This window comes from Carassius auratus, unplaced genomic scaffold, assembly GCF_003368295.1.
Source record: "Carassius auratus strain Wakin unplaced genomic scaffold, ASM336829v1 scaf_tig00015585, whole genome shotgun sequence".
Taxonomy (NCBI): domain Eukaryota; kingdom Metazoa; phylum Chordata; class Actinopteri; order Cypriniformes; family Cyprinidae; genus Carassius; species Carassius auratus.
In genome coordinates, this window is record NW_020524604.1 from 4,062 (window position 1) to 148,240 (window position 144,179).

A 144,179-nucleotide genomic window follows, 5' to 3' on the forward strand; every position below is an offset into this window, starting at 1 on the left:
TATTTCTCAACGTTCACCTTTTTACTAAAGCAACACGATGGCGGTGAGCCCGGGTTCGAGGGCCCGTTCATCGCTGCTTGCAGCTTTAATTAGGGCTCAAGCCCGAAGGGGCGAAGAGCCCTATTGTTCCCCTAAGGATTATTCTTATTATTATTATTATTTTTTTATTTTTTTTTAAACCTTCCGGGCATTTTTGGGGGCCTTAACATGCTCAAAAACTCTTGAAAATTGGCACACACATTGGAATCTGCGGCCATCAGGACGCCACAGAGACTGGGACCCGGGCGTGGCACAGGGACTATACAGCGCCCCCTGGAACACCTTCAGAAATCTTGAACCATAGCTCACACACACTTGCATGTATTTATATGAAACTCAGTACACTTCTAGATCTCATTGAGCCGAACAACTTTCGCGCTCTATGTCATAGGCTCTGCCCAACAGGAAGTCAGCTATTCAGGGCTGTTTAAAAAAAGCATGCTCTGGAATTTAATATACTTGTCATAGGTTTTTTACTTGATTGCCACGAAACTCGGTCAACATGATCTCAAGACATTGGGGATGAAAAATTGCGAGGGGATTTTTGATATCTCGAACGGTTTGCTCGTGGCGAAGCGTTGAAATTAGAGCAATAAATGAGAAACAGGAAATGCCTAATAACATCCACATACATTGCCTGAGTTTGATCAAACTTCATCGGTTTGTTCGCTGTATGATTCCGATCGTATATATGTGACTATTAAGAGTCAACGTTATAGCGCCACCGACTGGCAACAGGAAGTGTGTCATTTTCCAAATGCTTTGAATTCAGCATCTTATTTTTACTCGATTTGCTGCAAACTTCATCAGAATAATGACAAAACACGGCTGATGAAAATCTATTGTGGGGATATTGATATCTAATATAGTGTTGCCATAGCAACATGTCAAACTTGAATATTCTGTTATGGTGAGTTTGAGGCAGACAACAAGCTCAGATTTACATGAAACTCAAAACACATATCAGTATTAGTGATAGCTAGACAATGGCAAAAGCTTTTAAAAGGGCGTGAAGGAGGCACTCTATAGCGCCACCTTTTGTCAAAAGTGGGGGGGTTAGTTTTAGCTACAGATGCCAAACTTAGTACATAAATTGTTCTTTTCAAGACGGACAACTTTCTAATTCACAGTCATCAGCTACGATCAACGGGAAGTCGGCTATTTTAATTTGAATATTTAAATTGAGCTCTGATTTAATGCATACTCCTCACAGGAAATGTTCACTATACTCACCAAACTTTGTCTACATGTTGAAAAAACATTGAGGAACTTAAATTGCGAACGGATTTTGGTTAGCTTGAACGGTTTTGTCGTGGTGATTTTTTGAAATGACAGTAAAAAGGGAATCATTAATTGTCTTGTATTTTTAAATTGCAGCTTCCAAACACTTAAAAAAAATATTTCATACAGAGATCAAATCATTCTGAGGACATATGCATAGTTTCATGACTTTACAACACTGTATGATTAAAAGAAAATTAAAAAACTGTCAGACATCTCAACTCACTCTGTCCCTCTGTTTGAGGAATGTATGTGTGCTGAATGAGTGTGTGTGTGTGTGTGTGTGTGTCTGTGAATGGGGGATGGGCATGAGCTGAGTGGCAGACACAATGAGAGAGAGAAAGAGAGAGAGAGAGAGAGACTTAATCATCTATTTAATCACCAGAAAAAAAAAAGTATTTTAAATTATTTTTTGTTGCTGTTGCTAACATTGCTGTTTTCATTACAGCTTAAGAAATCTCTTAGGCCTTATCCTTTTCTGACAGTTTCAGGAATTAAAAACAAAATTCTAAAAATACTTATTTGTGCTGCAAATAATAATTTCAATCTCATTTGATACTGACCTATTCCATCCTGTGACATGACATTTATCTTAATTTACATAATCTCATGGATGTAACAGTAAAACTGTTCAGCTCACAGATGAAGACTAAGCTGTAATGCAAGCAGAACTTTCACAAATGCTTGTAAATCATTTAAGGGATTTGATAACACTGTAAAATAATGTCTAATTTGTTAACATTAGTAAATGCATTGGTAACACTTTATAATAACTGCACTCATTAGTAAATAGTCAGTTCATGCTTTATAAAGTCTTGTCCCAACTTAAATGGTCATTAATAAGCAGCTTATAAATACAGCTATAAATAGCTTGATCTTGGTTTATAAGCACATTTATTAAAAAGGAGAGTAAAGGGTCAGTTATCTTCCTATGAAAAATAAAAAAATGAAAATAAACAAACAACAACACAGATTGATACAGAACTCAGAAATGTTATTGTGGATTTATGATCAAATCAGCCTGTAATTGAATCATACTCCTCCAAGAAGACACAAGTAGTTCACACCAAACTTTTTCAACATGATGCCAATATACTGAAGATGTTAAATTGCGAATGGGTTTAAGATACCTTAAATGGTGTGGCCATACCGATTTATTAAAGTAACATAAAAAAATACAATAGTTATTTTACTATATCTTTAACATTCTTTATTCCAACTCTTCATAATTTTTTATATACGTAGAAGTCATCATTTGGAAGAAGCACAGTAAGTTTCATAGCTTTATCATGTCCAGGAGCCAGCATAAAATTAAAACTATCATAACATATAAATCAAGCTTGCAATTCTTAGTACCAATAATGGCCACCAGATGGAGCTATAGGATTACTTTTAAATAATTATTGTAGAAACGAATATGATTTAAATCATTTATAGAAATCTTTCAAAGAAAAATATGTATTTGATAAAATTGATAAAATTACCCTCACTTAATTAGAATAATATGCTGAAGTATTGTGAAATACTGTGTATTAAGAATAATTCTTTATAGGCTTTATGGACAGATAAGTTTGGAGTGACTCTTGAAGGATCAGTACCACATCCTCTTTTACCACTGTTTAAAGAATTTATCTTACAGAACAGGTGTGAATGAATTTTGGATGGTGATTTTTTGAAATAACAGTAAAAAAGGAACCAGTAAATGTCTTTTATTTTTTTAAGTGCAGCATCTAAACACTTCAACAAAATGTACACATAGAAGACAAGTCATGCTGAGGAAATATGCATAGTTTCATGACTATACAACACTATATGGATGAGAGAAAATTAAAAAACTACCATACATCTGATGTCACTCTGTCCCTCTGTCACTGTGGGTAATGTGTGTGTGTGTGTGTTTGTGTGTTAAGTGTTTGTGTGTTAAGTGTTTGTGTGTTAAGTGTGTGTGCTGAGTTTGTGTGAATGTGTGGGAGAGGGGATGGGCTTGGTGTCAGAGAGAGAGAGAGAGAGAGAGAGGGAGGGAGACTTAATCATCTCTTTAATCACCAGCAGAAAAAAAATAAGCAATTTTGTGTTGTTGTTGTTGTTGTTTTTTCATCATTACAGCTTAAGAAATATCTTAGGCCTCAACATCAACTGTTGCTGCTTTATATAGCCTTCTCCCAAAATTAATAGTCATTAGTAAGCATTTTATAAATACAGCTATAATTAAATTGTTCATGGTTTATATGCACATTTATTTTGAGGAGATTAAAGGCTGTAATCTAACTAAAAAAATAATAATAATACAAAAAAAATAAACAAACACAGAACTCAGAAACATTTATTTCAAGATGCAATAAAAGAAAACTGTACAATACATATATCTATATATCTATATATATATATATATATATATATATATATATACAATTGCATAAGTTTATATTAATTTTTTTATCAAGTGTACAGCTAATAATAATAATAATAATAATAATAATACTTATAATAATAATAATAATGCATTTTATTTAAGGAGCCTTTCAAACCACTCAAGGTCACCGTACAAGTAACAACAGTAACAATATTAAAACAAAAAATAACAGCAAATAACAATGTCAATAAAAAACCGCAATAATATTAGAATAGCACAACATATTGTGGAATACTATATTAAGACTTTATATATAGGCTTTATGAACAGATAGGTTTTGAGAGATTCTTGAAGTACTAGCATCACCTCCTCTTGTACGACGGTTTGAGGAATATATCTTCAAGATAGTACCGCCGCTCCCTATATGCAGAATACGCAGTCTTCGTAGGGCACCAACTCCCAGAGGGGGCACCATCCCAGTAGCTCAAAAAAAATAAAACATGCGCCATTCTCCCATCCGCGCTCGCGACCGCTCGGACATTTGCGGATGAATGTTCGTAATTGATGGATGGACATCTATGCCCGGGTAAAAGACATCAGCAATCCGGCACAGAGAAAAGAAAAATAAAGTAAAAAACAAAACAAAAACAGGCATAAATTTGGCTTGACATTGGACATTCACGAGTCTCAAATTTAGGGACCTTCTCTAAAGTTACATGTGATATTGTTATACACTTTTCTAACATCAGTAGCATTTTTACAGAATTACTTACAGTCATAAAAACAACTGTAATTGTTCATCTACGTGACAGCTATAATGCACAATTAAATTGAATGTTTGATATTTATTTAAACAAACTGTAAGTTATATATAAATTATGCTACTTTTTCACATGGACTCAATAGCATTTGAGGAGAAAGACTTGCAGTCATAAAACAATTTTAATGTGTAAATTTAGGTGTCAGCTACAATGCACACCTTATACATTTATATATATATTAAAATAAAGTGTTACTAAAGTTATATATATTGTTCTGTGTATGTGATTTCAAAGTCTAGATGGGTCGGATTAACCCTTTAACTGCCGTATCCCTTAAAACTTGATTGCCAGAGGGTTACTGTAAATGCTTATGCCCGCTGGGCACAGTTTTCCCGATGCCACCGGGGTGGCGTTGCACTGACGGCTTGAGCCCTCCATCGCTGCTTGCAGCTATATTTATTATTATTTTTATTTTTTATTAAACCTTCCGGGGTGTTTTGGGGGCCTTAACATGCTCAAAAACTCTTGAAAATTGGCACACACCTTGGAACCTGCGGCCATTAGGGCTGGGCAGAGTCTGATACACGGGCGTGGCACAGGGGCTCTACAGCGCCCCCTGTAGTACCGAGGGCCATATATCATGCATACTTGCACGTTTAGATATGAAACTTGGTACATATATATAACTCATCAAACCAAACAACTTTCACACTGCATGTCATAAGCTCCGCCCAACAGGAAGTTGGCTATTTAGAGTTTTATGAAAAACACATGCTCTGGAATTTGATATACTCCTCTGAGGAACTCCACCCGTTCACCACAAAACTCGGTGAACACGATCTCAAGACATTGGGGATGCTAAATTGCGAAGAGATTTTTGATATCTCGAATGGTTTGCCCGTGGCGAGGCGTTGAAATTATGGCGAGAAATGAGAAACAGGAAATGTCTAATAACATCCACATACATTTGCTGAATTTGATCAAACTTCATTGGTTTGTTGTATGATACCGATCATATATATGTGACTATTAGGAGTCAAAGTTATAGCGCCACCAACTGGCAGCAGGAAGTGAATCATTTTCAGAACGCTTTGAATTCAGCATCTTAGTTTTACTTGATTTGCTTCAAACTTCATCAGAATAATGACAAAACACGGCCGAAGAAAATCTGTTGTGGGGATATTTATATCTAATATAGTGTTGCCATGGCAACGTGTCAAACTTGAATGTTCTGTTCTGGTGATTTTTAGGCAGATAACTAGCTCAGATTTACATGAAACTCGAAACAGATATCAGTATTAAAGACAGCTAGACAATGGCAAAAGCTTTTAAAAGGGCGTGGAAGAGGCACTCTATAGCGCCACCTTTTGTCAAAAGTGGGGGGGTTAGTTTTAGCTACAGACACCAAACTTGGTACATAAATTGTTCTTATCAAGACGGACAACTTTCTAATTCGCAGTCATAAGCTACGACCAACAGGAAGTTGGTTATTTTGACTTGAATATGGATTTTTGGGAATTTTCTTTTGTGAATTAATGCATACTCCTCCCAGGGGAAGTACACTATACACACCAAACTTTGTCTACATTAAGAAAAAACATTGAGGAACTTAAATTGCGAATGAATTTTGGATAGTTTGAACAGTTTTGTCGTGGTGATTTTTTGAAATAACAGTAAAAAGTGAAACATTAATCGTCTTGTATTTTTAAATTGCAGCTTCCAAACCTTTAAAAAACATTTTTCATTTAGAAAACCAGTGATTCTGAGGAAATATGCATAGTTTCATGACTTTACAGCACTGTATGATTAAAAGAAAATTAAAAAACTGTCAGACATCTGATCTCACTCTGTCACTCTGTTTGAGGAATGTATGTGTGCTGACTGTATGTGTGTGTGTGTGTGTGTGTGTGTGTGTGTGTGTGTGTGTGTGAGTGTGAGTGTGGGAGAGGTGTGAGGTGTGAGGTGAGTGGCAGACAAGACAGGGAGAGAGAGAGGGACTTAAACATCTCTTTAATCACCAGAAAAAAATATTATTTTAAATTGTTATTTTTTTGTTGTTGTTGCTAATTGTGCTGTTTTCATTACAGCTTAAGAAATATCTTAGGCCTTATCCTTTTCTGACAGTTTCAGGGATTAAAAAAATTCTAAAAATACTTATTTTAGCTGCAAATAATAATTTCAAATTAATTTGATACTGACCTCTGACACCCTGTGACATGACATTTATTTGAATTTACATAATCTCATGGATGTAACAGTAAAACTGTTCAGCTCACAGATCAAGACTAAGCAAGCAGAACTGTTTCACAAATGCTTAAAGGTTAATGAAATCATAACAAAACACTTTTAAATTATTTAAGGATTTGGTAACACTTTAAAATAATGTCTCAATTGTTAACATTAGTAAATGCATTGGTAACACTTCATAATAGCTGCACTCCTAGCTAAGCATTAGTAAATAGCCAGTTCATTCTTTATATATCCTTCTCCCAAAATTAATATTTTAGTAAGCATTTTATAAATACAGCTATAATTAAATTGTTCATAGTTTATATGCACATTTATTTTGAGGAGATTAAAGGCTGTTATCTTCCAAAATAAAAAATAAATAAAAAAAATAAAAATAAACAAACATAGAACTAAAAAGGGAATCATTAATTGGCTTGTATTTTTAAATTGCAGCTTCCAAACATTTCAAAGCATTTTTTCATACAGAGATCAAATCATTCCGAGGAAATATGCATAGTTTCACGACTTTACAACACTGAATGGACAACAGAAAATTTAAAAACTGTCAGACTTCTTAACTGACATGATCTCACTCTGGCCACTCTGTCTGTGTGAGGGAAGGGAGGGGAAGAGGGAGGGGGAGTGTGAGGGGGTTGGTGACTGACTGCATTTTTGGTGACTGAGAGTGTGTGTGGATTGTAGGGAGGGGAGGTGCTATCTGGCAGAGAGAGACAGAGAGAGAGAGAGAGAGAGAGACCTAATCATCTCTTTAATCATCAGGGGGGAAAAAAATCTGTATTTTAAATGTTTATTGTTTTTGTTGTTGCTAATGGTGGTGTTTTTTTTCCCTTTCATTACAGCTTAAGAAATATCTTAGGCCTTATCCTTTTCTGACAGTTTTAGGGATTTAAAAACATCCTAAGAATCCTTATTTGTGCTGCAAATAATAATTTCAAACTCATTTGATACTGACCTATGACATCCTGTGACATGACATGACATTTATCTGAATTTAAGAGTTATGAATCTACATCCGTCTGCATGGACTCTTGTTTGTAGGTGTTCTAAACTTGCTTACTCCTATTATCAATGGCAACGGCATTGGAAAGCCAGTACATTATATATATATATATATATATATATATATATATATATATATATATATATATATATATATATATATATATATATAATTTGTTTATATTTCATTTTTGTAAATAACTGATATAAATGATAAAAAGATCCTTAAAAAAGTATGAAAATTCAATGATTGAACTTTATAGATGTGCTCAAGAACAAAACATTTATAGCTGTATTTATTAACTGCTTAATAATGCATATTAAAGGAGTGCTATTATGTTGTTTCACACTTTCAACTTTAGTTAGTCTGTAATGTTGCTGTTTCAGCATAAAAAAGTTCTGCAAAGATTCAAAGCTCAAAGTCCAATTCAATAGGATAATTTTATTTAACAAAAGTCACATTTTAGAAAAAAACAAGAAACAACTTGTTTGGACTACAACAAATATTTTCCAGGACTTGTGATATCACAAATACGGACGAATGGGATGTAAATTGGTTGAGCTGCACTAGAAAAGGCAAAGGGTCTCATTCATGAAACACGAGCAGAACGAATTTGTGTGTAAATCGTGTGTAAAGTGGTTCTGGCATAAATTTTCGGATTCATTAAAACGTTCGTATTTTCCAAATGTTAGTTGGTACGAACGAAATCTACACCTGCTCCCAGCCACGCGTCAATAGTGCGTTTAACATCTGAACGTTTTGCTCATTAATACAGCTGCATTTTCATTCACCTTATTCGGGTACATATTTAAACAGCATTTTGAAAAAAATATTATATATAGTAATTACATACAGTTTTACTTTCATTATGAGAGCCAGTAATAGGATCTGTAATATGCTGCCAAGCTTCCTTTTTTTAGGACCTGATACGCCACTATGCACGCTTGAAAATAAAATGTGGCGTTTTGAATGAACTTCTGATAATAAAACTTCAATTTGTGCAGCTGAGAAATGTTTCTTTTTCAATCGCTTTTGAGAAGACATGTTGAAAGCCTTCATTTGGTGTCATAATATGATGCTCATATATAGTTGTCAGTCGGATTTAATAGGCGTGATTTATGGTAATTGAGAATGAGCGTGCACGCGCGTCCCATTTATGACTGATTGGAATTCATTAACACACACACACATTTCACTATCACATCTGACGTTTACGAAGTATTTGTGAATCAGGAGAAGAGTTTTCGGGAAGTTCTCTTTACGCGCAAATCACTCAGATATTTACTCGTATATTTACGAATGTTTCATGAATGAGACCCACTGAGTGTGATATATATGTAGTTGACAATGAAGACTGGAAAAGAAAAAAACTCTGTATATTCAGGTGTGAAGAATTATTAGCCATTTTTCCTTTACTGATAAAATGAGCCAAAAACAAAGGTTTAACTCATACTGAAAATCCAAAATTATTAGATCCCCATGAGAAATATTCAAAATAAGTACAGTACAGTAATTGCAGAGTTAAGACATGACCACTGGACAGCAAAATGCTTACTGGGTCACAGGGGTCAGAAAAAAACAAGTTGAGAAGAACAGAAACTCATTAACTGGAAAATAATTAAGAATTAAAGTGAAGAATTATGTGTGAAACTATCAGGGAGCATTTAGTCTACAGTCCCACCATTTTTCAGAGCTGCAACTTTCCTGGAGTCTCCAGAATTACAAAGTGTCAGGTTCTGAGAGACTTAAAAGATCCCAAAAATGACTTAATTAGAATAGCACGAAATATTGTGAAATACTATATATTGAGACTTTATATATAGGCTTATGAACAGATGGGTTCTGAGTGACTCTTGTACGACGCTTTGGGGAATATATCTTCCAGAATCTAGCATTAGATTTAGGAGCTTATTTTTATTCCATTTCCTATCCTGAAAAGTCTGTCTTGCAGAATTGACTATTCACATTAATTCTTAATTCTTTTGCAATTCTTTTTGTCATTTTTTTTCACCTATTTTTTTTTCTTCTTCTGCCCCCGTGACCCAGTCACCATTTTTTTTAAATGTCTTAACCTAATTATTGTTAATTATCTTAAAATAATTATTGTTCATGTTAAAATAGTTAATGTTTATGAATTAAATATTATTGTAATGTGTAACTAAAGTTATATAGATTGTTCTGTGAATGTGATTTCAAAGTCTAGATCAGGGATCCTCAAATCTGGACCTCGAGATCCACTTTCCTGCAGAGTTTAGCGCTAACCCTAATCAACACACCTGAGCATGCTAATCAGTGTCAATCAATGTCTTTGGGATCATTCGAAAATGGCAGACAGGTGACTTTATCAGGGTTGGAGCTAAACTCTGCAGTGCATTGGACCTCCAGGGTAAGATTTGAGGAAGGGGGGTCTAGATGATTCGGATTAACCCTTTAACTGCCGTATCCTTTAAAACCTGACTGCCAGAGGGCTATTGTGAATGCATGTGCCCGCTGGACACAATTTACCTGATGCCACAGAGGTGGCGTTGCACTGATGGCTTGAGCCCGCCATCGCTGCTTGCAGCTATATTTAGGGCTCAAGCCCAAAGGGCGAGAGGCCTATTGTTTTCCTTAGGATTATTTTTTATTATTATTATTATTATTATTTTTTTTTTTTTTTTTTTTCCAACGTCTTGGGGGCTTTTGGGGCCCTTAACGTGCTTAAAAAGTCTTGAAAATTGGCACACAGATTGGAACCTGCGGCCATTAGGGCCGGGCAGAGACTGATGCACGGGCGTGGCACGGGGGCTCTACAGCGCCCCCTGGAATATGGAGGGCCATATATCATACATTCTTGCTCGTAGACGAATGAAACTCGGTACACATATAAATCTCATCAATCCAAACAACTTTTGTATTGCATATCATAGGCTCCGCCCAACAGGAAGTTGGCTATTTAGGGTTTAGTATTCAAATTTTTCGTCAAAGTTGTGGGGGCTTTTGGGGTCCTTAACATACTCAAAAACTCTTGAAAATTTGCGCACACTTTGGAATCTGTGGCCTTTAGGAGCCTGCAGAGGCTGGGACCCGGGCGTGGCACAGGGGCTCTACGGCGCCCCCTGGAACACAGTCAGAAATGTTGATGTATAGCTCACACATACTTGCACATATTCATATGAAACTCAGTACACATATAGATCTCATCGTGCTGAACAACTTTCGTATTGCATGTCATAGGCTCCACCCAACAGGAAGTCAGCTATTTAGAGTTATGTAAAAAGCGCACGCTCTGGAATTTGAAATACTTGTCATAGGTTTTTTTCTCGATTGCCGCCAAACTCGGTCAACATGATCTCAAGACACTGGGGATGAAAAATTGCCAGGGGATTTTTGATATCTCGAACGGTTTGCTCGTGGCGAGGCGTTGAAATTATGGCGAGAAATGAGAAACAGGAAGTGTCTAATACCGTCCACATACATTTCCTGATTTTAATCAAACTTCATCAGATTATTCGTTGTATGATGTCGATCGCATATATGTGACTATTAGGAGTAAAAGTTATAGCGCCACCAACTGGCAGAAGGAAGTGTGTCATTTTCAAAATGATTTGAATTCAGCATCTTATTATTACTCGATTTGCTTCAAACTTCATCAGAATAATGTTAAAACACAGCCGATATAAATCTGCAAGGGGGATATTGATATCTAAAAAATTGTTGGCGTGGCAACATGTCAAACTGGAATACTTCTCAGGTGATTTTGAGGCAAATAACATACTTAGAATTTCACAAAACTCTGAACACACATCAGTATTTCTGATAGGAACTTAAACTGTGAATGGATTTTGGATAGCTTGAATGGTTTTGCCGTGGTGATTTTTTTAAATGACCTTACAAAGGGAATCATTATTGTATTTTTAAATTGCAGCTTCCAAACACGTCAAATAATTTTTTCATACAGATGAAAAAGTCATTCTGAGGAAATATGCATAGTTTCACGACTTTACAACACTGTATGGATAACAGAAAATTAAAAAACTGTCAAACATCTCATCTCACTCTGTCCCTCTGTTTGAGTGTATGTGCTTCAGACTTCCATTGTCTGAGAGAAATTGCGCCCCTACAGGTTCAATTCCCGAACTTTTACTTTCACTTTTAAATCGGTTAAAAATACAAACAAATACTTAGATTTAATTCACACTGACAAGCTAAACCAACATATCTGATCAGGGCCGTGCACAGGGGGGTGGCCCGGTGGCCAGAGCCACTGCCCCTCTGCCTTCATCGACTGAGGTGCCCCTTCCCCAACGCTCCGCTCAAAGCATTCCGTTGATTCCGCGAATTCCCTCCAGGTTTTCCCGCTCGCTCCGCACTCCGCAGCATCACTCACAGTATGTGTCTGCGGCGCTTGTGAACACGACATTTCACGAAAACTGTCACATTAACAGGTAGGCTATGCAAGACAGTGGTTGAATCTGCTAAAAAAAAAAAAAATATTTGTATTTATGTCGGTAATGTTTTGTGCTCTTGGTCTTCTACTAGTGCTAACAACTTGTACAATATATCCACATTCTAAGAAGCTGCTTGTCTAATCAAATTATAATTGTACTCTCGATCAGATCAGATCTAATACAAATAACTACATTTTCTGTTGTTGGCACACTTTGTAGACAAGACAACCATAAAAAAAACAAAAAAACAATGCCTTCACAAAAAAGAAGACAGAGACAGAGAGAGAAAGAGAGAAGGGAGGCTGCTAAAGGCAGTTCAACGTTGCAAACATGGATTCAAAGCTCCAGCAAGCCAGCAGGTAAATCATCATATAGAACAGTTAGCAGACAATTTGTCTGTTTAATTATTGTAAGTATATCTCCCATTATAATCACTTGTCTTAGTTGAGACTAACACATCATAGGCTCTAAATGAGTTGTATATATAGATTTAGGCTGTATGCTAATATGAAATTAAATGTCTATTACTTATTACTCCATTGAAGATGAGGCAGAGGCAGGCTCAGAGAGTGAGGGAGAGCCCATTCAGCATCAGCCAAATCAGACACTTACAGGTAAGTGTTGTTAAATTGGCTGACAATAAAGGATTCTGAATATGCTAGAGTTTTATAACAAGAAAGATAGACATTAAATTATTTGAATGGAAGAGTAATTATATTACAAGAACATACATTTAATTAGCACTAAAGCCTAACAATTGTATTTAAAATATGATTGTAACAGGTTTGTTATTCATTCTCTATATTAAGATGAAAATGCTTCGGAATCAATTCAACGGAGTAAAAGTGAAGGTCTTGGAACTGAGCCAGAGACAGAAAAAGTTCAGAATGAGAAAGAAAGGCAATACAATGAGACAGAGAGGGAAGAGACAGATGCAGAACAGGAAGATATTTTGAGCGTGTACTGTCTTCTTTTTTAATTGTACATTTTGTAATAATTGGAAAATTTGTGTTAACAAGCAACCACCCCCTCAGTGCCCCTTTTTTTGGTTTAGGCCACTGCCCCTCAAAATGTCTGTGCACGGCCCTGTATCTGATTATTACCGGTTCAGGGCTCATGGATAAATTATTTCTGGCCAGAGATACGTGAGAAATAGGAGAGATGAATCACCGCTGTGATCACGAGCGTCTGGAGTAAAGAGCTCAGAGAAAACGAATTTATTCCTGTTTTAAAGCTTTTAAAAATAAATTATTACAGCGATATCACACAATCAACCAATTAGAACACACCAAGAGCTAAATTAAGATGTTTTTGAACTGTTTGTGTGAAAATGAAATATTTGTGGCTGCCTATCTGAAATCACCGCCTCCGATCAGCGCGTACAGTGTCGAGCTCAAAACAAACGAATTTATTCTTGTTTAAGAGCTTTTTTAAATAAAATATTACCACAAATGCACACAATAAACCCATTGTAACACAACAAGAGCTAAATGCAGGTGTTTGTGACCTGTTTAAGTGTGCAAGACTATTTGAAAGCGCGACTGGCAGAATAACATATCTCTCGAGCTGCAGGATTCTGCCTTTCGTCGTACGAACGAACACATCACGGACAAGATTATTTCAAAACACATAATAGCTTGGCGACTATAAACGAAAACAGCCACGTGAACATAAACTGTTGAGAATTAAATCTGAAGTGGATCTACTGGATTTTAATATTAAGTGACCGCATATACCAGCTGCTTCTGTTTTCATTTTTATTCTATATAAAAATGTAACTCATTCATCTTGGCTGCTTTTTTAATGTGTGTACGTATTTATTTATTTATTTATTATTTTGCTCTAACAAGAATTAATCTATATTTAATTAAATCAATTACATTTTATTTTACATTTGATTTGTCCATATCTGCATCTAAACTCCTAAAAACCTAAAACATGCTCTATTATACTATTGTTAGCAATTTCTTTATCGTCCAATTTATCTGGTGTACACACTTTTATTTTCATAATAAACTTGTTTGTTAGATTATACACAGTTACAGTGGTCTATAATAAATATTAACAGGTTTTATTCAAGCTGTTTAGAATGATTGCAGTAGGCTAATTTGTTTTAATGTAAATCCAAAAAAAAAAAAAAAAAAAAAAAAAATACCTTGGAAAACAATGACTGTTGTACTTTTTTATACATTTTGTATAATTTCATAGTTTATGCATTATAGTTATAAAACAAATAAATGTAGCCACTCACATAGAAATCTTAGGCCTTATCCTTTTCTGACAGTTTTAGGGATTTTTAAAAATCCTAAAAAACCCTAATTTGTGCTGCAAATAATAATTTCAAACTCAAAAAGTAAATAGTCAGTTCATGCTTTATAAAGCCTTGTCCCAATATTAATAGTCAGTAGTAAGCAGTTTATAAATACAGCTATAAATAGCTTGTTTTTGGTTTATAAGCACATTTATTAAAAAGGAGAGTAAAGGATCAGTTATCTTCCTATGAAAAATAAAAGATAAAAATAAACAAACAACAACACAGATTGATACAGAACAGAAAAATAAATTTTATTGTGGATTTATGATAAAATCAGCCTGTAAATGAATTCATACTCCTCCTCATACTACTCCATACTCCTTTTTCAACATGATGCCAATATACTGAGATGTTAAATTGTGAATGGGTTTAGGATAGCTTAAATGGTGTTGCCATAGAGATTTATTAATGTAACATAAAAAAATACAATAATTATTTTACTATATCTTTAAAATTTTTCATTCTAACTCTTCATAATTTTTTATATAAGTAGAAGTCCTCATTTGAAGGAAGCACAGTAAGTTTCATAGCTTTATCATTTTCAAGAGCCAGCCTAAAATTAAAACTATCATAACTTATAAATCAAGCTTGCAATTCTTAGTACCAATAATGGTCACCAGAGGGAGCTATAGGATTACTTTTAAATAATTATTGTAGAAACGAGTATGATTTAAATAATTTATAGAAATCTTTCAAATAAAATAATATGTATTTTAGGAATTTTACTGATAAAAATGACCCTCACTTAATTAGAATAACAAGCTGAAGTATTGTGAACTGTATATTAAGAATAATTCTTTATAGGCTTTATGGACAGATACGTTTTGAGTGACTCTTGAAGGATCAGCACCACATCCTCTTTTACCACTGTTTAAAGAACTAATCTAACAGAACAGGTGTGAATGAATTTTGGATAGCTTGAATGGTTTTGTCGTGGTGATTTTTTGAAATAATAGTAAAAAAGGAACCAGTAAATGTCTTTTTATTTTTTTTAAAGTGCAGCTTCTAAACACTTAAAAAAATTTACACATAAAAGACAAGTCATTCTGAGGCATATTTCCTCAGAATGACTGGTCTCATGACAATAGTTTCATGACTATACAACACTATATGGATGATAGAAAATAAAAAAACTATCATACATCTAATGTCACTCAGTCCCACTGTCACTGTGGGTAGTGTGTGTGTGTGTGTGTGTGTTTGTGTGTTTTAAGTGAATTAGGTGTGAAACTATCAGGGAGCATTTAGTCTCCAGCGCCAACATTTTACAGAACTGCCACTTTCCTGGAGTCTCAGAATTACAATGTGTCAGGTTCTGAGAGATCTAAGATTCCAAAAAATGATTTAATTAGAATACCATGAAGTATTGTGAAATACTATATATTAAGTCTTTATATATAGGCTTTATAAACAGATTAGAGTGACTCGTGAAGGACCAGCACCACCTCCTCTTGTTCGATGGTTTGAGGAATATATCTTCCAGAATCCAGGATTAAGATTTAGGAGCTCATTTTTATTCCACCTCCTTTCCTGAAAGTCTGTCTTGCAGAATTGACAAAAAATTAATCTTCACATTATTTCCTAATTATTTTGCAATTCTTTTTGTCAGTTCTTCTTGACCTGTTTTTCTCTTCCAGCTTTCCTGGACTATTGTATAGCACTCATAAATGATTAAATAAAAAATAATGGTAGTTATTAAGATTGATATGGTTTGGAATTGGTAAAATGTGCTTGGAAAAACATCACAATAAAACAATGTTTTAATGTTTAAGTTTGGAATATTAACTGACATGAATGAATGCTATATAAATATTGTTCATGTTAACATAATGTTTATGAATGGAATCTTATTGTAAAGTGTTACTAAAGTTATATATATATTGTTCTGTGAATGTGATTTTAAAGTCTAGATGATTCGGATTAACCCTTTAACTGCCATATCCTTTAAAACCTCACTGCCAGAGGGATATTGTGAATGCATGTGCCCGCTGGGCACAGTTTACCTGATGCCACCGGGGTGGCGATGGCACTGGTGGCTTGAGCCCGCCATCGCTGCTTGCAGCTATATTTATTCTTATTCTTCCGCTTCTCCAAAATGAATCGCATTTTTGAGGGCTTTAACATGCTCAAAAAGTCATGAAACTTTGCACACGCGTAAAACCTGGTGAAAATTTTCGTCTGATATAGGATTCAGAAGAGGGTGTGGCAAAATGGCTCGACAGCGCCACCTATACGAAGAAAATCAACAGCCTTCCAGCTATGTTTCACGTACCTGCATGAAAATTGGCACACATATGTAACACACCAATACCTACAAAAAAGACTCTTGGAGCAAAATTCTAAAACCAACAGGAAGTCGGTTATTTGTAATATTATGAGCAAATTTTGTGTAATTTTGGTCATTTCCATATGTTGTATTTTAACGAACTCCTCCTAGAGATTTCTTCAAATCAACACCAAATTTGGTATGCCTAATCTAAAGGCCTTTGCGATGTTAAATTGCGAAGATCTTGAGTTTTCGTTGAAGGGCGTGTCCGTGGCGGCCTGGCGAATTTCGATAATTCGCCATGAAAAATGAAGTTGCTATAACTCAGACATACAATGTCCAATCTGCCCCAAACTTCACATGTTTGATGAGACTCCTAACCTGAACAGATTGACATGCCCATATTCAGTTTTGGTCATAGCGCCACCTATTGGAAACAGGAAATGACATATTTTACGCTGCGACGAACTACTCCTAGAAATTATATGACATCAATGTCTTTTTTGTGGTCAGTCTAATCTAAAGGCCTGTGCGATGTTCAGTTGTGAAGATCTTGAGTTTTCATTAAAAGGCTTGGTCATGGCGCCGCGACGAAGTTCGATGTCTCGCCATGGGAATAAAAGATGTTATAACTCAGGCATAAAATGTCCGATCTTCCCCAAACTTCACATGTGTGATAAGAGTCTTGACCTGAACAGATCTGCAGGCCAATATTCCACCGGGTGTGGCAGAATGGCTCTATAGCGCCACCTATACACTTTCAACGGAGTGCGCCTCGAGCTATGTTTCACGTACATGTACAAAAATTGGTACACACATGTAACCCTCCAATACCTATCCGGATCCCAACAGGAAGTCGGTTATTTTGAATTTTTCCTTCAAAATTGGTGTTGTTTTTGCCATTTTCAGGGGTTGTACTTTTACGAACTCCTCCTAGAGATTTATTCAGATCAACACCAAACTTGGTCAGTGTAATCTAAAGCCCTTTGCGATAATAAATTGTGAAGGACTTGAGGTTTCACTAAAGGGCGGGTCCATGGCGGCCTGACAAATTTCGATGTTTCGCCATGAAATAGGATGTTGTTGTAACTCAGGCATAAAATGTCCAATCCTCCCCAAACCTCACATGTTCGATAAAAGTCCTGCCCTGAACACATCTGAAGGCCAATATTCCATTATAATGATAGCGCCACCTGCTGGCAACAGGAAGATTGAAACATATATGGAATAAACATTGATATATTCTACTTATATTTATGAGATTAAACGCATATTTCTCACCGTTCACCTATTAACTAAAGCCACTCGCTGCCGGTGAGCACGGGTGCGAGGGCCCGTTCATCGCTGCTTGCAGCTTTAATTAGGGCTCAAGCCCGAAGGGGCGAAGAGCCCTATTGTTCTTCTAAGGATTATTCTTATTAGGGCTCAAGCCCGAAGGGGCGAAGAGCCCTATTGTTCTTCTAAGGATTCTTCTTCTTTTTATTATTATTTTTTTTATTTTTTATTAAACCTTCCGGGGGTTTTTGGAGGCCTTAACATACTCAAAAACTCTTGAAAATTGGCACACACATTGGAATCTGCGGCCATCAGGACGCCACAGAGACTGGGACCCGGGCGTGGCACAGGGGCTCTACAGCGCCCCCTGGAACACAGTCAGAAATCTTGAACCATAGCTCACACACACTTTCATGTATTTATATGAAACTCAGTACACTTATAGATCTCATTGAGCCGAACAACTTTCGCACGCTATGTCAAAGGCTCCGCCCAACAGGAAGTCAGCTATTTAGGGCTGTTTATAAAAAGCATGCTCTGGAATTTGATATACTTGTCATAGGTCTTTTACTTGATTGCCACCAAACTCAGTCAACATGATCTCAAGACATTGGGGATGGAAAATTGCGAGGGGATTTTTGATATCTCGAACGGTTTGCCCTTGGCGAGGCGTTGAAATTATGGCGAGAAATGAGAAACAGGAAATGTCTAATAACATCCACATACATTTCCTGAATTTGATCAAACTTCATTGGTTCGTTCGTTGTATGATACTGATCGTATATATGTGACTATTAAGAGTCAACATTATAGCGCCACCAACTGGCAGCAGTAAGTGTGTCATTTTCCAAATGCTTTGAATTCAGCATCTTATTTTTACTCTATTTACTTAAAACTTCATCAGAATAATGACAAAACACGGCCGATGTAAATCTGTTGTGGGGATATTGATATCTGATATAGTGTTGCCATGGCAACGTGTCAAACTTGAATGTTCTGTTATGGTGAGTTTGAGGCAGACAACAAGCTCAGATTTACATGAAACTCAAAACACATATCAGTATTAGTGATAGCTAGACAATGGCAAAAGCTTTTAAAAGGGCGTGAAGGAGGCACTCTATAGCGCCACCTTTTGTCAAAAGTGGGGGGGTTAGTTTTAGCTACAGACACCAAACTTGGTACATAAATTGTTATTTTCAAGACGGACAACTTTCTAATTCACAGTCATCAGCTACGACCAACAGGAAGTCGGCTATTTTGATTTGAATATTTAAATTGAGCTCTGATTTAATGCATACTCCTCACAGGAAATGTTCACTATACTCACCAAACTTTGTCTACATGTTGAAAAAACATTGAGGAACTTAAATTGCGAACGGATTTTGGTTAGCTTGAATGGTTTTGTCGTGGTGATTTTTTGAAATGACAGTAAAAAGGGAATCATTAATTGTCTTGTATTTTTAAATTGCAGCTTCCAAACACTTTAAAAAAAATCATACATAGATCAAATCATTCTGAGGACATATGCATAGTTTCATGACTTTACAACACTGTATGATTAAAAGAAAATTAAAAAACTGTCAGACATCTCAACTCACTCTGTCCCTCTGTTTGAGGAATGTATGTGTGCTGACTGAGTGAGTGTGTGTGTGTGTGTGTGTGTGTGTGTGTCTGTGAGTGGGGGATGGGCATGAGCTGAGTGGCAGACACAATGAGAGAGAGAAAGAGAGAGAGAGAGAGAGAGAGACTTAATCATCTCTTTAATCACCAGAAAAAAAATGTATTTTAAATTGTTATTTTTTGTTGCTTTTGCTAACATTGCTGTTTTCATTACAGCTTAAGAAATCTCTTAGGCCTTATCCTTTTCTGACAGTTTCAGGAATTAAAAACAAAATTCTAAAAATACTTATTTGTGCTGCAAATAATAATTTAAATCTCATTTGATACTGACCTATTCCATCCTGTGACATGACATTTATCTTAATTTACATAATCTTGTGGATGTAACAGTAAAACTGTTCAGCTCACAGATGAAGACTAAGCTGTAATGCAAGCAGAACTTTCACAAATGCTTATAAGTCATTAAAGGATTTTATAACACTGTAAAATAATGTCTAATTTGTTAACATTAGTAAATGCATTGGTAACACTTTATAATAACTGCACTCATTAGTAAATAGTCAGTTCATGCTTTATAAAGTCTTGTCCCAACTTAAATAGTCATTAATAAGCAGCTTATAAATACAGCTATAAATAGCTTGATCTTGGTTTATAAGCACATTTATTAAAAAAGGAGAGTAAAGGGTCAGTTATCTTCCTATGAAAAATAAAAAAATGAAAATAAACAAACAACAACACTGATTGATACAGAACTCAGAAATTTTATTGTGGATTTATGATCAAATCAGCCTGTAAATGAATCATACTCCTCCAAGAAGACACAAGTAGTTCACACCAAACTTTTTCAACATGATGCCAATATACTGAAGATGTTAAATTGCGAATGGGTTTAGGATACCTTAAATGGTGTGGCCATACCGATTTATTAAAGTAACATAAAAAAAATACAATAGTTATTTTACTATATCTTTAACATTCTTCATTCCAACTCTTCATAATTTTTTATATACGTAGAAGTCATCATTTGAAAGAAGCACAGCAAGTTTCATAGCTTTATCATTTTCAAGAGCCAGCATAAAATTAAAACTATCATAACATATAAATCAAGCTTGCAATTCTTAGTACCAATAATGGCCACCAGATGGCGCTATATGATTACTTTTAAATAATTATTGTAGAAACAAGTATGATTTAAATCATTTATAGAAATCTTTCAAAGAAAAATAATATGTATTTTACTGATAAAATGACCCTCACTTAATTAGAATAATATGCTGAAGTATTGTGAAATACTGTGTATTAAGAATAATTCTTTATAGGCTTTATGGACAGATAAGTTTGGAGTGACTCTTGAAGGATCAGCACCACATCCTCTTTTACCACTGTTTAAAGAATGTATCTTACAGAACAGGTGCGAATTAATTTTGGATAGCTTGAATGGTTTTGTCATGGTGATTTTTTGAAATAACAGTAAAAAAGGAACCAGTAAATGTCTTTTATTTTTTTAAGTGCAGCTTCTAAACACTTCAACAAAATGTACACATAGAAGACAAGTCATGCTGAGGAAATATGCATAGTTTCATGACTATACAACACTATATGGATGATAGAAAATTAAAAAACTACCATACATCTGTCACTCTGTCCCTCTGGGTAATGTGTGTGTGTGTGTGTGTGTGTGTTTGTGTGTTAAGTGTGTGTGTGTTAAGTGTGTGTGCTGAGTTTGTGTGAATGTGTGGGAGAGGGGATGGGCTTGGTGTCAGAGAGAGAGAGAGAGAGAGAGAGAGAGAGAGAGGGAGGGAGACTTAATCATCTCTTTAATCACCAGCAGAAAAAAAAGCAATTTTGTGTTGTTGTTGTTTTTCATCATTACAGCTTAAGAAATATCTTAGGCCTCAACATCAACTGTTGCAACATATTGTGGAATACTATATTAAGACTTTATATATAGGCTTTATGAACAGATAGGTTTTGAGAGATGCTTGAAGTACTAGCATCACCTCCTCTTGTACGACGGTTTGAGGAATATATCTTCCAGATAGTACCGCCGCTCCCTATATGCAGAATACGCAGTCTTCGTAGGGCACCAACTCCCAGAGGGGGCACCATCCCAGTAGCTCAAAAAAAATAAAACATGCGCCATTCTCCCATCCGCGCTCGCGACCGCTCGGACATTTGCGGATGAATGTTCGTAATTGATAGATGGACATCTATGCCCGGGTAAAAGACATCAGCAATCCGGCACAGAGAAAGAAAAATAAAGTAAAAAACAAAACAAAAACAGGCATAAAGTTGGCTTGACATTGGAGAGTCTCAAATTTAGGGACCGTCTCTAAAGTTACATGTGATATTGTTATACACTTTTCTAACGTCAGTAGCATTTGAAGAGAATGACTTACAGTCATAAAAACAACTGTAATTGTTCATCTAGGTGACAGCTATAATGCACCATTAAATTGAATGTTTGATATTTATTAAAACAAACTGTAAGTCATATGTAAATTATGCTACTTTTTCACATGGGCTCAAAAGCAAATTTGAAGCTCAATAGCATTTGAGGAGAAAGACTTGCAGTCATAAACCAATTGTAATGTGTTCATTTAGGTGTTAGCTATGATGCACAACTTATAAATTTTTTATATATATTAAAATAAAGTGTTACTAAAGTTAAATATATTGTTCTGTGTATGTGATTTCAAAGTCTAGACGGGTCGGATTAACCCTTTAACTGCCATATCCCTTAAAATTTGATTGCCAGAGGGTTACTGTAAATGCTTATGCCCGCTGGGCACAGTTTACCCGATGCCACCGGGGTGGCGTTGCACTGACGGCTTGAGCCCGCCATCGCTGCTTGCAGCTATATTTATTCTTATTTTTATTTTTTATTAAACCTTCCGGGGGTTTTTGGGGGCCTTAACATGCTCAAAAACTCTTGAAAATTGGCACACACATTGGAATTTGCGGCCATCAGGATGCTGCAGAGGCTGGGACCCGGGCGTGGCACAGGGGCTCTACAGCGCCTCCTAGAACACCATCAGAAATCTTGAACCATATCTCACACACACTTGCATATATTTATATGAAACTCAGTACACTTATAGATCTCTCTGAGCTGAACAACTTTCGCGCTCTATGTCATAGGCTCCGCCCAACAGGAAGTCAGCTATCCAGGGCTGTTCATAAAAAGCATGCTCTGGAATTTGATATACTTGTCATAGGTTTTTTACTTGATTGCCACCAAACTCGGTAAACATGATCTCAAGACATTGGGGATGTAAAATTGCGAGGGGATTTTTGATATCTCGAACGGTTTGCCCGTGGCGAGGCGTTGAAATTAGGGCAAAAAATTAGAAACAGGAAATGCCTAATAACATCCACATACATTTCCTGAGTTTCATCAAACTTCACTGGTTTGTTCGATGTATGATACAGATCGTATAAATGTGACTATTAAGAGTCAACATTATAGTGCCACCAACTGGCAGCAGGAAGTGTGTCATTTTCCAAATGCTTTAAATTCAGCATCTTATTTTTACTCTATGATATCTAATATAGTGTTGCCATGGCAACGTGTCAAACTTGAATATTCTGTTATGGTGAGTTTGAGGCAGATAACAAGCTCAGATTTACATGAAAGTCAAAACACATATCGGCATTATTGATAGCTAGACAATGGCAAAAGCTTTTAAAAGGGATTGAAGGAGGCACTCTATAGCGCCACCTTTTGTCAAAAGTGGGGGGGTTAGTTTTAGCTACAGACACCAAACTTGGTACATAAATTGTTCTAATCAAGACGGACAACTTTCTAATTCACAGTCATAAGCTACGATCAACAGGAAGTCGGCTATTTTGATTTGAATGTGTATTTTTGGGATTTTACAGTTGTGAATTAATGCATACTCCTCACAGGGGAAGTACACTATACACACCAAACTTTGTCTACATGAAGAAAAAACATTGAAGAACTTAAATTGCGAACGGATTTTGGTTAGCTTGAACGGTTTTGTCGTGGTGAATTTTTGAAATGACAGTAAAAAGGGAATCATTAATTGTCTTGTATTTTTAAATTGCAGCTCCCAAACACTTAAAAAAAAATTCATACAGAGATCAAATCATTCTGAGGACATATGCATAGTTTCATGACTTTACAACACTGTATGGTTAAAAGAAAATTAAAAAACTGTCAGACATCTCAACTCACTCTGTCCCTCTGTTTGAGCAATGTATGTGTGCTGACTGAGTGCATGTGTGTGTGTGAGTGTGTGTGTGTGAGTGGGGGATGGGCATGAGCTGAGTGGCAGACACAATGAGAGAGAGAAAGAGAGAGAGAGAGACTTAATCATCTCTTTAATCACCAGAAAAAAATGTATTTTAAATTGTTATTTTTTTGTTGCTGTTGCTAACATTGCTGTTTTCATTACAGCTTAAGAAATCTCTTAGGCCTTATCCTTTTCTGACAGTTTCAGGAATTAAAAACAAAATTCTAAAAATACTTATTTGTGCTGCAAATAATAATTTCAACTCATTTGATACTGACCTATTCCATCCTGTGACATGACATGTATCTACATTTTTAAAATCTCATGGATGTAACAGTAAAACTGTTCAGTTCACAGATCAAGACTAAGCTTCTTTCACAAATGCTTATAAGTTATTAATGGATTTAATAACACTGTAAAATAATGTCTAATTTGTTAACATTAGTAAATGCATTGGTAACACTTTATAATAACTGCACTCATTAGTAAATAGTCAGTTTATGCTTTATAAAGCCTTGTCCCAATATTAATAGTTAGTAGTAAGCAGTTTATAAATACAGCTATAAATAGCTTGTTCTTGGTTATAAGCACATTTATTAAAAAGGAGAGTAAAGGGTCAGTTATCTTCCTATGAAAAAAAATAAATAAATAAAAATAAACAAACAACAACTTTTATTGTGGATTTATGATAAAATCAGCCTGTAAATGAATTCATACTCCTCTGAGAAGACATAAGTAGTTCACACCAAACTTTTTCAACATGATGCTAATATACTGAAGATGTTAAATTGCGAATGGGTTTAGGATACCTTAAATGGTGTGGCCATAGCGATTTATTAAAATAACATAAAAAAATACAATAGTTATTTTACGATATCTTTAAAATTTTTCATTTCAACTCTTCATAATTTTTTATATATGTAGAAGTCATCATTTGAAGGAAGCACAGTAAGTTTCATAGCTTTATCATTTTCAAGAGCCAGCATAAAATTAAAACTATCATAACTTATAAATCAAGCTTGCAATTCATAGTACCAATAATGGCCACCAGATGGAGCTATAGGATTACTTTTAAATAATTATTGTAGAAACGAGTATGATTTAAATCATTTATAGAAATCTTTCAAAGAAAAATAATATGAATTTTATATATTTACTGATAAAATTACCCTCACTTAATTAGAATAACAAGCTGAAGTATTGTGAACTGTATATTAAGAATAATTCTTTATAGGCTTTATGGACAGATAAGTTTTGAGTGACTCTTGAAGGTTCAGCCCCACATCCTCTTTTACCACTGTTTAAAGAATTTATCTTACAGAACAGGTGCGAATTAATTTTGGATAGCTTGAATGGTTTTGTCGTGGTGATTTATTGAAATAACAGTAAAAAAGTAACCAGTAAATGTCTTTTATTTTTTTAAAGTGCAGCTTCTAAACACTTCAAAAAAATTTACACATAGAAGACAAGTCATTCTGAGGAAATATGCATAGTTTCATGACTATACAACACTATATGGATGATAGAAAATTAAAAAACTATCATACATGTGATGTCACTCTGTCCCTCTGTCACTGTGGGTAATGTGTGTGTGTGTGTGTGTTTGTGTGTGTGTGTTAAGTGAATTAGGTGTGAAACTATCAGGGAGCATTTAGTCTCCAGCGCCAACATTTTACAGAACTGCCACTTTCCTGGAGTCTCAGAATTACTCTGTGTCAGGTTCTGAGAGATCTAAGATTCAAAAAAATTATTTGATTAGAATACCATGAAGTATTGTGAAATACTATATATTAAGACTTTATATATAGGCTTTATGAACAGATTAGAGTGACTTGTGAAGGACCAGCACCACCTCCTCTTGTCCGATGGTTTGAGGAATATATCTTCCAGAATCCGGGATTAAGATTTAGGAGCTCATTTTTGTTCCACCTCCTTTCCTGAAAAGTCTGTCTTGCAGAATTGACTAAAAATTAATCTTCACATTAATTATTTTGCAATTCTTTTTGTCAGTTCTTCTTGACCTGTTTTTTTCTTCTACTTTTCTGACCTCATGACCCAGTCAGCATTTTTTGTACAATGGCCAAGTCTTAACTTATCCATTTTTGTATTGCATTTGTGTTTGATATTTCTCATGGGTATTTCATAATTTTCGACTTTGAGTTAAAATAGTTTGAGTTAAAACTCTTTTTTAGCGCATTTCATCTGTAAAAGAAAACATGCCCAATAATTCTGCACACATGAATATAAGGAGTTTTTCTCTTCCAGCTTTCCTGGACTATTGTATAGCACTCATAAATGATTAAATAAAAAATAATGGTAGTTATTAAGATTGATATGGTTTGGAATTGGTAAAATGTCCTTGGAAAAAAATCACAATAAAACAATGTTTTAATGTTTAAGTTTGGAATATTAACTGACATGAATGAATGCTATATAAATATTGTTCATGTTAACATAATGTTTAGAAATGAAATATTATTGTAAAGTGTTACTAAAGTTATATATATTGTTCTGTGTATGTGATTTCAAAGTCTAGATTGGTCGTATTAACCCTTTAACTGCCGCATCCCTTAAAACTTGATTGTCAGAGGGTTACTGTAAATGCTTATGCCCACTGGGCACAGTAATCCTGATGCCACCAGGGTGGCATTGCACTGACGGCTTGAGCCCGCCATCGTTGCTTGCAGCTTTAATTATTATTATTCTTCTTCTTCTCCAAAATGAATCGCATTTTTGAGGGCCTAAACATGCTCGAAAAGTCATGAAACTTTGCACACACCTCAGAACTGGTGAATATTTACGTCTGATATGGGTTTAAGAAGTGGGTGTGGCAAAATGGCTCAACAGCGCCACCTATACACGTTCAACGGTGTGCGCCTCGAGCTACGTTTCATGTACATGTATGAAAATCAGTATACACATGTAACTCTCCAATACCTACAAAAAAGTATCTTGGAGCAAAATCCGAAACCCAACAGGAAGTCGGTTATTACTAATATTATGAGCAAATTTTGTGTCATTTTTTTAATTTCCATGCGTTGTATTTTAACGAACTCCTCCTAGAGATTCATTCAGATAAACACCAAATTTGGTATGCCTAATCTGACGGCCTTTGCGATGTTAAATTGCGAAGCTTTTGAGTTTTCGTTGATGGGCGTGTCCATGGCGGCCTGGCGAATTTCGATGATTCGCCATGAAACAGGAAGTTGCTATAACTCAGACATACAATGACCAATCTGCCCCAAACTTCACATGTTTGATGAGACTCCTGACCTGAACAGATTGACATGCCCATATTCAGTTATAGTCATAGCGCCACCTATTGGCAACAGGAAGTGACATATTTCACACTGCAATGAACTACTCCTAGAAATTTTATGACATCAATGTATTTTTTGTGGTCAGTCTAATCTAAAGGCCTGTGCGATGTTAAGTTGTGAAGATCTTGAGTTTTCGTTAAAAGGCGTGTCCATGGCGCCGTCACGAAGTTCGATGTCTCGCCATGGGAATAAAATGTTATAACTCAGGCATAAAATGTCCGATCTTCCCCAAACTGCACATGTGTGATAAGAGTCCTGGCCTGAACACATCTGAAGGCCAAAATTCCATCAGGTGTGGCAAAATGGCTCGATAGCGCCACCTATACATTTTCAACAGAGTGCGCCTCGAGCTATGTTTCACGTACATGTAAAAAAATCGGTATACACATGTAACACACCAATATCTACAAAAAAGTCTCTTGGTACGAAATCCGAATCCCAACAGGAAGTCGGTTATTTAGAATTTTCTCTGCAAAACTGGGGCTGTTTTTGCCATTTTCAGGGGTTGTACTTTAACGAACTCCTCCTAGAGATTTATTCAGATCAACACCAAACCTGGTCAGTGTAATCTTAAGCCCTTTGCGATGTTAAATTGCGAAGATCTTTAGATTTCGTTATAGGGCGTGTCCATGGCGGCCTGACAAATTTAGATGTTTCGCCATGAAAAAGGAAGTTGCTGTAACTCAGACATACAATGTCCAATCTGCCCCAAACTTCACATGTTAGATAAAACTTCTGCCCTTAACAGATCTACATGCCCACATTCAGTTATAGTCATAGCGCCACCTATTGGCAACAGGAAGTGACATGTTTTACGCTGCGACAAACTATTCCTATTATTTTTTTGAGATTAACATATATTTTGTGGTCAGTCTAATCTAAAGGCCTGTGCAATGTTAACTTTTGGAGATCTTGAGTTTTTGTTAAAGGGCGTTTCCATGGCGCCATGACAAAATTTGATGTCTTGCCACAGCAAGAGAAGTTGTTGTAACTCAAGCATAAAATGTTCAATCTTCCCCAAACTTCACATGTTTGATAAGAGTCCTGGCCTGAAGACATCTGAAGGCCAATATTCCATTATAATGATAGCGCCACCTGCTGGCAATGGTAAGATTGGCACATATATGGAATATACTTTAATATATTCCACTTATATTTAGGACATTAAATGCATATTTCTCAACATTCACCTTTTTACTAAAGCCACACGATGGCGGTGAGCCCGGGTGCGAGGGCCCGTTCATCGCTGCTTGCAGCTTTAATTATTTTTTGTTTTTTTCCAACGTTACGGGGGCTTTTGGGGTCCTTAACATGCTCGAAAACTCTTGAAAATTGGCACACACCTTGGAACCTGTGGCCATTAGGGCCGGGCAGAGACTTATACACGGGCGTGGCACAGGGGCTCTACAGCGCCCCCTGGAATACGGAGGGCCATATATCATACATACTTGCACGTAGACACACGAAACTCGGTACACATGTAGATCTCATCAAACCAAACAACTTTAGTACTGCATGTCATAGGCTCCGCCCAACAGGAAGTTGGCTATTTAGGGTTTAGTATTCATATTTTTCGTCAAAGTTGTGGGGGCTTTTGGGGTCCTTAACATACTCAAAAACTCGTGAAAATTTGCGCACACTTTGGAATCTGGGGCCTTTAGGAGCCTGCAGAGGCTGGGGCCCGGGCGTGGCACAGGGGCTCTATGGCACCCCCTGGATCACAGTCAAAAATGTTGATGTATAGCTCACACATACTTGCACATATTCATATCAAACTCAGTAAACATATAGATCTCATCGTGCCGAACAACTTTCGTATTGCATGTCATAGGCTCCGCCCAACAGGAAGTCAGCTATTTAGAGTTATGTAAAAAGCGCATGCTCTGGAATTTGTAATACTTGTCATAGGTTTTTTTGCAGATTGCCACCAAACTCGGTCAACATGATCTCAAGACATTGGGGATGAAAAATTGCCAGGGGATTTTTGATAACGGTTTGCTCGTGGCGAGGCGCTGAAATTATGGCGAGAAATGAGAAACAGGAAGTGTCTAATACCATCCACATTCATTTCCTGATTTTAATCAAACTTCATCAGATTATTCAATGTATGATGTCGATCGCATATATGTGACTATTAGGAGTCAAAGTTATAGCACCACCAACTGGCAGCAGGAAGTGTGCCATTTTCAAAATTATTTGAATTCAGCATCTTATTATTACTCGATTTGCTTCAAACTTCATCAGAATAATGTTAAAACACAGCCGATATAAATCTGCTGGGGGGATATTGATCTCAAAATAATGTTGCCGTGGCAACATGTCAAACTGGAATACTTCTCAGGTGATTTTGAGGCATATAACATGCTTAGAATTTCATCAAACTCAGAACACATATCAGTATTAGTGACAGCTAGACACTGGCAAAAGCTCATAAGAGGGCATGGTAGAGGCACTCTATAGCGCTACCTTTTGTCAAAAGTGCGGGGGTTAGTTTTAGCTACAGACACCAAACTCAGTACAAAAATTGTTCTTATCAAGACGGACAACTTTCTAATTCACAGTCATCAGCTACAACCAACAGGAAGTCGACTATTTTGATTTGAATGTGGATTTTTTTTAACATTTAGCTGTGAATTAATGCATACTGCTCAGAGGAGAGTAACACTATACACACCAAACTTTGTCTACTTGTTGAAAAAACATTGAGGAACTTAAATTGTGAATAGGTTTTGGATAGCTTGGATGGTTTTGTCGTGGTGATTTTTTTTAAATGACATTAAAAATTGAATTATTAATTTTCCTGCATTTTTAAATTCCAAACACTTCAAAACCTTTTTTCATACAGAAAAAAAGTCATTCTGAGGAAATATGCATAGTTTCATGACTTTACAACACTGTATGGATAACAGAAAATTAAAAAACTGTCAGACATCTCATCTCACTCTGTCCCTCTGTTTGAGTAGCCTGACTATGTCAGACTTCCTACTTCCGCTCAATTTCATTTCGCTTCTGTACTCAGTCTGATACAGCGTCAGAGCTTTCTGTTTGCCACCGGTCTGGAAACAGCCGGGCCAATCAACGAACAGAGGGCGGGCTGAGAGCCGTGACGTAGATGCGTAGATTAACTTCGCATAATCTGCAAAAGTCGTTTACAGCCATGTTCACTCCGGTATTTCGCTCGCATCATCATGTGTTTACAACAGGTTTACAGTGGAAGTTCAATCATAGATTTGAGTTCGATGCATGATGTCTGTGCTTCAATGCGGCTGTACAGGCGCATAACATACGTCATAACTAAATGTATCTGATTGGCTTACGGTAACCAATGATTTTAAACTTCAGACAAGTGCCCCCTAGCAAGAGAGAAAACACTTCTCTATTATGCCATTCCAGACTCTGTCTACGTAGCAAAGTGAAGTAGCAGAGTCTGGTATTAATTTCATGTCATTCATATTAATGTCATATTAATGACACATGTCATTCGAGAACGGTTGGACGAATCAACTTGAATTCCATACATTTTTTTGCTTAGCATCGTCTGAAGATGATCTGAGCCAATTTTTGTGAAAATCGGACAAACCGTCTAGGACGAGTTTGAAATAGTCGATTTTTCATACAATTGAAAATAGCGAAAAAACTAAACCTTGCAATTTTTGAATTGTGGGGTTGAGCCAAGGATTCAGAGGAAAAAATAAATTTTATTTTCTGGCTTACGGTTCAAAAGTTATTAGCATAGAAACATTGAAACTTTGGACAAGTGGTGGCACTAGAGTTGGAGTTAGAGACTTCAAATTTGCTATGGTTAATGTTGGGACTTCCCTCTATCAGTGTGCCAAATCTCACAACATTCCTGCAAGCGGTTCTATGGGCTGCCATAGACTTGCGGGGGAAGAAACGGAAGAAGACATTTACATTTATTCATTTAGCTGACGGTTTTATCCAAAGCGACTTACAATTGCAATATATGTCAGAGGTCACATCCCTCTGAGCAGCTAGGGGTTAAGTGTCTTGCTCAGGGACACATTGGACAAATTCTCTTATATTACACTCTGAACTTTTATTAACAAAATGAATAAGGAGAATATGTTTTATCCGCATTGTAACATAAAAATGTTTTTAAAAGACTTTTGATTTCCCCTTTCTTTAAAACTATAGTAGTTTGTGGTTCATTGTTAGCCCATTAATTAAAACACAAGCAATAAAATAGTACAATGGTACAAATTCTCATTGACATTTAAAGGCTTTTTACTTTTCTTGACCAAAGTGAATAAAATTTATATTGTAACCAAAATAAATAAGGTATTTTCTCTCTTTTAAAACAAATGCTTAGTTTGTGGTTCTATGTTTTATTTATTTGAAATTAAAACAGCAACAATAATGACAAACTCGCTTTATTAAAGGAATATTAAAAGGAAGTAATTTAACCTTTTTTAACAAAAGTTGTGCTTTTGGATCAGTATCTCGCATCAATCCCTGTAATAGCCTAAATAGAAGCTCTGCATATGCTTACACCTGTTTATCATGTATATTTTATATTAGTTCATTTTGCTTTTGAGCAACAAATGAATAACAATTTAATTGTTTTAGATATTTTATGTTTAGATATTTTTATTTTGCGGAGTCCCATGAATCATTTTGTTTTCCTGTATCCTGCACACACACACACACACACACACACACAGAAGTCTTGTCCAGCGCCACTCTCTGTTGCATCGGATCTAGTGGGAGCAAGTCTGTAATCCACAATCACATGGCAGTTGCTTCAATGCATTTAAGGGTGTGGTCCTAGTCAAGAGAATCTCCTGAACTCCAAACTGAATTTCAGAATGGGAAAGAAAGATGATTTAAGCAATTTTGAGCGTGGCATGGTTGTTGGTGCCAGACGGGCCGGTCTGAGTATTTCACAATCTGCTCAGTTACTGGAATTTTCACACACAACCATTCCTAGGGTTTACAAAGAATGGTGTGAAAAGGGAAAAACATCCAGTATGCGCAGTCCTGTGGGCGAAAATGCCTTGTTGATGCTAGAGGTCAGAGGAGAATGGGCCGACTGATTCAAGCTGATAGAAGAGCAACTTTGACCTAAATAACCACTCGTTACAACCGAGGTATGCCGCAAAACATTTGTGAAGCCACAACACGCAGAATCTTGAGGCGGATGAGCTACAACAGCAGAAGACCCCACCGGGTACCACTCATCTCCACTACAAATAGGAAAAAGAGACTACAATTTGCACATGCTCACCAAAATTGGACAGTTGAAGACTGGAAAAATGTTGCCAGGTCTGATGAGTGTCGATTTCTGTTGAGACATTCAGATGGTAGAGTCAGAATTTGGCGTAAACAGAATGAGATCATGGATCCACCATGCCTTGTTTCCACTGTGCAGGCTGGTGGTGGTGGTGTAATGGTGTGGGGGATATTTTGGCACACTTTAGGTCCCTTAGTGCCAATTGGGCATCGTTTGCATGCCAAGGCCTACCTGAGCATCGTTTCTGACCATGTCCATCCCTTTATGACCACCATGTACCCATCCTCTGATGGCTAGTTCCGGCAGGATAATGCACCATGTCACAAAGTTCGAATCATTTCAAACTGATTTCTTGAACATGACAATGAGTTCGCTGTACTAAAATGGCCCCCACAGTCACCAGATCTCAACCCAATGGAGCATCTTTGGGATGTGGTGGAACTGGGAAGTGCTCTGGGCCAACATTTCTAAAGAATACTTTCAGCACCTTGTTGAATCAATGCCACGTAGAATTAAGGCAGTTCTGAAGGCGAAAGGGGGTCAAACATAGTATTACTATGGTGTTCCTAATAATCAGAAAATTCAGAAAAATTATGAGCACAAACATGTAGTCCTCCATTGTTGTTGCTGTTAAATGACCTTACTGTGGTTGGTTTTTGTGTATAACAGATGACTCAATGGAACACTTCCCACGTAAATTGCGGTGATGTGATTTCTATCCAGGGTGAATCCACTCATGTTTTTTCAGATTTTATGAACCATTGAATTTCCTGTCACAGATTAAACACTTGTAAGGTTTCTCTCCAGTGTGAATCCTCTCATGTTTTTTTCAGACTCGATGACACACCGAATCTCTGGTCACAGTGTGAACACTTGTAAGGTTTCTCTCCAGTGTGGATCCTCTCGTGTTTTTTCAGACCTGCTAACTGATTGAATCTCTTGTCACAGTGTGAACACTTGTAAGGTTTCTCTCCAGTGTGGATCCTCTCATGTGTTTTCAGATTTGATGGCACACCGAATCTCATGTCACACTGTGAACACTTGTAAGGTTTCTCTCCAGTGTGGATCCTCTCATGTGTTTTCAGACTTGATGATTGACTGAATCTCTTGTCACAGTGTGAACACTTGTAAGGTTTCTCTCCAGTGTGGATCCTCTCATGTGTTTTCAGATGTGTTGAATCACTGAATCTCTTGTCACAGTTTGAACACTTATAAGGTTTCTCTCCAGTGTGAAATCTCTCATGTGTTTTCAGATTTGATAGCACACCGAATCTCATGTCACAGTGTGAACACTTATAAGGTTTCTCTCCAGTGTGAAATCTCTCATGTGTTTTCAGACTTGATGATTGGCTGAATCTCTTGTCACAGTGTGAACACTTGTAAGGTTTCTCTCCAGTGTGGATCCTCTCATGTGTTTTCAGATGTGTCGAATCACTGAATCTCTTGTCACAGTTTGAACACTTATAAGGTTTCTCTCCAGTGTGAAATCTCTCATGTGTTTTCAGACTTGATGATTGACTGAATCTCTTGTCACAGTGTGAACACTTGTAAGGTTTCTCTCCAGTGTGGATCCTCTCATGTGTTTTCAGATGTGTCGAATCACTGAATCTCTTGTCACAGTTTGAACACTTATAAGGTTTCTCTCCAGTGTGGATCCTCTCATGTGTTTTCAGATGTGTCGAATCACTGAATCTCTTGTCACAGTTTGAACACTTATAAGGTTTCTCTCCAGTGTGGATCCTCTCATGTGTTTTCAGACTTGATGACACACTGAATCTCTTGTCACAGTGTGAACACTTGTAAGGATTCTCTCCAGTGTGGATGTTCATGTGATCCTTAAGGTTTGATGATTGTGTGAAAATCTTCCCGCACTGATTGCAAGTGAAAGATACCTTAACTCTTTTTTTCTTTAAATCTTTCTGTTTGGTTTGAGAGCAACTCAAAGTATTCCCACCAGTTTTGACATTATTTTTCTCCTCAACTTCACGCGATTCTTCATTTTCCTCTTTTTCTTCAATGAATTCTGAAATAAAAAAGTAAAAATTATTTATTTTTGGTGTATTGTTAAAAGCTGAACAATCTTGTCTAGGGCTGTGATGGTGATAAAGTGGTACAAATCTGCCACCATCACAGCCCTAGTCAAATTTATTTATTTCTTGTTTTATACAGCTTAAAAACCCTGACCAAAAATAACAATGATGCTTTAAAATGTTTACCTGGTCTCTCTCTCTCTCTCTCTCTCTCTCTCTCTCTCTATATATATATATATATATATATATATATATATATATACACATATATATATATATACATATATATATATATATATATACATATATATATATACACACACACATATATATATATATATATATATATATATATACACATATATATAAAAATACATACACACATATACAGTACAGACCAAAAGTTTGGACACACCTTCTCATTCAAAGAGTTTTCTTTATTTTCATGACTATGAAAATTGTAGAGTCACACTGAAGGTATCAAGGGCTATTTGACCAAGAAGGAGAGTGATTGGGTGCTGCGCCAGATGACCTGGCCTCCAGTCACCGGACCTGAACCCAATCGAGATGGTTTAGGGGTGAGCTGGACCACAGACAGAAGGCAAAATGGCCAACAAGTGCAACTAAGCATCTCTTGGGGATCTCCTTCAAGACTGTTGGAAGACCATTTCAGGTGACTCAAGCAAAAGGTGGCTACTTTGAAGAACCAAGAATATGACATTTTCAGTTGTTTCACACTTTTTTGTTATGTATATAATTCCACATGTGTTAATTCATAGTTTTGATGCCTTCAGTGTGAATATACAATTTCCATAGTCATGAAAATAAATGAAACTCTTTGAATGAGAAGGTGTGTCCAAACTTTTGGTCTGTACTGTATATATATTTACTTTTCCTGTGAACACAAAAGGCCTATTTTCTCTTAAACACTGTCTTAATCTGAAGGCATATACATATATATATTTACATATACACACACACACATACATACATATATATATATATATATATATATATATATATATATATACATACATATATATACACACACACACACACACACATAAGGCCTGGGCAATGTATACAAAATATATATCTGTATCTTGTTTTTGTCAAAATTTTTACGATATTCGATATATACTTCGATATATTTTCGTTTGCATTTAAATAATAAAGAAAACTATAGACTAAATGATCATTTACTGGTTATTATTAAATGAATATGTATATATAACTCAAGTAGCGCAAAACAGGTACAGAAAGTGCATTCTGACTTATTCAGTGTATGCAATTCACAATTTACATTGTGCATCTGGGGAAGCTAATTAAACTGGAATGTTTTCTTTAAAAAGTTTTAAGCTAGGGCTATACGATTAATCGAGTTTGGTTTAGCCTGGGATGTGTCACGTCCGGATCCTCCCCTTTTTGTCTTGACGGTGGCTTCAGCCTGTCTGTTTTCATCTGTTGCTGTGGACTGTATGATTGCCCTTTTTAGGTAAGCGAAAGCTGTTATATGGTTAACCGTCTTGCTGAGGGGTGGGTGGTTTTGATTAATGTGCAGTCCCTGTACTTCAGCTTTGCAGCGGGGTATTTGAACACTGCTTGTCCAGCCTGCGAACTCTACTCTTGTTGGGCTCATTTGGTAAGTCAGTGTGTTTGTTAACGGGAAATTCCAGCGGATGATGTGTAACTATTAGTAACGGTGTTTTTGTCATCCGTATTTGCTGCAGGATTCTCCCTCTTTTGTCCTAGTGATTATCGTTGCGACTCTTTTGCACTCTGCTACTGTTGTACACTTCACAAACACTTCCATTACCACTACCTAGGAAGACTGCTGCTGTCGTTATGGTTGTTCATGCGGATTGTTAATTCTCTTAAGATAACTCGGGGTGGATGAATCTTCAGCTCACGTGACCATACTTTATGGACTGCGGCCTCGTCTGAGCCCCTTTCTCTTTTCGTAAACCGTGTGGGCTTGTGTTTGAATACTCGTGTATTGCTGAGCCCTTACTATAGTGGCTTTTACCCTTTATTGTTATGATAGAGTTGTAATTCCATATGACTGGTTTCTGTATGTATTTTCGTTTATGAGGTTTTTCTATTTTGTTTTTGATTTCCTTTCAGGAGCTGGGGTCCCACGGGTGGAGGATCTTTTGTGGTGGTGGTGGTGGTGCTACTTCAACGTTTGCCGTTTGACACTTTTTGAAGTGTGTAATCTGAGTTCACGGTGTGGTGTGTAGAAGTGTGCTTGTGTATAAATAGTGCTGGTGATCACTCCGGTGGGTAACCTCTGCCCTGTAAGTTAGTATATTTTGTTTCTTGTTTTTTTTTGTTTGTTTATGGTAAGAGTATAAACTGATTTTGTGTAATATTCAACCTGCGGGTGTCGCAGGTTTTTTTTTTTTCTCTAGAATCTTTTTCTTACTATCACTGTCTGTTTTTTTTTTGTTTTTTTTAAGTGGTAAAATATATCTTAATTCACGCCATATTTCTGATTTTATTGATCAATCTTATCAGATTAACTTTGATCGTTCACTTTTCCATGAGTGCAGTACACCTGCAAAGCGTTAGCACTTGTTAGCTTGTCATTAGCGTTTTCTTTTCTCCTCTCCTCTCTTTTGCTTCAGTTTTTCACAAGTTCATCAAACAACCGCAGTAAGAATATTTCATCAAGCACGGTGAGTAATGGCTTCTCCTGTTATCATTACTTGCACCTCTTGCCACATGTACAGTTTATCTATCTCTGTCGCAGATGAGGGATTCACGTGTGATAAATGCAGGGAAATAGTTACGCTGACAGAGAAGATTGACTGTTATTAAGCCTCTCATCAAAAAAACCACAACTTGACCCCAAAGAACTAGTTAATTATAGACCAATCTCGAATCTCCCTTTTCTGTCCAAGATACTAGAAAAGGTGGTATCCTCACAATTATATTCCTTCTTAGAGAAAAATGGTATATGTGAAGATTTCCAGTCAGGATTTAGACCTTATCATAGTACTGAGACTGCTCTCCTTAGAGTTACAAATGATCTGCTCTTATCATCTGATCGTGGGTGTATCTCTCTATTAGTTTTATTGGATCTTAGTGCTGCGTTTGACACAATTGACCACAGCATTCTTTTGCATAGACTTGAACACTTTGTTGGCATCAGTGGAAGTGCATTAGCATGGTTTAAATCGTACTTATATGACCGCCATCAGTTCGTAGCAGTGAATGAAGATGTATCATATCGATCACAAGTGCAGTATGGAGTACCTCAAGGCTCAGTACAAGGGCCGCTACACTCCACGCTTTATATGTTACCCTTGGGAGATATCATCAGGAAACATGGTGTTAGCTTTCACTGTTATGCTGATGATACTCAGCTCTATATTTCCTCGCAGCCCGGTGAAACACACCAATTTGAAAAACTAATGGAATGCATAGTCGATATAAAAATATAATTATAGGGCCTAAAAACTCTGCTTGTAATAACCTAGAACACTGTCTAAGACTTGATGGTTGCTCTGTCAATTCTTTGTCATCAGTTAGGAACCTAGGTGTGCTACTTGATCGCAATCTTTCCTTAGAAAGCCACGTTTCTAGCATTTGTAAAACTGCATTTTTCCATCTCAAAAATATATCTAAATTATGGCCTATGCTCTCAATGTCAAATGCAGAAATGTTAATCCATGCATTTATGACTTCAAGGTTAGACTATTGTAATGCTTTATTGGGTGGTTGTTCTGCACGCTTAGTAAACAAACTACAGCTAGTCTAAAGTGCAGCAGCAAGAGTTCTTACTAGAACCAGGAAGTATGACCATATTAGCCCGGTCCTGTCCACACTGCACTGGCTCCCTATCAAGCAACGTATAGATTTTAAAATATTGCTTATTACTTATAAAGCCCTGAATGGTTTAGCAACTCAGTATATGAATGAGCTCCTTTTACATTATACTCCTCTACGTCCGCTACGTTCTCAAAACTCAGGCAATTTGATAATACCTAGAATATCAAAATCAACTGCGGGCGGCAGATCCTTTTCCTATTTGGCGCCTAAACTCTGGAATAACCTACCTAACATTGTTCGGGAGGCAGACACACTCTTGCAGTTTAAATCTAGATTAAAGACCCATCTCTCTAACCTGGCATACACATAACATTCTAATATGCTTTTTAATATCCAAATCCGTTACAGGATTTTTAGGCTGCATTAATTAGGTAAACCGGAAACACTTCACATAACACCCTATGTACTTGCTACATCATTAGAAGAATGGCATCTACGCTAATATTTTTCTGTTTCTCTCTTGTTCCGAGGTCACCGTGGCCACCAGATCCAGTCTGTATCCAGATCAGAGGGTCACTACAGTCACCCGGATCCAGTACGTATCCAGACCAGATGGTGGATCAGCACCTAGAAAGGACCTCTACAGCCCTGAAAGACAGCGGACACCAGGACAACTATAGCCCCAGATACAGATCCCCTGTAAAGACCTTGTCTCAGAGGACCACCAGGACAAGACCACAGGAACTGAACAGAGATGACATGACTGCCTTTAACTATCATTTTGCATTATTGAGACACTGTTTTCCAAATTAATGTTGTTCAGTGCTTTGACGCAATGTATTTTGTTTAAAGCACTATATAAATAAAGGTGATTGATTCAATGAAAGCTCACATTAATTTAGAACGTCAATGAAAGTGAGGGTATACATTAAACTGTTTAAAGCATGCTTTGCAGTTCATTTATATCTACTAAACCCTATAACATTAGAACCAAATATGTATTTCTAATGGGCAAAATGCCATGATATGATATCCAATCAAATTTCGTTTACAGTCAAAAGTGACTGAATCAACAAGGTCAAATGGGCTTCCTTGCTTAAATATAGCATTCCACTGTTTTAAATGATAGTGTAATAAACAAATCTCCATATTCACCAGGAAGAAGGAGGCGGGAACCGGCGCACAATCAAAAAGCACTTTAATAATCAAAAGTAAATACAAAACAGCGCACCAGCCCCTCACGGACGACTGGTGCGCATAAATAAAAGCCAAACACATAAACTAATGTCCCAGGCCTGGTCCTCTCTCGTCCTTCACGGTCGTCACTCCAGTTTTATATCCTTCCATCTCCTACGTGGGACTCGATACTAGCGGTGGGGCGCAGGTGTAGCTCATCTCCAATCACTACACCTGGCCTCACTCCTCGTTCCCACGCCTCTCGGCCCCGCCCCACTCGCCACATACCCCCATCGCCCCTCGCAGGCCAGGGGGTACTCCCGAGACTGCGCTCTACTCCCCCCCCCCCTTCCCTCCGGGGAGACCGCTCACGGGGACCTGCGGGAACCTGGGGGTAGGACAGACGAGGCGAGAGAAAAGGAGATGGAAGGAGGAGCGACAGGGACGAGAGAGGGGAGAGAGAAAAAAAAAAAAAAAAAAATCCGGTTCCCAGACGCACTGCTGTCCGGCCCTCCACCGGCTGGGTGATCTCCTCCGCGGTGCCCGGCGGTGGCACTGGACGGCCCTCGGCGGACGGCACGACACTCCTCCGCCGCCCGGTGGACGGCGACGGCTCCTCCGATTTTGGGCAGCGGCAGGAGTCCCCCGTTCCCTGCCCCTCCGGATTCCGTCACGGAGGCGGCAGGCTCCGGCCCCCTGGCGAACGGCGCCGACTCCTCCGCTCCCTCACGGACGGCAGCCGCCCCTCCTTGTCGTGGGCGGTCGGCAGCGAGCTCGCCCGTCCCCGGCAACTCGCTCCAGCCCACCGCCTCGAGCGTCAATGGCGGCACGTACCTCACCAGCTCGAGGGCACCGCGGATTCACCCCAGCGGCGAGGGATCTTCAGCAGCGCGTCCCTCCTTCTCCCGGGCTTCGGCACCACTGTAATAAACAAATCTCCATATTCATCGGGAAGAAGGAGGCGGGAACCGGCGCACAATCAAAAAGCACTTTAATAATCAAAAGTAAATACAAAACAGCGCACCAGCCCCTCACGGACGACTGGTGCGCATAAATAAAAGCCAAACACATAAACTAATGTCCCAGGCCTGGTCCTCTCTCGTCCTTCACGGTCGTCACTCCAGTTTTATATCCTTCCATCTCCTACGTGGGACTCGATACTAGCGGTGGGGCGCAGGTGTAGCTCATCTCCAATCACAACACCTGGCCTCACTCCTCGTTCCCACACCTCTCGGCCCCGCCCCACTCGCCACAGATAGCTTAAAAAAAATGTGTAATAAAACATTGACCAATTCAGTAAGTAATAAAATTTTATTCAGTATGTAATAAAATTGTATTAGTTTTTTAATAAAACTAATACATTTTAAAGGTATGCCGTGCTATTCAACCAACATAATTTTAATTAATCCCAAACCTAATAATTTTGTCAGTATTAATGTACATTCAGTGATTCTAGCTTCTCTTTTCCATCTCTTTTTTTTGTGTGTGTGAACTGAGTAAACTACATATGCTTACATAAGTCATCTGAGTAGGCTACACATGCTTATATTCATAAATATAAACTTTATTTCTATTCAATTTTCTAAATTATTTATAGCCTACTTATGTGTCACACGCCTACGTTTTGATGTAAATAAAAGGAGAGAGTGGTAAATGTTATGGACATATCATGGTACAATTCAGCCTATTATTGATTTTTATTTACACTTCACTTTTATCCAAAGAAATGACACTATTTGCACTGTATTTATCAATGGGAAATAAAATAATCTGTCATATACTGTTGTGGTCACTTGCAAGTCAAAGCAGCACAAAGTACATGAGCAGCAACACAGTTATACTTCAAATACAGTGCATAGTTAACAGTGAGTGGTGGTTTCGGACATAATTTTATTAAAGTGCATTTGTCAGTGCCGCACTCGTACTGACTCTTATTCTGCCTGACAGAAAGAAAAGCTTGTAGCTTACTGAAGGTGGAGCGATTTGACCAATCAGATGAAAGCGGCGTTTCAGCACCGCCACGTGTGCAAATGAAATATCTAACCCATAAACCGATTTATAAACCACAAACGAAAAAAGAAAAAAATGAAGCCAAAATCTAATTTTCTGTTTTTTAAACTAAACTAAAAAACGAAAACACGAGCTGGTTTTAATTTCTCGTTATTCCATTCCAAACGGGAAATTAAATGATGAAAAAGTACACAGACCTCATGAACATATGCAAGGCTTTGATTGAATCCTGGATTTAATCATTTTAATAAACCATTCATAAATACAGGAATTTGCTTCATTACTAAATTAATGAATGACTCAATAATATAGACAGTGATTTACCGCCACCTACTGTTTTTAGTTTAATACTTAAAATAATACATTGCATATTTCTCTATTGAATTTTCTATATATATATATATATATATAATTGCCTAACCCTGGTAAAATAAATAAACAAATATATGTATGTGTGTGTGTAGATTGTTTTGGGGGTACAACACTTTAAAAACATTTGGAATCACTGGACTATGAAAAATCCATAAGAACTGTAATTCTGAGGGTTGTAACAATCAACTCCTCTTACACTCATGTCCTTCACCATCATAACTTTAACCTTCTTTTTGATAATATTCTAATTGGTAACAATCTTTATATGAACAGTCAATAGGCTAGTAAACCGCAGGGATGCATATTGGGTCATACGGCAACTTCCTTAAAAATATTTATCCTGTATAAAATGCAAATGTAAGTAGTGTTTTTCTATTGATAGAACATGTCTTGGTGCCATAAGTAATATAATGAGGGTTCAAATCACTAAAGGTGAATTATATCCCTAATGTAGCCTATATCAGCCATTACAACTGAAATACAAAGGCTGTAATATCAATGTTGGTATAGTATAAGGAAGTATAAGGAAACTTAAGCCCAATGTTTGAGTGTTATTTTAAATCACTTAACATCCATTTAAATGGAAATAAATGTATTGATCTAAATAATTTGTATAACTATGGTGACAACATTGTTTTACATAGAATCTGTCAAATGCTGAAAATGTTAAAACTCTGTGTGAAGTTAGATGGAGCGGAATTTCCTTATATGTGTCCTAAGGGCTCGTCTGCCGGAAGAGCGTGCGCTCCCGTATAGCACAGCACTGAGAGGCTGAGCACAGACAATCACTGATCAGAGCGAGAGCGTCGCGAAATGTCACAAAAGGAGTGTGTTTTTAGTTGCCAGGGCAAGACAACCCTGGACAGATTACCAAAGAAAAAAACAGCATTAAGGGACCAGTGGATGGAGTTTATTTTTACAGAGCATCAACGGAGTTGTGCAAGTGTTTGTTCCCTGCATTTCGAAGATGCTTGTTTTACAAACAAGGCCCAGTTTGACGATGGATTTGGGTATAGTTTATTTCTTAAGGATGATGCAATCCCAACGAAAAAGGATCACGGATCGTGTGTTGGAACCGCAAGTGGTGAGTAAAACTGCTTAAAATATCTCTGCCTCCTTGTTAGTGCGTCCGCCTCCCATGCCAGAGACCCGGGTTCGAGCCCCGCTCGGAGTGAGTCGTTGTTGCTGCTGCTCTCGTTCAGTTTCAGCCTCGGGATCTGATTCTGGATCATAAATAAACGGCTGAATCTGACTGTTAGCCATGGTTTGTTTTGGATGTTTTTTTCCCTCACGATAATGTCACAGCTTCCAAACGCTCTCAACGCAAAAGCCTACTGGCGCTTGTGATTCTTTAGCTCCGCCCACATGTCACGCCTCCAGCCGGTCGTGTTTTTCCGGGAAAAATCGGTACAGACTATCTTTCTCTTATGAATATAATTAAACTAAAGACTTTTTGAAGTTATGTAGGATGCAGTACTACTCTATAGGTACTCAAGATTAACAGGATATTGAGTGAAAACGAGCATTTCACCCGACCTTTAAGCATTATCACTTGAACAAGAATGGTGGTTTTATTGAATATAAGCTATTTTATTGAATGATTTAATGACTTGCTCATTAAAAAAATTCTACTACTACTACTTACAGGCAGTTTTTATGAAAGGAGAGTATAGTATAATATATATTTTTTACACCTTTATTTGGCATTGATGCATACTGAAAAAACAAAGATATTTACAATAAAAAATTCATCAATGGGCTCCACTTGAAAAGCAAGTCTGCAAGGTAGGCACTACAGTAAGCACTATAGTTTTTATTTGCTCATTATTGTCTATTTACTGTCATGCATGCTCACTTTTTGCATAATAGACAATATGTTACACAGTATGACATTTGCTGCTGCACTATACAAAAACGGTTTTGTCTATTGACACAAAATCCATAACCTTTAGTCGGCACAGTCTGGAGATGATACGATTCGATTTTGGTGAAAATCGGACAAACTGTATAGGAGGAGTTTGAAAAAGTAGGATTTAAATGAAAATTAAGATGGTGGACAGTGAGTTCGGCCAAATAAGGAAAACTTGGTATCTATGTTCTCGGCTTGAACCAATCAATCTATTTAGACCAGTGGCATTTCAATAGCCAGATTTATTCAAACGTTATTAGCCTTTTTGGAAATTTTGTTATAACTTTTCAAAAATATAATGGGTACCTTCAGGGAATGGTGCTGGTGGCACATTATGAGTTTCGTAATATCACTCCAATGCTTTTGTTTAGTATAGCATTTTATTTCACAAAACTGTATTGAAGTCAATGGGAATTTCATGTTTTGTTCTATTATAGCGCCACCAAGAGGCTCAGTCCCACCATTTTTTTAAGTGTCCTCAGAGTGAGCCCATACATATGTGTGTCAATTTTGGTGAAAATATCTCAACTGACTTCAGAGTTATAGACATTTATATGTAAAAACACGTAACAATGACTGACACATAAATTTGATTGAATTTTACTACCCCTTACTATCAATATTTTTTATTTTTGACAATGGTTTTTAGCTATTAACCTATGTTTTCAAAATTCCTAAGGTGGTTTTGTCTTGATCGGACAAGCGGTTTTGAACATGTACCCAAATGTTTTTTAAGCGCTAAATCACAACGCTACACAAACCGTAAGGCAAAACCTAGCATGTTTGGTATCGTAGGACTCGGCAAGGTTTCAGGATTCTAATTAGATGAGTCTCGTGAAAATAAGTCAACCACTCCCAAAGTTATAAGTGTTTGAAAAACAATTCACCACTAGGTGGCGCTGTTTCGAAACCTCTCACGCTCCTTCAGGACATTGTGCTGATGATCCATACCATGTGTTGTAACAATCTGTTGATGCGTTCTGAAAATACAGCATTTTAGCACAAAATTCAAAATGGCCAATAGTCAAAATGGCCGATATGGTAAGATTGGATATCAGTCAATTTAGAATGTTGCCCTGAATTTAACAAGACCTTTTATGATTTTTGGACAAACTGTTCAGAAGTTATAAGCAAAAATAGCCATTTTTCATGTCTCCAGACCAGTAGGTGACGCTGCGTGATGCCTGAGGTCATGCTTGTTATGAAATGTACCAAGTTTGGTATGATTACGATAAAGTGTTGCGGAGATACAACCTTACAACTGTTTTTGCAAGCACTAAGTAAAATTTGTTCGAGCGTTTATCAAAAACGGTTTGACGAATCAATTTGAATTCCATAACTTTTTGTCAGCACTGCCTGAACATGATCTGGTTCAATTTTCGTACAAATTGGACAAATTGTCTAGGACGAGTTCGAAAAACTATTTTTTTCAAAAAATTCAAAATGGTGGCTATATTTTAATGATGGAAAATTATGCCATTTTGAATCAAATCGGCTTGAGCTCAGGAATCAGAGGAAAGAAGAATTGTGTAGATTGACAGGACGGTCCACAAGTTATTAGCAACATATAAGTAAAACTTTGGACAGGTGGTGGCGCTAGAGGGAATGACAGACACATTAAAATTGGTGTATTTAATGTTGGGACTGTCCTCTATCAGAATCTCAAACCATTACATCTTTCCCGCAATTGGTTCTATGGGCTGCCATAGGCACCCCAGTCGGAAGAATAATAATAAGCAGCCTGAAGTGTAATTTTGGCATCATGCCTCAAATTCGTCGCGGTGGTACGTGAAAATGGTTTTGTCTATTGACACAAAATCCATAACTTTTTGTCAGCACAGTCTGAAGATCATCTGATTCAATTTTGGGGAAAATCGGACCAACAGTTAATGAGGAGTTTGAAAAAGTAGGTTTTCAACAAAAATCAAAATGGCGGACAGGAAGTTCAGCTTACTCTGGCATATTTAGTATCTATGTTGTCCACATAAGCCAGGGAATGTTTTGAGACCAGTTTCATTGCAATAACCTAATGCAATAAAAAGTTATTAGCATTTTAATAAGTCTAATTAACCATTAATGAATGGTTTATTGCTCTTGACCAATAGGTGGTGCTGTTAACAAATTGATGTGGCATGGTCAGTGTGAGGTGACAATGACACACAAAGTTTGGTGCAAATATGTCAAAGCATTGAAGTCTGAAGATGATATGATTCAATTTTGGTGAAAATCGGACCAACGGTTGATGAGGAGTTTGAAAAAGTAGGTTTTGACTGAAAATCAATATGGCAGACAGGAAGTTTGGCCAAATAAAGAAAACTTGGTATCTATGTTCTTGGCTTGACCCAAGGAATCTATTAAAACCAGCGACATTTCAATAGCCAGATGTATTCAAAAGTTATTAGCCTTTTTGGAAATTTTGGTATAACTTTTCAAAAATATTATGGGTACCTTCAGGGCATGGTGCTGGTGGCACATTCTGAGTTTCGTAATATCACTCCAATGCATTTGTTTAGTATAGCATTTTATTTCACAAAACTGTATTGAAGTTCATGTTTTGTTCTATTATAGCGCCACCAAGAGGCTCAGTCCCACCATTTTTTTAAGTGTCCTCAGAGTGAGCCCATACATATGTGTGTCAATTTTGGTGAAAATATCTCAATTGACTTCAGAGTTATATAGTCATTTATATGTAAAAACACGTAGCAATGACTGACACATAAATTTGATTGAATTTTACTACCCCTTACTATCAATATTTTTGATTTTTGGCAATGGTTTTTAGCTATTGACCTATGTTTTTAAACTTCTGAAGGTGGTTTCGTCTTGATTGGACAAGCGGTTTTGAACATGTACCCAAATGTTTTTTAAGCGCTAAATCACAACGCTACAACAAACCATAAGGCAAAACCTAGCATGTTTGGTATCGTAGGACTCGGCAAGGTTTCAGGATTCTAATTAGATGAGTCTCGTGAAAATAATACGACCACACCCAAAGTTATAAGCGTTTTAAAAACAATTCACCACTAGGTGGCGCTGTTTCAAAACCTCTCACGCTCCTTCAGGACATTGTGCTGATGATCCATACCATGTGTTGTAACAATCTGTTGATGCGTTCTGAAAATACAGCATTTTAGCACAAAATTCAAAATGGCCAATAGTCAAAATGGCCGATATGGTAAAATTGGATATCAGTCAACTCGTGCGAAAAACAGTTTTGTCTATCGACACAAAATCCATACATTTTGTCAAAACTGTCTGAAGATCATCTGACTAAATTTTGGCGAAAATCAGACCAACGGTTGATGAGGAGTTAAAAAAAAAGTATATTTTCAATATAAATCAAAATGGCGGACAGGAAGTTCCAGCTTCCTCTGGCATATTTGGTATCTTTGTTGTCGGCATAAGCCAGGGTATATAGTTTTATTGCAATAGGATAATGCAATAAAAGGTTATTAGCATTTTTATAAGTGTCAAAATTATTAGTTAATGATTGGTTTATTACTCTTGACCAAAAGGTGGCGCTGTTACAAAATTTATTTTTGATTTCAATAGTCTAATTTATTCAAAGGTTTCATTATAACTTTTTGAGTACCTTCAGGGCAAGGAGCCGAAGATTTTTGTAATTATTTTCGTAACGAAACGATAATGCGTTCAAAAAATACAGCATTTTAAAACATAATTCAAAATTGCAGACACAGGAAAATTGAATATCATGCGACTCGATATGACTCAGTGAATACCAAAGAGACCAGTTGTGTGATTTATGGCCAAACCATTCAAAAATATGCATTTTTCATATCTCCTGACCACTAGGTGGCGCTCCGTCAAAACATTGCAGGTAGTCTCAGGTCATGGTTATTAGGACACACACCAAGTTTTGTCTCAATATGCCAAACCGTTGCCGAGATATAGCCTCACGTGCATTTTTGCGTGCTTTTCATCCAATGTGTTCACATGTCATTCGAGAACGGTTAGACGAATCAACTTGAATTCCACAAATTGTTGCTAGCATTGTCTGAAGATGATCTGAGCCAATTTTTGTGAAAATTGGACAAACAGTCGATTTTTCATATAATTGAAAAAAGCAAAAAAAACTAAGCCCATTCTGAGTTCATTCGACTTGGCATGAGCCAATTAATTTTTTTTTTTTTTTTTGAAAAATTGAAAATAGCGAAAAAACGAAACCTTGCAATTTTTGAATTGTGGGGTTGAGCCAAATATAGGAAAAATAAATTTTATTTTCTGGCTTATGGTTCAAAAGTTATTAGCATAGAAACATTGAAACTTTGGACAAGTGGTGGCACTAGAGTTGGAGTTGGAGACTTCAAATTTGCTATGGTTAATGTTGGGACTTCCCTCTATCAGTGTGTCAAATCTTACAACATTCCTGCAATCGGTTCTATGGGCTGCCATAGACTTGCGGAGGAAGAAACGGAAGAAGACATTTACATTTATTCATTTAGCTGACGGTTTTATTCAAAGCGACTTACTATTGCTATACATGTCAGAGGTTGCACCCCTCTGGAACAGCTAGGGGTTAAGTGTCTTGCTCAGGGACACATTGGTGTGTGGTCAGTGAATGGCTGCTGTTTCCAATGAATATCTGCACAAGGCACCAGCATGATCAAAAAGCTGAACTACTAAATTTTTGGTCACACAGTAAAGACATAATTAAAAAATGCAAAGTGTTATCAGTTTGAAAAATCAAGATAATAACAGCGTTAATACGAATTATTTCTAAATGCTGGACCGTTCTGATTTCGCTCTGCATATGGAACCTGAAGATTTTTTTATTTATTTTTTTAAACCAAGAATGAACCAACATGAAAACATTTACCTTTTAATCCTTATATATATATATATATATATACACACACACACAAACACACAAACACACACTGTAGACTTTAACCTAAGACTATTCCAGGTCTGGCAGTAGTTTTGCGATTGATGACCCATTTTGGTTGTCTACCTACTGTACATTACATTTTTCTCCATTAAATTTATGAAATACCAGCACACGCTCCTAATAAATGATTTTTATTACAGCATCAACATTCACAGAACAGTTATTCTTAACTAAAGCAAGTGGCGGCTGTGTGCATGGTTTATATGGTTTGGTGGAATGCCAGCAAAGAGCACTGCATTTATAATCTCTAAAATACATCTCAGTTCATCCGAAACTCACAAATCTGTTAACACACAATAAAAATATGCACAATGAACCTACATTTTCCTCTTACTTCAAGCGAATGCTTAGTTTGTGGCTCATTATTAGCCTTTATTATTAATAACGAAACACTTATTTAAAAAAATGAATAAGGAGAATATGTTTTATCCGAATTGTAACACAAAATGTTTTTAAAAGACTTTTGATTTCCCCTTTCTTTAAAACTATAGTAGTTTGTGGTTCATAGTTAGCCCATTAATTAAAACACAAGCAATACAATAGTACAATGGTACAAATTCTCGGTAGCACTTTATTTTACAGTCCTGTTTCTCATGTACATACTATGTACTTATTATAATAATTACAATAACTATGTAATAACTAGGTACTAACCCTGAACCTACCCCTAAACCTAACCCTACCCCATGTAGTTACCTTGTGTTACCAAATTCTCTTTGGCATTTAAAGGCTTTTTACTTTTCTTGACCAAAATGAATAAAATTGATATTGTAACCAAAATAAGGTATTTTCCCTCTTTTAAAACAAATGTCAAACTGAATGTCAGAATGGGAAAGAAAGATGATTTAAGCAATTTTGAGCGTGGCATGGCTGTTGGTGCCAGACGGGCCGGTCTGAGTATTTCACAATCTGCTCAGTTACTGGAATTTTCACGCACAACCATTCCTAGGGTTTACAAAGAATGGTGTGAAAAGGGAAAAACATCCAGTATGCGCAGTCCTATGGGCAAAAATGCCTTGTTGATGCTAGAGGTCAGAGGAGAATGGGCCGACTGATTCAAGCTGATAGAAGAGCAACTTTGACCTTAATAACCACTCGTTACAAACAAGGTATGCAGCAAAACATTTGTGAAGCCACAACACACAGAATCTTGAGGCGGATGAGCTACAACAGCAGAAGACCCCACCGGGTACCACTCATCTCCACTGCAAATAGGAAAAAGAGGCTACAATTTGCACAAGCTCACCAAAATTGGACAGTTGAAGGCTGGAAAAATGTTGCCTGGTCTGAGGAGTGTCGATTTCTGTTGAGACATTCAGATGGTAGAGTCAGAATTTGGCGTAAACAGAATGAGAACATGGATCCACCATGCCTTGTTTCCACTGTGCAGGCTGGTGGTGGTGGTGTAATGGTGTGGGGGATATTTTGGCACACTTTAGGTCCCTTAATGCCAAATGGGCATCGTTTACATGCCAAGGCCTACCTGAGCATCATTTCTGACCATGTCCATCCCTTTATGACCACCATGTACCCATCCTCTGATGGCTACTTCCAGCAGGATAATGCTCCATGTCACAAAGTTCGAATCATTTCAAATTGGTTTCTTGAACATGACAATGAGTTCACTGTACTAAAATGGCCCCCACAGTCACCAGATCTCAACCCAACAGAGCATGGTGTTGCTAATAATCTGAAAAATTATCGAGATGTGAGTTGTTTTCCAATATCGTGCTGCTCTACTAGTACGTTTAGTCAAGCTTACAGGCTCAGTAGCTTCTGCAGCATGAGCACAAACATGTAGTCCTCCATTGTTGTTGGTGTTAAATGACGTAGCGGTGTCTGAATATGGTCAAGACGTGGGGTGATTACATTGTTTTACAAAACATATGGATTGGCAGTACAGAAAAACACAAAGGTGTCATTTTCAGATTTATCCACTCTGGGACTTGTTTTTTTTTTTTTTTTTTTTTTTTAAATAGGGTTTTCACCCCCCCGAATACCGGATCCGTCTGGACGAAACGCATATACCATACAAAATATTTACATATACAGCTAAATGTGTCTCTGCGTCTATGGGGCCTTACTGTGGTTGGTTTTTGTGTATAACAGATGACTTAATGAAACGCTTCCCACATACATTGCGGTGATGTGCTTTCTCTCCAGGGTGAATCCTCTCATGTTTTTCCAGACTCGATGAATCCCCGAATTTCCTGTCACAGTGCGAACACTTATAATATTTCTCTCCAGTGTGGATCCTCTCATGTGTTTTCAGATTTGATAAACCACCGAATCTCTCGTCACAGTGTTAACACTTGTAAGGTTTCTCTCCAGTGTGGATCCTCTCGTGTGTTTTCAGACATCTTCTTTGACTGAATCTCTTGTCACAGTGTGAACACTTGTAAGGTTTCTCTCCAGTGTGGATCCTCTCATGTGTTTTCAGATTTCCTGAACAACTGAATTTCCTGTCACAGTGTGAACACTTGTAAGGTTTCTCTCCAGTGTGAATCCTCTCATGTTTTTTCAGACCTACTAACTGACTAAATCTCTTGTCACAGTGTGAACACATGTAAGGTTTCTCTCCAGTGTGAATCCTCTCGTGTGTTTTCAGATTTCCTGAACAACTGAATCTCTTGTCACAGTGTGAACACTTGTAAGGTTTATCTCCACTGTGAATCCTCTCATGTGTTTTCAGAGATGATAAATCACTGAATCTCTTGTCACAGTTTGAACACTTGTAAGGTTTCTCTCCAGTGTGAAATCTCTCATGTGTTTTCAGACTTGATGATTGACTGAATCTCTTGTCACAGTTTGAACACTTGTAAGGTTTCTCTCCAGTGTGGATCCTCTCATGTGTTTTCAGACTTGTTAAATTATAGAATCTCTTGTCACAGTGTGAACACTTGTAAGGTTTCTCTCCAGTGTGGATGTTCATTTGATCCTTAAGATTTGATTTACATGTGAAACTCTTTCCACCCTGAGTGCAGGTGAATGATACCTTAACTCTTTTTTTCTTTAAATCTTTCTGTTTGGTTTGAGAGCAACTCAAATTTTTCCCAGCAGTTTTGACATTATTTTTCTCCTCAACTTCACTGGATTCTTCATTTTCCTCTTTTTCTTCAATGAACTCTAAAATAAAAAAGTTAAAATTATATATTTTTCCTATATTGTTAAAAGCTGAACAGTCTTGTCTAGGGCTGTGATGGTGATAAAGTGGTAAAAATCTGCCACCATCACAGCCCTAGTAGCCCTATTTCTTGTTTTATACAGCTTAAAGACCCTGGGGTCAAACTGACCGAAAAGAAAAATGATGCTTTAAAATGTTTACCGAGTCTATATATACACATAAAAATATATACAGTACAGACCAAAAGTTTGGACACACCTTCTCATTCAAGGAGTTTTCTTTATTTTCATGACTATGAAAATTGTAGAGTCACACTGAAGGCATCAAGGGCTATTTGACCAAGAAGGAGAGTGATTGGGTGCTGCGCCAGATGACCTGGCCTCCACAGTCACCGGACCTGAACCCAATCGAGATGGTTTAGGGGTGAGCTGGACCGCAGACACAAGGCAAAAGGGCCAACAAGTGCTAAGCATCTCTCGGGGAACTCCTTCAAGACTGTTGGAAGACCATTTCAGTTGACTACCTCTTGAAGCTCATCAAGAGAATGCCAAGAGTGTGCAAAGCAGTAATCAAAGCAAAGGGTGGCTACTTTGAAAAGCCCTAGAATATGACATATTTTCAGTTGTTTCACACTTTTTTGTTATGTATATAATTCCATATATAATTCCACATGTGTTAATTCATAGTTTTGATGACTTCAGTGTGAATCTACAATTCCCATAGTCATGAAAATAAAGGTGTGTCTAAACTTTTGTTTCACACTTATACACATACATACACACACACTATGCCTGGGTAATATATATCTGTATTTGTACGACATTTTTGTTTGCATTTAAATAATTAAGAAAACTAGACTAAATGATCATTTACTGGTTATTATTAAACGAATATGTATATATAACTCAAGTAGTGCAAAACAGGTACAGAAAGTGCATTCTTACTTATTCAGAGTATGCAATTCACAATTTACATTGTGCATTTGGGGAAGCTAATTAAACTGGAATATGTTTTTTTTTTAAAGGGGGGGGGGGGGGTGAAATGCTCATTTTCACTCAATCTCCTGTTAATCTTGAGTACCTATAGAGTAGTACTGCATCCTTCATATCTCCAAAAAGTCTTTAGTTTTATTATATTTATAAGAGAAAAATAGTCTGTGCCGATTTTTTTGGTAAAAACACGAACCGCTGGAGGCGTGACGTGTGGGCGAAGCTAAAGAATCACGAGCGCCAGTAGGCTTTTGCGTTGAGAGCGTTTGGAAGTTGTGACATTAGCGTGAGGAAAAAAAAAACATCATCCAAAACAAAACAAGGCTAACAGTCAGATTCAGCCGTTTATTCATGATCCAGAATCAGATCCTGAGGCTGAAACTGAACGAGAACAGCAGCAGAAACGACTACAACAGCGTCTCTATGTGGTATGTATTGAAACTGTATATATTTGCTTATGTAACTCCCGGGTCCTTTCTGACGCTCCTTGCACTCGCTCCGAGCGGGGCTCGAACCCGGGTCTCCTCTAACAAGGAGGCTAAATGGCTACAGCCACTAGCGTCTGTTGCTAGTGCGTCTCTTGAGATCGGGAAGGTTTGCCTGCACAGCACTACTCGCTGGCCTCCGTTACACTTAGCGGTTTTGGAAAATGACTAAGTTCCACTTTATGTCGTCTTTTTTTTTCTTTAAAGGTGTACAAGGTTTACTTGATGTGCTTATGCACCGATAACAAAGTTAACAACAAAGAGATATTTGAAGCAGTTTTACTCATCGCCTGCGGTTCCAACACACGATCGTGACCCTTTTCCGTTGGGACTGCATTATCCTTAAGAAATAAACGATATGCAAATCCCAAACTGGGCCTTGTTTGTAAAACAAGCATCTTCGAAAATGCAGGGAACAAACATAAACACTTGCACAACTCCATCGATGCTCTTTAAAAATAAACTCCGTCCACTGGTCCCTTGATGTTTTTTTTTGTTTTTTTTGGTAATCTGTGCAGGGTTGTCTTGCCCTCCAAACCAAAAACACACTTCTTTTGTGACATTTCGCTCTCGCTCTGGTCAGTGAATTTCTCGTCTCTGCTCTGCTATACGGGAGCGCGCGCTCTTCTGGGAGAAGTGCCCTTAGGACCCTTATAAGGAAATTCCGCTCCATCTAACGTCACACAGAGCCATACTCGAAAAAAACGTTCCGAAACTTGTGACAAACCGGAAAATACTCCTTCAAACTTACAACTTAAAGGCCGTGTTGCAAGGTTAAATTTTTAACGAATATGTGCAATTTGCTTGTTGGTAATAAATTTAAATAAAACATTTAAACTGTTATCCATCGATTTTATGTTGTTGGGTATCACAAAATGGAATATAATACGAAAAAATAGGTACTATCTTACAGCGGTCTCCTTTCCCCCACAATGCATTGCATCACGTCACGTTGGGGAGAGAATTTACCAAAGCCGCCTTGAGAGCATTGAGAGTGACTAGAGAGACGAGAGTATTCAGATAACGCAGAACGCAGATTATAGATAAATAGATAAATACATATATATAGATAGATAGATAGATAGATAGACTAGATACAGATTATAGATAGATAGACAGACAGATAGATAGTGAGATAGCGACCAACAGCGACCCAAACGCACTCACTTCCCTACAGCACAAGCTTTCTAACGCAGTTTACATGGGACGGCACCCACACTCCTGTCAAACACAGCGACAGACACACGGCTACGTTTGCAACAACATTTTCAACGGAGGACGAGATAAACACTTAGAAACGTCCATATAGCTAGCATGATGCCTTTTATTTCTATTTGACAAAGACAAAATTTACCAGTTCTACGACACTATGACAAAGGTTACCGGTACTTCTCTGAACTAACGTCATGATCACTGCCACTAGATATAAAGAAAACATTGATTTTTCACTATTTTTTTTGCTATTCAATGACAGTAATAAAAATTAAAAAATAAAATATATGTGTGTGTGTGTTGTTGCGCACTGCTGCTCGTAAACTAGCTCCAGTGCTCATTGCTGCAATGCTAAATGATATAGCAACTCACCAGGACACTTCACCAACTCTCCACTCGCTCTCCTCTGACCATGAATAGGCTTTGACGGACATCAGTTCTTGGCAATTCCTCATTTGCCCTCTCACGACTGGCTCGATCGAAATTACACAGCTGCGGGCCATCATACATGTTTGCTCTCGCCACCTCTTCCTCATCCCAGTCAGTCGCTATAACATTGTTCTGATGCTGCGTTCCAGGCAGGTTTTTGAGCTCGTAATCACGATTTCATACCACTACTAACGACTTTGTATTGTTTCAGGCAAGTTACGCCAAACTTTCTGAGCGCAAGTAATTGGAACTAGATTATTTATTTTATTGCAATGTTGCATTGACCTAAAATCGTTTTTTCGATGTGTACTACTTGCATAAACACTGCATCCGTAGGCAGTATTATTCGTATGGGCTGTCATCGTTGTTTCGCGTGCTGTGTGACCTCGGAACTCGGAGTGCATCGATCTAGTATGAGACACGAGTTCACAGGTGGGAAGTGACGAATTTGATTGCCGTTCCAGTGCAGTTTCATGGGTTTAAGGTTGGAAAAACACGGGTTACTGTCACAGTGTGTCTGGTCTGTGTATCACTGTGTGTCCACTAGAGGTCTCACTTTCCCTTATTTGGTCACCTTCCTCCTTGTTGTGTAATTGATTGTTTCCCCACCTGTCTCCTGTTTCCCTATTATGTTCCCGAGGCGGTGCCTGATGCTGTTCCCGAGGCGGTGCCCGAGGTCGTTCCTGATGTGGTGCTCGATGCGGTTCTGGAGGCTGAGGCGGTGACCGATGCGGTTCCGGAGGCCGAGGCGGTGCCGGATGTCGAGGCAGTGCCCGAGGCGGTTCCAGAGGCCGAGGCAGTGCCCGAGGCCAAGTCCGATGCGGTGCCCGAGACCGCTCCCGAGGCCGTTAAATGCCAGCCAATGAAATTGCCATTTGCGCATTAGCTCTGCCCACTACTGGAAAAAACGGCATATCTTCTTTTTGTTTCTTAAAATATGAATAATTCTAAATGAAGTCCATTATTTTGACAAGAGAAGACAACAAAGAATATAGTTTACATGTAGCATGTTAATTCAGCGTGGTAAGACTCTCGCTCCCTCTCTCTCTTTGCATGTGTGAAAAGCGACGGTGAGTCGTGCGCCTTCACAAAGAGGTTAGAGCGTCAAATACAGGTGCGCTGTGCGTACATTGACATGAATCGAAAAGTTCAGATCGTTTGATGGAGAGAGAACTCTGAAGCTCAGATGCTGAAAATAATGCAAGCGTCACGTGCTTCAATCTATGTAGTAAACAAACCCTATGTAGTGCACAGAACATGCAGGATTCAAAATTCAAACAACTTTTGCGGCTTAAAGGGTTAGTTCACCCAGATAGCAAAATTATGTAATTAATAACTTACCCTCATGTTGTTTCAAACCCGTAAGACCTCTGTTTATCTCCGGGACACAGTTTAAGATATTTTAGATTTAGTCCGAGAGCTCTCAGTCCCTCCAATTAAGCTGTGTGTACGGTATACTGTCCATGTCCAGAAAGGTAAGAAAAACATTAATCAAAGCAGTCCATGTGACATCAGAGGGTGAGTTAGAATTTTTTGAAGCATCAAAAATACATTTTGGTCCAAAAATAGCAAAAATGATGACTTTATTCAGCATTGTCTTCTCTTCCGTGTCTGTTGTGAGAGAGAGTTCAAAACAAAGCAGCTGGATATCCGGTTCGCGAACGAATCATTCAGTTCACCAAATCGAACTGAATCCTTTCAAACGGTTCGCATCTCTAATACGCATTAATCCACAGATGACTTAAGCAGTTTACTTTTTTTATGTGGCTGACACTCCATCTGAGTTCAAACAAACCAATATCCCGGAGTAATGCATGCACTCAAACAGTACACTGACTGAACTGCTGTGAAGAGAGAACTGAAGATGAACACCGAGCCGAGCCAGATAAGAAGAATCGAGGAGCTGCTGATACTGCGCATGTGTGATTCAGCGTGAAGCAAACCGACACACAGAGCGTCTAAACCGAACTGATTCTTTTGGTGATTGATTCTGAACCGATTCTGTGCTAGTGTTATGAGCGCGGGTTAACCGAAGGCTTGAATCAAGGGCATTCATCACAAATGACGCCATTACGTCGAGCGCAAAAGAACCAGTGAACCGTTTTCTTCAACCGGTTTATTGAATCGAACTGTCCGAAAGAGCTACTGGTGATCCGAAAACCGATGCAACCGGTTCTTCAATCGTGAATGAGTCAATCTTTTGTTCGTTATCCGGCTCGGCTCAGTGTTCATCTTCAGTTTTCTCTAGAACTTTGAAAAAGTACTACCTCGCCAGCAGCGACTTTCTGAGGGGCAATTTTTTTTTTTTACCAGAACTTTATTTAGTTCCTGGTTCCTGCGGTGGAAACACACCGAGTACAAGTACAGCCCAAAGTCTCTAGTTCCTGGGTAAAGTTCCTGTGGTGGAAACGCGGCTCTACTGTCATATGTGCAAGCCGTTCTGGAGGTTAACTTAAGACGTAGGCCTCTGAGATATGAGAGTCTCACAAATATTGTTTACAAGAACAAAGTTTCCTTACTTTAGCAAAGGAAAACCAGTCTCTTCTTGGCTTAGACTGAAATCCTCCTAATTAGGCTAATGCAGACCCTCTTTATATTAAGTGGCCTTTACTACTATGTACTTACATTTTAATTAATAATTTAGTACAATGTACTTATTGTGTACATACATGTTTTTACATTGTACTTATATTTTAAAAAAACCTACATGTAATTACATCTGTATTTAATTTCTGTAATTACATTTATAATTACACTGTTGACCCTTACTTTACACCTTAACCCACCCTTAAACTTACCCATATCTCCAACCCTCTACTTAACCTTACCCCTATCCCACCTCAATAGCAGCAAAAGTGTTTTACAATACAATATGAACACAATAAGTATATTGTACTTATTTTTTATGTAAGTACATAGTAGTTAAGGCCACCTAATATAAAGTGGGACCGCTAGTGCTTCTACTAGTGACCAGCGATTTGTTTTGGTGTCTCTCATCCACGCTTCCATGTTTTAAAACATGGATGCTTTTCTTACAAAAACACACCGAATCCCTACAGGAAGCCTTTATTCATCCCTCGGAGCCATGTGAGGCACTTTTTATTACAGATGCGCATGCTTTATTTGACTACTTTTGGACTATTGAACAAAAACACTACTCCAATTCTAACGCTTAGAAGAGCTAGGATAATTATTTATTTAAATCAGATTGGATTAATCTGGAATAAACAAGTCATATACACCTAAAGAGTTCTTGAGAGTTAATAAAACATGGCCTAATTTTCATTTTTGGATGAACTAACCCTTTAATATCTTTCTTGCGGTGAACACAAAAGAAAAAATATATTTTGAAGAATGTGGGTAACCAAACAGTAGCTGGTGCACATTTGATAGTAGAAAAAATACTGTTCAACTGTCTGGTGATACACATTGTTCAAAGTAACATTTATCATGAGATCAGAATATTGTTATGTTTTGTGAACAAATGTTCTGTATGCAGTGTTGGGAAGGTTACTTTGGAAATGTAATAGGTTACAGATTACAAGTTACCCTATTTAAAATGTAATAGTAGTGTAACTTTTTTAATTACTTTAAAAAAGTAATGTAACTAATTACTTTTGAGTACTTTTCGATTACTTTTATAAATTTCTTATGAATGTTTATTTGCAACGGTTAATCATCTTCAACCATTTACACCATGCAGGTTTAACCTTAAAGTAGTGCTGAATACTGTCAGACTTTCACCATCCTTCATCACTTGAATTAAGATGATCACATTTGAACACATCCACCACACAATCAGACTTTAGTACTGCCTTTTACTTTAATGAGATTGATCTGAAGTTCGATGCAGATTTAAAATCAAAAGAAATAGTTTATAGGTACTGTTTTTGAAACCAAATCTTTGCATAACTACAGGCATCTAACTGCATCTAACAATGGTTTGGGGAAAAATAGTTAATAAAAAAAAATAAAAGCATCAACTCAAATACGGTTATCTCTCTACGGCATGTGTCCTATTTTGTGTACTTAACTCCTGAAACATTAATATCTTTTTGAAACACTGCTGTCTCTTTGTATGTGATATGATGATAGTTTCTCAAAATAAGTAAAAAATGCTCATGAAGTGACTCAGAGCAGTTCTAGAGATTCATTTTCATGGGAAAAAAAAATAGGCTGGGAAATCTCACTCTCTTACGCCCACCATCAATTCTGAAACATGGACAACCCAATTTTTTATGGACCTGACATGAAAAAGATTTGAATCCTTAGGTTGGGGGACCTGCAACGTAATTAAGAGTTCTCTCCTGAACTTCACTTCACTTCCATTATCCATCCATCTCTCTCATGACTTTAATACTGAAGATTTTTATTTGACTTTTACCATGTTTTGTAAGTGCAATTTTTTTTTTTTTTTTTTGCAAATGATTTACCACTTGTATTTATTTTTACTACAAATTCCATGGTTAAACCACGGTTAGTAGGACTACCATACCATAAGCTACATTAATTTTCTTAAGGGTTGTGTTTTTGTATGCACTAGCTCCCCCTAAACCTATGATAAAATATGATGATTTGTCTGCTAAATTACTACTGTAACATTACAATAGATAATAATGACGTCGTTTATACAGTATTTTGAGTGAGTGTGAGCAATGTGCTGCTGCTGCTTGACTAAGTTAACAAAGACAATACTACAGTACATTAGCATATTTACAGATGAAACTGACCTGCACCTGAAACCCTGAACAGAATTCGCTTCTCTGCTCCAGCTGTGCGCTTCCACAGTTCACTCCGGTCTCTCTCGCATTGATTACTCGGAGTCTGATCCAAACTGTTCGGCGGAGGCGCAGAGAGCGCGCGAGCCCGACCATTGCCAGTCACGACTAACCGATTCATGATTTATTCGAGATTTAATTATCGAATGGCGGATTCGGAAATAATCGCTTTAGTATATTAGAGCGCCAAATCGTCTGCCAGGCCACCGGGAACAGTCCCGGTTCTACCGATGTCCAGTCAGCGCCTGATTTCCACAGACACGCATAACGTGCAGGATTCATATTCATTCTTTTTGCGGCTTAATATTCACAGAGACCTGTCCATATCGCATTTTTATTCAAGTGTACTGACCTACTTTTGATTTATTCATCCAAAATGTGGCACATTTCGTACGCTTTATAGGCTGAATTCCATTTTTATGATTGAATTCTACGAATGTGTTCTCCGCGTCACGGAGATCATGGACCATATGCTGTATGTGGATGTGTGTAAATATTCAAATGTAATCCTCTTTGTAATCATTAAAATTTTCATAAGTAACTGTAATTTAATTACTAATTTTTTCTTAGTAACTGTAACTGATTACTGTTACATTTATTTTGTAATTAAATTACGTAACGCCGTTACATGTAACTAGTTACTCCCCAACACTGTCTGTATGTGTATCATGGCCTTATTTCAGTGACTTAAAATACATTTTTCACTAACCATAAATAAGCTTTGTTTTTTTTCAAAAACACAAACATGTATTCTACATCCATTCTGCACAGCATATTATTATTGCCGATTACAGTGTTATCAGACTTAAGTTATTAATATGCTTAATAACTAAAAAAAAATAAAAAATACTAATTATATATATATATATATATATATATATATATATATACATACATACACACACACACACACACACACACACACACACACACACACACACGTCTACAAAAAAATTCTCCAGGGCTCAAAAATACCCAGAAAAAAAAGCTTTGTAAACCTAATTGTACCACAAACATTCATTAAAAATGAATGAAGAATAAACACCAACCTCCTTGTTCCTCTTGTTCTATTTCTGTTTCCTCGTGTTTTATTGTGCTGGTTTCTGGTTCCTCGTGTTTTATTTCTGGTTCCTCGTGTTTTATTCTCCAGGTTTCTGGTTCCTCATGTTTTATTTCTGTTTCGTGTTTTATTCTCCAGGTTTCTGGTTCCTCGAGTTTAATTAGCAAAGATTCTGGTTCCTCGTGTTTTATTTCTGTTTCCTCGTGTTTTATTCTGCAGGTTTCTGGTTCCTCGTGTTTTATTTCTGTTTCCTCGTGTTTTATTGTGCTGGTTTCTGGTTCACTCGTGTTCTCTTCTCTCTCCTCTTTCACAAACTCCATCTTCACAGCAGCAGATCTCAGTTTAAATGATAAACTCCTCCATGATATTCTTGCTCGCTTCAAAACTCAGTCACGACTGTGAGGACGATAATATTACAGGTATTTAATGAACTGATTCAAAATCTGTATTTTTTTCTCTTAGAAACTTGTCTAACCGTTTGTATTAAGGCAGCACACCGACATAACAACAACAGAGAGCGCGGTGAAACTGAACTTCTTCCTCTGAGGTTTTATTGTGTTTGTGAAACAAACGTGTGAGTTTAGCGCCTCCCGCTGGACTGGAGCGAAGCGACGAGAGGAAGAAAGACCTGCACTGCGTCTGAAATCGCATACTGCATACTGGGTACATTTGAATTTGAATGTTCTACTCGACCAAAGAGTATAGAAGTAACAAGAGGCGAAACTCCATTGCAGTTTTGACAACAATCGCTAGATGGCGCTGCTATCGCGCTGCCTACATTTTGGACTGAACCAACGGCTTTACAGTTGGCAGAACGGGCAGAACTACACTGCTGCATTAACAATTATGTCTGTAAGGCAAGGCAAGGCAAGTTTATTTATATAGCACATTTCGTACACAATGGTAATTCAAAGTGCTTTACATAAAATAAAGTAAAATAATCATGAAGAAAAATAATAACAAAAATAAAACAAGCAATTTTAAAACTTTTAAAATGATTAAAACATTTAAAAACAGTTAGAAAATTAAAAAAATAAAATAAAATAAACAGTGAAAATATAGTGCAATCAATTCGGACATTGCACAGTGCTCATTCAATACATGCACCGCTAAACAGATGAGTTTTGAGTCTAGATTTAAATGTGACTATAGTGTTTTAACACATCTGATCTCTTCTGGAAGCTGATTGCAACTGCAGGCAGCATAGTACAGGTGCTGTAACGTTAATGTAAGCTATCCCATGACCGCAGTAACAGTTTGCTAACGTTATGTATTTGGTCAAAATTGGGTCAAGACTCGAAATGGTCTTTAAGTTTGGATAGTGATTATCATGTTTATGCGAAAAAAGGGTGACAGTTAAAGGGTTAATTTAGTGATAACAATGAATTAATAAAGCGGTCATTTAAATGGTTGTAATTCAAGAATGCTTTGGAATATAGACTTACTGTATGGTTGGTCTTGTTTTAAAGAAGACATTTGCTAGGTTAATGTTGAAGTGAAATAAATAATGAAAGTGAAACAGAAAAAAAGTTATATAAGTTTAAGTTTAGTAAAATGTACAAATTAAAAAATATATTCTATATATATATATATATATATATATATATATATATATATATATATATATATATATATATATATATATTACAAAATATACTTTACTCTGTAACTGCAAGAAAATTAAAGCAAAAAATCTGAACAAGTTGTGTTTCACATTTTAGAGACATGGGATGTCTGCTATAGAGATATTAAAAACAATAAACTACTATTTAATTCCCTCAACCGCTTTTGAAATGGGACCGGTATCATTCAATTCTATGACAGCTGTGTTGCGTTCATTCCAAGATGGAGGAGCTGCAGCTCTGCGCATGGGTGCGTTTGTTGCTATGGAACGTTTTATTGAGTTTCGCCTCTTACTTCTATACTCTTTGACTCGACCGTTAGAACAGTACGTTCTATATAGTATGAATGTGGGTAGTATCATAGACAGACGCCCCATCGAACGAGCCGTGGAGCCGCCATCTTGGACCGGTCGCCAGCTCCACTCAGTGTAACTTGTTTGCCAGGTGCAATGAGCTGTTAGCGCATTAAATTAATCATATTTCACTGAATACCTAACTGATTTTGACGCTGGGTTTTTTTTTTTTTTTTGCTGCAAAGGTAATTCATGCAGCTATGATACAGGACACATTCAGCGTATTTTAATAATAGGCATACAGTTACATATTATATTCTGATAAGTCACCATACGCCCAAAATCTAAATATGTGAGGTAGGATATTTATAAATAACACACTATAAATATGATAAAGACGCAGAAACAGATAGTTGCCGTAAAAGATATTTTAATAAGTTGAAGAAACTATTGATTATACCCAGCCGGCATTTCAACGTTGATTCAACGTTGAAACAACGTCAGGTACCATGGTTTAATCAACGTTGAAAAACCTTTCGATTTTGCAAATTGGATCAACGTTGAAATCACGACGTTGATTCACCATTGAAATCGTGACGTTGATGTACGGTTGAAATCACAACGCTGATTCACTGTTGAAATCCCGACGTTGAATCAACGTTGAATAACCTTTCGATTTTGCAAATTGGATCAACGTTGAAATGACGACATGGATTCACCGTTAAAATCGCGACGCTGTTTCACCGTCTTACCTGCATTATGGGTGAATTAGGGTCGTGCTGCAGCCCTGGGATGAAAGCTGAATGAGGTGTTGATTTTGAAAAGTTAATCAGCGTTGATAACACGACGTTGTTTCCCCGTCGTACCTTGCACCGTGTGTAAATACACCTAGATCCTAGTTGGCATTTAGATCAACAATGTACATGCAAGACTAAAAATCTAATGACTGGCAGCAATGGCTTTACAAACAACTTCAATAAACTACCACATGCTCAAAATTGTCAAGCAGTTAAATTTTGGAAACATACTGTATAAAACAGATGAAAATAATCCCACACTTTATTATGCAGAGGATGCATGGAGGTAATGCTAAAAACATGCATGTAGTAGAACAATCCAAATACAATAATATTTAAAGGTTTTTGTAAAATAATTAGGCACAAAAATGCATATTTTTTTTCAGCACTTACAAGACAAACCCTTGTACCTTTATGACTGAAACCAGTGGATCTTTTATTTTGGTGGAAAACTACGGACTGTATCTTCTTTACCGTGGGGAATGCAGAATGAAATTTCTACCGCAGGGCACTCTAAAATGTTAGAACCAGCAGCCTCGTGCATACAGTGTGGTTGTGCTTCGGGTGATCCTTGAAAGTGTCCCAGCGCTAGGTCCATTCTGACGCCGTCCCCTCCACTCTCTCCCACTTGTGCACTTTCTGTACCGTCCTGTATAAACATTTACATTTAATCATTTAACAGACGATTTTATCCAAAGCGACTTACAAATGAGAACAACAGAAGCAGTCAGGTGTACAAGCGAACAACAACAGGATACAAGTGCTATGACAAGTCTCAGTTAGTCTAGTACAGAATGCATAGCCAGGTTTTTTTTTTTTTATATATATAAAAGACAAGAAAATAAGGAAAAGTGCTAGCATTAGTTGGTTAAGTTCTGGTGAAAAAGATGAGTCTTATGATGTTTCTTGAAAATGAGTAAAGACTCAGCAGTTCGGATTGAGATTGGGAGGTCATTCCACCAGCTGGGCACAGTCCAGGAAAAGGTCATTGAGAGTGATTTTGAACTTCTTTGGGATTGCACCACAAGGCGTCGTTCACTTGCAGAGTGCAAACTTCTGGAGGGCACATAAGATTTAACCAGTGAGTTTAGGTACAATCACAATGTTTCACAATAACTTTGATATTGTGAAATATATTTAACTGAAAACTGAATGCAAAATAAATCACACAATATTTTCACTTTACAGTTCAGTAACAGTGAGGTTGGAAACAAAGTGGACAACACTATTCATTAAACACTTATTTAATGTATTCAGATGAAAATGTACAATATTAACAAATTATTCACAAGCAGTGTTTTCAGAGCCCCCAGTTACACTGTTTTAATCAGAACACTAACATTACAGTGTAGTAAAACAAGTCAAATCAAATTCAGTACATTTTTATTAAACTAAGCACAATCAAAACCTATCACAAAAGGTCAAAGCATCTCTAGCAGAAGTGACAGTGCAATGTAGCAGAAGAACAATTTCTTACCAATGTTTCAAGAACAAACTGGATCCTCGATGACTCTACAAGGGGAAAGAAGAAATGGTTTACTGAAAAGTTCTTAAAAAGCAGGATTTCATATTATACCATTTCTTTAAACCACTGGTTCTCAAACTTTTTATACCAAGTACCACTTCAGAAAATATTTGTTATTAAATATTAAGTTGCACCATAATGACCAACATTACATTTCAGCAGCGTAGTAGGCCAAACTATTCAGCTACAGGTCTACAGTTAAAATATGAGGCAGTTTTATTTCTAATAAGAATATTAATTGTCAGACACTTTACCATGGTAAATACAGTTTGAACATTAACACTACAACTGTGCTTACATACACAGGTAAATGAAAAAAAAAGTTTAAATTAAAATGTAATTTTAAATGTAATTATGTAACAAGTTACAAAACTGTACTATACTTTAACTGTAACATACTTAAATGTGCAACAAAAAAAAAAACTTACTCAAAGATTAAGTTAAAATATATTAACATTAATTAGTTTAATTTAGTGATTCACCTGCATAACAACTAGAGGGGGCCTGACACTTTGAGAACCATGGCTTTAAACAATCCTTTTTTTTTTTTTCATTTTCATTAATTCATTAAAATTATATTATTTAAATACCAATATTTGCAATTATAGGTTGCAGAAAACACTTTGAAACTATTATAAGAATACAAACATATATAACACACCTAATGCATGGGATTCATATCAGGAAAATATGGGAAAATCTCTAAAAGACAGACATTAACACATAACTTACCAGCAACACATTAGGTGAGCATCTAACTTGATCAGCTGTGATAAAGCAATGCAAAAATAGACACACGGCTATTTATTTATCTGCAGGTTACATGTCCTTTAAACTACCCATTTGTAAACTCTGGTAATACTTTACTATTTTCAAAAGATAATAAAGATAAAGTTAGCGATTTTCTTACCTCATTTTGACAGGATGTTTTCAGGACCTCGCAGAACAACTGACCCTTCTTGTGTTCACAGTTTTTGTTCTCCATTGACATGTCACGACTCAAATTCGCTCAAAATAAATAAAAAATGTACAGGCAAATATGAAATAATTCTGGACCGACCGAGCAGTCAGTTATAACGAGCAGCAGCTCACAGTTAGCCGCCTCACTCACAGAAAGACGACAATAACGGTCATATTTTTAAATGTAGAAAAGCGCGAACCGATTCATTGTCCAGTTTCCTGAATGACAGCCAGATTAACCAATCATAATAGAAGTAATAAAATAAAACTACCAATGGGAGTTGTTTCAGTGTGATAAAGCAGCGAAATGTATAGTTTTATTGTTGTTAATGATGATAATATTTAACATATACCTTTAGATTTTAGAATAGGTATCATGACTAAAATATTTTTAAATGCTATTAAAATAATAATTAATTTAAATAATTTAATATAAATAATTTAAAAGCTTGTTAACCTTTTTCTACCATTTAGCATTAAACATTTTTAACGTTGTTTCATTAAAACAACTGACCTTATTTCAACCATATTTCAATGTTGAAAGTTGGTCATGTGCTGGAAGTTTTTCAACAGTTCATCTTTAAACGTTGAATCAACGTTGTTTCAACGTTGAAACCACAACTGACCTTATTTCAACCATATTTCAACGCTGAAGGTCGGTCATGTGCCGGCTGGGTAATTTGTGACATACTGTCTCTGGTTCTCTCTCTCTCTCTCTCTCTCTCTCTCTCACACACACACACACACACACACAAACTTCTCTCTCTCGATCTCTCTCTCGCACACACACACACACACACACACACACTCTTTTCTCTCTCTCCCTCTCATACACTCACACACACACACACACACACACACACACTAAAACCCCTGAAATAGGACTGTTTTGCAGAGCTTCTTTCTCGTGCTCCTTTTGTGTAGTTCAAGAGAGGAGAGTTTGTCAACATGGTGGAGCCTAATCTTTAGAAACACAGACACAATGACAACATATCAGACTGATGCTTGTCAATGCCAAACTGGGTCTCCTCAATGTGCTCCCCAGGAAGGAAAACATCCTCTGTCCCAATCTCCTCCAGCACAATGTGTGTGACTGTTGACACCTGAGGAGCTTGTATTGCTGAAGCTTGGCAGATCACCCTCTCTGCAGCTCTCAGCACCTTATAATAATAATAAAAATAATACATATTTATATAGCGCTTTAAACAGTACTCAAATACACTTTACAGAACAGGGATTGTATAGGACCGCAGCCCGAATTCCAGGCAAGTTCACCCTTTATTTATTTTTATTTTTTTAGGTCTTGCTGAGAAGATTGTTTTCATAGTTAGACACCACACTAGCCAGCAGCGCTAGCTTTATAGTTCCTGATATTAAGAGGCAAGCACTAAGATGAAAAATAAATAAATAAATACAGAAAAACTAACGAACCTATCCTACTCAAAATATTGCGTTTACAGTAAGTTATGATCGTTATGTGAAGCAGTTACCTCAGTATTAAAACGATTTAAGAATGATTGTAGACTGTGATAGCTACTCAAGCTATCTCTCATGATTATTAAACTTTATGAATTAATTTGCTGAAGCATGTCTGTTTTTTTCTCTTTTTTTTGTTGCAGTTTTTAAAGTCTTAAAATGTCAATAATAAGCCTTAAAGGTCAAATAGTCAACAATTTAATTGATTGGGTCTTATTACAACAATAAACATTAGCATGTTATTTCAGCCATACTGATGTCTAGAGAGAAAGCCATTTTACCTGGCCCACTTTAGATGGAATAAAGTCCTGCTCCGATATATTACTGTAGCTTCTTTCTGTCTGAACAAAAGAAAGATTAAAGTAACAATTTCTGAAATAATGTGTTTATTTACCCACCAAATTTAGACCTACCTTGCTTAATTTGAAATCTCCTAAATACATGGAAGTGCTAAAAACATTAAATAAATGTCATAGACAGGATACAATCTAACACATTTTGAGACATTGTTACAACATTAAGTTTATATTTAATGTTCAAATAATGTTTTGGCAGATAGAACCTTATAATTCTAAGTGAAAAGTGTTTTTTTTTTTAATTAGAAGGTTCTATCTGCATTTGACCCATTCCAAAAATCCCCATTTACAAATTTGAGAGGATTTTGATATTGTATATTTAGAATACATTTAGGGTCCCTGTTATTTTCATGTTTGAAATACAAAGCTTGAGTTGAGATACATAGTCTAACTATGTTAGCTAGCTACGATTTCAGTACAGTACTATAAAAGATCCTTGCTCCTTCTCAATTCTCTGGATTTAAGGACAAACTACAACCAATAGTACAATAGTAATGTTAAATCTTACTTGTGAAAAGTAATCCCGAGCCGTACTTGCGATGGTCCGCCGATTAGAACAGGAAAATGCTGCACAGTGCTCTGGCATCTTAACTGCTGCTACGCAACGAAACCAGGACTACGACCGGTTCAAGATGGTGGCCGCAAATCTCATCGCCCGGCAGCCAATAGGGCGTCTACTTATATGAAGTGTATGGGTAGTATGAATGGAACTCCGACGTACTACGTCGTCCATGGTGGTGTCATCACGTGACGTTCCTCTTCACAACAGCGCGAAAATGTAACCCAAATAGCACACGTACGTCGCGGAGACGTCTGCTAAAGAGCGCATAATCTGATAGACATCAGATTCCTTTTTTATAGTCGTATTTTGATCGTCTGTAGATCGTCTGTTTGAGCTGTTAAATGAAACGTCTTCCCTACCTCTAAATGACATCTATACGACGTATCTTTTATCACCAGAAATATGCCGGCATGTCCGTCGAGAACGGGAAGCTGCACTTGATTAATTTAAAGGGAAATACCTGAAGAAATAACGATCATTTAAAATCCATATTCTGTGATTTGTTCTTTGTACAAGAGCTTATATAGCATGTTTAAAGCAAACATCACATTATTTTGTAGACATACATTTATTTATTAAATGTATTATATTCCATTGATGTTTTTCAAGGAGACACAAACACTTTTTCTTTACTTATGTGCACAGAATGACACTGTGCGCTTTACGTTAACATTAATATTGCTCTAAATGATTAGACAAAAGGTGACATACTTTACTGAAAACAAACGAGGACAAAAGCACAAAAAATTGTTTTAACCATGTAATCCATCATGCACTTTTAAAGCTGCAATAGGTAACTTTTGTAAATATATATTTTTTACATATTTGTTAAACCTGTCATTATGTCCTGACAGTAGAATATGAGACAGATAATCTGTGAAAAAAATCATGCTCCTCTGGCTCCTCCCAGTGGTCCTATTGCCATTTGCAGTTACAGACCGCTCCCGGTAAGAAACAACCAATCAGAACTGCGGTCCGTAACTTTGTTTGTGTTCAAAATGTAGAAAAATGTATATAATAAGCGAGTACACCATGAATCCATTTTCCAAACTGTGTTTTTAGCTTGTCCTGAATCACTAGGGTGCACCTATAATAGGTGTTTATATTCTGACTATTTTAGATTGCTTCGGGGGTACCGCGCCGGAGTAACCCAGTACCTTTGTGATTCTTCATAGACATAAACAGAGAGAAGTAGTTCCGGCTACGATGTTCTTCCGCAAGACGCAAGCAGTTCTGTTTAGTAACCGCTAGAGCATCAAAAGTTCCCTACCACAGCTTTAAGACAGCTTACGTGCTATGATTTCTGACAGTCTGTTTACTCTGCTGTGATGTTACCCTCACACACAAACGCAAATATACAACGCGTTACTCTACGCTGCACAAAACTCTGCATTTGAACAGTCAATAGCAAACACTTAAACTATTAAGAAAACACTTAAAGTATCTGATTCAGAATAAGCCCCAGATTCAATTTGTGTAGCTCATTTTACAATACAATTGTTGCAAAGATTGTCATAGCAAAGTCAAAATTTACCTTTTTTAATAAATTCCCTTTATGCACAGCCAGCCTTATAGGCTACTCTCCTAGGTTCACAAAACTGTCATCCATTAAATGTGTTGTACAGATTTGAACTTCTGGGTTGTACTGTTCTTTTGTAAATAAATCTTAACAATGATTGCATCTACTTTCAGAAGGCCACATAAAGTCCTAAAAACACAAAGTGTCTCCCTGACATGGCTGCTTCAACACTCCCTGAAACCATACCTTCTTTCTTTGCGTTAATATTTGGGCAGCCTTACACAAGTATTTCCACATCTTGACATAGATGTGTGGGGGGCGTGTTTGAATGAGCCGTTTAGCACGGTCTGGATCTGCCTAGAATAAATCCTTTAGTGGGAGACTTTAAGCTTTGTAACTCTATGACCCCTTTAAGAGCCCTTGAGCCAGATTTACTAAACAGGCAAAATTAGCATTAGATAATTCCATAAATGTGCCGATGGGAGGGAAAATTATGTGTGTGATTTACTGACAATGCAAACTTTAAAGAACAGACGAAGCCAGATCATTACCACAATAACCAGTGCAATCTACCAAGAGCAGCGAAAATTACTGCCTGCTTTAAGACGTGCCTTTTTTGGGTATTAAAAATTTAGCAAATACAACTAATTTGAAGCAATTCATTTACTCAAACAGTACACTGACTGAAATGCTGTGAAGAGAGAACTACTCATTCTCGAGTGCATTCTTCTAGTATTATGCATGCATTTTTCTTTTAATATAATTTCTGAACATTGTAAAATAAATGTAATGTTAAATTAATAATTTTCATTTCCGGAAAAAGAAAATAGACGTAACTTCTGTAATGAAAAATGTAATTAAATCAGGAGTCTGTTTTCAGCATTTAAACATCAAAATCATGATGCCCTTCAATAATATAATTGAAAATAGCTACAATTAGGTTTATGCATGAATGAAGAAAATAAGGTTACATAACAGGAGCTCTACAAGAATGTTATAGAGTGAATGGAGCCAAGGAAAACATGAAGAAAAGAAAGTGGAAAACAACACAGGTAAGACAAATAAAGTAATTATTTTCATTTATGTATTAAACTGTTTATTTGTGCTATACAAATAAACTTGTTTTGTATAAACTGTTGGTTAGCCGACAAGAAAAGTTATTTAGGACATATATTTTAGATATTGCATTTAAGACTGCTATACTACAAGCAGCTACCGGTCATCCAGTGATTTCCTCAGACACTGCCTTGAGTTTTCCCTTTTGTTTGGTCAAAAAGGTATTTATTATTTTATATTATTAGACATTATAGCTACCGTAACTACTGTTTATCTCCTAATGCTTACATTTGATGAAGTTTACCTTTTTAAACCTTTGCTGAAGTTGTCCCGCGCGGCTGCTGAGGTTAGGCTAAGCTAACATTATCTTGAAAAGCTGAAATGATTAAACGTATATAATACTGGCAGAAAAAATATTTAAATTCTATAAATATTTTAATATTTATTATTTAAATATTTAAATATTTAATTTCCATATGGTAAAAATACACACCAAGATATGCTTATATGCTGCAAAAAGGCATATGTTGCTAAATTTCGGACCGCTTAGTCTAATTCCAAACTTTCAACAGTCTTAACAAATCTTTTGTCAATGGATTAACGATAGTCCTAGACACATAAAATCATAACACTATTGAATGTGTTCATTTTGTTGTTTTAGGTTAGAAGACAATGGGAAAAATTGCCACCGGACTAATCACAGCTGACAACCAGAGACACGTGTATACACCATCCACCAACACACACACACACACACACACACACAGAGAACACTGCAACTTTACGATTGCTCGATTAAAATAAACGTATTTTGCTTATACAACGTGTCTGTTGTCTTTGATTAGCCTAAAAGTACAATAAAATGACATTCAGAGGATGTAAAGTGAAAGTCCCCTAAACGTCTCCATGCATGTCCGGAGGACGTCTTCGCGAATGTCCGCTCAATGTAAAGGGGACACTACACACTGTTCCCATTATTTAGGCCCAATTAGCCTAAAACCAGAAACGATTAAATTAAACCTGCACGATTTAGCTAAATCCTTGAAACTCTAAAGAATGGACTGATTAATAAAACGTACTAACTTTTAAACTCAAGTTCTCTCATTATAATCAGCAGAATGCACACAATTTAAAAAAGAGCTTCAATAATTGACAACTTCTGTGATTTTAAAGGAAGCTTTCTTTACCTGCTTTCATATAATTTAAGTACAAAAATATATTCAAATTATTAATGCACATGCATGACAGGGAGGAACCCTCTCGATCACTTGAATTTTTTTCCTGATAATTAAATAAATAAAAATTGGGGTGTCTCACATACATAAAAATATATCTACAGAAAGCTTGAAATGTCTTTCAAACGAATCAATTCAAAACTAAAGCATTATGTAATCTGTGAAAGTTGCATTTCTCTCTGTGGAGAAAGTCAGCACTGGGAATTTCATCTCGCAGCCGACAAGAAAACATTTTTTTATTAATAAATAATTAAAAGGTCTCCTTTTTCACAATTATTAAGCTACTTCTGCCTGTGCTTTGTGACAAACTTAATGCATGTGCTTCAGCGCAGAATATATTAAGACTCATTATGGACTGTAGAGGTAAATTTAATATAAATCTGCGATTAGTTGAATAATGACAAATGAACAACTAGTAACTAGAAAACTATGTGGGGGCAGACCAATTAAATACCCTCAAGAGATCTCTGTTCAGGATTCTAAATTATTTTATATGCGTTTGCATAAACTCTTCTTTCAGAATGGTCTTTAACGGAGAGATACCTTAACACTGATTTTTCCTCTTAAACACACAAATTAAAATGTAAATAACATTTCTATTTTATCTTTTGAGAATGGCCAACCCCTTCTCTGCAGATATTATTTCTTCTGGTTTGTTGCAATGTAAATACAAATAATAATAATAATAATAACAATAATAATAATAACTAGAATTAAAAGTTAGTGAACTAACTTTGATGTTGGCTTGGTCATCTTGGCCATGGGGCAAAGGAGCCACAGTAATTGTGTACCCAACATTCTTGAGTTGCCCCGCTGCAAAAATAAATAAATAATAATGATACCATAAAAAAATACACCTGCAACAGTCTTTTTCCATGGTCCCTTGCTGTTTTCATTTTTTAATAAAAAGCCTAGGCTATGATAACAGCTACGACAGGGTTGTCTAGCTGAATGCGAAATAAGTCATGCAAAAACCATAATCTCCTAAATACCATTCAATTTGATCTTATTTTAATAGTACTGACAACATATTTTAAGTTATTACACATTACTGAAAAATTAAAGAAGGGACAATATATATAGTATACTTCGGCATGTCAAGAGCTAAACAAAGAGTCCTGGTTCATTACAAAATACTGTAACTTTTATAAACTTTATACTATGACCACAAAATTTTAATTAATATTTATTAAAAGAATAAATATTTCATAAAACTGAAACTTAAATATATTATTTCTATAGGCTATACAAAACACAAAAGAAAAAAGACTAAATAATAAGGCTGAATAAGCTGATCTATAGCATGATAAATGGTGGTTGCCTGTCTATGAATGGTATACCCCTATAAGCTCACAGAAGTGGTTTGACCCTCAGCAGCCAATGACATTGACCTGTTCAAACTGATTTTTAACGTGTACTTCATGTGTATTTCACGTGTATTTAACGTGTATTTAACATGTAAAATACACGTTAAATACGCGCAGATTTTTTACGTGTAAACAACACGTATTTAACGCGTTAAATATGTGTTGTCTACGTGTGAAATACACGTATTTAACGTGTTGTTGACGCGTTAAAATTCGCGTGTATTTGACCCTCTTGGCCTTCCATACACATTAGATATAATGAAGGGAGACGTTGTTTTGATATGGATTACTTTATCATAGAATATTTGTTCGGCAGCACTTGTTTAGTTTAAAAGTAGACATGTCAAGCTTTCTATAGATATATCACTCATGTCTCTTCGTTGAGTATTCATGGAGTTACAGTTCATTTTAATTACGTGTTTGTAAATGAAGATCAGCGCAGACAAAGGCTGCAGACAGCACACCTTGTTTGTTATCTTTATTTTATAAGTGCACAAAGTTTTGTTGTTTTTATGTTTGTATCCAAAAAAAAGTAGACCCTTTACAGATTCGATTGATGTATTGCTCTTATCTGTACGATTAAAACTGAAAGTGTAATTTAAGTAATTTTCGGGGTCATCAGGAGAAAATGACTCAAAACGCGTATATGCGTTAAAAGGCTGTCGTGACTTTTTTTCCTTCCAGTATTCATAAGCTGTATCACGCTGTCAAATTATATTTCGTTTTGCACACATAAACAGTTCAAAAACACCTGAATTCTGCTCTTGTTGTGTTCTAATGGGTGGATTAGTGCATTCGCTGTGATATTATTTTTGGAAGCTCTTAAAAAATGCTGATGAAGCACTCATTTCTCTCTCATCTTTCTCTCTGTTCTTTGGCCAGAGACATAATTTATTAATGAGATCTGACCCGGTAATAATAACATATGTTGGTTTAGCTTGTCATTGTGAATGAAATGTGTAGCCTATATATTTGTCCGATCTTACCCCGAAACGCAATGACATTTTGACATCCTTCGCGATGTCAAATATTGCATTTTGCACACATACACAGCTCAAAAACCCCTGGATTTTGCTCTTGTTGTGTTCTAATGGGTGGATTGTGTGCATTTGGAGTAATATTGTATTTTAAGAAGCTCTTTAAAAAATATATAAATGACTTATATAAACATATAGGCTATATTTCACACTCTAAAAAATACTGTTTAGATTAAACAAAAGAAAATTAATGCAAAAGTTTGCTTTTTTTTAAGGCAACTTTCTCTGAAATTAAGTTAATAAACTATATTGCGCTATACAGTAGTCAACATTTGAAGTGGATCAAAACCTTTCTTTAACATTATGATGAGGCAATTGTTCTACTTTGGCTAAACCTGCTTTGCGAGTTTGAAACCCTTTATAAGAGACTGTCCATATGAAAGAGCAAGAAATTCACACCTTTATATCAAGCTCCACAAGGTACACAGAACTACCCCAAAAGCCCCAGCCCCCTCCAGCTGAACTGAATTCGGACTGTTTTTGGGCTGTGAGGAACGGTGTGTTTGTTACTGGGTTAAGACATGCCTGCACTCACAGCAGCCGTTCTCTTTTTACTCATTATTACTCGCAGGCCATATAATTATTATCACTAGACCAAAATATTAATAAATTATCAAATAACATAGGTGTTTGTGGAAGGCTTTAAGACCAAGCGGAATCCTTCATCAGCTGCTCCCGCTTCACAGCAACTCGTGCTAACTGACCCAACATTTAGCAAGGCAGGAAAACATTCAGTCTGCCTGAAGAAAGAGTATTTCATTGTAAGTTAATGCTGTTAAATAGAGAGTTGGCAGGCAGATATAGGCCTATATTATTAAAAATATATTATCATTACAAATATTTGGACCGTTCCTTATTCTGTACCTTCTTAAAGAATAAACACTTATTTTCTAGAATAATAAACATAAATAGAGAATAAGAGCAATAATCTCAATTAGTGGCATCTGGCTAGGGTTAGGGTTAGGGTTGAAATTAACTAAAAAAAAAGGGGAAAAAAAATTGGTTTCAGCATGATACAATGCTATATTATAATGTCATTGTTGTTTCACTTCATTTCATCTCCATTTACAAACCAACATTTTAAAATTACCTTACGTTCCCAATGCGTTCTTTTTTGCGCCACCTGGCGGTAGTTTTGCTAATGATTTTAATGCGACTGACTTGCAGTTAACGCCGCGGCCCTGTGGCGGCGGAACTTGTGGCGGTATTAACCATTTTGGTTGTCTACCTACTTTACTTTTTTCTCCATGAAATTGATGAAATCCCACCAAAGACTGCTGCATTCATTCATCTCTAAAAGACATCTCAGTTAATCGCAATCTCTCATATATCAGTTATCATCAACAAAAATATGCGTAATGAATCTACATTTTCCCCTTACTTCAAACGAATGCTTAGTTTGTGGTTCATTATTATCCTATTATTATTAATAACGAAACAGGCTAAAACAGTGGGATGACATTCTCTTATATTAAACTTTGAACTTTTATTAACAGTATGAATAAGGAAAATGTTTTATCTGTATTGTAACAGAAAAATTTTAAAGACTTTGGATTTCCCCTTTCTTTAAAACTATAGTAATTTGTGGTTCATTATTAGACTATTAATTAAAACATAATACGATCACAAGAGCAGTTTGGAGTACCTCAAGGCTCAGTTCAAGGCCCGCTACTCTTCAAGCTTTATATGTTACCCTTGGGAGATATCATCAGGAAACATGGTGTTAGCTTTCACTGTTATGCTGATGATACTTAGCTCTAAATTTTTTCGCAGCCCGGTGAAACACACCAATTTGAAAAACTAATGGAATGCATAGTCGATATAAAAGAACTGGTTGACGAGTAATTTCTTAATGCTAAATTCAGAAAAAAAAACAGGTGTTAATTATAGGAGCTAAAAACTCTTGCATGTATTAACATAGAACACTGTCTAAGACTTGATAGCTGCTCTATCAATTCTTCGTCATTAGTTAGGAACCTAGGTGTGCTATTTGATCGAAATCTTTCCTTAGAAAGCCACGTTTCTAGCATTTGTAAAACTGCATTTTTCCATCACAAAAATATATCTGAATTATGGCCTATTCTCTCAATGTCAAATGCAGACATGTTAATCCATGCACTTATCACCTCAAGGTTCAATTATTGTAATTCTTTATTGAGTGGTTGTTCTTCACGCTTCGTAAACAAAAAGTAAGCAGTAAGAGTAGCAGTAAGAGTTCTTACTAGAATCAGGAAGTATGACCATATTAGCCCGGTCCGGTCAACACTGCACTGGTTCCCTATCAAACATTGTATAGATTTTAAAATATTGCTCATTACTTATAAATCCCTGAATGGTTTAGCACATCAGTATTCAGGGTTTCTGCAGGGTTTAATCAGTCAAATTTAAGACTTTTTAAGACCTTTTTATGACCATTAGCATTTTAATTTATGACCTACACGAATTGCGATAATAGTTCAGTCATTAAAATTCCTTTCAAAAGTCTTTTTTTTCTTATTGACTTTCATTGAAAGTAACAAGTTTTATTATTTGAAGAGTTATTCTATTATTTCTTAAGATTAAGAAACTGAAGCCTTCGCCTTCTTTTTCTTGAGGATCAAGAACACAGAAACACTTAACAATTGTAACATTGTAAAGTAACATTGTAAATTAACAATTATTTTATGGCATTACTTTCTGTTTGGTCACAGTATTCAACACCCACAGGCAGGACCGTAGCTGGGGTTTGCGAGGCCCTGCTTTAGGTTGTACAGTGGGCCCCGTTTGAAATTGTTTAATTTGTATGTTCGTTCATTTTTTTATTTTTACTATTTACACAATGTTTAAGTTTTTTTTTAATTTGTAGGTGTCAATGTACAAAAACTGAATAATTAAATGTAAAATAGCACTGGATAGTCTTCAATGTAAAAATTAAATATACAATCAAACCAAAATGTATTCAAACACCATCACATTATTACAGTTTATTTGCTATTGCTTCTAAAATGGCTATAAAATATGACAAGAATTGTCATAACTTTGATAGAAATGTACGTAATGGATTACGATCAACCAAAACTACAGACAACTCTTATTATGACGATATTTACACAACTATCAATACTTTGTTGACCAATTACCAAGCAATGCTTCATTTTGTTCAGACTGTGGTGTGAAAAGGTTGCATTAGCAATTCAGGAAAAAAAACACACATAAGCAATACATGGTGCTTTATAAGGTGCTGAATAATTTTTGCTCCCAATTTTATATATAGATAGATTTTATCTATCCATTTCACTAGTAGTTCACTGTATGAAGATTCTTTGGGTATAATATGTCACAGTTTGCTTATACTCACTTACATAAATGTATTAGTGTCCAGTACCTACTAGTAAAATATGTATTTAAAAAATTATATCTGGAGTCTGGATAATTTTTGGTTTGACTGTGCATAAATTCTTGTTAAAACTACAAAGTAATGCAGTCAAAAGAAGTGAGTGATTTTTCTTTAATTTCTTGGATTAACATTACAGCAGCTAGTAGCTAAATTAGGCGCTTTATTAATTTAGGTCACTTTAATCAAAACTGCGATTAGTATTTGTTCGTTCATGTGCAGGAGATACGCGGCTCTCTCTCCGCACCGAACACAGCGCGCGAGTAACCAGCTACTAAAACAAAAGGTGTGCTTTTGGATCAGTATCTCGCATCAATCCCTGTTATACACAAATCTGCTGCGAACTCTATGGGCGCCGCCATCTTGCCTGCGAAGTGTGATGGTGTGACACTTGCCGGTGCCCTCTAATAAACATTTGAATGCAAGCAGATCCTGCTCATTAAAGAAAAGACTTAAGACACACTGATTTTTTTTTTACTCTTCAAACAACTAATACAAGTGCAATAAAATGTAAATAAAATAAAATGTGAGACACGCAATTGACGCTTTTCACACGCTCTCATGCCACACATCCATTCTAATGCACAGAAAAATCGAGGACATGGAGACTGACATACCTTTTTCCAATATCGTGCTGCTCTACTAGTAAGTTTAGTCAAGCTAATAGGCTCAGTAGATTCTGCTGCATGAGCACAAACATGTAGTCCTCCATTGTTGTTGGTGTTAAATGATGTAGCGGTGTCTGAATATAGTAGAGATGTGGGGTGATGACATCATTGTTTCACAAAATATATGGATTGGCAGAACACAAAACCCCAAAGGTGTCATTTTCAGATTTATCCACTCTGGGACCTGGTTTAAAAAAAAATTGCCTTATCATTGCCCCGAATGCCGGATCCGTATGGACAAAACGCATATACCATACAAAATATTTACATATACAGCTAAATGCGTCTCCACATGTACAGGGCCTTACTGTGATTGGTTTTTGTGTATAACAGATGACTTAAGCCCCTTTCACACTGCCATTCCGGCAAATACTGGGGTAAAGTGTTCCTGTAATTGTTCCCTGGTCGCTAGATTTGGCACTTTCTCACTGCCAGTGATGACCCGGTATATGTGCGTGCTTTCACACACAACCCTTGAAGATCCCGTAACGACACGTGACATCAGCGCGTGACGTGTAATGTACGAGTCGACAACGCTTGGCACGTTATACTTTAACTGAAGCAAGCAAACGATCTCTGCGTCAGCGCGGAAAGTGAGGAACTAACTGATCTCTGCTTCATTACAGTTTGCACATATGTTTTCGTCGCAAATGTTGATCTTCCTTCAAAACAGCCGGTAAAAGAGTCGCGCGATAACGCGCGTCATCACTTCGATACGGAATTAGATCTGGCTTTTGTTCACACAGCGCTCGTTCCGGATCGATTACCGCAATGTTACAAGGTCCCCGACCCGGGTTCAATTCGGTAATCAATTCCGGGACGTGGTTGCTTTCACACAGAAGGCGACCAGGCAATGTTACGGGAATATTGCGGGTCCGACGTGCAGTGTGAAAGGGGCTATAATGAAACGCTTCCCAGGTACGTTGCGGTGATGTACTTTCTCTCCAGTGTGAATCCTCTCATGTGTTTTCAGATGTGATAAATTATTGAATCTCTTGTCACAGTGTAAACACTTGTAAGGTTTCTCTCAATTGTGAATCCTCTCATGTGTTTTCAGATTTGCTGACTGACTGAATCTCTTGTCACAGTGTGAACACTTGTAAGGTTTCTCTCCAGTGTGAAACCTCTCATATGTTTTCATATTTGATGAATTACTGAATCTCTTGACACAGCGTGAACACTTGTAAGGTTTCTCTCCAGTGTGAATCCTCTCATGTCTTTTCAGAGTTGATGAATCATTGCATTTCTTGTCACAGTGTGAACACTTGTAAGGTTTCTCTCCAGTGTGAATCCTCTCATGTGTTTTCAGATCTCTTGTCTGACTGAATCTTTTGTCACAGTGTGAACACTTGTAAGGTTTCTCTCCAGTGTGAATCCTCTCATGTGTTTTCAGATCTACTGACTGACTGAATCTCTTGACACAGCGTGAACACTTGTAAGGTTTCTCTCCAGTGTGAATCCTCTCGTGCAGTTTTAATCTGCTTGCTGAACTAAAAGTCTTTTCACACTCAACGCACATGTACTCTCTTTCACCAGTATGTATTTTCTGATGTACTTTCAAACTTTGTAAATGCAAAAAACTCTTACCACACAAATGACATGAATGTGGCTTCTTCTTTGCATGAACTTTCAAGTGTTTCTTCAGAAGTGAAGCCTATAAAAACATTTTACTGCATTGATCACATGCGTATTGCTTCTCTACAGCGTGGATGTTCATGTGATCCTTGAGGTTTGATGATTGTGTGAAACTCTTACCACACTGGGAAAGTTTTCCGCCAATTTTGACATGATTTTTCTCCTCAACTTCACTTGATTCTTCATTTTCCTCTTTTTCTTCAATGAATTCTGGAATAAAAGTAAAAATTATTTATTTTTGGTATATTGTTAAAAGCTGAGAGAACATCTGCAAATACACAATTTACTTTTCTTGCATTAGATTTACTGTCTTGTCTACTGTAATGTTACTGTAATGTGTTTTACTAATTTAATAGGGAGATCTGTAAAACATTTTTAAGAATCATTTTTCTTTTCGGTCAGTTTGACCCCAAGGTCTTTAAGCTGTATAAAACAAGAAATATATAAATTTTACTAGGGCTGTGATGGTGGCAGATTTTTACCACTTTACCACCATATATATATATACATGGAACAAGATTATAAACGCAACACTTTAGTTTTTGCTCCCATTTTTCTTGAGCTGAACTCAACGATATAAGACTTTACCTGTGTACACAAAAGGCCTATTTCTCTTAAACATTGTCTAAATCTGTGTTAGTGAGCACTTCTTCTCTGCCGAGATAATCCATCCACCCCACCGCCACCAACACTTGGTTTAAAAAAAAATTCTGTTTTCACTGCCCTGAATGCTGGATCCGTCTGGACAAAACGCATATACCATACAACATATTTACATATACAACTAAATGTGTCTCCGCATGTATGGGGCCTTACTGTGGTTGGTTTTTGTGTATAACAGATGACTCAATGAAACGATTCCCAGGTATGTTGCGGTGATGTACTTTCTCTCCAGTGTGAATCCTCTCGTGTGTTTTCAGATTTGCTGATTGATTGAATCTCTTGTCACAGTGTGAACACTTGTAAGGTTGCTCTCCAGTGTGAATCCTCTCATGTGTTTTCAGATTTATTGGCTGACTGAATCTCTTGTCACAGTGTGAACAGTTGTAAGGTTTCTCTCCAGTGTGAATCTTCTCGTGCAGTTTTAAACTGCTCACTAAACTAAAAGTTTTTTCACACCCAAAGCACATGTACTCTCTCACACCAGTATGTATTTTCTGATGTACTTTCAAACTTTGTAGATGCAAAAAACTCTTACCACACAAATGACATGAATGTGGCTTCTTCTTTGCATGAACTTTCAAGTGTTTCTTCAGAAGTGAAGCCCATAAAAACATTTTACCGCATTGATCACATGCGTGCTGCTTCTCTCCAGTTTGGATGTTCATGTGATCCTTGAGGTTTGATGATTGTGTGAAACTCTTACCACACTGGAAAAGTTTTCCGCCAGTTTTGACATGATTCTTCTCCTCAACTTCACTTGATTCTTCATTTTCCTCTTTTTCTTCAATGAATTCTGAAATAAAAGTAAAATTTATTTATTTTTGGTATAATGTTAAAATCTGAGAGAACATCTGCAAATACACAATTTACTTTTCTTTCTTTAGATTTACTGTCTTGTCTACTGTAATGTTACTGTAATGTGTTTTACTAATTTAATAGGGAGACCCGTAAAACATTTTTAAGCATCATTTTTCTATTCGGTCAGTTTGACCCCAGGGTCTTTAAAGGTGCCATATGCAAAAATTGAGGTAAAATTACCAACACGCAAGAATGAGAAGAAATAAGGGCGATGATGTCAATAAAAAAATGTCAAGTTATAGTGCTGCAGAGATATCAACCTTAATTAGCATTAGCATTACTAGCCCCGGCCCAACAGGTGTCGTAATACCAGTTTCGGCCATGGGCAGCGGTATGCGGGCAACATAACCACCAGCCAACCTGTAATACACTAATAACTCACACGGCTTGTGGGCGTACCTGAACCTGATGTCAATCATGTGGAGAGTAGAAGCCCAGTACTTCATTTCAGTTCAGGGAAGAGAGAGGAAGGATGGCTCAAGCCCTTGGCAAGAGACCACCACCCGCTACAGGGAAACAACCGCGCTCGGAATCACAAATCAAATCCGATAAGAAAAGGAGCTGAACCAGAGTAAACATCGGCACTGCTTTCAATCGCTGGAGACAACTGATGGACCTGAAAGGAATGATGTTCGACTCCGAACTTGCAACATTTCTTTTGGATTAGTAAGTTAGATGCTGTTAGTATTTTGCTAGAAGTTTGTTTTAAATGTTTGTGTATTTTTTTTTCGGGAAGTTATAACATAGAAATGTATCGAAGGCTGTTCGATAAACGTGCTAATGTTAGCGATGGCTAACCGTAGCTGCGTTTGATAATTAGCTAGCTATAAGTTACCCATTTTTTTATATCATAACTAACCTGGCTCTGTCTAGTCTGTTGGTCTCTGTGTCCTCTTTGCTTCGTGGTTTTTCTGGGCGTGAGAAAATTTTTGAGTGGCGTGAAAGCGTGAGAAAAGAGTCAATTGCGTGTGTCTCACGGTGAATGCTTGAGAGTTGGCAGCTCTGGTTATGTTGGTTGGCGTTAGCTTGGTCAACATCAGCTGTCTGATGTTTACCAATGATGTTGACAGAATGCTGTCTGTCAAATTAATTTAATTCAAATAATGTGTATATACAACTTAAAATGTAATATGAACAAAACGAATAGGAACATATTCACTGGTAAAGGTGAAGGGGAGTAGCTTGAAGATGTCATGTTTCAAAATCACTTGACATCACCCAACGTTCCTCTGGAGGCAAAACGTCCTCTTAGGCTTCGGCTATGGCTGTAGGGTTGTTGTGAAGGTAGGGGCAAAGCATAGAGGCTATGCCGTTTCTCGTTTGTTACTCTAGAGTAGACCAATTCACTTTATTGAGGCATACTGCTCCCATCTGGTATGGAATGTGGAGTATGACTTGATTTTTTTTGCCAGACATGACAGATGGCACCTTTAAGCTGTATAAAACAAGAAATATATAAATTTTACTAGGGCTGTGATGGTGGCAGATTTTTACCACTTTACCACCATATATATATATATATATATATATATATACAGTATTGTTCAAAATAATAGCAGTACAATGTGACTAAGCAGAATAATCAAGGTTTTTCGTATATTTTTTTATTGCTACGTGGCAAACAAGTTACCAGTAGGTTCAGTAGATTCTCAGAAAACAAATGAGATCCAGCATTCATGATATGCAAGCTCTTAAGGCTGTGCAACTTTCTGTGTGTCTACACCGGACGCGAAAGTTGTCATCTGTGCCCCACAGCGAAAGTGTGTCTAAACTTGATGACATCACACTATATTGTCAAATCATCTGAACACAGTGTCAGAACATTTCGTCATAAACAGAACGCGGTCGTCTTCATTTCGTCGGGTGAAACATCTCTCTCACTCGCAGCAGAGTCTATGAGCAGCAACAACTTCTCCTCCACGCGCACTGATACCAGAAACACGCTCCGCCTTCACTCCGTAAATAAAGTATTTCAGTATGTTTGAAATGTTATGTTCATAACATAGCATATAAAATAATAATAATAAAAAATAACAGGAGAGTTTCAAAGTGGCTTAAGCTATTTGTAAACTTTTTTTCCCTATATCACATGCCAAACTAATAACATTGTAAGCATTACATCTTTATTTGCTGCTTTCTGCTGTGAAAATTTTGTTTGTGATGAAAATAACATCTTTGTCATTTATTTTAAACAGATCGATTAACTTCTTCAAGATTTCAAAATCAGATAGCATGCTGATAATGTAGTAGCACTGTAAGATTACATTTGTTTGAACGCATTATTGCAAAAGCGATTGAGTGTGAATCTGTTTAAATCATGCTTTAACCCGAAAATAATCAGTAAAAGAAACAGACAAACTCTTAACATCCTGCTCGACTCTTGCAGTCAACCTTCTGATCAAGCTAAATATGTTTAACATGAATTCTTGCTGAATATGAAGTTATGGCTGTTGGCATGAATTGTACTCGTGATGGAGCGCTCTTGGAGCGGGTGAAAACCACGACGCTCATTTTCAAGTGTCTGTGCAAAAATTATAAATGTGCATTAATGACAGGGAGGCGCCGTCTCATCGCTTCAATTTTTTCATGATAATGAATGTATAATTTTTTAATTAACATTAATTAACATGTGTCTCACATACATTAAAAATATATCTACAGAAAGCTTTAAATGTTTTTTAAACGAAAACGAATTGTGTAATCTGTGAATGTTGCATTTCTCTCGTCGGAGAGAGCCAGCACTGTGAATATAACCAAAACAACAGTCCTACATAAACCAGTTCAGCAAGTGAAAGCCTCATAAGACAATGTCCATATGAAAGAGCAATTCACACCTTTATCTCGACCCCCACAAGCTATGCATAACTACCCAAAACCCCAACCCCCTCCAGCTGAACAGAATTCGGTCTGTGTTTTGACTGAAGAATGGTGTTACTCGGCTGAAACATGCCTGCACTCAGCAGCACTACTCTTTGTATTCATAATTTTCTTGCAGCCCATATTATTATTTTCACAAGACCATAATGATAATAACAGCTCTGGTAGTTCCACAGAGACGTGGAGAGACTCTGGTAATCCCATGACTCAACTCTGGAGGGTCAACAGGAACCTGACTCGACTCTGGAGGGTCAACGGGGACCTTACTCGACTCTGGAGGGTCAACGGGGACCTGACTCGACTCTGGAGGGTCAACGGGGACCTTGCTCGACTCTGGAGGGTCAACGGGGACCTTACTCGACTCTGGAGGGTCAACGGGAACCTGACTCGACTCTGGAGGGTCAACGGGAACCTGACTCGACTCTGGAGGGTCAACGGGAACCTGACTCGACTCTGGAGGGTCCACGGGAACATGACTCAACTCTGGAGGGTCCACGGGAACCTGACTCGACTCTGGAGGGTCAACGGCGGCCATCTTGGGCAGTAAGGTTGGGCTGGCGGCCATCTTGCGTTGTGATGCTGGGCTGGCGGCTATCTTGTGCTGTGGCACTGGGCTGGCGGCCATCCTGCATAGTGGCGCTAGGCTGGTGACCACCTTGTGCTGTGGCGCAGGGCTGGCGGCCATCTTGGGCAGTGGTGCTGGACTGAAGACCACCTTGTGCTGTGACGCTGGGCTGGCAGACTTCTTGTGCAGTGGGGCTGGGCTGGCGGCCATCACACCGGAAGAGACAGGAGTGGCTGGTACATCCCACAAAAGCCGATGCTGTAAGTAACACACGAATTCCAAGAACCCATATGTGTCCAGCTGAGCCATCTCCTTTTGAGGAACTGGGTAATCCAGCCCGCTATAAAAATAGTCCATTAGGGCCGCATCATTATATCCCATGCCCTCGGCCAGGGACCAGAACACCTGTGTCTTGGCACCCACATCATTGCCCTCTTGGCGGAGGGTAGTCGATTTTAAATATTTAATTCTCCACTCCACCATACTGGCTGAGGAACGGGAAACATTAAACGACATACCGCTGGATCTTTAGTGATGGAGGTCTTCTGTGACGGTCGCAATCCAGTGAAACACAGGGAGAGAGATAGATCCAAATGCAGGTATGATTTATCATAGGGGTAATCCAAAACGTAATGAAAACAAGCAAGGGTCAAAACCAGAAAGCAGTCCAAAAACAAACAAACAAAGGAAGGAACAGAAAAGGAAATGGAATGGGAACTCGGAAAACGAGGTGTCTCGGAGGACGAGAAGACTGGCATACCAAAGGAAAAGACTCCATACAGACAACAGGAATGGACTGGTAAATATAGGGGGGGTAATGACAATTAAGTGAAAGCACCTGGTGCAATTAGCAGGAGTGCAATTACTGTGATGAAGGGACAAGACTAGTGGAATTCTAGTGCCTACGGGGAAGTGCTTAAGGGGAATTGAGCCCACTAGTGGACACCCAGGGAAACGGAGACTAGACAGCGTGACACATTGTAATATGGATCATTATTCCTTTGTTTACGTTTCAGCTCTTCAGCGACAGAACTGTTTGTGTCCGTTATGGAATAACTCACGGTCCGAGACTGCGTCTTGGTAGTAAAAAAACACCATCGTTTTGCAGCGTACAGTGTCACAAACAGAATGAGGCAATCCACCGGAAAAAAGAATGAATGAAAGATAGGCGAAAGATAGATATTTGAATTTGCCGCTCCCTCGTAATGCACTCTGACGCACGTGTCAGCTGATGGAGGCGGAACTTATAGCGATCGCCTTTTTCTTTCTTTGTTTTATTTTTCAGCTGTTTTTATATGTGAGAGTATTAGTGTTGCTTTCGTCCACGAAAATTATGACTAAATATCGTCGTCAATGAACCTTTATCACGTGACGAAAACGAGCGGAGACGCAACGTAAATGCTGATCATGTGACGATAACTATAATTAAATGTATAATGCATTATCGTTGACGAATAAAAACGAGACTAAATGTGGTTTACAAAATAAAAACAATGCTAAAATGTCTCTTCATTTTCGTTGACCAAAACGAGACAAGACGAAATGTTATAACCTTATTTCGTCTCGTTTAGTGTATTTTTGCAGTAATTTCTGTTTCCTGCTGTGTCTCCCTTTCGGGAGGCTGCATCAGGTTGCACTGCACAGACGCAGGCGACGTCACTTCCTCAAGCCTCACTCGCAGCATTATTTAGATATTTAGACTGCGGTGAGTGTCATGTTTAGTGTATGTAAACGACAGCAAAGTTAAGTCTATTAGCCTGACAGAGAGAAAGGGTCCGATGGCCGGCCAGCCAGGGTTCATCTTTGGAAGAAAAAGAAGAAACGACATTTGGAAAAACTTTCGTTACATAGAAATGGAAAAGAAAACTGAATGTGTTGTGAAAAAAGATGGGGAGAAATGCGGCCACAAAATCACAGGAAAAAACACCACAAACCTTAAGAGACATCTCAAGGCATTCCATAATGAAATTGAGGTAAGTCAAAAGACATTAACATAACGTTACTTTCTATATTAGAAAGCTCATGCCAAGCCAACTCATGAGGCTGTGGTTAATGGGTCTCATTTTAACGTTAGCTTTAGACATTAGCCACTGGAGCTGAAAACAAGACAAACGTGTGTGACAAACGTGTGTGACTAGCGTGTGTGTGTGTGTATTTGTTTGTGAGTGTGTGTGTGTGTGTGTGTGTGTGTTTATGTGAGAGAGTGTAAAGTGGGTTCTTTGTTCCTACATGACTGACTGACATCCCTTGTTGGCCAAATACTTTAGCTAGTTTTTTTTAAATTCACATAGCAATCACTCTGAACTGAATTTGGCATCAACAACATGACTTTGAAAGTTTGAATACCGTATTCTAGACCAAAATATACATTTAAACAAATGGTATAGGCATTAAAGGGATAGTTCACTTTAAAATGAAAATTCTGTCATCATATACTCACCCTCAAGTTGTTGCAAACCTGTATGAATTTCTTTCTTCTGCTGAACACAAAGGAAGATATTTTGAAGAATGTCAGTAACCAAATAGTATTTTTTTTCCTACTATGAAAGTCAATGGGTCCAGTCAACTGTTTGTGTTTGGTTACTGACATTCTTAAAAAAAATTATTCCTTTGTGTTCAGCTGAAGAAAGAAATTCAGTATATGATGACATTTTCATTTTGAAGTGAACTATCCCTTTAACATGCCTGTCGAGACTGCTTAGATGACTTTTGTTTTGATTATGTAGACTTTTTTTTCTTTTATGGGCAGTCAAGTCAGTGGTTGTGGTTTACTATATGCTGTTTTATAACAAAGTTCGGGAGGAACAGTCGCAGTTCATTAACCTGATTAACACAAGTGGAGACCAATCAGTAATCAACTCTTGACAAGGTATAAATAACAGCAGAACCTATCTCTGTTCATCGACGGTTTTCAGCATCCCTCCTCCACCCCATTTCTCCTCACTTATAGATCCATCTACTCTTACCACAACCGGGGGGAGTACTCTGGGTTCGGGCCACATCCCGAGCTCGGAGCCCTCCACCCGGACAGCACGCCAAATACGCATAAACTTACGGTATTAATATACGTAGATGTGAACTCGTGAAACTTTACAGTGGTTCAGTGGTTGATTTACTATAGTAAAAATCATAGCAAGGATTTATGCTACTTAATATTTACAACCGTTTTCCAGAGGCTGCATCTGTCCTGACATTGTATCTGATCCTGTGCTAGATTCCAGAAATAGCACCAGTGAAGCAAGTCCCACCCAAGAAGATGGACAAGCCAACTAGTGCTCAGGATTTCTTTGCCACAAGGAGGTACAACGACAACTCCCCAGAGCAACGGACCAAAGAGGAGGGGATTGCAAAGTGGATAGGCCGCACAGGACTCCCAGCAATAATTGTTGGAGATGAGGAGTTCATCGCCATGATGGCAAAAATGGACAAAAAGTTCAAAGTGCCAACAAGACATAAAATTTTAAACTTGATTGACAAAATGTACAAAGAGGAGAAAGAAAAGGTCAAACAAAACTTGGCCACAGCACGCAGAATAACTACAGGGTTGGATATTTGGACTAAAAAGGGGCTTACAGCATCCTTCCTGGGAGTCAGTGCCTGTTACTTCAACCCTGAGGACAACAAGGCTGAACACAAACTCCTGAACCTGAAGGAGATGGTTCACCCTCACACCGCAGTTTCGATTAGTACACTTATGGAGGAGTCAATGGAAGAATGGGGGATCCCCAGAGAGAAGGTCCTCACAACGATTACTGACAATGGCAGCAATATGGTGGCTTCGTTCCACACACATGCAGAAGTTGCCACAACTTCTGAAGAGGACTCAGAGGCAGAGCACGGCGATGACTATGAGCTACAGGAAGGGGACGATGACAGGTAACGTAAGTCTGTGTATAAAAATATGCTATTAAAGGGGACAGCAAGAAACATAAATAATACTATATACAATATAATTAATTCAACATTTATGTAACTTGTTATTTATAAATCAAAAAATAATTCCATAGAAAGTTAAAAGATTAAAAATTATGCTATTAATTCATTCAGCATTTATGAAACTGGTCATAATTTCATTTCATAGTCATAGACTAAATATGTTCATAAGAAGTTAACTACTAAAACTATTTCATTTGGTTCAATAATGTAAGGGCTAAAATGGTTAAATATGTGCATTTGTTTTTTTCATGTAGATACGACTACGGAGCCAGAGAGAGGACCCCATGCGTGGTTCAAACTTTACAGCTTGTAGTTAATATGGTCCAGAAGGAACCCCCAATCCAAAGGCTGTTGGATAAAGTGAGGCACTTGGTGAACAAATTTAGGAAGTCATCTGTCGCCACAGAGCGGCTGCTGCAGAAGTGTGCTCTAGTTCTGGTAAAAGACTGTCCCACCAGGTGGTCAAGTTGCTTTGCTATGATTTTGCGCTGTCTTGAAGTCAAGGAGCACCTCACAGCTGTGGCTGAGTCCATGGGCTGGGACAGCCTGCAGCCCAGTGAGTGGCAAAAGATCGGGATGCTGAGAGACCTTCTTCTGCCATTTGCGGAGCACACTAAGTCACTTGAAAGTGACACTCAATCACTTTCCCTTGTTGTGCCAGCACTCCTGGATCTCAAAAACCACCTGTCGGAGTTCTCGCTTGCACATGGGAGAACCTACAAAGATGCAGCTACTCTGGCTCAGAAGATGCTGTCCAGCATGGATAGGCGCTTTAGTGTGTTTCTTGACATAACGGCTGACAACTTCTCACCACTTCCTGCAGCAGCATGCTTTGTGGACCCTTGTGTAGCTGAAACCCTTCTGGAAAATGATGACAACGAAGTACAGAATCTTGTCAGAAAGGCAGAGGACTACATTGCTCATCTTGTGCCACAAAGAGTGCAAGTACGTGAAGAGCAGTGTACTGATGATGAGCAAGTCGCAAATGAGGGTACAGGGGCTCCAGAGTCAACCCCTGCAAAACGGTGTAGATTTAATTCTTCAGTGCTAATCGTCCATCGAGGCCCAAGAAAGCCAAGACAACAAACATTAGGCAGGAGATTTTAAAATATAAAGAAGGGCTGTCCGAGTCGCACAAGACTGCTGCTACCAGTGCTGAGGTTGAGGAATCCGGCATTGAGTATTGGTTAACTCGGTATTGTTCCACTGCATTTCCAACACTGAAACCTCTGGCCTTGGACCTCCTGGCGATGCCAGCCTCTCAGGCATTTACAGAGAGGGTCTTCAGTGTAACTGGTTACCTCTCTTGTGGTCGCAGGAACAGGGCTAGGATCATTTTGGAAAGAAGCACTTTCCTCAAAGTAAACAAGCCTAAGTAGTAGTTAATGTCTGGCCTGAACAGACATGCAAGAAGCATGCATACTGTACACATGCACACACACATGCACACACACAGTTTCTGTTGAGACTGCTGGTTATTTGTTTCTTGTTTGTTCTTTTCTGTTCTGTTCTTTTCTATGCAGCCAGTGCTTCCTATCCATCTCAAAGGTCCAAACCATTTGTAGTGTTATAGTAGATTTTCGTAGTGCAAAATCTGACTTCAGTTTACAATACAAGTAACAGACACACACATTTTTTAGTTTTTTACATTTTTTTTTACACATTTGCACTTTCTGGTATGTTATTGTAGCTCGAGCATTCAAGCACCTTGATTCTCTTTATGTTAAACTTGAATGTATTCTTTTTTTCTTGCATTGTCATGTGATGCTATTTTATGTAAATTTTATGTGTGTGTACTTCTATGTTTGTTGGTAAAATAAATATGTTGTAAATTCAAATCAGAGCGTCTGGAATGGATGTATTCTTGAGTCTAAAACGTAACAATAATATAATAAGAAAACCTCGTTTAAAATGGGTTTGGCTAAAAGAAAATTTTGGTTTATATTTTGGTCTATACTACTAGGTACTTACTTACACTATATTGACTGGGTTAAATAGAATTGCATTACCAAAAAGAGGCTAAAATAAAATTTTCATTGACTAAAACTTGACTAAAAATGTCATCAGTTTGCGTCGACTAAAACTAGACGAAAATAGTCATGGATAATTCTGACTAAAATAAGACTAAAATGCTCAGACTTTTAGTCGACTAAAATTAGACTAGACTAAAAAGAGTATAAACGTGACTAAAACTAATAAAAACTAAAATGACAGCTTGACACAAAGACTAGACTAAAACTAAAATTAAAACAGGCCGCCAAAAACAACACTAGAGAGTATATGTGAGAGTGTGTTTTATGTTGAATGTGAATGTATCTGCATAAATACCATCTGTTTGAGTGCAAATCAGCCCAAATCAGCTCGCTATTACTGCATGATCACGGTGATCAAAGTGAACGCATCTATATGAATAGAGAGAGTGTATTATTTACTTTATGGTGCATTTGTGGTATTTTCATCTGTATAAGTGGCCATAAGCACTTATTTGCATCGTAATTCATTATAATTGCTGCATTTTTAATTGGCAAACAAAGTTAAATCTTTTTTTATTCATCTCATTATTCTTATTTTTCTCACTCAAATTATTCTTAATGTATTTTTTTTTCCTAGTGCTCAAATCACTTATATGATGTTTCTGTCTAGTGTTTTATAATTGAAAAAAACTATGCAGTGGTATGTTTACTGACTAAATAGTTTGTAGAAGCCTTCAATACTATTGAAGGTGTTGGGAACTCAGAAACGAAGACCAGGAGACTCTTGGGTAATCTTCAGCAGGATTCTTTATTGAGAACGCTCTGCGTGGCGCTGCAGTCATCAAGAGGTCTAAATTGTCCTTAAGACATTGTAGATTATATACATTCAAGTGGGAGGGATCCATACAGTAGAGGTGGAGACCATTTTAACAAAGCATGCAAATGCAATCAGGAAGATACCAGACACTGGCATCTTCCCAGCCTTGATCTTATCAGCATAACAGTGTCATTTAAATACAGAGGTGCCTGACAGTATCACGGATACCTTCACATTATCATAGAGACAAAAGGCACAGCTGTGCCTTGAGCTTCAAGGAAGAACACAAAGACAAAAGGTTAATGTCTCAGACACTTGATTCTCCTGATTTGAGCTTCTTGGGTGTCAACTTTATTACCCCAAAAAGTCTGCTATTATATTGGAACCTAGATTTAACATTTTCTAAATTTGTAATCCCACAAAGGCTATAAATATATCTTTTTTTATATATTTGGGGGGTGTAGACATAGTCACATAAAAATATTTGCAAGAGTCTCATTTTTCATGATATTTTATTCAGATTTGAAATAGAAACTCATGAGACATGTGGCTTTCAACCCATTACTTTTCTACATTGCTCCAGGACTCATTTAAGGTATTTTTATATCAAATAAAAAAAAAAACAATTTAAGTGTGGTAAAAAAAATTCAAGGCACTTCAATGTCTATAACTTTTACTATTTTTGAGCATTATTAAATCTGGTTGATAAAAAGTAAAGCCCAAAGGGTCTTCTTTCTAAAGACACCAAAATTATGTTTTTTAACACGCTGAAGTAGGAAACTGTTACAATTATAATTTAGGTAGAGCGCTTTCAGCTGTGAGTCCCATAATGGGGGGTGCTGGGTAACAGGTTAAAATGAATTACTATTTTAATTCTGCTTATAATCCAAAATGTTACTAAATGTAACTATTGACATATCTATTCCTGCTCCTGTAATGGAATACATGTACTTTGCATCCTGATTGCGTAACTCCCATACATCCTCCCCAAGCCTCAAGTCCAATTTCAATTTAACATCTGAAATGTCTGGCAGCAACGTGCATTCTGGGAAATGGTGTAAGTTTAAATAACGTTTAAATAACGTATTTTTTTCGGCGTCCATGTTAATCAATGAGTGCATTCACACCGAGACCATGAGCAGCGCGAGAGTGTCAAGCAGGAGCGTCGCGTGAACAGCAGTGCAGCGGGGGTTTCGGCGTCTGGTCTATTTTTGCTGTGCCTGTGCTGCTCACGCTCAATTAAAGTGAAAGCACACTTTTGATGGACAAAATAAATGTGATTTAACACAAAACGTGCTCAAAATGCACAGAATAAGCATGTCAAGAGTTTTAACAACAATGCCAATGTCTAGTGTTTTAACAATTATGCCAGAAAAGAAAATTAAATGTAACAAATATGTATTTTCCCATTTAAACTTTTGAATTAATCGTTTTGGGTGAAAGTATGGTGTATTGTTATAAAAACAAATGTTGAAAGAATTATACCCATTGTTTGAAATGGTTATACTGTCTGCCGAACATGCTTTGCAGCCGCTGCTGTGATGCTGTACTTATACGCTTCCAGTGTGAATACTCTCGAGAGTCTGCTTCTGCAGTGACGATGTAGTTGCGCCGACGCGATACTCGCGCACTGCTCACGCTTGCGGTGTGAAAGGGGAGTTAGCTTACTGCTTTTTTATATAAATTAGTTAACGTAAGCAACGAAATGTAGTTTGCAAGCTAAAAATGCAGACAAACAAAATAAAGGTAATAAACACAGTAACTTTGTAACCGGAATATTACAAAGTACTCACATGTGGCTGTGGTGGGACATTTAGGTGTTGCTGTTCTGATGACATTGTCTGTGACTGTGCTAGCGTTAGAAAGCTTGAAAAGGATAAGTCAAACTAACTTTAGTCACAATAGGAGATATAATATTGTAAGTTAAACAGCACAACAGCATTATAGCACACAAAACTATAAAGGCACTTTTAAGTTAATAATGAAAAAAAAAAACTTACCAAAAAATGTGTTTTAATCCATTAGTCTCGCTGTAGTCAGTTATTTTTTTAGATTTTTTTTCAGTAAGCTTCCGGGATGCTGTAGATAGTTCTACCAGACAGGCTTTGGTTCTACTAGCGGTTTGATTGAAGACCAACAGCCAATCACAATTGACCTTTAATTTTCTGATTGGTTGATTTTGTGGCACACTGGTAACGCTGCTGTAAGTTGAGCGAGCGTGTGTCAAGAGTTGAGCACAGAATTAAGAGGTTGAGAGAGAGAGAGACTTGACAGGAGAGGACTCAGCAACGTACCATATAATTATTTTTTCCCTTATTTTCTTAAAAAATTAACACTTATTTTCAACATGATAACATATTACTAATTCATAAACAGGGTTCTTACAGGTTTCTTCAAGTTAAATTCTGGGAATTAATGCAAATCAAACATTGGTTTGTCCAGCAAACGGCCGTAAGATTAACTTATCATCTTTCAATAAAGTTATCACTTCTTATAATTTCAGGAAAAATTGATTCTGGCCGTGAAACTATTCTCCTGTCCTTATAAAATTTAGGTTACTGAAAAGCAACAAATAAGCTGTGTAGCTAAGATCAAACATTTCATTGACTCCGTGATGTGAGCATTTTAGACGGAAGCAATCATGAATATATATTGGATTTTAATAATTGAACTAATAATACATCAAACTACAATTCACAAAGAGTAAACTAGTGTATAACATTACAAAGTGTAAAAAAAATACAAGACATAACGGATGCAGCAGAGAGAGAGAGAGAGAGAGAGAGAATGAGAGAGAGAGAGAGAGAGAGAGAGAGAGAGAATGATAGAGAAATAGTCACGATCACAGAATAATCGCTCAGTATGGCAAAATCACAGACAGTAACCTTTTGAAAGACGACAAGGAATCAGATCACCTTGAAAAGGTTATAGACAACCTTTAAGCAGCATTTAAATCTCTATAGAAAATAATACTTGCAGTGGGTCTCTTTGTGGATGTTAAAGACGAGCGTGTGTGTGTCATTCTTTTGGAGCTGGGCGTCTTCTCTCGTGTCTTTCGGGCTGCTGTGGACTTGTGCTAAGTTTGAAAGGTTCACCGAACGAAATGATTCAGAGTTCATCTCCCTCGTGAGGACAGGCGAATATGAGAATAAACTTAGCACAGAAAAGAAAAGGAAAAACAGAGATGAAAGCTCAGTAAGGAGCCATGAGAACAGGCTGTTCTCTCAGACGCAGTGCTGAGACCAAGTACTGGACGAAGTGCGAAGAAAAAGGGATGAGAACTTCCTGGGTCAGTAATGGATTGACTGGTTCACGCCTCTGTTTGCGCGAACAACCAATGAACATTCGCGATCTGAAGCGGGAAAAAGTTCCTTTGTCTCTGGGGAAACACCCACTCGTGTAACTCATGGTGTTGTCACAATTCAGCAGTTATATTGCAGCAAACTGATACAGGGCTCTCAAGTGTCACGCATTGAGCGTGACAGTCACTCATTTCGGTCTTTTGTCACGCCCCGCAACACATTGTATTTCTCACGCAGAAAAACTATTTATAATATATTTAATATGCCGCAGCGCCCAAAAGTTATCTGGTCGCGCCGCTCTCACTATGGGAACCGGCAGGAATCAAGTGCGTTCTTAATCGAGCCTGTCACTTATCAGCCAATCAAAAAAAAGAAATAGGCTACACAATAGCCAATCAGAAAATAGCACTATTGTATCTGGGTAAGATTTAACACAACAACCAATGAAAAAAAAAAGCATCCTGGAATTGTTCACCATCTTCCTCGAGGAAACCACTGGAGCTCCGAGCATCACTTTGAGCACAAAGTAAGTAATGATCTCCTGTTACAACAAATTCACAACTTGTTTGACACAAACAATGACAACTTGACTGCTGTTAGAGAATGTTTCCCAGATAATTAGCATCAGTTTTTCATGAGTGTCTGACAAATACACCTTTTCAACAAATACACCTTTTCTATGGATTGAGTGGTCTTTCTGATGATGGAATATGGATACAAAATTTTAAAAAGTATTGTATCCCAATAACAATATATTCACCCCTCTGCCATTTGGTAGAAGATATAAGAGCATCAAAAACAGCTCTAGTAGATTTAGAGACAGCTTCTATCCTCAAGACATCAGAATACTTAACTTTACTCAACCATCTTCACTCTCCTAAATGGCACACTTGTCACTTTTTAGAATTAATCCTTCAACCTAAATTAATCCTTTTTTATTTTACCTCTTCTATTTATCTACTTTCCATTTAAAAAAAAAAATTCTGTATAGTTGAGATTACTTGGAGCACAACAAATTTCATGACTGATAAATGTTATTTATGTGTATATGACAATAAACTTGAAACTTGTATAACCCAGAGATATCTTATAAGAAGCCTGTATTTGACTAGCTTTCTCTATGTCTTCTGTCTCACTGATAGGAGAAAAACTCGATGTGGGTTTCACCACCAGAGCTACGCTAAACCCGCTCCTTGAGGCTGGAGAGGTCACATCACAGAAGGCTCAACAATTCCAGCAGGCAGCACTGGCATTTTTGGTCGGAGCTGTGGAGTATGCTATGGATAAACTTCCGTTGAAAGATGCTCTCCTGAAGCATGCCAGATTTATTGATGTGCAGCTAAGAGCTGAGTGTGGGGTTGAAGATGCCCTATACTTTGTAGATTGAGGGTATTTTCGATGGTTGGTTTGAACAAAACCTCAATACAAAACAGTTTGTCTCTGGATGGGACATTGTCCTCAATCATGACCCTGAAAATGGCTGGGCCAACACCACAAATGATAAAGGAGTCCAAAAAGGCAACAAACACTTACAACAAACAACACCAGTCATAATCTCTCTCTCTCTCTCTCTCTCTCTCTCTCTCTCTCTCTCTCTAACACAAACATTCACACTCAAACACACACACACAAATTTTGTAAATGGAAATTGAATAAACACTTTGAATTTGGTTAAATTGTCAGTGTCATGTGGCAAATATTTTCTTCCGGGGGGGGGGGGGGGGGTGTCACTCTTGCCTGTCTTCAAAACTTGAGAGCCCTGCTGATAATTCCAGAATAAATACATTTTACAAACATTTCCTATATGTGAATTTTCCAGTCACAACAAGATGGTTAAACAGATACCAAGAATGGCAGATAGAAATGATAGAAACATGAAGTCACATTAATATGCAAAATTACACATATGTAAAGTTTGATTAACACACAATAAAATTGCAGGTACTCCAATTTGATATGGGAAGACATCTAAGCATAAAAAGGAGATACAGTTAAATACATTTACAATATATTTACTTTCCTTTTTCCTTTCAAGAATTCCTAGCGAGCTGGGCTTTCTTGTCTGTTTCTCCCAGTAGGGTTCATAAAGTTTTATGAACTGCTCATACGTTACAAAATAAAAAATTATAAAATGTCACAGTACATGTTAAATAGTCTAAATGAACTTCGGCGGGGATCTGAGTTTGCGCACAGTTTTACTGCTGGCCACTGGATGGCCCTCTATGATGGCTGCGCCATATTATACCCGGATTCCTCTCTGTACCTGCTCGGATTTACAGTCACCCTGGCCGTGGTGGAGCTAATCTTCTCAACCTTCGTTCGCTGTGCAGAGAAACACAGCCAGCATCTGTTTAATAGCAGCTGAAGTTCGCTCTCATTAACGCCCGGTCTCGGGTAAACAAAACTTTCATTTTAAATTACTATTTTGCCTCTCAAACCCTCTCAAACTTATGTCGATTTCCTGAACCTGTTCTGCACAAAATCCCTAGTCCGACGTTCAAATTTTGAACCTCATATCGAGTCACTTCTTAAACTCCCCGCGTTTGTCTGGCCGCGGTGGAGGTTTTGCTACTGTTTTTAAAAACACTCTTCACTGTCGATCTCTACCTACCGGCTCCTACCACAGTTTTGAGTTGCAATTATTACAATTAGTCCCATTGCCATAGCTCTAATTTATCGTCCTCCTCAGCAAAATAAGGACTTTCTAAGTGAGCTTGCTGCTCTAATGGGTGATCTAGTTATCAAACATGACAAAATATTACTGCTGGGTGATTTCAACATTCATGTTTGCTGTGCTTCCAAACCATATTCAGCTGAATTTCTAAATATGATTGAGTCTTTTGACTTTACTCAGTGGGTTTCTGGTCCAACACATCCTTGATTTGATTTTAACCCATGGTTTCTCTATTTCGAATATAGAAATCAACAGCACATCTTTCTCTGACCACATGCCTGTACTTTTTACTGTTCCTCTCACTGGACACACACTTAAAAATCCATCGCTGGCACGTTTAACTCGTTGTCTTACCCAACGCTCTAGTGAAGATTTTTCCACAGCCTAACACGATGTACGTAACTGCCTGGAATCTGTCTCTACCCTGCATAACCTGGATGCTGATGCACATCTTAATCTTTTTAATTTCACATGCACAGATATCATGAATTCTATTGCACCTTTGAGGTACAAAAGTCACAAGCCTGCACCAATGCCCTGGCACACTGACACTACACGTACCCTTAGACGGGTATGTAGACAGGCGGAGCGCCAATGGAAAAAGGACCATCAGCAGGTTTCGTATGAAATCTTGAAAAATGCCTATAAGGTGTTTCAGAAAGCTGCAAAGTCTGCAAAATGCAAACATTTTTCTGAACTTATTTCTAATAATTGCCATAAACCTCAAGTTCTCTTTGCTACTATTAACTCTGTTTTAAATCCCTCTGTGCATCCCATCTTAGAGCCCTCTACTGCTCTCTGTGAAAATTTTGCAAAGTTATTTGTTGATAAGATCAGAATTTTAAGATCTCAATTTTCTAACTCAGTGTATACACATGATGTTCCATTATGTTCTTCCATCTGGTCTGAGTTTGAGTCGATTGAACTGGACACATGTAAAGAAATTGTTGGTCACTTAAAACCCACTATCTGTCCAGAGGATATTATTCCACCTTCAACACAGTTGGTTGGACCGGGCCTGTTACTTTTAAGTGCAATGTGTTACAAAAAAAAAAAAAGGTTTAACAGCAAAAACCAATTCAATTATCAAAATATTAAGTGATTTGTCTGTGTCAGTGATGAATAGGGTCATGTTTACCATTCCAAAAGGGTGAACCTGATTACACATCTGGAGCATTTGTATAATGTGAACAGCTCAGAGTAGTGTCCGGTTTAAAGTCATTGTATGACCACACCGCCATGTTCATAAACAAAGCTTCAAATACTTTCACTGTGCTGAGCCAGGGCTCTCCAAACTCGGTCACATTTCATGGTTAGACATTTATTGATTTAGCTTTTGCAGTTAGTTAAAATATACATATTCTAACAAACAAAGGTAATTACTTCTGCTTTTGAAAGTCATTATGTATTACTAGTATACAATTAATTTATGCAAATAAATATATTTTGCACACAAAATGAGATAAGAGAGAAACTCCTATTCTCCATATGATTAGCTATGAGGAAATAGCTGAATGACAAATCATTCTGCCTCTTAACATCTCTTATTGTAAGCCATATGTATAATAAAAGTAAAGGTAAGTGATAGGACGTTTTATTTTTGGATAAACATTTTACTAATAAATACAATTCATTTTTGTTTATTAAAGCTATATAAGATCATGTTTGATATAAATGATGTGTATATAAATGATGTGCAAAGATTCTGAAAAATAAAATACAGGTAATTAGTGGTCGACTGATATGTTTTTTTTTTGTTTTTTTTTGACTGCCAATATCTCAAGATATCAGGATGGCCAATATAAAGCGAATATATATATATATATATATATATATATATATATATATATATATATATATATATATATATATATATATACATATTTATGTATGTGTATGTATGTGTGTGTGTTTGTGTTTATGTATATGTGTACGTGTGTGTATTTTTATTTTAATTATATATTTATTTATTTTTTTAATGTTTGAGAAACTTGAAATGATTTGAAAATGAATTTTATTAACAATAAAAGTGTAAAATAAATATACTTTAGATGATAACTTCCTGATTCTGTAATTCTATTTCAGTATTTTTCTCAAATAAAGAAATTATTAAAAATATAGAAACAAAGAAAGTAAACATTGGTAATCTGGAAAGTTTGTGGAGATGGTCCTCACTGCAGAACACAAGATCCTGATAATGTCCGGGTTTCAGACACACTGTCTCTGTTTAAATCTAGATTAAAAACGCACCTCTTTGGCCAAGCATTCAAATAATGCATCTTATAATTTTGGACTCTTGTAGAGTTAAATATCTAAAAATGAGTGTCTTTGTAACCATTCTCAATAGATACTGAAACCATTTTAATGGTGCTTTTAAATAAAATATTAAATGTAATATGTGAGGTAAGCCATGGCTAGGTGTACATTTTACATTTTTAATATATGCTGTGGAGGTAAAGAACTACATGAACTTAATGAAGCCCTTAATTATAATAATATGTTTACATTTAATCGTTAAGTACAATCACTAATCTTGTAATGTTGAACACTTAAAACCTACAAGTAGTCAATGATCTTACACGCGTTTATCTCCATTAACAGGGATAGTTGGACAAATCGATTTAAAAGTGCATGATGGATTACGTGGTTAAAACCCTTTTTTGTGCTTTTGTTCTCGTTTGTTTCCAGTAAAGTATGTCACCTTTTGTCTGATCATTTAGAGCAATATTAATGTTAACGTAAAGCGCACAGTGTAATTCTGTGCACATAAGTAAAGAAAAAGTGTTTGTGTCTCCTTGAAAACATCAATGGAATATAATACATTTAATAAATAAATGTATGTCTACAAAATAATGTGATGTTTGCTTTTAAACATGCTATATACGTTCTTGTACAAAGAACAAATCACAGAATATGGATTTTAAATGATTGTTATTTCTTCAAGTATTTCCCTTTAAATTAATCAAGTATAGCAGCTTCCCGTTCTCGACGGACATGCCGGCATATTTCGGGTGATAAAGATACGTCGTATAGATGTCATTTAGAGGTAGGGAAGACGTTTCATTTAACAGCTCAAACAGACGATCTACAGCTATCTGGGGTTAAAAATAAATAAATAAAATAGAAATAAGTGTATTTCTGTGTGATTAATTTTGAGTCCTGATAAATTAAATCATTATGATCAATGTATCACTTATTCTATAGTTAAAACATTGATGCTTTTGAGTTTGAATATTTAACAAAGAATGCAAACAAACATGTGCATGTGTGATCGCGCATGTTCCAGTGATTTATTTCTTATTAGTTTTCTGATAACTTCTCTTTGTTGGTGAAATGATGAGGTTGCATGACGTTGTTCATGAGGATGTAAAGTGCGTGTTTTAGTGACGTGCAGCAGAGCTTCTGGCCCTGACTGTGGAAACCCAACGCTATTCTGGCCTCAGTGCTACTGGCCCGAGGCTATGAGCCCACTCCGGCTTTAAAACCTGGCTCGCACCGGCCCGACAGTGGAAATGCGGCTACTGCCTTAGGCAGTGTGACAGTGGTTGGTGGGTGCCACCTCTGGGGACCACTGCAGCTCCGAGATCCCCTGTCGATTAGCCTGGGGCTGTGATATCCCAAGTTACCATGTGCAGCCGCGAGGAGGGCCGACAGGAGTCTTAGTGATGGAGACGCTGTGCACTGGAAGGGGAAAACAGTCTGGTCTTTAAATAGTCTTTATTCATCCAAGGATGCATTTTTCTGCAGGTGGATAAAGGCGGCCAGTGTAAATGAGCTGTTCTTCAGCACCCTGGCATCGTGCACACACCCAGGATACCTGACAAAGATTTCAATGAACTTCCCCTTGTGGTCAGTGATGGCCTGCAGCTGGACTGAGTGGAACACCTGAAGACTGAAGACCCAGCCAGCTGAGCAAAAACCTGCCCCCACTTCCTCCAGGTCGTCCAGGGTTGGGAATACAAAATACTGACCACTTCCCTGCTGATTCTGTGCACAATGTCATGCACTGTGGCCTTTGGGATGTCGAAGGCCAGAGATACAACCCGATATGATGCTGCATGAGCCAGCCAGTAAAGGAACACCAGCACCTCAATATCCTTTTCCCAGCCATGGTCAGAGTCTGACTTTAAAGCAGCGATGATGGACATGATGGACTGTCGTGAAAGCCGGAGGCTGAGGCGATGGTCAGATCCATCTTCGAAGTATAGTCGAAGGACTGGCACAGCAGCATTCAGGTGGCAGTAGGTTATAGGGCTCACAGTCTGTAAATGTGTATTTACTTTTTTTTTTTTTTTTGAATATTATGTATATATTATTTATTTTGTATATATTATGTATATATTGTATATATTTGTAATATTTATTTATCATATGTATATATTGTATTCATTCTCTTTTTTCTCTTTCTTGCGCTCTCTCTCTCTCTCTCAATATATATATATATATATATATATATATATATATGCATTAATTCAAGTTTATTAATTTTTTCATTTGTCTTGTTTGTGCTGTGTATTTTTAATTATTCATAACAATAAACTACTTAAATTCGTTGATCTAAATCAACCTCTGTCATGGTGTTCATAGACATCTCTTCTTATTCTGAGGTAAAATTTGCAAGCTAAATAGGTGATTATACTTACGTTATTTTATAAACATTGTATAAGCTGTTGACAAAGGCATGATCTACGAGCAGCTGACCTATTCCTCCTCTGAGCTGTTGATTCTATCAACGTTAAAACGCAGATGAAAGCAGTAATTACAACTACAATAATTAATATTAATTAATTAAACAATTGCTGATGTTCGCGCAGTCGAGTGGGCTCTTTACATTTTCGCGCTGTTGTGAAGACGCACGTCACGTGACGACACCAACATGGAGGATGTAGTACGCCCGAGTTCCATTCTTACTACCCACATTCATACTATATAGAACGTACTGTTCTAACGGTCGAGTAGAACATTCAAATTCAAATGTAGTACCCAGTACGCAGTATACGATTTCGGACGCAGTGCAGGTCTTTCTTCCTCTCGTCGCTTCGCTCCAGTCCAGCGGGAGGCGCTAAACACACACGTTTGTTTGACAAACACAATTAAACCTCAGAGGAAGAAGTTCAGTTTCACCGCGCTCTCTGTTGTTGTTATGTCGGTGTGCTGCCTTAATACAAACGGTTAGACAAGTTTCTAAGAGAAAAAAAATACAGATTTTGAATCAGTTCAGTAAATACCTGTAATATCCTCGTCCTCACAGTCGTGACTGAGTTTTGAAGCGAGCAGGAATATCTGGAGGAGTTTATCATTTGAACTGAGATCTGCTGCTGTGAAGATGGAGTTTGTGAAAGAAGAGAGAGAAGAGAACACGAGTGAACCAGAAACCAGCAGAATAAAACAGGAGGAAACAGAAATAAAACACGAGGAACCAGAAACCAGCACAATAAAACAGGAGGAAACAGAAATAAAAAACGAGGAACCAGAAACCTGGGCAATAAAACACGAGGAAACAGAAATAAAACATGAGGAACCAGAAACCTGCAGAATAAAACACAAGGAACCAGAAATAAAACACGAGGAACCAGAAACCTGGAGAATAAAACACGAGGAAACAGAAACCTGGAGAACAAAACACGAGGAAACAGAAATAAAACATGAGGAACCAGAAACCTGGAGAATAAAACACGAGGAAACAGAAATAAAACACAAGGAACCAGAAACCTGCACAATAAAACACAAGGAAACAGAAATAAAACAGGAGGAACAAGCAGGTTGGTGTTTATTCTTCATTAATTTTTAATGAATGTTTGTGGTACATTAGGCTTACAAAGCTTTTTTTCTGTGTATTTTTGAGCCTGGAGAATTTTTTTGTAGACGTGTGTGTGTGTGTATTTATGTTTTTTTTTTTTAGTTACTAAGCATATTAATAACTTAAGTGTGATAACACTGTAATCGGCACAATCTGTGCAACAATAATATGCTGTGCAGCATGGATGTAGAATACATGTTTGTGTTTTTGAAAAAACAAAGTTTATTTGTGGTTAGTGAAAAATGTATTTTAAGTCACTAAAATAAGGCGATGATACACACACAGAACATTGGTTCACAAAACATAAGCATATTCCGATCTCATGATAAATGTTATTTTGAATAATGTGTATTACCAGACAGTTGAACAGTATTTTTTCTACTATCAAATGTGCACCAGCTACTGTTTGGTTACCCACATTCATCAAAATATCTTTTTTCTTTTGTGTTCACCACAAGAAAGATATTAAAGGGTTAGTTCACCCAAAAATGAAAATTAAGCCATGTTTTACTCACTCTCAAGAACTCTTTAGGTGTATATGACTGATTTATTTTAGATTAATCCAATCTAACTTATATAAATAATTATCCTGGCTCTTCCAATCGTTAGAATTGGAGTAAGAGGGTGTTTTTGTTCAATAGTCCAAAACTAGTCAAATAAAGCATGCGCATCTGTAATAAAAAGTGCCTCACATGGCTCCGAGGGATGAATAGAGGCTTCCTGTAGGGAATCTGTGATTGTGTAACAAAAGCATCCATATTTTAAATGGTATAAACACTTTTTCCTCACTTCTCCTGACTGTCACATATTCAAGCGGTTCTGGGCAGATGACGTAGGACACACATGCACTTGTGATTAGTGACGAACATGGAAGCGTGGATGAGAGACACCAAAACAAATCGCTGGTCACTAACTAGAAGCATTAGCCTAATTAGGAGGATTTCAATGTAAGCCAAGTAGAGACTGGTTTTCCTTTGCTAAAGTAAGGAAACTTTGTTCTTGTAAACAATATTTGTGAGACACTCATATCTCAGACGCATGTGCTCAATGCCTACGTCTTACGTCAGCCTCCAGAACGGCTTGCGCATATGACAGTAGAGCCGCGTTTCCACCACAGGAACTTTACCCAGGAACTGGAGACTTTGGGCTGTACTTGTAGTCGGTGTGTTTCCACTGCAGGAACCAGGAACTAAATAAAGTTCTGGTAAAAAAAAATTGCCCCTCAGAAAGTCGCTGCTGGCGAGTTAGAACTTTTTCAAACTTCTGGAGAAAACTGAAGATGAACACCGAGCCGAGCCAGATAACGAACAAAAGATTGATTTGTTCACGAGTTAAGAACCGGTTGCATCGGTTTTCGGATCACCAGTAGTTATTTCGGACAGTTCGATTCAATAAACCGGTTGAAGAAAACGGTTCACTGGTTCTTTTGCGTTCGACGTCATGGCATCATTTGCGATGATTGCCCTTGATTCAAGCCTTCGGTTTACCCGCGCTCATAACACTAGCACAGAATCAGTTCAGAATCAATCACCAAAAGAATCAGTTCGGTTTAGACGCTCTGTGTGTCGGTTTGCTTCATGCTGAATCACACATGCGCAGTATCATCAGCTCCTCGGTTCTTTTTATCTGGCTCGACTCGGTGTTCATCTTCAGTTCTCTCTTCACAGCAGTTCAGTCAGTGTACTGTTTGAGTGCATGCATTACTCCGGGATATTGGTTTGTTTTAACTCAGATGGAGTGTCAGCCACATTAAAAAAGTGAACAGCTTAAGTCATTTGTGGATTAATGCGTATTAGAGATGCGAACCGTTTGAAAGGATTCAGTTCGATTTGGTGAACTTAATGATTAGTTTGCGAACCGGATATCCAGACTGCTTTGTTTTGAACTATCTCTCACAACAGACACGGAAGAGAAGACAATGCTGAATAAAGTCATCGTTTTTGCTATTTTTGGACCAAAATTGATTTTCGATGCTTCAAAAAATTCTAACCGACCCTCTGATGTCACATGGACTGCTTTGATTAATGTTTATCTTACCTTTCTGGACATGGACAGTATACCATACACACAGCTTCAATGGAGGGACTGAGAGCTCTTGGACTAAATCTAAAATATCTTAAACTGTGTTCCAGAGATAAACAGAGGTCTTACGGGTTTGAAACAACATGAGGGTAAGTTATTAATTACATAATTTTGGTATCTGGGTGAACTAACCCTTTAAGCCGCAAAAGTTATGAATAAAAAAGAAATATGAATCCTGCATGTTCTGTGCGTCTTTGAATGATCGAATGGTAGAGACGTGCGGGTTTGTTTACTACATAGATTGAAGTGTGTGACGCTTGCATTCATTTCAGCATCTGAGCTTCAGAGTTCTCTCTCCATCAAGCGATCTGAACTTTTCGATTCATGTCAATGTACGCACAGCGCACCTGTATTTGACGCTCTGTAAACTCTGTGTGAAGGCGCACAACTCACAGTCGCTTTCTCACACATGCAAAGAGAGAGAGAGCGAGAGTCTTACCACGCTGAATCAACATGCTACATGTAAACTATATTCTTTGTCGTCTTCTCGTCAAAATAATGGAGCTCATTTAGAATTATTTATATTTTTCGAACAAAAAGAAGATATGACGTTTTTTCCAGTAGTGGGCGGTGCTAATGCGCAAATGGCAATTTCATTGGCTGGCATTTATCTATTACCATCCCTGTTTTGTTTCAGCAAATCAGTTTGACCAAACGCATACAACGTGATTAATATTCATGAACCCAGCAGCTCATCAATTAATAGTGCATTGTATATTGTTAGTATGGTGGTAGAATTATTAGCAGTATTATCTTTTAATAATAATTAATATGATCTATTACTTTTTTTTTTTCTTTTTAAAGAAACCCTCAATGACCAAAAATATCTTAAGCATCACCACCAGTCTTAAGTTCAGTTAAAATGACAAATATGCATTCATTAAAAGTTCATTTTTACATAAAGGCATTGTGCTGCTAAATATTACTATTATTTAGTCAAATGTATATGATACTGCTACTACTGTTGAAAAAATGCATAACTTTATTTTTTTTAAAGAAATAAATCACAAAATATTTCTTCCATGTTTTAATTTTAATAGTAAATCCCCTTTATTTACCAAAAATAAAATGTTTAAATTTCACACATTAAAAGACAAATTAAATTTGGGTGAAACTTGTTTACTGTTTTTCATAATTATATAACTTGTAGAAAAACTTTAAACACAATTGTAAATAAGTATAAAGAATGGCATTGGTTTTATTGTTAGTGATAAAAAGTTTTAATTATAATAATTTTTTTTGGTACCGAGAACCGTGGATTTTTACTGATATCGGTACAGAATACTGAAATTTTGGTACCGTGACAACACTAGTTGTTAATAAGTTTAATTCAGCTTGTAAATTTTTTCACAAAACTTTTTTCTCATCCGTTAAATATATTTTTTACACATTAAAACAAATTGCTCTGTAATTGAAAGTACTTTTTACAATCATTTACAGCATAGTTTAGGATTAACATCAGGAAAACAACATCAGTTTGATTCCAGCGCTGCCTCCATGTGTTCTGGGGTCTTCAGGAGGTAAGTCTCTTGGTGAATGGCCACCACCTGCAATACAGGGGTCCAGTCTGATTTAGAGAAAGAAGGAAAAGAGGAATTGTTTAGCGCTATGAAAACGTAATTAGAAGAAATATTGAGATACTTAAGTAAACCACTTTTAGTAACTACAAATACCATATGTTTAAAACCCCAAAAATGAAAATAACAAACCTGGAACAACTTAAGGGGGAGCAAAGGATCACAGAATTGTCATTTTTGGCTGATCTATCCTTTAAGTAAAAGTATTATCTTGCATACTCTAATATATATAAGGTATTGAGAGTAAAAGTAAAGGTATGTACAGTCTTATTCTGAAAAATAATTTGTCAGGATGGTTTTACATTAATATTACTTTTGCAGTACTGTGTATGTTGCAGTTTACTTCTAAATATGTTCACTGAAGGGCTGGGCGATATGGCCTTTTTAAAAAAATTTAAATTCGATTTCCGATGTTTTTCCGATTTTCCCCCCTACTTAAGGAAAGCAATAAGTACAAACACCAGACAACAAAATTTTGCTTTTATTTAATCAAAAGTAGGGCTGCTCCGATCGTTAATTCGCATCTCGTCAGTAAAGCCGGTTTTCTAATCAGCGGTAAATTCCCTCAGGTGCGTGATTTCACATAGAGCAGCTGTTACTACACAGAGCCGTTTGTTAACTTAGAAGATCCGCAAATAAACGCTGAAAATGAAGTGGATTTGCGCATCTTCTCGGTTAACAATGGCTCCTTGTAGTAACAGCTGCTCGCCAAGATGGCGGCACGATAGCAGTTTCATGCGTGTCTCTGTTTTTTTTGGAGTCCTGTCTTGGGTCTTATCTCAAGTGCTAAGCAGCTTTTAAATGTTCCTAAGTTCTGTGGGTTTTATACAGGGATGGTGAATTGTAGTTTTTATTGACGTCTAGCAGTCGGGCAGCTTTCACCAGTTGAAGGATCGGTCAGGGCGACAACGTGCAGTGACTGGGTCAGCCGGCTGCACAATTGCGTGTATAACGGCTTTGATGCTGGTTCTCTGTCAGTGGCCGCAGAGGCTCGTCTCCGGTGGTGTGAATGCGATCAGCAAAAAGTTGGTGGTTTCCTTCATCCGACTGCTTGACCTGCTCGACCTTGCATTCGAGCGTTTAGTTGTTAGCCTTTTTCTGTCACAGATTGATTATGGGGATACTATTTACAGATTTGCCTCTCTGTCCACCTTGTCCAAACCTGACCCCCTTTATCACTCTGCTCTCAGATTCATCACAAATTCTAGTTTTAAGACACATCATTGTTTACTTTACAGTTTGGTTGGATGGTCATCTCTGCATTTGCGCAGGCTTGAACATTGGTATATTTTAATTTACAAAGTTATTTTAGGAAAACTTCCAAAATATTTATATAGGAAAATTTTATCATTTCAAAGCTCCTACAATCTCAGGTCATATAAATGGTTACAGTTTAAAGTGCCGGCTATTAGAACAGAGGTTGGAAAGCTAAGCCTGTTCTATTATGGCCCCTGGTCCTGGAGTGAAGTGCAGACTAAACTTAAACTACAATCCCTCATCTCTTTAGGTGATTTTAAACACAGAATAAAAGAATTGGTCATTGCTAAGTGCAGATGTTTTGACAATTCCACTTCCACTTAAATGTATTATTAATATGATTTTATTAATGTTGTTTCTTTGAACAGTATTATATAGGGTATTAGGTAATACCTAATTGTTTATGCTGCTGTATTCTTTGTTGTATCTATTGATGATGTTGGTTTTGTCTGTGGGTTGTTATCTGTTTAATCCTGCTATCTGACCCTGTCTTGGCTAGGTCTCACTTGTAAAAGAGGTTTTAACCTCAATGTGACTTTCCTAGTTAAATAAAGGTTAAATAAAAAAATAAAAATTTCCTACCTGTGACAATACAATGGGGAAAATGTTGGAATTGTTGGAATTTATATTAAGACCCCGCTATTGTTGGGTTAATAACTTCATCTACTCAGAAGCTAGATTGTTAACTGTCTTTATTAAATTAACTCTCAATGAACAGAAAATAACCCTGGCTGGCACCGCTTGGCACAGCTGCTGTTGTTCTGGAGCATATGCAGCAAAAATATCTAAGATAAATTGGCTGTTTATTCTTAAACCAATCAGCGAGCTCGAATAGTGGAAGCATAGTTACGGTTTAATATTTATTTTTTTCTTATTTAATTATATAGGAAATTACATTATTGTCTTTTATTATTATATAAGTTATGTTATTATAATTTTTACATTTGAACAATAACATTTCTTTTAATAGAAATTGGTGGCTCACATGCAATACCATGGCCCAAAGGTTGAAAACCACTGTATTAAAGGGTTAGTTCACAGAAAAATGAAAATTACGTCATTAATAACTCGGCCTCATGTCGTTCCAAACCCGTAAGACCTTCGTTCATCTTCGGGACACAGTTTAAGATATTTTAGATTTAGTCCAAGAGCTCTCAGTCCCTCCATTGGAACTGTGTGTACAGTATACTGTCCATGTCTAGAAAGGTAAGAAAAACATCTTCAAAGTAGTCCATGTGACATCAGAGGGTCAGTTAGAATTTTTTGAAGCATCGAAAATACATTTTGGTCCAAAAATAGCAAAAACTATTTTATATATAAAAACGACTTTATTCATCATTGTCTTCTCTTTCGTGTCTGTTGTGAGAGAGAGTTCAAAACAAAGCAGTGTAGTGATATTTGGTTCGCAAACTAATCATTCGATGTAAACAGATCTTTTTGAAGCAGTTCACCAAATCGAACTGAAAAGTTTAAAACGGTTCATGTCTCCAATAATCATTAATCCGCGAATGACTTAAGCTGTTAACTTTTTTAATGTGGCTGACAACTCCATCTGAGTTAAAATAAACCAATATCTCTGAGTAATTAATTTACTAAAACGGTACACTGACTGAACTGCTGTGAAGAGAGAACTAATGATGAACACCGAGCCGAGCCAGATAATGAACAAAAGATTGACTCGTTCTCGAGGCAAAAATCGTTTGTCAGACATATCCGATTCGAGAACCGAGGAGCTGAAGATAATGCGCATGTGTGATTCAGCGTGAAGCAAACCGACACACAGAGTGTCTGAACCGAACTGATTCCTTTGGTGATTGATTCTGAACTGATTCTGTGATAGTGTTATGAGCGCGGGTATGCATCACAGACAGAGTGTGTGAATCTGGAGTTATGTAGGCATCTGCCCAGTCTGTTCTGTTCTCGGTAGGTGCGTTGCATACTGATTGTTTTGGACAGCATACTGCGGAAAGTCAGGGCCACGGAAAATCGTGCTATAAAGCGATTTAGAAATCGTGCACACTCAAATCGTGATTTTATGATGATCTTGATTAATCGTATAGCCCTAGCTAAAAACTTGTTAAAGAAAACATCAGGGCTCCTCAGTAAAGATATTCCAGTAATTAGAAGTATATCTCCAGCACGTGCGTTTCAGATCATGGTTGCCAGGTTTTCACAAAAAATCATGCCCAGTTGCTTCTCAAAACTAGTCCAAAACTAGCCAATCGCGTTTCCAGGAAGTTCCCCGATAAAAAAATTGCTTTCCGGGGTTAAAATTTAAGTTTTATGGCATGGTTGCCTTGGTAAAATTGTCATTTTAGTGGCTAAATATCACGTTATTGGTATTGTTGCTTCGACCCGCGGACATGAAAAACAACCACAGACTTGGGTTCTTTGGTTCGAAGCAACCCCAATACCAAATAACGTGATAATTAGCCACTAAAAGGAGAATTTAACCAAGACAACCATGCCTAAAAAAACTTACATTTTAACTCCAGGAAGCAATTTTTTTTATCTGGGAACCTCCTGGAATCGTGATTAGTTTTGGACTAGTTTTGAGAAGCAACAGGGCAGGATTTGTTGTGAAAACCTGGCAACCCTGATCTGAACACACGTGCTGGAGATAATACTTCTAATTAAAGGAGCATCTTTACTGAGGAGATGTGCAGGAAAATCGCATTTGATTTTTTTGCACAGCCCTAGAAAACATATTCCAGTTTAATTAGCTTCCCCAGATGCACAATGTAAATTGTGAATTGCATACACTGAATAAGTTGTCAGAATGCACTTTCTGTACCTGTTTTGTGCTGCTTGAGTTATATATACATATTCATTTAATAATAATCAGTAAATGATCATTTAGTCTAGAGTTTTCTTTATTATTTAAATGCAAACAAAAATATATCGAGGTATATATCGAATATCGTACAAATTTTGACAAAAACAGATATAAATAAAGATACAGATATATATTTTATATACATTGCTCAGGCCTAGTGTGTGTGTGTGTGTGTGTGTGTGTGTGTGTGTGTATATATATATATATATATATATATATATATATATATATATATATATATATTAGGGATGTGCCGATAGACGATAGTATCGTGTATCGACGATAGTCAGAGATATCGACATAAGCAGATTTCTCTGTCGATAATCAAGATGATTTTAGGCTCATTTTCCTATTAATGTATTAGATTATAATAATAATAACTATTATTTTTATTAGGCTGCTTATTAAAATAAAACTGCCCAGCTATTTCACTTCCGCACTGCATTTCACACACACAGCGTGCGAGCACAGGAGGATAAGAGCCTGTAGTCACTGAAGTTGTCCGCTTTGACTCGGATAACTCGTTAAATCCATGAATGAAAGAGATAGAAAACGAGGAGTTGGTGCCCCAGTGGTTCTCACATAGACCTTCTATTAAAGACTGATCATTATAACGCACACTAGAAGGACTATGTGAGAACCACTATGGATCATAAGTTCGCTCTGCAGCCTTTTTATTATTTTCATGCACACCGTACTATAATGTGATGCATGGAAAATACAGAGTTTTGGCCGTTACAAAGTCTCCATCCACAAACAGACGTACATCGTCTGCAGATATAAGGTATTTCATTGCACTTTAACAAGTAATCTGAATGACCTATATATGTGCACTATTTTAAACGAGACCTCACTAACTGAGTTCAACTTTACTCCAAACATATGAACTTACCTGTTTTAAATACTTTATATTTAACGTGTTCGTTTATGCCCGATATTAGTGTTAAACTGTTGGACTTTAAATGAAATCAACTATTGATTTTCACCGTTGATTGATTTTTCGTTTTGATTGATGCGGCAGATTTGTCACAGGACGAGTGATATGACAGTTGTGTCCGACTATATATATGAACCTGGCTGTTTTAAATACAGTATTTTTATATTTAACGTTAGTTTCAGTATGTTTTAAAGTATATTTTTTCAATTATTGGTGATTCCATGGGCTCTCCCGCACAGTTTAAAACACCAGAAAAAAAGATTTTCTCTCTTGCTCCACCCAAGCACAGTAAGATCGTGTGTTGTCGATCTCACGGACTGGCGATATGACAATTTGAAAAATGACCATACCACCCAACACTAATATATATATATACAGTATTGTTCAAAATAATAGCAGTACAATGTGACTAACCAGAATAATCAAGGTTTTTAGTATATTTTTTATTGCTACGTGGCAAACAAGTTACCAGTAGGTTCAGTAGATTGTCAGAAAACAAACAAGACCCAGCATTCATGATATGCATGCTCTTAAGGCTGTGCAATTGGGCAATTAGATGAAAGGGGTGTGTTCAAAAAAATAGCAGTGTCTACCTTTGACTGTACAAACTCAAAACTATTTTGTACAAACATTTTTTTTTTTGGGATTTAGCAATCCTGTGAATCACTAAACTAATATTTAGTTGTATGACCACAGTTTTTTAAAACTGCTTGACATCTGTGTGGCATGGAGTCAACCAACTTGTGGCACCTCTCAGCTGTTATTCCACTCCATGATTCTTTAACAACATTCCACAATTCATTCACATTTCTTGGTTTTGCTTCAGAAACAGCATTTTTGATATCACCCCACAAGTTCTCAATTGGATTAAGGTCTGGAGATTGGGCTGGCCACTCCATAACATTAATTTTGTTGGTTTGGAACCAAGACTTTGCCCGTTTACTAGTGTGTTTTGGGTCATTGTCTTGTTGAAACAACCATTTCAAGGGCATGTCCTCTTCAGCATAGGGCAACATGACCTCTTCAAGTATTTTAACACATGCAAACTGATCCATGATCCCTGGTATGCGATAAATAGGCCCAACACCATAGTAGGAGAAACATGCCCATATCATGATGCTTGCACCTCCATGCTTCACTGTCTTCACTGTGTACTGTGGCTTGAATTCAGAGTTTGGGGGTCGTCTCACAAACTGCCTGTGGCCCTTGGACCCAAAAAGAACAATTTTACTCTCATCAGTCCACAAAATGTTCCTCCATTTCTCTTTAGGCCAGTTGATGTGTTCTTTGGCAAATTGTAACCTCTTCTGCACATGCCTTTTTTTTAACAGAGGGACTTTGCGGGGGATTCTTGAAAATAGATTAGCTTCACACAGACGCCTTCTAACTGTCACAGTACTTACAGGTAACTCCAGACTGTCTTTGATCATCCTGGAGGTGATCATTGGCTGAGCCTTTGCCATTCTGGTTATTCTTCTATCCATTTTGATGGTTGTCTTCCGTTTTCTTCCACGTCTCTCTGGTTTTGCTCTCCATTTTAAGGCATTGGAGATCATTTTAGCTGAACAGCCTATCATTTTTTGCACCTCTTTATAGGTTTTCCCCTCTCTAATCAACTTTTTAATCAAAGTACGCTGTTCTTCTGAACAATGTCTTGAACGACCCATTTTCCTCAGCTTTCAAATGCATGTTCAACAAGTGTTGGCTTCATCCTTAAATAGGGGCCACCTGATTCACACCTGTTTCTTCTCAAAATTGATGACCTCAGTGATTGAATGCCACACTGCTATTTTTTTGAACACACCCCTTTCAACTAATTCAACTAATTGCCCAATTGCACAGCCTTAAGAGCGTGCATATCATGAATGCTGGGTCTTGTTTGTTTTCTGACAATCTACTGAACCTACTGGTAACTTGTTTGCCACGTAGCAATAAAAAAATATACGAAAAACCTTGATTATTCTGGTTAGTCACATTGTACTGCTATTATTTTGAACAATACTGTATATATATATATATATATATATATATATATATATATATATATGTATATGTGTGTGTGTGTGTGTGTGACAAAAGTGAGTATATAAATATTTATATGCCTTCAGATTAAGACAGTGTTTAAGAGAAAATAGGCTTTTTGTGTTCACATGAAAAGTAAATATATATACAGTACAGACCAAAAGTTTGGACACACCTTCTCATTCAAAGAGTTTTCTTTATTTTCATGACTATGGAAATTGTAGATTCACACTGAAGGCATCAAAACTATGAATTAACACATGTGGAATTATATGGAATTATATACATAACAAAAAAGTGTGAAACAACTGAAAATATGTCATATTCTAGGTTCTTCGAAGTAGCCACCTTTTGCTTTGATTACAGCTTTGCACACTCTTGGCATTCTCTTGATGAGCTTCAAGAGGTAGTCACCTGAAATGGTCTTCCAACAGTCTTGAAGGAGTTCCCCGAGAGATGCTTAGCACTTGTTGGCCCTTTTGCCTTGTGTCTGCGGTCCAGCTCACCCCTAAACCATCTCGATTGGGTTCAGGTCCGGTGACTGTGGAGGCCAGGTCATCTGGCGCAGCACCCAATCACTCTCCTTCTTGGTCAAATAGCCCTTGATACCTTCAGTGTGACTCTACAATTTTCATAGTCATGAAAATAAAGAAAACACTTTCAATGAGAAGGTGTGTCCAAACTTTTGGTCTGTACTGTATGTGTATATATATATTTTAAAGCATCATTGTTCTTTTCGGTCAGTTTGACCCCAGGGTCTTTAAGCTGTATAAAACAATAACTAAATAAATTTTACTTGGGCTGTGATGGTGGCAGATTTTTACCACTTTATCACCATCACATCCCTAGACAAGACTGTTCAGCTTTTAACAATATACCAATTTTTTATTTTAGAGTTCATTGAAGAAAAAGAGGAAAATGAAGAATACAGTGAAGTTGAGGAGAAAAATAATGTCAAAACTGGTGGCAAAACTTTGAGTTGCTCTCAAACCAAACAGAAAGATTTAAAGAAAAAAAGAGTTAAGGTATCATTCACCTGCACTCAGGGTGGAAAGAGTTTCACATGTAAATCAAATCTTAAGCATTACATGAGAGTTCATACTGGAGAGAAACCATTCACTTGCAATCAGTGCGGGAAGATTTTCAAACAATCATTAAACCTTAAGGATCACATGAACATCCACACTGGAGAGAAACCTTACAAGTGTTCACACTGTGACAAGAGATTCAGTCATTTTTCAAGTCTGAAAACACATGAGAGGATCCACACTGGAGAGAAACCTTACAAGTGTTCACACTGTGACAAGAGATCCAGTCAGTCAGGAAATCTGAAAAAACATGAGAGCACTCACACAGGAGAGAAACCTTACAAGTGTTCACACTGTGACAAGGGATTCGCAGTGTCAACAGAGCTGAAAACACATGAGAGGATTCACACTGGAGAGAAACCTTACAAGTGTTCACACTGTGACAAGAGATTCAGTGTGTCATCAAATCTGAAAAAACATGAGAGGATCCACACTGGAGAGAAACCTTACATGTGTTCACACTGTGACAAGAGATTCAGTCGGTCAGCAGGTCTGAAAAAACATGAGAGCATCCACACTGGAGAGAAACCTTACAAGTGTTCACACTGTGACAAGGGATTCAGTGATTCTACACATCTGAAAACACATGAGAGGATCCACACTGGAGAGAAACCTTACATGTGTTCACACTGTGACAAGAGATTCAGACGGTCAGCAGGTCTGAAAAAACATGAGAGGATCCACACTGGAGAGAAACCTTACAAGTGTTCACACTGTGACAAGAGATTCGGTGATTCATCAAGTCTGAAAACACATGAGAGGATTCACACTGGAGAGAAACCTTACAAGTGTTTAATCTGTGACAGGAAATTCAGTGATTCATCGAGTCTGAAAAGACATGAGAGGATTCACACTAGAGAGAAAGTACATCACCGCAATGTACGTGGGAAGTGTTCCATTGATTCATCTGTTATACACAAAAACCAACCACAGTAAGGCCCCGTACACGCGGAGACGCATTTAGCTGTATATGTAAATATTTTTTATGGTATATGCGTTTCGTCCAGACGGATCCGGCATTCGGGGCAGTGAAAACCCTATTTTTTTTCTTTTTTTTAAACTAGGTCCCAGAGTGGATAAATCTGAAAATGACACCTTTGTGTTTTTCTGTACTGCCAATCCATATGTTTTGTAAAACAATGATGTCATCACCCCACGTCTTGACCATATTCAGACACCGCTACGTCATTTAACATGTTTGTGCTCATGCTGCAGAAGCTACTGAGCCTGTAAGCTTGACTAAACTTACTAGTAGAGCTGCACGATATTGGAAAACAACTCACATAGCGATGATTTTTCTGATTATTAGGAACACCATAGTAATACAGTGTTTGACCCCCTTTCGCCTTCAGAACTGCCTTAATTCTACATGGCATTGATTCAACAAGGTGCTGAAAGCATTCTTTAGAAATGTTGGCCCATATTGATGGGATAGTTGATGGAGATTTGTGGGATGCACATCCAGGGCACGCAGCTCCCGTTCCACCACATCCCAAAGATGCTCTGTTGGGTTGAGATCTGGTGACTGTGGGGGCCATTTTAGTACAGCGAACTCCTCGTCATGTTCAAGAAACCAATTTGAAATTTGAACTTTGTGACATGGTGCATTATCCTGCTGGAAGTAGAAAACATCCCCCACACCATTACACCAACACCAGCAGCCTGCACAGTGGAAACAAGGCATGGTGGATCCATGTTCTCATTCTGTTTACGCCAAATTCTGACTCTACCATCCGAATGTCTCAACAGAAATCGAAACTCATCAGACCAGGCAACATTTTTCCAGTCTTCAACTGTCCAATTTTGGTGAGCTTGTGCAAATTGTAGCCTCTTTTTCCTATTTGTAGTGGAGATGAGTGGCACCCGGTGGGGTCTTCTGCTGTTGTAGCTCATCCGCCTCAAGGTTGTGCGTGTTGTTGCTTCACAAATGTTTTGCTGCATACCTTGTTTGTAACGAGTGGTTATTTCAGTCAAAGTTGCTCTTCTATCAGCTTGAATCAGTCAGACCATTCTCCTCTGACCTCTAGCATCAACAAGGCATTTTCGCCCACAGGACTGCCACATACTGGATGTTTTTCCCTTTTCACACCATTCTTTGTAAACCCTAGAAATGATTGTGCGTTAAAATCCCAGCAACTGAGCAGATTGTGAAATACTCAGACCGCTCCGTCTGGCACCAACAACCATGCCACGCTCAAAATTGCTTAAATCACCTTTCTTTCCCATTCTGACATTCAGTTTGGAGTTCAGGAGATTCCCTTGACCAGGACTACACCCTTAAATGCATTGAAGCAACTGCCATGTGATTGTGGATTACAGACTTGCTCCCACTAGACCCGATGCAACAGAGAGCAGCGCTGGACAAGACTTCTGTGTGTGTGTGTGTGTGTGTGAGTGAGTGTGTGTGTGTGCAGGATACAGGAAAACAAAATGATTCATGGGACTCCACAAATTAGAAATATCTAAACATAAAATTTGTTAAAAAAGGTTAAATTTCTTCCTTTTAATATTCCTTTAACAAAGCAAGTTTGTCGTTATTGTTGCTGTTTTCATTTCAAATAAATAAAACATTGAACCACAAACTAAGCATTTGTTTTAAGAGGGAAAATATCTTATTTATTTTGGTTACAATATAAATTTTATTAACTTTGGTCAAGAAAAGTAAAAAGCCTTTAAAGGTGCTGTAGGGAACTTTATTAAAAAATTTTTTTTTACATATTTATTAAACCTGTCATTATGTCCTGACAGTAGAATATGAGACAGATAATCTGTGAAAAAAATCAAGCTCCTCTGGCGCCTCCCAGTGGTCCTATTGCCATTTGCAGAAACTCCATCGCTCCCGGAAAAAAATAACCAATCAGAGCTGCGGTCCGTAACTTTGTTTGTGTTCAAAATGTAGAAAAATGTATATAATAAGCGAGAACACCATGAATCCATTTTCCAAATCGTGTTTTTGGCTTGTCCTGAATCACTAAGGTGCACCTATAACAAGTGTTTATATTCTGACTATTTTAGATTGCTTCGGGGATACCGCGGCGGCGTAACCCAGTACCTTTGTGATTCTTCATAGACATAAACAGAGAGAAGTAGATCCGGCTACGATGTTCTTCCGCAAGACGCAAGCAGTTCTGTTTATTAACCGCTAGAGCGTCAAAAGTTCCCTACCGCAGCTTTAAATGTCAATGAGAATTTGTACCATTGTACTATTTTATTGCTTGTTTTAATTAATGGGCTAACAATGAACCACAAACTACTATAGTTTTAAAGAAAGAATTAAAAGGGGAAATAAAAAGTATTTTAATAACGTTTTAGCCTGTTTCGTTATTAATAATAATAGGCTAATAATGAGCCACAAACTAAGCATTCGTTTGAAGTAAGAGGAAAATGTAGATTCATTATGCATATTTTTATTGTGTGTTAACAGATTTGTGAGATTCGGATGAACTGAGATGTATTTTAGAGATTACAAATGCAATGCTCTGCTGGCATTCCACCAAACCATATAAACCATGCACACAGCAGCCACTTACTTTAGTTAAGAATAACTGTTCTGTGAATGTTGATGCTGTAATAACAAATATTTATTAGGAGCGTGTGCTGGGATTTCATAAATTGAATGGAGAAAAAAGTAATGTACAGTAGGTAGACAACCAAAATGGGTCATCATTCGCGAAACTACTGCCAGACCTGGAATAGTCTTAGGCTACAGTCTACAGTGTGTGTGTGTGTGTGTGTGTGTGTGTGTGTGTGTATAAGGATTAAAAGCTAAATGTTTTCATGTTGGTTCATTCATGGTTTAAAAAAAAAAAAAAAAATCTTCAGGTTCCATATGCAGAGTGAAATCCGAACGGTCCAGCATTTAGAAATAATTTGTATTAACTCTGTTATTATCTTGATTTTTCAAACTGATAACACTTTAGTTAGTGTGTAATGTTGTTGTTAGAGTATATATAATATCTGTAAAATTCTAAAGCTCAAAGTTCAATGCCAAGCAAGATATTTGATTTAACAGAATTTGCCTACAAAAAACGACCCGTTTGGACTACAGCCCTCAAGTTCCTGCAGTAATGACGTCACTATAACAGTTTTTTGACTAACCTCCGCCCACATGAATTCACAAAAAGGGGGGTGTGGCCTTGTTGCGCTCCGACGGAGAAGAAGGAAGAGCTGCTGTTTGTATTTGCCATGTCGTTGAAACGCTGTTATTTTCATCTCTGAGTCCAATCATCTTTGGGCTTACCAGGGATGCTGTACTTGGAGATTAATGATTACAATTTATGTTTAACTCCTTTCCCGAAAATTATAATCCACATGTAAAACTATGTGCAGCAAATTTTGCTGAGGACAGCTTGCTGAGGACAACTTTCTCAATCTCAATCAGTTTAATGCTGGATTCACACAAAGATTATTCTTGAAAGATGGAGCAGTTCCCTCTTTGTCTGGAGAAGGTGTTGTTTATGGACCACAACCGGTAAGTGTATTTTATTATTTAAGTTGGTGCGTTTAACAGTTTCTGTAACTTATTACACAAAGGGCAACGCTGTTTAGCTTTTCTAACTAGATGTTAGGGCTGTGCAAAAAAACGAATGCGATTTTCATGTGCATCTCGTTAGTAAAAACGCTCCTGTGACTATAAATACATCTCCTGCACACTTGCTTCTCAAAACTACTCCAAAACTAGTCCAATCGCGTTTGCAGGAGGTCAGCCTGCGCTCAGCTGGTGTCGAATCACAACACAGGAACCGCTGGCCCAATCAGAACTCGTTACGTATTTCTGAAGGAGGGACTTTATAGAACAAGGAAGACATCAGCCCGTTTTTATGACCGTGAAAACAGAGGTATACAGATAGGTGAATTGTGTGAAAAATACTGTTTTTTACAAGTGAAACATGAACGCATGTTATATTGCACACTGTAAACACAATCAAAGCTTCAAAAAAGCGCGTACAATGGGACCTTTAATTATGTCTTTACTGTGTGACCAAAAATTTAGCAGTTCAGCTGTTTGATCGTGCTGGTGCCTTGTGCACATATTCATTGGAAACAGCAGCCATTCACTGACCACACACCAATGTGTCCCTGAGCGAGACACTTAACCCCTAGCTGCTCAGAGGGATATATATTGTACATAATATTGCAATATATTGCACATATATTGCAATTGTAAGTCGCTTTGGATAAAACCGTCAGCTAAATGAATAAATGTAAATGTCTTCTTCCGTTTCTTCCTCCGCAAGTCTATGGCATCCCATAGAACTGATTGCAGGAATGTTGTGAGATTTGGCACACTGATAGAGGGAAGTCCCAACATTAACCATAGCAAATTTGAAGTCTCTAACTCCAACTCTAGTGCCACCACTTGTCCAAAGTTTCAATGTTTCTATGCTAATAACTTTTGAACCATAAGCCAGAAAATAAAATTTATTGTTTCCTCTGAATCCTTGGCTCAACCCCACAATTCAAAAATCACAAGGTTTAGATTTTTCACTATTTTCAATTTTTTTAAAAATCAACTTTTTCAAACACGTCATTGGCTCATAAATTTTTCAAATTCATTGGCTCATGCCAAGTCGAATGAACTCGGAATGGGCTTAGTTTTTTTTTTGCTATTTTAAATTTTATGAAAAATCAACTTTTTCAAACTCGTCCTAGACTGTTTGTACGATTTTCACAAAAATTGACTCGGATCATATTCAGACAATGCTTGCAAAAATTTATGGAATTCAAGTTGATTCGTCCAACCGTTCTCGAATGACACGTGAACACATTTGACGAAAAGCACGCAAAAATGCACGTGAGGCTATATCTCAGAAACGGTTTGGCATATTGAGACAAAACTTGGTGTGTGTCCTAATAACCATGACCTGAGACTACCTGCAATGCTTTGACGGAGCGCCACCTAGTGGTCAGGAGATATGAAAAATGCATATTTTTGAATGGTTTGGCCTTAAATCACACAACTGGTCTCTTTAGATTCAAAGAGTCATGTCGAGTCGAATGATATCCAATTTTCCTGTGTCGGCAATTTTGAATTATGTTTTAAAATGCTGTATTTTTTGAACGCATTATCGTTTCATTACGAAAATAATTACAAAAATCTTCGGCTCCATGCCCTGAAGGTACTCAAAAAGTTGAAACCTTTGAATAAATTAGACTATTGAAATCAAAATGGTCTCTCTATATTCTTTGGGCCATACAGAGAAAATCAATACAAATTATGCCAAAATTATGCGAAAACTTACTTTTTCAAACTCTTCCTAGACCGTTAGTCAGATTTTCACCAAATTTGACACGGATCATCTTCAGACCCCACTGGCAAAAAGTAGTGGAATTTTTGTCGATACACAGCACGGTTCTCATTTAGCGCATCATCGAATTTGCTGGAAGGATACCAAAATGCATTTGAGGCTGTTTCTCAGCAAAGCTTTGACATATTTGCACCAAACTTTGTATCTGTCATTGTCACCTCACACAGACCATGCCACATCAATTTTGTAACAGCGCCACCTATTGGTCAAGAGTAATAAACCAATCATTAACTAATAATTTTTACACTTATAAAAATGCTAATAACCTTTTATTGCATTATCCTATTGCAATAAGACTGGTCTCAAAATATTCCCTGGCTTATGCCGACAACAAAAATACCAAATATGCCAGAGTAAGCTGGAACTTCCTGTCCGCTATTTTGATTTGATTTGATTTTGATTGACTTTTTTTAACTCCTCATCAACTGTTGGTCTGATTTTCACCAAAGTTTAGTCAGATGATCTTCAGACAGTTTTGACAAAATTTATGGATTTTGTGGCGATAGACAAAACTGTTTTTCGCATACCACAGCCACGAATTTGAGGCATTATGCCAAAATGACACTTGAGGCTGTATCTCTGCAATGCTTTGGCATATTGATACCAAACTCTGTGTGTGTCATTGACAAGTCACACAGAGTACACAAAATTGATTTGATAACAGCGAGACCGATTGGTTAAACTTGATAAGCCAAGTAATCATGCTTTTAGAGATTGTATTTATGGTTTTTTAGCCATTTCAATTACAATAATCCTGAGAAAAACAAGAAAATCCGCACACTATCAACTTGCAAAACAATAAAAAATACTTTAATGGCAACGTTTCGATCGTTTGATCTTCATCAGGACTATATCAGTCTTTTTGTCTAAGCATCTATCTATGACCTACAGGTGTGCGACGCTGATTGATCAATTACAATAATCCTAAAATTGCAGTTATCGCTTATTAATGCAGTTGGTATGATGCTCCATGCCATGCTTAGCTCCTCAATTTGCCGGTGGAGTGCTTGGCCGTGAAATTGCTGCTTGCAGCTATATTTGTTATTACTATTTGTACTTACAATGCACAAACCAGAAGCAATAATATATATGCAAGAGAGGGGTTTGCCTTTCTATAAAAATATACATTTTATTTCAATTTTTGTTTTTGTGTTTCAGAGGAAAAATCAGTGTTAAGACATTTCTTTGTTCCAGACCATTCTGAAAGAAGAATTTATGCAAATGCGTATAAAATGCTTTAAAAAAATTAACAGAGATGTCTTATGGGTATTTAATAGGTCAGGCCCCACAAAAGATTTTTCTAGTTACTAGTTGTTCATTTTGCTGTTGGACAGTGTTTTCTCTACTTCCTGTTGGCCTTCTGTAGCTAACCGTAGCTCTGTGTATCTATCTTTATTTTTTCTCTAGAATCTTTTAGATTACTATCACTCTCTGTTTTTTTTTTTGGTAAAATGGTGGTGGTAAAATATTACTTAATTCACACCATATTTCTGATATTATCGATCAATCTTATCAGATTAACTTTGATCACTTTTATTATATATCTGTGAGTGCAGTTAACCCGCAAAGTGTTAGCACTAGAGGTCGACCGATATATCGCTCGGCCGATATATCGGGCCGATATTTGTCATTTTTTTATATATCGGCATCGGCCGATATCCGTGTTTAGTAGCGCCGATTTAAAGTCAGGCACGTCAGCGGGCAGCCCCGTGTTATTGGAAGATTCAACAACAGACCTGCGAGATAAAGGTAGTCAGAGAATTTCATTCTGTAAATGGGGTGGAGAAGTAGGCAGCTCTTACAAACACTGCAGAGTAATTGAGGGCTCCATTACTCCGCCCTGCTCACAGACAGCACCGCGCTCGGAGAGACAGCTGTCCTGGAGCTGCCCAGAACGGTGAATCACATGTTTTCGGAAGCATGGCTTGATGCAGACAATAACCAGTTTTCCATCCAACTCATTTGTATTTAGGGATGTCAATATTTGATAATTTCCATGATCGATCGTCGTTTAAATTAACGATCAAGTAATAACCTTAATGCTGCAAAATGTGTCTGCAGCGGTATTATTATTATGTGCAAAAGCCACTTGGAAAAAGAGCTTTCTCACCTGAATTAAAGCGGAGTAGCTTGAACGCCCCGCGCATTTTGGCTTCCCTGTCAGATATAATGATGAAGGAAAGAGGTTAGAGTGAAAAGATTGTGCCAGATCTTTATGAACAGGAGAAGAAAAAAGTTGTGGATGAACTATCCCGAGTATCCTCTGTTGCGCTCACGACAGACGGGTGGACGTCCAGGGGGATGGAGAGCTCTGTGACGATAACTGCTCACTTCATCACAGCAGACTGGGAGATGAGAAGTCCTTATTATTATGTTAAAAAGAAGATATTATGCCATGTGCACTAAGTCCATACGAGGACGAGCGAGCGCGGGTTTGACTAGATGTATTTGGAGGTTATTGCTCACGTCTCGTTCTGCACATATCCAAATGTTTCCATATTCGCAATGTATCTGAATGTTAAACTATAATATTTTTTTTAATGTAAACTAGACGGAAAAAATCATCCTCTTCACATGAGCAAAAACGTCCTTTGCATAACAGCAGAGAGGACCGGTATAGGGTGTATTTAAACTGACCAGTGTAACTTTTTAAATGTTTGGTTGACTCTACTTTATTTAAAAAATGAACAGACTGCAATGTAAGTTCGAAATTAGAATGCACTTTAGTTTAATAGATTTTTATTTCTAAAATTGTATTTATTTAAATGTATATTTAAGTTTACATTTATGTTCCAACAAACTTGAAAAATTCTACTTGATAAATGTAAATGCTCTAAAACTTTTATGTAAATGAGATATATATATATATATATATATATATATATATATTACCTGTTTTATATATTTAATACTTGGTCAGTTTATTAATTTGTTTGGTTAACTTTGGATACATTTTTTTTTTAATACAGTGCAGTGCACTAAATTAAGATGAATGAAGTGATGGTTCAAGTCAGTGCTCAATAAATTATGATAGGTTTAGAAAAAATGTGTTGTGCATCCACTTATTATTAGTGTGACATTTTAGCATGCAAATCAAGGGGAAAACTCCAAGATATCGGCCCTAAAAATCGGCAGCACATATCGGCCATCGGCTGACCCTGACCTCTAAACATTGGCATCGGCATCGGCTATAGAAAAACCCATATCGGTCGATCTCTAGTTGGGGGACGTTATTTTGCGGACCTTCACAGAAAATTCAGGACGTTGTGTGAACGTTTTCAGAACGTCCCCACTGGTCTCAAGGACCTGTAGGGAACCAAACTAAATTTTACTGCAAAGAACACTTGTTCTTTCAGAACTTTAATCAGGAATAAGCATGCACTTTTAATACATTCAAAGATAAAATCAGTCATTTATTTGGTGTTAACACAAACAAATTATAAATAAATTATATATTACATAAGTTATATATATATATATATATATATATATATATATATATATATATATATATATATATATATATATATATATATATATGGGTCAGTGACGTTTTAGAATTTCAAAACGGTAAAAAAATAAAAATGAAAAGACAAATTAAATCTAGCATTTATTGTGTAAATCTGTGAGTATATTTTTTGTTTTTATAAGTGCCCTTTATAAAAAATAACAATATATGACATTTTAATGTGTTTCTTTGTATACAGTCCTTGAAAATGTCATACGGTAAAACGAAGTGATTTTTAGAAATAAATTAATATTGTTATTCATGACACGGTTAAATACAACCAAGAATGTAATAGTTGATCTGTAAGTATTCTATAACAAATTGCAAAATATAAACACCTACACCACAAATACTACATATTTTGTATTTTAACGACTAAAGCATGTCATCTATGGACATTTGTTCTATTTTTTTGCTAGAAATTGGTCAAAAATGCCTTGAAGTTATGTATATATATATATATATCATACTAGCTCTCCTCCATTATTTTCATGAACCATGTAAACAAACAAAGTATTTATTTTTGTTTCTTTTAAAATCCAATGTTTTGCCATATGACATATTTTGTTTTACTGTATGACATAGTACAATTTCAATGTTTCATTGCATTTTTTATGTAATAAATTGATGTAGGCCAATTCAGAATGATTTCAAAGAAACACAAGGCATCTCAAGTTAACCTTTTATTAACAGTAGAATATATATTCCCAACACTTGGAACATTTCTTTTCTCAATTCTCTTTCAGTACAAGGAACACATAGGACGTGCTATATGTAATACATGACAATATTAGTCAGATTTACAACAATGAGATAACGTGGAAAATTCAGTTTTTAACATTCAGTTAAAAAAGAACAGTAACATTCATGTCTGCTATCAAAAGGTTATGAACAACCTAATCTCATATAATTTGCAGTAATAGTTAATATCAAAACATTCATCACTTTTTTATGAAAAACGTATAACAGTAACATTGTTTAGACAAACAGTAACATTATCTTTCATCGAATGTATAACTCCTCACACAGTTTTTTGCCTTTCAGCTACAACAAAATTCATCACTTTACTAACCCATTTCAAATTAATACAAACCTGTTATTTTAGATGAACAAACATTGCCGTCCTCCCAATCAATGCACACCACTACCACAAAGAGCTGGTCCTTCTTATACTTTTCATACTGATATGAATCTTTCCCAGTCCTGAGATGACAATCTTGAGCTTCGACTGGTTGATGGTTCTGGTTCTGAGATGCTAGCTGTGATATCTGATTGGAAGTAAAAGAGCACATCTCGGGTTTGGGGCCATATGAAGCAATTCTTCGTCCCAGACTGTTGCATACAGGAGACCTCGATTTCTTCCCTGACGATCTTCAGTACCTGCCCAACAAAAGGCTTTTTGTCATAAGAGACTATAACCATCTTTCCATGTCCTCTTGTGCCGGAATGGTGGTGGAGGGTGCAGCTTTTTCAGCATTATAATCTAAGACTGAGGGTGATTCACATTCACAGGAAAGTCCCATTCGATGGCAAAAGCAGGACATTTCTCTGTAGAAGATCTTGCCAGGGGTGTTTGTCGTCACTTGATGAATACCCAAAGTGCCTCCGACTACTGGCAAAGCACCTGGCACAGCCTCATCCACCCTGGTGATGTCAGCCTCTGACACCCAATGGAATTTCACACTCTAATTTGCTTTTGTCAGAAAGGAAAACAACTCTTCAGGCTGTTGGATATCACCTCCTTGAAGCACAAATGCATTGGCAATCCTTTTCATTGAGCCACCAACACCATCGGACGTGCCTTTTCCATGTGCCTTCTCTGAAAAGTTCCATGTTATCTCCTTAATGCCACGGAGAAAAGGCAAGGTGCACATCAAGTAGAAATTTTTCCTATTCCTATATTGCGTTAGTGGGCCATCACTCATGAAGTGCACAGTATTAATTCTTGGATTGAACTGAACTTCATCTAACACAGGCTTCAGATGTGCCCATACTGCCTGCTCGTCATGTCTTAAAGGGTCAGAGATTGTGGCATAAGCTTGTGACCCTTCTGCCGTATAAACCATGCATGTGTGGAGAGTGGCCTGTTTTCGACACCCCCATCCACCCCCCCCCCCCCCACCCACAATGATAGTGCTGGACCTCAACATTCAATTTACAAGCGTAGTTCTCAGAAAAGTCCATGTGGACTACAGCCTCATGGTCTTGGAGACTGTTCTTGAGGGCCCTGCATTGTTCCACCTGATGTATCCATGTGTACTGATGCTTGGCTAATCCATCAAGTTTTTCATTGAAACTCTTCATGAGATCCTCCCACGTCCCAGTCAGTGTATTTTCACAAAATGTGAATAGGTTTTACCTTCAGTGCAGATCTTCTCCCTCTCCCATTGACTCCATGACACCTGGCGGGTTTTGTCTGGTAGGAGTAGCTCCATATCGTTATAGCAGCACTTCGCACACAGCCTAAACATACACGCCCTACTTTTCAAATCGCACACAATGTGCACGAGTGCTTCAGGAGTACTTCTACTGGCAACAAGGCCACTCTGGTATAGTTTCTCGAGTAGAAGGCTTACATTCTCATGGTCTAGGCAGGCACAGGTGTTTCGGTCAATAGCCTTTGGCTCAGTTACATAAAATGGACGGAGGCGGACAAACTGCCGGTATGACACTGCCCGTCCCTCTCCTGCCTCTGCATTGTAGTCTTTATGAAGCTCTTTTAAAGACTCTGTCAACACCCGACGCTGTTCTTTGACCCTATCCTTTGATACTGTGTCCTTTTTTCCAGCTAGGAGATGGCTGTTCTCATCTCTAGTGAGGAACTCCACCACACTCTGTCTTCTTGCTGGCCCCTTCCTGAAAACCTTTGTTGACATGTTTTTTCTTGCTTTTCTGTATTTTGCTGTCATCACCCTGTTGGCTTTCTTGCGAAATCTATCTGCTCTTCTCTCTTCTCTTACAACATCCTTTTTTAGCTGTTTTATCTCCTCCCTCAGTTTCTTTATACTTACCCCTGTTCGACTGCTGGAGGTTGTTTTCTTAAGGGGTTTATGAGGAGTTGAACAATGTGGCCCAGGTGATGAGTAGTGTTGAGACGGCCCAGGTGGTGAGGAGTGTTGAGATGGCCCAGGTGGTGAGGAGTGTTGAGATGGCCCAGGATGGTCATGGTTTTCGTCCACAAAAGAGTCCTCAGACACTGGTGTCAGATTCATCAATGCCTCCACCTGCCTCTTTTTCTCTCTGCATCGTCTCTGGTTGAGCCTCCACTGTTCCGTCCTCTTTGCATGTGCAGCTACTGTCAACTCTTTGACAGCACTATAATAATCACCCTATGTATTTCATTCAGATAATTTAGCCTACATGAACACAAATCTACATTTTGAACTTAAAAATGTCACTTTGTGACAAAAAGGTTACTGACCCCTGTGCTATATCAACATACCATCCTTTTTTTCCCTTCTGGGCCCTCAAGTTTTAATATGAATAAATTTGAAAACCTTTTTTGCAAGACAAGCCTACCCTCTGAGATGACATCATGGTAATCTGTCTGTAGGGCAGGGTCTGGAAAGCACAGAAAAGAGAGAAAGTGAATTAAAATCACATTTACATCAACGTGGGACAATTTTATTTACAACTGTTACTTCAAATGATTCAGATGATATTAGATACAATGCCTGAATTGTGAATTGCCTACCCGGTTGTGCATTAAACTGTAATTTCTATAATTATTATTATTATTATAATTTTATTTTGTTTGTGTGTTTTGTATTTATGTATTTATAGTTTGTTCTGGTTTTGTTATGTAGGCTATAAAGAAAACCAATACAAATTTATTTTCATGAACTATTAAACATGGACCTTTATTTTCACCAAAAAGGCTTATTTCTGCTTTTTTTCTGCTTATTTATAGGCTCTATTTTTTTTTTTTTTGTAAGAGCAAACTGGGTGCTTGCTGTTTGGCCAGAATAAGCTCGAGGCCGTGCAGCTCTGGAAGCAGAGTTTCGTGCAAAGTTACAAAAACTGCCGTGCACACATTTGCGTGAAATGGGGTCTCGCGCCCATTGTGATAATTGCACCATCGCGCTCGTGCGGAGGTTGAGGGACACGCGCCCGCTCACAGCCAAGACTGTGAGAAGGCGCGTTAATTTTCAAATAAAGTATAATTTACCATAATGATATTAATGGTATTCATGATTTATTTTAAAGTAGCTAATGTTAACATGAAAGACCCTAAAAAATTAGTGGGCTTATCTGAAAAGGATAAGCTACGTCTTTAGACCAAATGACGTCACGTAAACATAACGGTATTTAACGACAAATAACAGCGATGACAGTGCTGAAGAGTGGTATAAAGTTAAAGAAAAGGACGGAAAAGCAGTTTGTCTGAGTAAATGTGGTACATTTCTTGTGGAAACGGCCGTTTTACCATGAGGAAATTTCGCTCACTGTCCTTATAATTCCATATTATTATTATTATTTATATCATGTATATTATATGTCATTTTGTTTTGTGTTTTTAATTTAAATAGAATGGTTAATTAAAATATTTACCTCAGAGAAACTGACAGTTGGGATGTCCAGTTGGGATGTCCACTGAGTGGGTGAGAGGTGTGAGTACGCTGTGTATGAGCGCGATGGTCACAGACCCCAGCTTATATACCCGCTGCCAGATTTAGAATTTGTGACCTAGGTGTTATACGTTTTTTATTTTATATAAAAAAACATATGTATATTTATATAATTGTATATTGCGTTATAATACTAATAATTACGTTATATTATGTAAAGGATAATGTGAAAAAAATAATAATAAAGAAAATAGCCATTTCCGTCTCTATGTAAGGTTAGAATCCTGCGTCCATAGCAACGCTTTGTTTTTCATGGCAACGGTGTGTTATACACATGATATGTAAAAATTGATAACCTAAATGCACTGTAAATCGCTTTGGATAAAAGTTTCTGCTAAATGCATACAATTTTATTTAATTTAAAATTTAATTTTAATTTAATTAAATTTGTAATTTATACTTAGCAGCGTCTGTTATCAAGAAATAATACATTAGAATTGAAATATATACCTAAATTAAATGAGTATAAATAAAAATATATATATATAATTTAGTATTATTTACTAATAAAGAATTCATATTATAATAACTGTAATTTAGTATTATTTTTAGAATTTATTTAAAAATGTTGAAGTGCAAATAAACCCAATAGGTAATATTTCCAGCTTGCTCTATTCTTTTTTTATTCTATCTGTTTTCTTTTTATTTATTATATTATTTAAAAGCCCATGCTATGTGTACTGTGTTAACCTAACTGAGACTTGTTATAGCACTTATATATCATTGCTCTTTTTGTTGTTTTTGATTGCTTCCACTGTCTTCATCTTTAAGTCGCTTTGGATAAAAGCATCTGCTAAATGAATAAATGTAAATATATATATGTAAATGTAATATATATATACAGTATTGTTCAAAATAATAGCAGTACAATGTGACTAACCAGAATAATCAAGGTTTTTAGTATATTTTTTATTGCTATGTGGCAAACAAGTTACCAGTAGGTTCAGTAGATTGTCAGAAAACAAACAAGACCCAGCATTCATGATATGCACGCTCTTAAGGCTGTGCAATTGGGCAATTAGTTGAATTAGTTGAAAGGGGTGTGTTCAAAAAAATAGCAGTGTCTACCTTTGACTGTACAAACTCAAAACTATTTTGTACAAACATTTTTTTTTTTTCTGGGATTTAGCAATCCTGTGAATCACTAAACTAATATTTAGTTGTATGACCACAGTTTTTTAAAACTGCTTGACATCTGTGTGGCATGGAGTCAACCAACTTGTGGCACCTCTCAGCTGTTATTCCACTCCATGATTCTTTAACAACATTCCACAATTCATTCACATTTCTTGGTTTTGCTTCAGAAACAGCATTTTTGATATCACCCCACAAGTTCTCAATTGGATTAAGGTCTGGAGATTGGGCTGGCCACTCCATAACATTAATTTTGTTGGTTTGGAACCAAGACTTTGCCCATTTACTAGTGTGTTTTGGGTCATTGTCTTGTTGAAACAACCATTTCAAGGGCATGTCCTCTTCAGCATAGGGCAACATGACCTCTTCAAGTATTTTAACATATGCAAACTGATCCATGATCCCTGGTATGCGATAAATAGGCCCAACACCATAGTAGGAGAAACATGCCCATATCATGATGCTTGCACCTCCATGCTTCACTGTCTTCACTGTGTACTGTGGCTTGAATTCAGAGTTTGGGGGTCGTCTCACAAACTGCCTGTGGCCCTTGGACCCAAAAAGAACAATTTTACTCTCATCAGTCCACAAAATGTTCCTCCATTTCTCTTTAGGCCAGTTGATGTGTTCTTTGGCAAATTGTAACCTCTTCTGCACATGCCTTTTTTTTAACAGAGGGACTTTGCGGGGGATTCTTGAAAATAGATTAGCTTCACACAGACGTCTTCTAACTGTCACAGTACTTACAGGTAACTCCAGACTGTCTTTGATCATCCTGGAGGTGATCATTGGCTGAGCCTTTGCCATTCTGGTTATTCTTCTATCCATTTTGATGGTTGTCTTCCGTTTTCTTCCACGTCTCTCTGGTTTTGCTCTCCATTTTAAGGCATTGGAGATCATTTTAGCTGAACAGCCTATCATTTTTTGCACCTCTTTATAGGTTTTCCCCTCTCTAATCAACTTTTTAATCAAAATACGCTGTTCTTCTGAACAATGTCTTGAACGACCCATTTTCCTCAGCTTTCAAATGCATGTTCAACAAGTGTTGGCTTCATCCTTAAATAGGGGCCACCTGATTCACACCTGTTTCTTCACAAAATTGATGACCTCAGTGATTGAATGCCACACTGCTATTTTTTTGAACACACCCCTTTCAACTAATTCAACTAATTGCCCAATTGCACAGCCTTAAGAGCGTGCATATCATGAATGCTGGGTCTCATTTGTTTTCTGAGAATCTACTGAACCTACTGGTAACTTGTTTGCCACGTAGCAATAAAAAAATATACGAAAAACCTTGATTATTCTGGTTAGTCACATTGTACTGCTATTATTTTGAACAATACTGTATATATATATATATAATTATTTTTTTAATTACCTAGATCTATATTATAATTATACAACATACAAAAACTAGCCAAAACACATCTAACAGAACAAAAGTTTATTATTTATTTATACAACATTAAAGTGCTTTTTAAATTAACGAAATGTAATATTAATCTTTATAGAAGATACAGTACAATACAACAATCTTCAAACTTCATATTCATAGCAGATTTAAAACAATCCTTTTTGTGGTGGTTTATTTAGCTAAAGTTTTCTTGATATTGTCAGTTTACACAAATACAAGATTTAAATAATGTATTATTCTTATGACCAAAAATTGAGTATTTTAAGTTGTTTACACTGTTGACAGGAAAAAAATGCAAGCGACTGCATGGCCGCTTCCATGCCCCGCAGTGCGCGCGCTCCGCACATAAAGAAAGGACGATGCACCAGCAGCAGTGGCTCACAGTTGAATTGGGCTGCAGCTCTCCCTTCTGAATACAGACAGCCGCGGGTGTGGCAGTACCTCACCAAAATATTCATTTTTAATATTTGTATAGAAATGTACAGTAGGCTATATAGACATTTATATTGGACATTTATATAGAAAATAATAAATGGTAAATGTGTTCACCATTCTGCAGCAATGTTAGTAAGTATTTTTAGACTATATTAAGTCGTAAAGTGCGCTTGATAAATTGGAATTTAACGCACGACTTCGACGCGGGTGCTATGAGACAGTGTCAGAGCTCCACAAAACTCCACAATTTTCCAATGTAAATGTGGTGAAAAATTTAACTGCATCACTTATGCATCGCTTATTTTCACGTTGCCTTGATCTATGACATTGTATTGTTTTATATGTCTATTTGTTAATAAGGGATTTATGGACACGTCAAGGATTTTAGATCTGTAGAGTAAAAGCCATAGTTTTTATTTTGAAATAGCCTAACAAATATCAAATCCTACAAAATTAGCAGAGAGGACCTAATAAATTGGCTAGCATGTTAGTGTTATTATCTAACAAATAAGTTTAATACTTTTTATATTATTATTTAATATTTTCATGAATTAGATGTAGATTTAATACATCTTTGCGTTCATTAATTTGTCATATTTTAACGTTGTTGTGTGACCATATAATAACCACATTGGGAACGTTATTACACTGTAAAAACTAAAGGTGCCTCAGGTATCCTTTTGAGTACTCCAGGAACCTTAAAATGTATTTTAAGTGCCTCAAAGCTCTTTTTCTCATTATATGGTTCCTGGAAGAACCATTATAGTCTTTGCAGTTCGTGCAGGAACTCATGGGATCCTTGAAGCTCTTTGTTCCCAGTTCTGAGGTTCTGGAGTCACCCTTTCATTACACTGAGACCTCAACGTGCTCTGAAGGTTCCTGGAGGAACTCACATTTTAAAAAAAGGGTTACTGTAAGCTCTGTCAACATTAAAGTGGTTCCTGGAAGATCTCACTTGTAAAAGCCAGCATCTGGAAGAACCAAGAGATTCATGTGACAAAAATGAAATTTGACTGATTATTATTATTATTAATAATTACTTTTTAGGAATGTGATGGAACAATGTCTTTTGTGGCACTTTCCATGTGAAAAAAAAACTAAATGTAAAAATCTTCACACTTGTTCTGTCAAAACATAAATAAATAAATAAATAAAATAGTTTTATTGAAATAGCCTAAATGTTAAATCATTTGAAGATGGATAGTTTACCTTGAAACTTTAAAGCAAACATTAAAAATATGATTGAAAAAAATATTCTAATTATAACAATCGGTACAATAGTAATATTTAGAGTTTTTTTTTTAATTTGCCTAATAAAATAAGTTTAAATTATTCAGAAATAATTGTTCAGCTGTTGTCAAGAAGAAAATGCATGAGGTTTGGACGCGTCCTCGCGCTCCTACTGTTTGCTCGCACGCGCGTGCGTGGAAGAGCGATTTCAAATACAAAGAAGTAATGGCTCCATTCCTCAAAGAGAGTAAGAAACAACCGTTGCGCAAGGTGAGTAGACTCCGAAATAAATACACAGATTTATTATTTGTATACTAATTCCTACACTGACACATTAGACTGTATGTTTTTTTTTTTTTTTGTATGTTTGTTTTAACCATTAATTTAATAGCCGCGATGCTTACGAGTCTAATGCACTTTGTGGGACGAAATGGGGACCACAAACACAAGGTAACAAACAATCATTATTAGTTTGGTGTACGCATGATGTTTATGTGTTTACATGTTTATTGATTGTAACTCTTTCGTTTACATTTGTTAAATAGTTACACATCCATGTTAATGTCACACCCAGGGGCGGCTATGCTTTGACTAAGCCACACCCCTTCTCAACTTCCACCTCGAGGAGGTCCCCAAAGCCAACCCAATGGCCAAACAACACGAGAACAAGTAAGTGATAAAACAATCTTTATTTAAATATTTAAAAATAGCTTGGGGAATAGGGAAAGGGCAATTAAAACTAAACTCTGACTCGGCCCTCCAGATGGGCTATGGCCGGGAAGAGGTCAGGGAGCAAGGGGGCCACGGGGATCCGGGGCGTGGGATTCGGGGCCCGGCCAGAGTCTTAGGTATCCGTAGCGCCCTCCTTCTTCCTCCTCTTCGCTGAATACAACTCACGGTAAGTACTGGGTCACACAGTTCGTTCTCGGGGTGCTCACTCTCTTTCTCTTCCTCCACAGGCAACGGCTGGGACGCCAAGGCACAGTTAATTCGGCTTGGTTTTGCTCTCACCTCTTCGCTGATTGCAGCTCACAGTAAGTACTGGTTCACACAGTTCGTTCCTTGGGTGCTCACTCGCTTTCTCTTTCTCCACAGGCAGCGGCGTAAGTACAGGTTTCCTCGGTCTCTCCTCGTGTTACCCACTCTCTCTCCTTTTCTCTCCACAGGTATCAACTTGGGCACAATAGCACAGTTAGTTTGCTTTGAATGGCTCTCACCTCTGGGCTGGACACAGCGTACTGTAAGTACAGGTTTCGCTCTATTTCTCCTCGCGTTATCCACTCTCTCTCCTCCTCTCTACAGGTATCAACTTGGACACAAAACACAGTTACTCTGCTTTGGATGGCTTTCACCTCTGGGCTGGACACAACGTACTGTAAGTACAGGGTTCGCTCTATTCCTCCTCGTGTTATTCACTCTCTCTCCTTTTCTCTCCACAGGTATCAACTTGGGCACAATAGCACAGTTAGTTTGCTTTGAATGGCTCTCACCTCTGGGCTGAACACAGCGTACTGCAAGTACAGGTTTCCTCTGTTTCTCCTTGTGTTACTCACTCTCTTTCCTTTTCTCTCCACAGGTATCAACTTGGGCACAATAGCACAGTTAGTTTGCTTTGAATGACTCTCACCTCTGGGCTGAACACAGCGTACCGTGCTATCTCCGGAGATCTGAAGCACGCTCACAACATATACTGTACTGAACTAGGCTAGAACCAGCAGTCTCCTTGTCCTCCCGCGACGGAAGTGCGTGAAGGCGGGGGTTTATCTGACAGGACACACGGCAATACACAGCAACCCACAGCAATATACAGCACCACGTCAAAATTATAGGTTTTCACAGCACGAAGACTCACCCACCACACTCAGTGTACGAAAAGGACACCCGTCTTCCTTCACTTCGCTTGGTTCGGATCTGGCGATGGAATATGCGGCCTAGCTAGTGATGTCGTCGTTGTGACTACTTCAATAAGTATTCCTTCGGCCCTCCTCCTCCTGGGGAGATCTACACAACACCAGGTCAATATACAGGGCACTTTCGGCTTGCTCTTAGTACTCACATCAATGCCGCTTCCAATCCCTTTTTTCACGTCGTCTCAATTCGCCGTATAATCCGTTCACTTCTCAACCTTTAAGGTTCGCGATGTCTTCACAATCATACAATTCCAGCCTGAGGGAGAGGGAGAGAGAGAGTTAGACAGCCACCAGCAGCGCACCAAGACGGGCACGACACAGTGCTTCTCACACACACCAGAAAGAGCTCCCAGACTGTGAAATAACTTGGCCTTAAGTACTGCCTTGTCCAGCGTATCCTCCAATCACCAACCGCTGTCCCTAACTAGGCACAGGTGCATCGAATTCCCTGATTTTCCCTCTTACGGCGCTACCAGAAAGTTCCGGTGTTCTGTTTTTCCGGTCCGGGCGGAAACACTTCCGGGCGGAACCAAAATTCGGGAAGATCGTCACCTTGTGACATCAACGTACGTTACATTTGCACATAACGTACTTAAACTGGTTTTGATAATTTTCTCTCCTCAGAAAATCCAGTATGACTTCTCTGAAAGTCTCAAAAGCTTCACAGAGCAGCACCATGTAAGTATTTAATTATTTATTTGACATTGAAATAACTGAAATAGTGTTTAAGCTTGGCCTAATCCAAAATTATATATGATACACTGTTACACTGAACTGAATTAAACAATAAAAAAAACTACCCATATGTTATTTTTTTATTCAGCAGTTAATGAAGAAATGTGGCTCTGTAGTGGACACCTGTGAGGCAGTGGACAGACAGCTGCTGATGTCGGATGCTGACTGACAATAAACAGACGTCTCTGGACGTACCCCATATTTTGCAGGTGTGTAAACAAGTGAACGGTTGCAGACACACACCAGAAACCCTTCTAAAACATTTAATTATTTCACTAGCTAGGACCACGCCACAAACCAACTATGCAACTGGGGAAGAGTAGAAAGAGGATGAAGGGGTCGAGGGAATGGGATGATGGTCAGGTTGATCAGGGAATCTTGAATTGATGGCTCAGGGAGAGGTTTGGAAGTTAGGTGATTGTTTGAGGCATGGCCCTGCTCCCGAACTTTAGTTAACCTCACTTAACCCCATTTATAGGTTATTAACAGTTCTTTTTTATTTTTTTTATTTTAGAGAAATTAAACCATTGCCCTTCCTGTTACATGCTGTCCTGGACTGTATATGATGAGGTAAGTATGAGTTTGTCCATGTGTGTAGACATATGTAGTGTACACACACACATTATAGACACATTGTGTACTTAATTAGTCTACAACCATTATTCAATGCAATAATATGACATAAATAATTCCTGTGGTGTTCCTCATTTTTAAGATAATAAAAAAATACCTGTGCTAAATGAATAAATGTAAATATTTTATTATTTAATTTGATGTATATCACTATTTTTTTCAATGAACAGCCTACACAGAATCTCAGAACAGCTGTGGTAATAACAGGAGACTCATTAGATGAGAGCAGCACTGCAGACTTTCCTGATGGTGAGGAGCTTCTTGCTGATGAACCTGCCGACATGAGTTCAACTTACTATGAGTAACTATGTTCTGTTCAACATTATACAGAAAAGCAATTAAAAGTTCACTAAAGCGCATTGTTTTTCTGCTGTATCTGTTGGCCATGCAGGAGATCATGGACAATTTTGACAAGACTGATGATGTGTTTCAGCTGTGTTTGTATCGTGAATCCTCACAATGTTTGTATATTTTGATTTTTTTTTATTATGTGCATTTATAACACTATACTTTGTATTATATCACATTCATATCAAATTACAGAAAAAAATAGTTAATGCTAATGCAAGGGTGTTTCTAATCCAAGAGTCTTTGGGAGGAATGCTAAATTTGACATTGTTCTCTTGTCTGACTGCTGTTATCAGTCTCTGTCAGATTTTTTCCTTTGATTGAAAGTTGTGAAAATGCTATTGTAGAGTTTTTCATTTTGCTATTTGAGTAAATGAGAATGCAAAAATATATTTATGATACTCTCCCATTCACTGCTCTCGAAGTTAACCCAACTATAACAACTTACACTGCTGAGAAACTGGTTTATTAAGCTAATTACATCTATCTTGAGGCTTATCAATTTCTTGAAATGTCCTGTGTGAATTCTCCCAATCAGTCACCACTATTTAGAACAGGAAAGAATATGTTACTATTAATTGCATTGTTTCTAAAATTTAAATCATTGTTTTAGGTACATAAAATGTTTTTTTAAAGTTCTAAGATTATTGAGTCACATTTATTTGTTTCTAATTTTATCCAAGGTGTAAATGTTTTTTTTTGTTGTTGTTTATAGCAGTATTAACACTGATGTTGCCATGAATGGGATTGTGATGTGCAGTATTGTGATTATGGATATTGTTGTTGTTTATCAATAAACTGTTTTATACGCATTTGTTTTATTTTTAATCATTAAAAAGGTCAATAGCAGGACAAATAAACCAGGGGGGGGGGGGCATTAAAGAACTGAAATGGTGCCTTGAAGCACCCCAGGTGGTTCCTGGCCATCATAATAAAAGGGTTCCTCCAGGAACCATTGAAAGTTCCTCAGAGAACCACCACCATTAAGAGCGGTGCCTAGAGGCTCTTCAGACGGTTCCGCCGGTGTGGCGAAGTGAAGAACCCCAAAAGGTGCCTCCAGGAACCTTTAGTTTTTACAGTGATATGACCAACAGAGGACCATGTGAGAACGTTCTGTTAACATCCCAAATGTCCTCTTTGTAACGTTGTTATGTGACCATATAATAACCAATATCGAACGTCCCCCTAAAGTAATAATGGGAACGTTATTATATGACCAACAGAGAACCGTATGGGAACGTTCTGTTCAGGTTTCAAGAACGTCCCTAATGTTCTGTAAAGGTTCTGAACTTTCGTTACCTTTAGATAACTTTTAGGGAACGTTGCACAAGGTCGCGAGAACGTCCCCTCCTACGTGGGTGGTTGACATCGCACATAGACTTGGCCCCAAGTCTGGAAACTCCAACCCTCGGAATATCATCGTCCAGTTTTTATCCCGCACTTGCCGTGATGCCATATGGGCGGAAGCCAAACGATCTGAGCTGCTGAAACAGAAGAAAACTCGGATCCTGGAAGATCTCACTCAGGAAGATAAAGAGGCTAGATACAAACTCTGGCCACTCGTTGAAAAGGCAAGAAAGGAAGGAAAGAAAGCTGGGTTTAATGGGCCAGTTGCTTTCATTAACGGGAAGAGAATTTCTGTGTATGATATATAGTATACCTCTTACACTTTGATTTTTCAAAACCCGATTACAATTTATTTATTTTTATAAATATAATATATATATATATATATATATATATATATATATTAGGGGTGTAACGATACGGGTATTCGTATTGAACCGTTCGGTACGACGCTTTCGGTTCGGTACGCGGTACGCATTATGCATACCGAACGGTTCCTTGGACTAATTAATTATATTTGAAAAAAAAAAAAAAGAGAAATATAATGATATGCGTTCAACAAGGTAGCCCAATAACCCAAACGACGTAACAGGCAACGCCCCTGACACTCCCGAAGAAGAAAAAAACACCAACTTATGTTTATGTTAGGCTACTCAGCAGGCGCTCGCTCACTCAGTACGCGCTGAAGGCTCGTTGCAAAATGGCCAATGCGTTTAACAGACTAGAAAAAGAAGATGACTCTCAAACATATTGTTTGAGATGCATGATTCCATCTATGAGCTGCTCGATCAGAGTGACATGAGAGCCCCTCCTTAGAACATTATTTGTAAATCCATGTTATGGTAAGTGTGCACGTGAAGTCTTTGCACACTTTCTGAAATCCACACTGTGGTAAGTTTGCACACTACACTAGAGCTCTGCATTCTTTCTAAAATCCTATATAGTGAGGGCTTCGCGCGGTTGCTTCATTGCTTTAAAAAAAAAAAAAACACCAGCGTGAATACTTGAAACATGTCAACTCATTTACGCCGACATCACCTTATTGTGTCAGTATCTGGGAAAAGACGAAAAAAAGGAGAAACATGCACGCAACAAACTATCCCTGCAGCATTTAGACACCAGTATTATAGCTTACAGGGAATCCAAAGTGCACCCAAACACCAGACCTGTTGGTTATTTTAGGATCTTATATTTCTGGTCTGTTAAATGCATTAGACATTTTGCAATGAGCCTTCAGCGCGTGCTGAGTGAGCGAGCGCCTTAGGGTCCGTTCACATATCGCTCCTAAAAACGCGTGGAAAACGCTAAGCACGTCTTTCTCCTCCTTTCCAAAGCGCTCGGGCAGAAGCGCTCATGAGGCGTCTGTCTTTGCTAAGCAACAATGACGTGCTCTCTCCATGAGACGCGGAAATTTCAGCAAAGGATAAATGGATTTGCAGCTCTAAAAATCGCTTGCAGTAGCTCTGCTACTGAATTTATTTCAAAATTGCAATCCATATACAACTATGATCAGCTGTTCCTTCATCTTGGCTGAGCTCTCAACCTTGTTATGGGAAAGGATGAAGCTGATTGGTTGGTTCTTGTCACATGACCCGCGGTGCGCTTGCGGCATTCTGAAAAGTTGAGATGTTTTTGCATTTTGCTGTATCTAAAACGTACCGAACCGAACCGAACCGAACCGTGACATCAGTGTATCGTATCGAACCGAACCGTGAATTTTGTGAACCGTTACACCCCTAATATATATATATATATATATATATATATATATATATATATATATATATATATATATATATATATATATATATATATTAACCTTTTTTGACTATTATTATTATTATTAACCTTTTATTATTATTATTATTATTAATAATATATATATTTTTTTTTTCTTTCGGGGTCCACAACAGCGTGTGTTGGCCTTCCCAAGCTTTATTGGGAATTCGAGCTTTATGCTCTGCATATCTTCTAAGAAGTACTTTATTTGTCGAATCTATTTGTAACAGTTCCATTTACTCCGAGTTGAGTTCCACTACTATTTTTAGTTCGTATTTCTCTTGATTTTCTTTGAATGTTCGGGGGCTACGTGACTTAAATAAACGAAAAGCTTTATTTTTGTTTTGTAAATCCATGAAAAGGGATGTTTATTTTTTTGCAAGAGACACTCTTGTGTGAATGATGAAAAGTTCGGGGAAGCTCTATATCTTTCTGTCATAACTCTAGTTCGTCAGGTGGGGTCGCTATTCTACTTGATTATGGATTTCAGGGAAAAATTATAGAAACGCTTTCTTCAGGGATAGGAAGATGGATTATCTCAGTTGTTTTTTTATCTTGAATAACAATCTCTTTATAATGGCTAACTTATATGGGTTCAACAATTCTTCAAACAATAAAACTCTTCTTGATAGTATAATCTCTAATGTTAATAATCTGAAACTTAAGTATCCATCTGCCTTTACATTAATTGGTGGTGATTTCAATGAAGCACCAGACTTTGTTGCTGACAGATTTCCATCTAGGTCTGTGTCTAACAGTGTTAACCCCTTAATAGGAAAGTTATGTAGATGTCTGAACCTGATTGATGCACATAGATATTTAAACCCCGATAGCCCCATGTTCACTTGGTTTAAATCTGATCTTTCTCAAAAATCTCGTATAGACCTGTGGCTAATATCTAACTCTTTAATTTCATATTTGACATCAGCAGAAATCTCACCCTCACCTCTAACAGATCATGCAGCAATTGATATTACTTTTTCTGATGATGAATCTAAGCAAAGAAGAAAAGTTAGCCCTGGTTACTGGAAGTTAAATTGTTCTTTTTCACTGTCTGAATCATATTGTCAGCAAATTAGGGAAATTGCAGAGAGTGTGAAGTCTCAGGCTAATATCTCGGCCACATCTAAATGGGAGCAATTTGGAAAAAATAGAGCATCTGTTAAAAATAAAGAAGTTACAGATTTAATTAGAAAGATGAGCCAAATTTTAAGGAATGTCAAGCAATCTCTTTATGCTTTACAAAGCAGGCTGGATGATTTATTTTTAGAGAAAGCAAGAGGCGCTTTCATTAGATCGAGAGCTAAATGGCTCGAGTTTGGGGAAAAAAACTCTGCTTACTTTTTCAACCTAGAGAAAAAAACGTGGAAGTAATAAGAGGATCTCCTCTCTAAATATTAATAATTCATTATCTAATGACCCCTCCATGATCTCGTCTCATGTTTCAAATTTTTATCAAAATCTATACACCTCTTCATTCGATCTTGTTGCTTCATCTTTATTTTTCCAAAAGGTTCATTCTGTGATTCCTAAAATTAATGACCACAATAAAGAACTTTGTGAGGAACCCTTTACTATAGATAATCTTTATAACATATTATTTAAAATTTTTAAAGTCTTTTGGGACTCTATTAAGTGTCTTCTTTACGAAGCCCTTATTGAGTGTATAAATAATGGCGAATTGGCAGAATCAATGAAACAAGGTATCATTTGTCTTATACCTAAGCCTAATAAGGATCCCAATATTTTGGATAATTGGCGCCCGATCACCCTTTTGAACTCTGATTATAAATGATTGGCTTCTGTTTATGCTGAAAAGCTAAAGTCTTGCTTAGCAGACATCATTTCTAAAAGGTAGACACATCTCTAACAACATCAGATTAATTATAGATATTTTTGATTATTCCGAATTTATAAATAAAGATGCATTAATTTTGTTTATCGACTTTTATAAAGCATTCGATACTGTTGAGCATTCCTTTATTTTTGAAGCCCTTCATCAGTTTGGTTTTGGTAGATCCTTTATTAACGCGATTCGTACTCTATATAACGGTATTAATAGCTGTGTCTCTTTAGCTTCCGGCACTTCTCCCCGGTTTTCGGTGGGTCGAGGTATTCGCCAGGGATGCCCCATCTCTCCTTTTCTTTTTCTATTAGCCGCCGAGCTGTTAAGTTTGCATATAAAACACTCCAATATTGAAGGTATAAATATTGAAGGGAATACATTGATAATTAGTCAGTTAGCTGATGACACTTGTCTTTTTCTCAATAATGATTCACAAGTTTCAATGAATTTATTCTTTTCTCCAAAGCTTCAGGATTAGTAGTAAATCCCCAAAAAAGTGAAATTTTATGTATTCACGATTCCAATAAAAATTCTGTTGATGGTATTCTTGTAAAGCGTCATGTAAAATATCTAGGGGTTGATATCTGCAAATCTGATGCAGACCGTCTCCATCACAATTTTCAGCCAAGGTTAGATAATATTAAAAAGATTTTATGTTGCTGGCTGCAGAGAGACTTGACAATTTTTGGGAGAGTCCTTCTGACTAAGGCTGAGGGCATTTCACGCCTAGTTTATCCCGCTTTTTCCCTTTATGTTGATCAAAAAACAGTTAAAATGATTAACTCTCTGCTATTATATAAGACCAAATATGTTCAAAGGAAATCTATAATAAGAAACTATAAGGAGGGTGGTCTTAATGCTTTAGATTTTAATATAATTAACCAGACTTTCAAAATGAATTGGATCAAGAATTGTTTGTCTAACAACGAGTTACCCTGGTTTTGGATCCCTAATCTAGTCTTCAAACGTTGTGGTGGCCTTAAATTTTTATTGACCTGTAACTTTAAGTGTAGTAAATGACCTATTAAACTGTCAAATTTTCATAAACAAGCCCTAAAATCCTGGAAGATTGCTTTTAAGCATAATTTCTCCCCACACACGTGTATTCTTTGGAACAATGAAAATATTTTGTCTGGTAACAAATCACTTTTTTCCATTGAATGGGTGAATCAAATTATTATTTTTTGTTTCTGATTTGTTTAATGCTGATGGGGACCTTCTTTCCTTTCCGGACTTTGTGTCTTTGAAAGGTGCAACAATCTCACTAAGAGATTTTAATAAGGTGACCAAAAGTATACCTGTCAGTTTAAAAGCTTTGTTTAAAGCGCATTTATGTTATGGCTCTGTAAACAACTATTTCCTACACTTGCAGTTAACGGTGTTTATTTATTCGATAAAAAATGCAATAACTTTTTTATTAGAAATGCTCTTTCTTCAACTCCAGGATGCCCATCTAAAGCACAATCTAAATGGAGGATCTGTTATCCGAACTCTGATTTA

At 37.3% G+C, this 144,179-nt stretch overlaps 2 protein-coding genes, 2 long non-coding RNA genes and 1 pseudogene across 6 annotated transcripts; 4 read left to right on the forward strand and 1 right to left on the reverse strand.

Annotated features, from left to right (window-relative positions):
- The first annotated feature begins 12,015 nt into the window (after positions 1 to 12,015).
- Positions 12,016 to 13,202, forward strand: LOC113074891 (uncharacterized). Its single transcript, XR_003280850.1, has 3 exons — positions 12,016 to 12,473; positions 12,660 to 12,728; positions 13,169 to 13,202. It is a non-coding gene; the product is annotated as an uncharacterized LOC113074891 (long non-coding RNA).
- A 19,670-nt stretch (positions 13,203 to 32,872) lies between these two features.
- Positions 32,873 to 80,356, reverse strand: LOC113074872 (zinc finger protein 91-like; annotated as a pseudogene).
- A 7,870-nt stretch (positions 80,357 to 88,226) lies between these two features.
- Positions 88,227 to 90,719, forward strand: LOC113074873 (zinc finger BED domain-containing protein 4-like). The gene is made up of 2 exons (XM_026247596.1): positions 88,227 to 88,996; positions 89,311 to 90,719. The coding sequence occupies exons 1-2, from the start codon at positions 88,377 to 88,379 to the stop codon at positions 90,161 to 90,163; spliced, it is 1,473 nt and encodes a 490-aa protein (XP_026103381.1). The 5' UTR covers positions 88,227 to 88,376; the 3' UTR covers positions 90,164 to 90,719.
- Positions 90,720 to 115,074: 24,355 nt separating this feature from the next.
- LOC113074876 (zinc finger protein 501-like) lies at positions 115,075 to 116,463 on the forward strand. Its single transcript, XM_026247600.1, has one exon. The coding sequence runs from the start codon at positions 115,140 to 115,142 to the stop codon at positions 116,355 to 116,357; it is 1,218 nt and encodes a 405-aa protein (XP_026103385.1). The 5' UTR covers positions 115,075 to 115,139; the 3' UTR covers positions 116,358 to 116,463.
- A 19,967-nt stretch (positions 116,464 to 136,430) lies between these two features.
- Positions 136,431 to 138,097, forward strand: LOC113074886 (uncharacterized). 3 transcript variants are annotated; one of them, XR_003280844.1, is made up of 5 exons: positions 136,431 to 136,669; positions 136,815 to 136,935; positions 137,241 to 137,296; positions 137,530 to 137,608; positions 137,751 to 138,097. It is a non-coding gene; the product is annotated as an uncharacterized LOC113074886 (long non-coding RNA). The 3 variants fall into 3 exon arrangements; XR_003280842.1 differs by having other exon boundaries at positions 137,530 to 138,097; XR_003280843.1 differs by having other exon boundaries at positions 136,818 to 136,935; positions 137,530 to 138,097.
- Positions 138,098 to 144,179: the final 6,082 nt, after the last annotated feature.

Excerpts from the sequence above, each read along its gene's own strand:
- LOC113074873 (XM_026247596.1), top strand. The coding sequence starts at position 88,377 with ATGGACAAGCCAACTAGTGCTCAGGATTTCTTTGCCACAAGGAGGTAC. Across the intron at positions 88,997-89,310 it reads CAGGAAGGGGACGATGACAG|ATACGACTACGGAGCCAGAG; the intron begins GTAACGTAAGTC and ends TTTTTCATGTAG.
- LOC113074876 (XM_026247600.1), top strand. The coding sequence starts at position 115,140 with ATGGTGGCAGATTTTTACCACTTTATCACCATCACATCCCTAGACAAG.